This window comes from Crocuta crocuta, unplaced genomic scaffold (assembly GCF_008692635.1).
Source record: "Crocuta crocuta isolate KB4526 unplaced genomic scaffold, BGI_CrCroc_1.0 scaffold77, whole genome shotgun sequence".
Taxonomy (NCBI): Eukaryota; Metazoa; Chordata; class Mammalia; order Carnivora; family Hyaenidae; genus Crocuta; species Crocuta crocuta.
Window position 1 is genome coordinate 5,536,806 of NW_027532172.1, and position 116,478 is coordinate 5,653,283.

Sequence of the window (116,478 nt, forward strand, 5' to 3'; positions counted from 1 at the left end):
GTGAAGCACTTCCTGCAGAATCCCCTCCTCCTTCTGATTCACCGGGTAGCCCAGGGATCCTCCGTCGCGGTGCTGCCGCCCCCGCCTCAACTTCACGTCAGCCTAGATTCCGAAGTGGGACCCGCAGCACTGCTCCGGGGGTCGGCAGCCCACGGTGAGTCAGTCGGCCAGGCGGGGTTCTGCCTGGCGAAGGGATAGGGCGAAAGGAGGGTGACCGTCTACCTGCTCCTGCTCTCGGACCTCAGGCACCCGGCTAATGTCAGCGCTATCGGATGCAGAGGCTGTCGGTGGGTAATGCAGTAGCTTCGGGGCGCACTGTGGGAGGTGCCCAGGACACCTGCTCTGTAGTTGGGCGGGGTTTTCTTCCTCTGGAGTCCTGCACACTGTCCATGGTGCTAAAAGCCGCTGCCACAAATCTCCCAGCCTTCCTCCCTCCGCCGGGGGCCATCTGCGCTCTCCGCTCCTGCAGACACTGGACACAAGCGAATGTGGACCACTTGTGGCGAGTGCTACTGAAGCACTACACTTTAAAATTTACTTTCCAGGGGTGCCTGGGTGGCTTAGTTGGTTAAGCGTCCGACTTTCGCTTAGGTCATGATCTCACGGTTCGTGGGTTCGAGCCCCGCGTCAGGCTCTGTGCTGACTGCCAGCTCAGAGCCTGGAGCCTGTTTCAGTCTGTGACTCCCTCTCTCTGACCCTCCCCTGCTCACGCTGTCTCTCTCTCTCTGTCTCCTAGAAATAAATAAACATTTAAAAAAAATAAAATAGAATTTACTTTCCATTAATTTGTAACGAAATACTGAAGAAGTAAAAAATATTTTCCCATCAAACACATATTTACTTATTTATTTAATTTAAGTTTTAAAATTCCAGTATAGTTAACAGTGTTATATTAATCTCAGGTGTACAATATAGTAATTCGGCACTTCCATACATCACCCAGTGCTCATCAGGACAAGTGCACTCCTCAATCCCCATCACCGATTCCCTACCTACTCCCCTCTGGTAACCATCAGTTTGTTCTCTGTGGTAGAATCTGTTTCTTGGTTTGTCCCTCCTTCTTTTTCCCCTTTGGTCATTTGTTTTGTTTCTTAAATCCCACAAATGAGTCAACTCATGTTATATTTGTCGTTCTCTAACTGACGCATTTTGCCTAGCATTATACTCTCCAGCTCCATCCATGGCATTGCAAATGGCATGATTTCATTCTTTTTTCATGGCTGAATCATTTTCCATTGTCTATATATACTATGTCTTCTTTATCCATTCATCTATCAATGGACACTTGGGCTGCTTCTATAATTTGACTATTGTAAATAATGTTGCTATAAACATAAGGGCTCATGTATCCCTTTGAATCAGTGTTTTTGTATTTTTGGGGTAAATACCTAGTAGTATGATTACTGGATCATAGAGTAGTTTCTATTTTTAACTTTTTGAGGAACCTTTATACCATTTCCCACAGTGGCTGCACCAGTTTGTATTCCCATCACCAGCAGTGTGGGAGGGTCCCCTTTTCTCCATATCTTTGCCAACACTTGTTGTTTCTTGTGTTTTTTATTTTAGCTGTTCTGACAGGTGTGAAGTGATACATCATTGTAATTTTTATTTGAATTCCTTGATGATGAGTGATGTTGAAAATCTTTTCATGTGCCTGTTGGCCATCCAGGTGTGTTTTTAAAAAATTTATTTCCAAGATTTTATTTTTTTAAGCTTATTTATTTTTGAGAGAGTGTGTGTGTGTGAGTGAGTGAGGGGCAGAGAGAGAAGGAGAAAGAATCCCAAGCAGGCTTTGCGCTCTAAGTGGAGGGGTAGGGGGAGCCCAACGCACGAGGCTCAAACCCACAACCCCAGGATCAAGAATTGCATGCTCTACCCAATGAGCCAGCCAGGAGCCTTCTTGGATGTCTTCTTTGGAGAAACATCTGTTCATGTCTTCTGCCCCACCAGTTTACTTTTTTTTGGTGAGACTATATTTCCCTTTAACCTTTTTTGTTTTTTGTTTTTTTACAAATATTTTATTGTTAAGTTGGTTTCCATATAACACCCAGTGCTCATCCCCAGAAGTGCCCTCCTCCATGCCCATCTCCCCCTCCCCCACACATCCACCTGTCCTCAGTTTGTTTCTCAATATTCAAGAGTCTCTCATGGTTTGCCTCTCTCCCCTCCCCCACTGTTTCCCCCCTTCTTCTCTCCCATGNCCTTTAACCTTTGAAAAGTTAAGGTCATTATTGAGATGTGCTATACACACGTGATTTAGAAGAGATGATTGGAAAAAGGAATATAAACTGATAACCTTTCAATATTGATTATGTGTTGAAGTGACAATATTAAATGAAATTTTACTTTTAGCCTTTTAAGTTTATTTATTTATTTTAAGACAGAGAAAGCACAAGTGAGGGAGGAGCAGAGAGAGAGGGAAAGAGAATCCCAAGCAGACTCCTCACTGTCAGCACAGAGTCTGACACTAGGCTTGATCTCACAAACTGTGAGATCATGACCTGAACCTAAACCAAGAGTCAGACGCTTAACTGACTAAGCCACCCAGGTGCCCTGATTCTAATGGTTTTAGAAGCCATTTTACATTTGCTCTGTATATAGTAGTTTGCTTCTACCAATTATTAAAAGGGGATTATTTACTCACAGATTTGAGATGCCGTATTTGCCATATACTATAATTAGATCATCCTCCCTTCTACATATCTGCCTATCCATCCATCCATCTATCCATCATCCATACATCCTTCTGTTCTTCTAACTCTACAATCTGAATTGTAGATATGGTCAACCTCTGATTGACTTGTAGCATGAGTAAGGGGAAAATCCTTAGTTGCTTTTAGTTACTTAGATTTTTGGATATCATTTGTAACCACAGTATAACCTAGCTTATCTTGATTAATAGTGATCCTTTTCTCCATGTCACTCTGAAAAAGTCTAGCTTCTTCAATGTGAATTCTAGATGTCTGGTTACTTTGCTTTTTCATTCAGTTTGTTTTGGTAGGCATTTATCAAAGCAATGGTTAAATGAAACTGTTCTGAAACTGGAGACTTGGATTCTAGGCTTGGCTCTGCCACTTGAGAATGACATGATCTTGTGAGCCAGTTCTCAGTTCATTTCATTTATTTATTTATCTAATAATTTATTTATTTTTTATAATTTACATCCAAGTTAGTTAGCATATAGTGCAACAATGATTTCAGGAGTATATTCCTTAAGCCCCTTACCCATTTAGCCCATCCCCCCACCCACAACCCCTCCAGCAACCCTCTGTTTTCTATATTTAAGAGTCTCTTATGTTTTGTCTCCCTCTCTATTTTTATATTATTTTTGCTTCGCTTCTCTTATGTTCAACTGTTTTGTATCTTAAAGTCCTCATATGAGTGAAGTCATGTGATATTTGTCTTTCTCTGACTGACTAATTTCACTTAGCATTATACTCTCTAGTTCCATCCATGTCGGTATAAATGGGAAGATTCCATTCTTCTTGATTGCCAAGTAATACTCCATTGTGTGTGTGTGCGTGTGCATGTGTGTGTGTGTGTGTGTGTATACACCACATCTTCTTTATCCATCAATGGACATTTGGGCTCTTTCCATATGTTCACTATTGTTGATACATATAAATATATGTATAAATATTATACTGCTGTTATAAATATTGGGATGCATATGTCCCTTCTAAACAGACATATCTGTATTCCTTGGATAAATACCTAGTAATGCAATTGCTGGGTTGTAAGGTAGTTCTATTTTTAATTTTTTGAGGAACCTCCATACTGTTTTCCAGAGTGCCCACACCAGTTTGCACTCCTACCAGCAGTGTGAAAGAGATCCTCTTTCTCTGTATCCTCGCCAATATCTGTTGTTGCCTGAGTTGTTAATGTTAGTCATTCTGACGGGTGTGAGGTGGTATCTCAATGTGGTTTTGATTTGTACTTCCTGGGTGATGAGTGATGTTGAGTACTTTTTCCTGTGTCTATTAGCCATCTGGATGTCTTCTTTGGAGAAGTGTCTATTCATGTCTTTTGCCCATTTCTTCACTGGATTATTTGGTTTTTGGGTGTTGAGTTTGATAAGTTCTCTATAGATTTTGGATATTAACCCTTTATCTGATATGTCGTTTCCAAATATCTTCTCCCATCCCATCGGTTGCCTTTTAGTTTTACTGATTATTTCCTTCATTGTGCAGAAGCTTTTTTATTTTGATGAGGTACCAATAGTTTATTTGTGCTTTGGTTTCCCTTGCCTCTGGAAACATGTTGAGTAAGAAGTTGCTATGGCTGAGGTCAAAGAGGTTTTTGCCTGCTTTCTTTTCTAGGATTTTGATGGCTTCCTGTCTTACATTTAGGTCTTTCAACCATTTTGAGTATTTTTGTGTATGATGTAAGAAAGTGGTCCAGGTTCATTTTTCTGCATGTTGCTGTCCAGTTTCCCCAGCACCATTTGCTGAAGAGACTGTCTTTATTCTTTTGGATATTCTTTCCTGCTATGTCAAAGATTAGTTGGCCATACATTTGTGGGTCCATTCTGGGTTCTCTATTCTGTTCCATTGATCTGGGTGTCTGCTTTTGTGCCACTCTGTTTTCTCTTTTGTGAGATGGATGTAATAGCTGCTCTGACATCATGGCTTTGTCATGAAGATTAATGAAACAGTGGGCTTAGCACAGTGCCTCGCATGTACTACCTACTTAATGTTTGCTATGCTACTAGTAGTTTTGGAAGGAGAAGAGCTGTGTAGGTTATGTTACAGTAACAATGACCCTCAAATCTCAGCACCAATCTAACAATAGCAATCTAACCCTAATCTTAATTAACCCTTAGTGGGTTAGCTTTGGTTATAGTACTTATAATAGGGGGAGAAGACCAAGAGAGATGAAACCACATAGTGGCTCTTAAAGTTCTTGTTTAAAAGAAAGACACGCCATTTCCACTCACATTTCACTGGTTGAGGCAAGTCACATGGCTACCTTAATAACCTGGTTTCTGATAGGAAGGCCATGTCAGGCCNTGGCTTCCTGTCTTACATTTAGGTCTTTCAACCATTTTGAGTATTTTTGTGTATGATGTAAGAAAGTGGTCCAGGTTCATTTTTCTGCATGTTGCTGTCCAGTTTCCCCAGCACCATTTGCTGAAGAGACTGTCTTTATTCTTTTGGATATTCTTTCCTGCTATGTCAAAGATTAGTTGGCCATACATTTGTGGGTCCATTCTGGGTTCTCTATTCTGTTCCATTGATCTGGGTGTCTGCTTTTGTGCCACTCTGTTTTCTCTTTTGTGAGATGGATGTAATAGCTGCTCTGACATCATGGCTTTGTCATGAAGATTAATGAAACAGTGGGCTTAGCACAGTGCCTCGCATGTACTACCTACTTAATCAATGTTTGCTATGCTACTAGTAGTTCTGGAAGGAGAAGAGCTGTGTAGGTTATGTTACAGTAACAATGACCCTCAAATCTCAGCACCAATCTAACAATAGCAATCTAACCCTAATCTTAATTAACCCTTAGTGGGTTAGCTTTGGTTATAGTACTTATAATAGGGGGAGAAGACCAAGAGAGATGAAACCACATAGTGGCTCTTAAAGTTCTTGTTTAAAAGAAAGACACGCCATTTCCACTCACATTTCACTGGTTGAGGCAAGTCACATGGCTACCTTAATAACCTGGTTTCTGATAGGAAGGCCATGTCAGGCCTTGGAGAAAATTAGGGTATGAATCAGCAAGTCCTTTCCAGCAGCTCTGGGGTGTTGAAAGGTCAGCCAAAGTCCAAATTGGAGTGGGCCTGTAGGGGCTACAAATTGATTGGGGTTGCAAATCTCCAACCCAACAACAAATGGTCAGCTGTTAAATTGAAAGGTGTGTTGTGCCGGCAGTGAGTGAAAGAAATATGAAAACAGACCTGGAGATGCATAGCTGCCATTTCTGACTATTGCCCCTGACCGGAATGCTTTAAAGCCAGATTGCTTCGATAATAACAAAGACCTGGGGAAAGCAGATCAGAATCCAGAGCAAATAACTTTGGATGTAACAAAGTAACAAACTAGAGCAATCTAGGACAGGGTTTGGCAAACTTTTCTATAAAGGGCCAGATGGTAAGTGTTTTAGGCTTTACGAGCCACACAGTTTTTGTTGCAATCACTCAACTCTGCTGTTGTGTGAAAGCAGCCAATAGGCAAACAAGTGGATATTTCTGTGTTCCAATAAAACTTTATTTATGGACATTGAAATTTGAATTTCTTTCCTTTTTTAAAAATGTTTATTTATTAATTTTGAGAGAGAGAGTGCATGAGCACACGTGTGTGCGCACGAGTGGGGGAGGGGCAGAGAGAAAGAGAGAGAGAATCCCATGCAGGTTCCCGTCGCAGGCTCGATCTCACAAACTGTGAGATCATGAACTGAGCTGAAATCAAGAGCCAGATGCTCAACCAGCTGACCACCTAGGCACCCCTGAGAAATCTGTTTTAGTCAGGGTTCACAAATGCTCATTCTAGACCCAGCCTGAGCACTCCCGTTTTCCTCTAGAGTCTGAATTGCCTGCATTCCTTCTCTTATCTTCATTATCCCTAATGCCAATATGAGCCTTGCCTCTGTGCTGCCTTCCTTCTGCTTGTCTTCTACCCTTTTTTGAATTTCATCCATTATGAGTTGTCAAGTTCATATTCTGAACTCTTGTTTGATATGTTTTATTGTTGATTCAAAAATAGTTTTTCCAATGAAATTTTATGTGTTCCAGGGCAAGAAGTGTGTTTTGTGGGTTAGTTGTGCCTTTAATATGTTTTAACACCAAGCCAAGTATGTAGTAATGCTCGACCCTGAAAACCCTCAGATCCATTTCTTATGTAGCTAGATTCTTCAGGACCACCAGTTCCATTCTCCCTGTGAATATTGATGGTACCTTGAGGAGTGTGAATTTACAGGTTGATTTAGGGACCAGTGAAATCTGAGGATGCGACTGTGATTTTCACTGAGAGTGGAAGAAACAGCCTGGAGCAGAGGAGCCTGTACAAAGAAGTGATGCTCAAGAATTTTAGGAATCTAGTTGGGTGAGGACCTATTCTCATTCTTCCTTTTCCCATTCATATGTTTATTGACCATATACACTGTGCCAGCCAATGTCCTAAGAACACTTCATTGAATAAAATAATAAAGTATTTCTTTTGTCACGGTGCCTACATTCTAGTGTAGGAGACAAATATAAGCAGTATATATAAGTAAATTATAAGCTAGGTAAAATATAAGCTCCACATGGCTAATAATATGTATAAATTAAATTCAGCGGAGTAGGGGTGCCTGGGTGGCTCAGTCGGTTAAGTGTCCGACCTTGGCTCAGGTCATGATCTCATGGTTCGTGGGTTCAAGCCCCGCATCGGGCTCTGTGCTGACAGCTAGCTCAGAGCCTGGAGCCTGCTTCAGATAATGTATCTTCCCCCCTCTCTGACCCTCCCCTGTTCACACTGTCTGTCTGTCTGTCTCTCTCTCTCTCTCTCTCAGAAATAAATAAAAAAAAAAACAATAAAAAAATAAATACAGCAGAGTAATAAGGGGGATCCAGAGTCCCAGGGTGTGGAGGCAGCTGGCTGAATTATTAAATTGGATGATCAGGGTAGTCTTCTGTGACTGGATATGTTTGAACAGAGGCTTGAAGGAGGTAAGAAAGTTAGATATGTGAATGTGATGGAAAACTGTTCCACGTAGGGGAGCACCCAGTGCTAAAACCCCAAGAAAGGAGCATGCCTTGCTGTTTTGAGGAAAAGCAAGGAGGCCAGTGTGATTGGAGCACAGAGAGCAAAGAGGAAAGGACAGTGGTTAAGAGATGCCATCTGTGTCCTAGAAGTTCAAGTTTAAAGTGTAACTGATTGCATCAGTTTTGTGTTTCATAGATTATTTGGTATCATAAATCATATTTTTGTTCATTTAATTAAAACCTAAAACAATATTTGTTTAAGTTGGCAAACACAAAATTATACAGGATATTTCTGAGTTCTTAAGAGTTATATTTTCAGAGTTGCACACAAATTTCTGTCAGAAGATTCTTCTTTGTTTGGCATAGCTAAGAATTAGGTAGTTCTTGTCTATTTATTTGAGCTCTTTTCATCTAATCTGAATTGGCCCCATTTTACTCCATTTGGTTTTTGATCTAGTTTCTCTATCTCTTTCAGTGTGGATTCATCCATTTAAATTTCCTTTCAACTGGCCAATCTGATTTGGTCTTGTTTTTATCTTGTTTCCCCTGGTCTTATTTTCTATGCTCATACATTTTGTTGATTCTGAGGAGTCTGTTAAAATTGCCTTAAAATAGCTGGATTCAAATTAATCTTAGCACTGAAACATTTCAGCCTTTAAACTATTTTGCTACTCTTGATTCATCCTTTCCTTCCTCTCCATATTTTTTTCCTCTCATTGCTGAATTAAAAATTTTTTTTTAAATTTGTTTATTTTTGAGAGACAGAGACAGTGTGATCAGGGGAGGGGTAGTGAGATAGAAGGAGACACAGAGTCTAAAGCAGGCTCCAGGCTCTGAGCTGTCAGCACAGAGCCCGATGCAGGGCTCAAACCCACGAACTGTTAGATCATAACCTGAGCCGAAGTTGGACGCTTAACCAACTGACCACCCAGGCACTCCATCATTGTTGAATTTTTTTTTTTTTTAACAAATAGTTTATTGTCAAATTAGTTTCCACATAACACCCAGTGCTCATCCCCACAAGTGTCCTCCTCCATGCCCATCCCTCCTCCCCCCCACATCCATCAGTCCTCAGTTTTTGTCAGCATTCAAGAGTCTCTCATGGTTTGCCTCTCTCCCTTTCCCCCACCATTTCCACCCTTCTTCTCCCCCTTGTTCCTCCGTCAAGTTCCTCCTAATCCTCCTATACGTGCAAACATATGATATTTGTCCTTCTCTGCCTGACTTATTTCACTCAGCATAACACCCTCAAGGTCCATCCATGTTGCTACACATGGCCAGATTTCATTGTTTCTCATTGCCATGTAGTATTCCATGGTATAGATAAACCACATCTTCTTGATCCATTCATCTGTTGATGGACACTTATCCATCATTGTTGAATTTTTTAAAGGAAATTGCATATAATGTGACATACCACTCCTAAATATATCACAGTGCAGCTCTAATAAATAAGGATATCTTGTTTTACAAAATCACAATATCATTATCACATCCCATAAAATTATCAGTAGTGCTTCTGTAGCATCTAACACTTAGTCTATGTTCAGATTTACCTGCATCTCAAAAAACTCTTTTGGCAAATTTGAATCAGGATCCAGACAAGATCCACACACTCCCAATTTTTTTGTCTCTTAAATCTGTATCAGTTCTTCCTCTCTCTCCTGGCTTTCCCCCACAGACCCTGGATCTGTATGCAATGGTCTTAATCTAGAATATAAATATTTTTTAGATAACATCATAAAGTAATTTTTGCATGGATTATAAATCAAGGGAAAATACTTTGCAGGCTTACCAAGAGGTGTTCACCAATATGAAAAAAATGTCCCATCACCAGTGACAGTGCTGATTGTAGTGTTTAAGTCACCACCTATTCAGCACACCTGTGTCTATCACCAATAAAATATACACGTTTATCATCATTAAGGCACATCTGTGTCTGCATTTGTAACTGTCATGTCCACAATGATCTGCCTATAGCTATAAGCATCTGATTGCTTTGTTGTGTCTCCTAACATAGTCCTGACAAGAAATTAATATTGAAATGCACAAAGTTTTATTGTAAATTACTTTAAAAATTTTTTATGTCTTTATTTTATTTTGAGAGACAGAGAGCGAGCAGGGAAGGGGCAGAGAAAAAGGGAGACACAGAATCTGAAGCAGGCTCCAGGCTCTGAGCGGTCAGCACAGAGCCTGACATGGGGCTCGAACCCACGGACCATGAAATCATGACCTGAGCCGAAGTCAGACACTTAACTGACTGAGCCACCCAGGTGCCCTATGTAAATTACTCTTTAAAATTTGTCTTTTACATTTTGGATATGGCATTGCATTATTTTAAAAATGTTCTTTGTATAAGTATATTTTAGTAAATGTAAATTCATTTCAGAATAGTAAATGAGATGTTAGAAAACACAATCAAAAGGAGGCTTTGGGGACACCTGGTTGGCTCAGTCATTGGAGCGTGCAACTCTGGATCTTGGGGTTGTGATTTAAGCCCCACATTGGGTGTTAGAGATTACCTAAAAATAAAATCTTTATGGGCACCTGGGTGGTTCAGTCAGTTGAGCATCCAACTCTTGATTTAGGCTTGGGTCATGATACCAGGGTTGTGGGATCAAGCATGGTGTGGGACTCCATGCTGAGCATGGAGCCTGCTTAAGGTTCTCTCTCTCTCTCTCTCTTTCTTCTTCTTCTTCTTCTTCTTTTCTTCTTCTTCTTCTTCTTCAGATTCTGTTTGCCACTCTCTCTGTCCCTTCCCCACTCACGCTCTGTGTCTCTCTCAAAAATAAGTAAACATTAAAATTTTTTTAAAAAATAAAAATTTTAAAGAATTCAGTTTGTTTTATTTTTTGAAGTTTATTTATTTTGAGAAAGAGCAAACAGAGCCTGAGTGGGGGAGGGGCAGAAAGAGAGGGAGAGAGAGAATCCTTCACAGGCTCCACACTGTCAGCACAAAGCCCATTGTGGGGCTCCTGAGTTCATGACCTGAGCCAAAATCAAGAGTCGCATACTTAACCAATTGGGCTACTCAGGCACCCCTAAAATAAATCTTTTTTAAAAAAATAGGAGGCTTTGGTTTTGACAGTGTTGACAGCCTCTTATCTCTCTTCTGCCTAACCTTTTAGTTCTTTCTTATTCAACTCTGCTCTTACCACTTATTCATTCAAAAATATTTATTAACTCTTTTTTTATTTTTTTAATGTTTTATTTATTTCTGAGAGAGAGAGCCAGTGTGAGCAGGGGAGGGTCAGAGAGAAAGAGGGAGACACAAAATCTGGCTCCAGGCTCTGAGCTGGCAGTCAGCACAGAGCCTGATGCAGGGCTTGAACCCACGAACCGTGAGATCATCACGTGAGCCAAAGTTGGGACGCTTAACTGACTGAGCCACCCAGACGCCCCACAAAAATATTTATTAACTCTTAAACGTCAGGCCCAGTTCCGGGTTCTTGGAATACACCAGCAATATGTCTGGGAGAAAAGTATTCCAGACATACGAACCAGCCAGTGCAAGGCTTTGGGAGGGGAGGTCAGTGTGGCTCCAACGGAGCGAATGAAGGGTGGAGAATAGATGAGGTCAGAGAAGCCATAGGTCACCAGGGAATGTGGAACCTGGCAGGCCCCTCTGAGAAGCTTGGCTTTTACTTTAAACATTATGGACTTCCTATTTTATCTATCTATCTATCTATCTATCTATCTATCTATCTATCTATCTATGAGAGGACATAAGTGAGCAAGGGGCAGAGAGAGGGAGAGAGAATCCCAGGAGCTGGGGCCGGAAGAAGAGACCTGTGGCTTACCCAAAGTGGAGCTCATGGTGGTTGTTTTTTTTGTTAGTTTGTTTTTTGTTTTTTTACCCAAAGCGGGGCTCGTGCTTACCCGATGTGGGACCTTAACTCACAAACCATGAGATCATGACTGTAGGGGAGGTTGGACACTTAACCGACTGAGCCACCTAGGTGCCCCATGCCCTGGTCTTTTTATTTTTTAAAGTGAAGAATCCTATTTATTAGGAATGTTGAACAAAGAAGAAAGAGAGAGAATTGGCTTTAGTCACCCACTCCCGCCCCTTTCTCCTACTCCTGATCTCAGGGCAGAGCTCTCTGGGCTCCAGGGCACACTACCTTTTGGATGGATGAGGGTCCTGTAGGACTGGGTTCAGTAGCCCCTCTGGAGCAGCATGATTTAGCCACCCCTCATTTTGTCCTGAGAGAGTCAGTGCAGTGGCCTGGGTGTCTGCAAACCTCCTGATCAGGATGTCTGTGTGGCAGCTTTGCAGCCCTAGACAACCCCCAGATTTAGTCCACAGGCCATATTTGGTTAGGTGCCCCCCACAAGACTGCATCTGTGTCAGGGGCTTAATTCTCATTGGCTTCTTTTCTCTTCTCCAAAAACCTAGTCAAGGCAAAGAGAGTGTCATTTTTTGCTTAGAAGATTTTCTTTTCCTTTAAGGACAGATTAGTAGGATACAAACCTTTCTATGCTAGTAGTCAGAGTTATCTGCGGTTTGTTTAAGAGCACATCCTGCTCCCTCTCTCTGACCCTCCGCTGCTCATGCTCTCTCTCTCTCTCTCTCGCTTTCTTTCTCTCAGAAATAAAACATAAAAAATTTTTTAAAAAAGGGGGCGCCTGGGTGGCTCAGTCGGTTAAGCATCCGACTTTGGCTCAGGTCATGATCTTACAGTTCATGGGTTCGAGCCCCGTGTCAGGCTCTGTGCTGACAGCTAGCTCAGAGCCTGGAGCCTGTTTCAGATTCTGTCCCCCTCTTTCTCTGACCCTCCCCTGCTCATGCTGTCTCTCTCTCTCTAGAAATAAATAAAACATTTAAAAATTAAAAAAAAAAGAGCACATCCTGAACCTGTTTTGTCTCTTCTTACTTGTGACTGTGGATAAGTTACTTAACCCCTCTAAACCCGTTTCCCTATCTATGAAATCATAATAGCAGGATTAAATTGATTTTCATGAAAAGTACTATAGAGCGAAATGATGGGCCCATTGCAAATGCTATTTATTATGGCAAATAATTATGGTAATAACTCTTATAACCCAGATGTCAGGTCATAAAACAAAGAAACATACTTAAAAAAATTCGGAGTTTATTTAATTGTCAGATAAAGATGTAAACCTGTAAAAAACAAAAAAACCTTTTACTGAATAGTTTGCAGAGAAATATTGGTGATGTTTAAAGACTAGGAAGGCGGTTTTATGGCATTTGTGCTAATAAAAGATAAAAAGTTAGCATTTCTGCATGGGATGGAATGAATCTGTGGGTCTGTACATATTTGATTAAAGCAATCCTCTTATTAATCAGGAAAGAGTTTTCAGTTAGGGTCAGGAAAGGGTCTGGTCTCCTGTGATTACCAAAAATCCATGTTTTAGCATCTTCAGCTGATCAGAAACAATTGTAATCCAGTTTTGTCTGGATATTTCTTAGGAAAGTACAGCCAAATGGTAAACATTTCAGTATGTGCTGATTTGTGGAAAACAGAGCAGAGCAGATCTTGGACTAATTGAGGAGGTGGGAGGGCAAGAGCCAAAATCACTTAAGTCTGTTTTGTTTGCCTGTCTTTTCTGCTGAAGCTTCACTTCCTGGTAGAAGCTGATACACACTAGTCCTCTAACAAATATCTATGAATGGATGGGGAAACTCAAATGTAGTGTCACAGATGCTCTTTAACCACTCTTCCATATTGCCTTCTGCATTGGAAGACATCCAGACTGAGTAAATCCTACGTCAACTATTCTTTTTTCCCATAGGAAAAGTCACAAAGAACATTCCCACATAGATCATAAAGAGCATTCTCTCTTTATGATCTGGTTATGGCCTAGAGGATAGCTAGGCCAGGCCTGTGTGGTATCTCTACAATGTCTGTGTGGATTTCATTTTATTATTTTTTAAAGTTTTTATTTTAGGGGCGCCTGAGTGGCTCAGTCAGTTGAGCGTCCGACTTCGGCTCAGGTCATGATCTCACGGTTAGTGGATTCGAGCCCCGCATCAGGCTCTGTGCTGAATGCTTGCTCAGAGCCTGGAGCCTATTTCAGATTCTGTCTCCTTCTCTCTCTCCCCCTCCCCCACTCACGCTCTGTCTTACTGTCTCTCAAAAATAAATAAAATGTAAAAAAAAATTTTTTTTAACAATAAAGTTTTTATTTTATTTTGAGAGAGAATGAGGGAGGGGAAAGAGAAAGGGAGAGAGAGAATCCCAAGCAAGCTCCACGCTTCAGGTTTATAGTCATACTCAGCATGGAGGAACAGAGATAAATGGGTCTATACCATTCTGTCTAGACTGGAAGTCACTGGCTATTCTATTGAGAGTTTTGCTATAAAGGTGAGCAGAGATATGGGACAGTAGCATGAAAGAGATGTGGTGTTAGGAAAAGTTTGCTTTTAAAATAATATAAAAATAGGGAGGGGGACAAAGCATGAGGCTCTTAAGTATATAAGAGAACGAACTGAGGGTTGCTGGAGGGGTTGTGGGTGGGGAGGATGGGCTAAATGAGCAAGGGGCATTAAGGAGGACACTTGCTGGGATGAGCACTGGGTGTTATATGTAGGGGATGAATCGCTGGATTCTACTCCTGAAATCATTATTGCACTGTATGCTAACTAACTTAGATGTAAATTTTTAAAAAAAAGAAAGAAAAAAAGAAAGGCTTTGTGGGAGCCCGACAGTGACCACAAGAAAGCGTGGTTAGGGACGCGGGGATGTGCCTGCACATGGGGCTCCCTGCCTGGGCAAAGCATGCCTGCAAACAGGGTGCTCTGCCAGGAGGCTTGCACACAATATCCAAGTTTAATGGTCCGCTCGCAAACAAGGGAACATGCCCTTCTTAGAAGTAAGGAGAAGGCTGGAGTTGTGGGCAGGCCTCTTAGTAAACATGTTATGGTCACTTCCTCCCTTTGCTCCCCCCTGTCCTTGAAATGTGTTTGGCTACTTGCCCTTAATTGGGAAAGGAATGCATCTTGTAGATTTCAGTTTGTATCCAGTTACCGGGGTATAAAATAAACCGCAAGAGGGGCTTGCGTAGAATTGTTCCTCCAACCGGAGTTGTGTCTGTCTTTTGTGTGTGTCTTGTCCTCTGTGTCATTTCGTCCGCAACAGGCTTTTTTTCTTTCTTTCTTAAAAAAAAAGCTAGCTTGCTTGCTTGCTTGCTTGCTTGCTTTCATTTATTAATGAGCAAAACTATAGCATGTTTGTAAGATCTATGTCCTGATGGTGCAGGAAGCATATGAAATAATTACTGGAGCAATGTCTTGACTAGGTAGGAAGTAGGTAGGAGGCAATAAGATCTCCTGCATGAAATGGGGGGAGGCTTTAGATAGGAGCTGAGGAGGTTTGTCCGTTGCTCATCCTAACAGAAGGAACCAGGGTATGTGAGCACAGATGCAGGTAGGTGCTCAGTGAGGTTTGGGAGTCTGAGGAGTTTCTCTCTTGGCTGTTTCTGTTATCTTCCTGAAAGAGCATGCAGTCAACAGCCAGACAGTGAAAAGGAAGGAAGAGGTGGTTGGAAGTTTGGAGAGAGAATATAAGAAAAAGTAACCTAGGAGAGTGGACTAGTGAATGGTCTAGGTTTAGAAGATGTGAGAAAGGGACACAAAAGACTGTGATTTAAAAGTAGGATTTAGGGGTAACTGGGTGGCTCAGTCAGTTAAGTGACTGGCTCTTGATTAAAGCTCAGGTCATGATCTCATGGTTCTCGAGATTGAGACCCATGTCAGGCTCTGTGCTGACAGGGCAGAGCCCGTTGGGATTCTCTGTCCTCCTCTATGCTTGTGCTGTCTCTCTATCTCTCTCTCAAAATAAGTAAGTAAACATAAAAATTAAAAAAAATAAAAGTAGGATTTAGGGGCGCCTGGGTGGCTGTGTTTTCAGCTCAGGTCACGAGCTAGCAGTTCATGTCAGGCTCTGTGCTGACAGAGTGGAGCCTGCTTGGGCTTCTCTCTCCTTTCTCTCTGCCCTACTCCCTCCCCCTTCAAAATAAATAAATAAACTTTAAAAAAAGTAGGTTTAAAGACTTTAGAGATGGAGGAATCCTAAGTGATGTCAAAGACCAGGGTATGGATGGCCTAGTACTATTTACAAAGCAATGATCCCTATGTCTGGCACCATGCTGGGCAACAGTGATAAAGGCATGAAGACCAGTCTCTTCTGGTGTGGTTAGCATGTAAGTCACCCTGGAGTGGGCTGCTGAGACAATGGGGATGAGCCTGTCAGAGCAGACAACTAATGTGGGTTCTTTGTCCAGGGACGAAGTAACAGAGGTAGCTGAAGGGGAAAGTAGGGTTAAAAAGATTTTGAAAAATGAGAGACATCAAACCAGACTCAGTAGAGAAAGGTTATGTGTACTACAGACTAGAAAACCAAAGAGCAAGATGGGATTCAGAGCACGTGGAAGGACTGGCTTAATGGGAAGCAGGGCCCTTCCTGTATTGTAACAGGAAGAGAAAATGGGGGCATATGCAGGTACATTTCTAGATTCAGATGTAAGAAGAGTCTCTAAGACTCCTAGGCATGTCACTCTCAGCCCAAAGGTAGTACGACAATATAAATGCTTTAGCCCGTTATCTTACATGTGAGGTAACCCCCTTATTGCCACAGAGGCTCTGCTCTCACCAAGGTCACAGTGACCTCAATGCCGCCACATTTAGGGGTATTTTAAAGGCTTCATCCTGGACTTCTCAACAATATTCAACATTGCTTCATTCTCCAGAAACACTCTCTTCTCTTGACTTTCCTGATCCACACATCCTTGTTTTTTTCCTTCCTTCTCTAGCTATTTCTTCATCTCCTTTGTTGGCTTGTGCAAATACCTGTTTTCACAAATCCTATATCAATTTTAGGTTCCTCACTCCTCCCAGTATGGTAGATTGTCATGGTAATGGCCCCCTGTGATTCACACCTCCTGGTATCACTGCCCTTATACAGTCTCTTCCCACATGGCCTCTGGGCTTGGCCACATGACTTGCTTTGGCCAATGGGATATTAGCAAACACGATATGAGCAGAAGCTTGATAAGCCTGTGAATGAGGGCCTGCCCTCTCGGAACCCTGAAACAACCATGCTATGAAGAGGCTCAAGATAAAAGACCATATTTGACCCATCTGCCGAATGCAGCCACATGAATGAATTTGAGTCAGACCAGCAGAATCACCCAGCCAATCCAGAGACACATAAAAATAAATCATTATCATGTTAAGCTAGTAAATTTTGAGATGATTTGTAATGAAGCAATAGATAACTGTCACCCTCAGCTAAAACAAAGACATGGCTAACTTTATTGGATTTGTGCAAATCAGAAAAAAAGTGAGTCATAAAAACATACCTCTGCTGGCAGACACACCTTTATTCAAATAAAAGGTGCCCCTTCCCTCAGGATACAGCCCTATGCCAAGTGCCCACACTCAGCTCTGGGTGCCTTTATGCAATGGACAGTTTGTACACTGGGTGTGAACCTCCTGGGAGATTTCTACACAGTTCTCTCCATTTAGCACAGACCAGAAACTTGGCTTCAGGACGGCTTTAATTACTCCACTTAAGGAGAGAGAGAAAGCACCTAAAGTAGGGCTCCTAGCCTTGAGGATTCAGTAGAACACTGTCTTTTATTGAGGAAGATAGGCCAAATGTTGCTTATATAGAATCACTGCATTTTTCAGGCAGGTCAATTAGGCAAACTCTTCTTTGAAAAAGATGAATAGTTCTCAGGAAAAGAGAGGAGCCATTATTCCTCTGAACCACCCATGAACATTCTGGAAAAGAGGTAGATAGACAGCTAGATTCTAGAGGAGGTGGCAGTGAGGAGCCAGATCATCAGGTTGGCGTGGTGCCCAGCAGGGATGGCGCCATGATCCCCAGGCCTCCCTGGTCCTGTGAGGTGTCCGAGAGAAGGCTCGGCAATCCTACCCAGTCTTCACAGACCCCCACCAGGCCTGTGGCAGGCCGGTCCCAGGTCTCCTGCTCCAGCCACACAGTGGATGCCTCCCTCCGGGCTGTAGCGCACAGGGCCACAGCGCAGCTGCGGCTCCTCTTCCTCATACCAGCGCTGTTCACTGAAGTCAGGGAAGAAGGCTGCAATCTCTCGACTGGCTGAGACCACAGAGTCTGTAAGGGGAGGTAAGAAACAGAAGGGGTTCTCATAGGGAGTGCAGGACGGAGCTAAGAGGCAGTTATAGTCATATTCAGAAACCTGAGCCTCTAGTCCTGCCTGATCCTCAGTCCTGGCTGAGACCGCCACAGAGGGACAGAAATGCGTTTGGGAGGAAAGTTCATGGTGAGGATACCTGGCTCTCACCTCCACCATAGGGCCTGACCACCAGCGCCAAACCTCCTTCACTTGTGGCCGAGGGCAGGGCAGGCAGACTCACCAGAGCCATGGGTTGTGTTGCGGGTGTCAGTGAGGCCAAAACTTCCACGAATTGAATCTGGGGCCACATGACGTGCTTGAAACACTCTAGTGGGTCCCATCAGTGTCCTCCAAAGCTGGATGGCATCCTTGTGGGCGAGGATGTAGGCCCGGATTGGGCCGCTGTGTACAAAAGGAGCAGGTGTCAGGAATCTGGCTCTGCGGTCTGGGAGGGCACACTGTGCGCAGAGCACAAGGCACACTCCACCCTGAGAGGTACCCTGCCTTTCTAGCCAAGTATCAATGCTGCTTCAAACAGGAGGAGATGGAAGGCCACTACTGTGTACACACAAAGGCCCCAAAGGTCAGCAGAGCTGTTAAGTAGCATCCAACAATACTCTTCTATAGCCACTGGACTAATAAACACCATGGCAGGTGGCCGCCAGGTCAGTGTTGGCTTAGTCATGGTCCCAAGCCCATGTTTCTTCAGACATTTAACCCTGATTACAACTTCAAAGAGTGTCAAATGAAATTAACAAGTTTAGAGAGCAACAGAGATAAAACTTGGTGGATAAAGATGCCCAAACCAAAATTAGAAGTACCTGACCATGAACTCCACCAGCCGCTGATAGAAAAAACGACCTGCAAAGAGAGAGAATAACTTCATCCAGACACTGGTGCCCAAGAGGACTTTCTGTACTTTGGCCTCCTTACTTAGAATAATAAAAACTAGCTTCTGCACAGCCAAGGAAACAACCCAGAAAATTAATAGGNGAATAATAAAAACTGTTCTGGAAAAAAGGGCAAGGACCTTGGAGTCTGACATACCTGGGTCTGAACCCACACTCTGCCCGTCCCAGCCTGTGCAGTTTCAGGTCAGTCATTAATCTCCCTAACTCAGGTTCCTAATCCGTCTGCTGGAGACCTAACAATACCTACCTCACAGGGCTGTGGGAAAAATTCAGTGAAATCATGAGCATGAGGACAATGTCTGAGAGAATAAACATCCACTATTACCTACTGATATCAACAGGACATAAAACTAAATTTCCAATTGGGCTACGAAGTAGAACCCTCCTAGAAAATATTTTTAAAAGAATGATAATCATGAAAAGTTTGTGTATGAAGAAAGACTTTAGAAAATGGCCATAATTGTACAGTTGGTAGGTCAGAGACAGCCTGCCTTCATGTGTCCTTGCACACCTCGTGGGACAGAGAAGCCTCCCATTCAGAGGACTGCTGAGCCTACCTTTGTGTTCTTGGTAAAACTTCTGGCAATCTTCCTTTCTCCACAGAAGTTCTCTCATTCGTACAATAAGGAACTTGTTGCTCAGTATCTGCTGATGAACAGCCTGGATAAACACGTCGAAGATACAAATCAGTCAAATGGATGGGGTGCCTAGGTGGCTCAGTCAGTTAAGCATCTGACTTTGGCTCAGGTTATGGTCTCTTGGTTCATGGGTTCAAGCCCCCATCAGGCTGTCTGCTGTCAGCACAGAGCCAGCTTCAGATCCTCTGTTCCCCATTCTCCCTGCTCTTCTCTCATACATGCACATGTGTGCTCTCTCTCTCAAAAATAAATAAACATTTTAAAAAATCAGCCCAAATGACCATTTGAGTGAATAGGAAATCCAGGCTGACCAAAAGAACCATGAGGACCCATCAGAGCCCAGGACTTGATGGTCTGTCCCATGTTGGGTCAGAAGAGAAGGAAGGTGGGGTGAGGTAAAGACCTTCAGCCATAAGGCTAGAACGTGAGCCTCCGGTGCAGGGGGCAGGAAGTGCCATCTCGACCCCTCCATTCCCACAGTCCCTGGAGCTGAAGCCCATACACCCCACCTCTCACCATCATAAAAATCCCTTGATAGTGGTCCTGCCTTGAGTTTGTCCCACTCTCCCCAAACCATCACACATGACAGATTAAATCAATGACCCTCCCCCAGTCCCGCCAAGATTCCACACCCTACTCTCCAGGGCTCTGAATACGATGCAATATGATTGTGTTACATGACACGGCAAAAGGGATTTTGCAGGTGTAGTTAAGGTTGCTAACAGTTGAATCAAAAGGAAGATTATCCAGATGAGCCCAATTAATCACATGAGCTCTTTAAAAGCTGAGTTTTATCTGGCTAGGGGCTAACAGAGAAGTCAGATTTAAAGCACGAAAAGCACTGAACACGCTGTTCCTGTCTTAAAGATGGAGGGAGCCGTGGGAGGAGGAATGTGAGCGGTCTCTAAAGCCTGAGAGCACTCTTTGCCTGCAGGCCAGCAAGGACCTCAGTCTTTGAACCATAGGAACCAAATGCTGCCAACAACCTGAATGACTTTGGAAGTGGATTCTTCCTCAGACCCTCCAGATAAGGATACGGCCAGCTGCTACCTTGACTGTGGCCTTGTGAGACCCTGAGGAAAAACCCAGCCGTGCCTCCTGCACCTCTAAATTCTAGAATTGTGAGATAATAAATGTTTTAAGCTGCTAAATTTGTGGTAATTTGTTACATAGAGATAGAAAACTAATATACATACATTGTCCCGAGGTTTGGTTCTTCTTATTGTATTGGATCCTTATATTTTTATCTGCCCCAATTCTCCAGTAGATTTTTAGTCTTCTTAGGGTCTGAGTCCATGGCTCCTAGCTTTGCCTCCACGGCATCTTGCACAGGACTGTGCTGTCAGTCTTCACAAGAGGCCCTGCGGCCCGAGAAACAGAAGTCATGCCCAGGACATACAGTAGAGGCTTAAGATTCCTTCTTACCTCCAGAATCAGGGGGTGAGCAACCGCATCAGGCTTGATCAGGGCCAAAGTGAGCTGGAGAGCCTGAGGGCTTCGTAAGATCGAGGTCATTTCACTCCTGCCATCAGAAAGCTGGATTAGGAACCCCTCAGTGTTCTGGTCCCCACCCTTCCTACTCCAGAGCCATGCAGCCTTGGAAGCTAACAGTGATCTCACTCTGGACACTCCCAAAGCATGTGGCAATTACGTACAAAGAAGTTACCCATTCAGGAGAAATTCAAGTTTAAACACTACCTGTCTCTACCAATATTCCCTTCCCTTTCTAATTTTTCTTTGTGTTTTAGAAGACTTACAATTTACATTGCTAAACAGGCTGGCCACAAAGGTACAATAACTATTTTCATTCATAAGACCTTCTACCCCATTGTGCTCTCCCATTGATTCTAGAATTGGAAGATTGGATGGACAAGAATTGGGATGTTGCCAAGAAACCCCCAAAAAAGTCTGCTGGATGCCTACCATTTCTTATCTAATCTTACAGATAGGTAAGGACCTCCCCTGCCTAAATCAAATCCTTTAACACACTCAGCTCTCCTCAAGGGCAAGGGTTGTGGACATGTAATTCCAAGGTCAAGGACTAGTAACCATTTTGTATCTGAAGCAGCGGAAACAGCGTCTGGGACAAAGGTCAGTTTTACTGACTAAATGAACCTATATAGTCTTATTCTATCCATCTTTGTATTCCTAGTATCTAGCATGGTGTAAGAGCTCAATAAATAATTGTGGACGGGACACCTGGGTAGCTCAGCCAGTTAAGTGTTCGACTTCGGCTCAGGTCATGATCTTGCAGTTCGTGAACTCAAGCCCTGTGTTGGGCTCTGTGCAGAGAGCTCAGAGCCTGGGGCCTGCTTCAGATTCTGAGTTTCCCTCTTTCTCTGCCTCTCCTCCACTTATGCTCCGTCTCTGTCTCTCAAAAGTAAATAAACATTGGGGCACCTGGGTGGCTTAGTCAGTTAAGCATCTGACTTCAGCTCAGGTTATGATCTCATGGTTGGTGGGTTCAAGCCCCACGTCGGGCTCTGTGCTGACAGCTAGCTCAGAGCCTGGGGCCTGTTTCAGATTCTGAGTTTCCCTCTTTCTCTGCCTCTCCTCCACTTATGCTCCATCTCTGTCTCTCAAAAGTAAATAAACATTGGGGCACCTGGGTGGCTTAGTCAGTTAAGCATCTGACTTCAGCTCAGGTCATGAACTCATGATTGGTGGGTTCAAGCCCCCCATCGGACTCTGTGCTGACAGCTAGCTCAGAGCCTGGAGCCTGTTTCAGATTCTGAGTTTCCCTCTTTCTCTGCCTCTCCTCCACTTATGCTCTGTCTCTGTCTCTCAAAAGTAAATAAACATTGGGGCACCTGGGTAGCTTAGTCAGTTAAGCATCTGACTTCAGCTCAGGTCATGAACTCATGATTGGTGGGTTCAAGCCCCCCATCGGACTCTGTGCTGACAGCTAGCTCAGAGCCTGGAGCCTGTTTCAGATTCAGTGTCTCCCTCCCTCTCTGACCCTCCCCTGCTCACGCTGTCTCTCTCTCTCTCTCTCTCAGAAATAAAAAACATTAAAATTTTTTAAATTAATAAACATTAAAAATTTTTATTAATGTTTATTTCTTTTTGAGAGACTGAGCAAGTGAAGGGCAGAGAGAGAAGGAGACACAGAATCCGAAAGAGGCTCCAGGCTCTGAGCTGTCAGCACAGAGACGGACGCGGGGCTTGAACTCATGAACTGAGAGATCATGACCTGAGCTGAAGTTGGCTGCTTAACCAACTGAGCCACCCAGGCACCCCTAAAATTTTTAAAAATAACTGTGGACGTGATTAAAGAATATAAAAGTATTTTATAAATCAGACTAAAAGAATTTGAGGTTTCTCCCAACTGTGAAATTCTATTCACATGTGAGAAATTGATCATCTCAGGACTAAAGACTAGGTCTCAAAAGATTATCTGGTGGAGCTCCTAAATTTGCCAACAAATATGGAGAAGGCTTCCATGAACACACACAAGGACAGTCTGGCCAACATTCTCATTTCCTTCAGGCTGAAAGTAGCCTGCTGCTCACGTTAAAGGCAGTGCTTGCCTACTCAAATCACAAAACAAAGTCCAGCTTAACTAGTGCAAGATCAGCCAAGCCACTCTCCCCAATATCTCAGGTTGTGAGTAACCCAAAAGCAAGTGGAATCTTCACCATATATCTAGGGAGAGACAACCCTGACACCTTCCCTCCCACCTCCTCCAAATCCACGTTACACCAAGTTCCGGCAGTTTTACCTAAGCAATATATCTCAAATCCATACAATCCTCTCCTCAAGAGCCACCAGCAGTCCAAGACATCCTCAACCCTCCGCGGAGTTCTGCAGCAGCCTCCTCGTTGGCCTCTCAATTTCTACTCCAGCCTGCCTCTACAATCTGTTCTCCACACAGCAGCCAGTAAACTAAAAATGCATTATCTAATGATATCATTCCCCACCTTAAGCTTTTGCCTAAGACATTTTCACCGTCCAAAATGTGTTTCCTCTGGGGTGCCTGGGTGGCTCAGTCGGTTGGGTGTCCAACTTCGGCTCAGGTCATGATCTCGCAGTCTGTGAGTTCGAGCCTCACATCAGGCTCTGTGCTGACAGCTCGGAGCCTGGAGCCTGCTTCGGATTCTGTCTCCATCTCTCTCTGCCCCTCCCCTGCTCACTCTCTGTCTCTCTCAAAAATAAATAAACATTAAAAATTAAAAAAACAAAAACAAAAAAACAAAATGTGTTTCCTCTGGTTACTTCCTATTCACCCACTAGATCTTTTTTTTAAAATACTTAAAAAAAATATTTTTAAGGGTTTTTTTTGGGGGGGGGCGCGAGGCACAGAGAGAAGGAGAGAGAGAATCCCAAGCACGGTCTTCACTGTCAGCGCAGAGTCCACTGCGGGGCTCAATCCCACCAACCCTGAGATCATGACCTGAGCCACCCTGGCGGTCGTCACCCACTACATCTTAGCTCACTTCCCCTATTTCGGCTTCTTGGACGTTTCCTTCAGTTATGTCTTCACCCATTAGGTCAGCTGCATTAAAGCAGGGGTCTGTTTTGCTCACTGTTTTATTCGCAGTACCTATGCAGAGTGCCTAGCACATAGCTAGCTCTCAAAAGTATTTGGTGAATGAATGAATGAATGAATCTCACCCAGCTATACTAAGACCAAGCTGCTAGGGCCTCTCCAGAGAAGGATGTGGTTCCTGTCCTAATGCCAACTAAGTAATGACTGTCACGGCCCTTGGTTTACAACAAATGTTGACAAGTCAAGAAATTTGTTCAACTTAAAAGCCACTCCATCAGAATATCATAAATTTGGGAAGTTGCCTGGGCATTCACCGCCAAACTGAAGACGTCCATTCCTCCGCTTCCGGGAGGGCGGCTGCAAAGCCCATCATCCTCCTAAGCAAGGTGGGGTCCTGCAGCCCCCCCCCTCCCCGAGCTCTGTCTCGGCTCCCTATCCCCTACCCTCACCCCGACACCCTCACCCCAGCTCTCCAATCCCCCAGAACTCAGCCCCATTTTTTGACACCGCCCCTCTCCTCGCTGCTGCCCCCGGCCCTCCCTTCTCTAGGCTTGCAGCCGCGCGACTCCTGTCCCTGGTACAGGGGCTTAAGCCCATCCCAGATTCTGGGGTGTTCGCGCCCCAGCCCGGCGGGAGTCTAAATGCACCTGGTTTTCCACCGCAGCGCCCGGCCACCAGGCACCGCGACAGCTAGCCCGTGCCGCCTAAGCGGGGTCCTTCGGGCGATAGGCCGGGCAGCCCTGCCGGGGGTCCTTACCGTGAAGCCGAGGACCCAGCCGGAAGCGGAGGCCAGGTGGGTGGATCCCGCGGGGAGACCGCGCCGTGGGCGTGGCCGGGTCGAGGGCCCGCGGTCTGCAGCACTAAGGGCGGCGGCCCTAGTCTCACTCCAGCGCTTGCTCCTGCCGTACGAGAGGACAGAGCGGGCTCGGGCGGGAACTGCCCGCACTCCGGGCCGGCGCGGGCGCCCTCAAGCGGGGGGGAGGGCCCGGCCAGAGTTAGCGGGTGGCAGTGTGCGGGGACATGCACGGGCTGCCTGGCAGTGGGCGTGTTTGTCAGCGGGGCCACCGGGATGGGTCTTGCCTGCCTGGCCCATGGTTGCTGCCCAGTACATGTCAGAAGTACGTGGAGGGCGAAGTGCCCTCCTGATCTCGAGGGCAGAGGTAGCCATTGAAAGTCTTGAGCGATCCGTGGACACGAGAGAGCACAGCTGGTGTGGGGGTGGTGACGGAGAATGCGTGGCAGGGACCAGGTGTACATAGGTTATGAGGGAAACTAGTCGTAAGGGCCTTGAACATGTCGCTGTGGTATTTGGGGTGCGGTGGGTTTCCCAGGAGTCTGTCGAAGCAGTGCAAGGTGAGATGAGAACTGGGTGTGTTCTTGGTGTGTGATCTCTTGTATGGAGAGGGGACAATGTGGCAGGTTGAAGAAAGGTGGTAAAATTTTTCCTTGGAGGGAGTCACTGAAAATGAGAAGAGTGAAAAGAAACCATAACTGTCATCACTTAAAAACATTTTTAAAAATGTTTTATTTTTGAGAGAGAGTGTGAGTGGAGGAGGGTCAGAGAGAGAGAGAGAGAAACAGAATCCAAAGCAGCGTCTAGGCGCTGAGCTGTCAGCACAGAACCCAGTAGGGATTCGAACCCCTGAACTGTGAGATCCTGACCTGAGATCGTGACCTGAGCTGAAGTCCGAGGCTTGACCAACTGAGCCACCCAGGTGCCCCATAACTGTCATCAATTTAAATATATATATATTTTTTTTAACCAACTCTTGTGTCAAATATACAGTGGTTGCACTCCTGGAATGTTAGAAGGCAGATCTGTGGTTCTGGAAGCTTGTTTCCACAAGACATCTTTGGGAAAGTCCATTCATCACCAGTCTGGCTGGTGAGGCACATGCCCATTTCTACCTTCACAGGATGAGAATAAACTTAACCATGCCATATGCTTCTGACAAGACATCAGGTTTTAGTCTTATTTTCCAAGTGCACCAGGTCCCAATTTGTTTTAAGTTTATTCTTGAGAGAGAGAAAGAGCACATGAGTGCAAGCCAGGGAGGAGCGGAGATAGAGAATCCCAAGCAGGCTCCACACTGAGTGGCTCAAACTCACAGACCATGAGATCACGACCTGAGCCAAAATCAAGAGATGCTTAACGGACTGAACCACCCAGGTGCCCCAAAGGTTTTATTTTTAAGTAATCTCTACACCCAATATGGGGCTCAAACTTAACCCTGAATTCAAGAGCTGCATGCTCCATTGGCTGAGCCAGCCAGGTGCCTGTTTTCTACCTTTTACCTTTGTTAACATCACTCTAGGGACTTGGCCAATTTTTAGACCATGGCCATTAGTTCACCTTTATGTCTTTCTAATTTTTTAAAAATGTCTATTCATTTTTGAGAGAGAGAGAGAAAGACTGAGTTGGGGAGGGGCAGAGAGAGAGGGAGACACAATCTGAAGCAGGCTCCACACTCTGAGCTGTCAGCACAGAGTCCCACGCAGGGCTCTAACTCACAGACTGTGAGATCATGACCTAAGCTGAAGTCGAACGCTTAACCGACTGAGCCACCCAGGCGCCCCCACCTTTCTGTCCTACACACACACACACATGCACAGGAGAAGGCATCAGTTCTGTTTTTTATAGTTGCTTTGACTGTCCTCAGTAATGAGCCTCCATAATGAAAGTAAGGGCAGATGTAATTTTAGGACGAGATCCAATAAATAACACTCTTTTTCTGAACTTGGTCTCAGAACCAACAGAAATAGATGAATGGTAGGCAAGTGGAGACCAATTATGAGCTTATTTAATACCTAAGGAGCTATTAGAGAACGTAACTTAGTGTGAGAACCAGCTTCTTCTGCCTTTTAATTCTGTGCTGCCGAAGCTCAGTACCAGGTCTCTTAAAAGCCTTAAAGCAACAGCAAAAATAAAAAGAATCTAAATCAGTAACAGGACATAAAAAATTATCACAGTATTGCCCCACATCCACCAAATTTAGAAAGCGGACCACTCCCCAGCTCATAACAGATTCTGTCCCTAGAAGCCTGTCAGAAGACCCTGTGATACTCAGTGATATGTGAAGGAAGGTGAATAGACTAAAAAGGTCTTGATTCAATTTCACTGGGACTCCAGTAATTCTGTACCAGTTATTCAGAGTCTCCAACTTGTGAGTAAATTTAGTTGGGAGACTCATCCATTACGAGGTTAACTGTGACCTGTGTTCATTGTACCCTGGGCGCATCTACCTGTGTCTTGTCTACCTACTGGCATTTAAGATGATGCTGCCTTCGGGGCACCTGGGTGGCTCAGTCGGTTGGTGTCTGACTTTGGCTTAGGTCATGATCTCGCACTCCTTGAGTTCAAGCCTGACGTTGGGCTCTGCGCTGACAGCTCAGAGCCTGAAGCCTGCTTCAGATTCTGTCTCCCTCTCTCTCTCCACCCCTCTCCTGCCGGCACTCTTTCTCTCTCTCAAAAATTAAAGCGTAAAAAATTTTAAAAAAGAAAAAGATGATGCCGCCTTCTTGCAGTGTTAATTTATAGTAGTGGTGGCCCCAACCAGGTCTTTGAGATGCCTTTCTTTTTTATCCAGCATATTCAAATTTCTTAATACCATTTCTCCATTGGGTTCTGTGTTTCAGGCATCCCTAGGCTGTATGGAGGGTGGGCTCTTATGACAAGCTTACCTAGCCCTGCTGTGAGCAGTCCTCTGTGGCCACTGCCTTCTGCTGTGGAGTTGGTCAGGACACTGGCCTCCTGTGGGTTGAGGGGCAGGAGGGTGGTTCTTTGCCCCCACAAGCTTCAGTTGAGAATCACTTTTGGCATTTCTTTTTTAACCTGAAGTTGCTCTTTTTCTAAAGTTCGTTGCCTTAGGGACCCAGTGAGAGTTGAGACCTCTGTTGTTCCTCAAGATACTGTCTTCAACTTCTGGAGTAGCATTTCTTTCAGACACTTCTCTTTTGGCATTTTTTTTTCCTTAGACTCCCCTACTCCTTTCTAGAAGGCTCATTGAATTTCTAACATTTTATTGTTGGAGAAAAGGGAGACCCATGGAGCCAGCCCCTTGCCAGGCTACACAAAGTGGGGAAGGAATGAGCTTCCTGGGCCATGCCCTAGGGATTTATCTCTCAGTTGTTTCCCAAGACAGGAACTGTCTTTTAAGAAGATCTCTCTTTTCCTTTGTTTTCATTCTTGTACTGCTTCTAATCTGATACAGCAGGTTTCTTAAATTCTGTGTTCCTTTTTGGACTTCTCAGCATATGTGATTCCTTAAGACAATGTTTCAGGCGCTGGCTTTTCTCATTTTCTTCTTAGCCTTTGTGGCTATGGTAATTGCATTTGAGTGTTTTTTCTGCTTCAGTTTAAGAAGATGACATTTTATTTGTAATAAGGGCATTGTTTTGTTGTTGTTGTTGTTGTTATAAATAAAATCCACCACCTTTTTAAGTTTGAAGCTGCATTGGAAGTGTCAGAACTATAAATCCATAGCCAGAGTTATTGACAAACAGGCCAGCAAGTGGGGAGTGACCCTAAACCAAGGGAAAAAAAACCCATGAGTTCTTCCGGTTTAGTCTTTTGGACTTGAGTCCAGCTCAGAACATAAGGGATGGAACTGGGGACAGCCTTTTCATGATGCTTGCTGGACTGGGACTACCAGTAAAGTTTGGAACTTACACATGTTTGTGTTCCTTAGCATATGTTGAATTTACAGTTTAAAGCTCCCGGCCTATCGAACTAGTTAAAGAACATAGTAAAGGACCAAATACTTGTTTTGCCCCAATATCTAAAAGATATGTATAGGGAAAGACTTCCCTATAGTTGAATCTGCCTCAGTAGGGCCTGCTCACTAGGGTCTTCTCTGCTGCTTAGGCTTTGCAGATGCCCCACAAGGGAAGGGAGAAGGTCTATGCTATGGCCAAGCTCAGTGCCCACACCTTAGCTCTTACGTTCGTAAACTATTATAGTGCTTGCGCAGGACAGTGCCTTTGCTAAACCATGTGACTGGCATTTCACTAAGGTCTTCATTCATCCCTGCTTGTTATAAAGTCAGGTTTATGGAGCCCCTGGGTAGCTCAGTTGGTTAAGCATCCTGACTCTTGATTTTGGCTCAGGTCACGATCTCATGGTTTGTGAGGTTGAGCCCCGCGTCTGGCTCTGTGCTGACATTGCAGAGCCTGCTTGGGATTCTCTCCTTGCCCCTCCCCAACTCGTGCTTGCTCTCTCTAAATAAACAAACAAACAAACATTTAAAAATCAGGTTTATACCACACTGAGATACCACCTCACGCCAGTCAGAGTGGCTAAAATGAGCAAATCAGAGAACTCTAGATGCTGGCGAGGATGTGGAGAAACGGGCACCCTCCTACACTGTTGGTGGGAATGTAAACTGGTACAGCCCCTCTGGAAAACAGTGTGGAGGTTCCTCAGGAAATTAACAATAGAACTCCCCTATGACCCAGCAATAGCACTGCTAGGAATTTACCCAAGGGATACAGGAATGCTGATGCATAGGAGCACGTGTACCCCAATGTTCATAGCAGCACTCTCCACAATAGCTAAAACGTGGAAAGAGCCTAAGTGTCCATCAATAGATGAATGGATCAAGAAGATGTGGTTTATCTATACCATGGAATACTACATGGCAATGAGAAACAATGAAATCTGGCTATGTGTAGCAACATGGATGGACCTTGAGGGTGTTATGCTGAGTGAAATAAGTCAGGCAGAGAAGGACAAATACCATATGTTTGCACGTATAGGTGGATTAGGAGGAACTTAACAGAGGACCATGAGGGAGAAGAAGGGGGGAAATAGTGGGGGAGAGGGAGAGAGGCAAACCATGAGAGACTCTTGAATACTGAGAACAAACTGAGGACTGATGGGTGTGGGGGGGAGGGGCGAGATAGGCATGGAGGAGAGCACTTGTGGGGATGAGCACTGAGTGTTATATGGAAACCAACTTGACAATAAACTATTTGTTAAAAAAAAATAAAAAGAAAAAAAAAGAAAAATCAGGTTTATAAAAACACTTGCCTGTGAACAAAGTGGTTAGCATTCAACATGGCCAACTTGAAAAGTGTTTGAAATGCCTCAAGTGCTGGTCCTGTTAGGGCCTCAACTTGTATGTGATGTTTTGCTCCCCACATTCTTCACTGCATCTCCTTTTTCTTACGTTCTCTGCTACATCATCAGCTCATAACATCCTTTTTGAATACAACATCCTCCAGCCCTGCCAAAGGGCAGAGCCTGTTCTTGTAAAACTTCCAACGCAGAGCAGCAGTACCTGTGGACAGCAGGTTCCCAAAAGAAGGAAAGGAAGAAGGGGCCAAGAAGATTCAGCCAGGGGAGTCGAGGTGTGGCAAGAGACCAGGAGTGTTAAGAAGAAATCCTTCCTCATGGACCCAAGGAATCAGTCCAAGAAGTGAAAAAAATAACTCTGGTCTCAACATGTGTCTTGGGAAATGGTTAAGAAGTTGAAGAAAATGAGTTCATTTGGGATGTGTTGAGTTTGGAGTGATGGTAAGACATTCAAGCAGAAGTAGCTTGCTGGTGTTTGGATAAAGTTGCATTTGGAAGTTGTCAAAGTGGTTTCAGAAATCTGTCAGTGAGGAGCTGACCGTGGGAAAGAATGCAGAGGGAAGATAAGGTCAAAGACCTTCCCTTGTCAAAGAAAAATATAAAAACTTTATGTATATTGGGGCACCTGGTTGGCTCAGTCGGATAAGTGTCCAACTCTGGATTTTGGATCAGGTCATGATCTCACAATTTGTGGGTTTGAGTCCTGTGGTTGCAGAGCCTGCTTGGGATTCTCTCTCCTTCCTTCTCTCCCTCCCTCCCCTGTTCTCATACTCTTTCAAAATAAATAAACTTAAAAAAAATTCTTTTTAACTTTATTCCTATAAAGGGGGCACCTGGCTGGCTCAGTTGGAAAAGCAGGCAACTTTTTTTTTTTTAACTTTTTAACATGTATTCATTTCTGAGAGACAGAGTGCAAGCGGGGGAGGGGCAGAGAGAGAGGGAGACACAGAATCCAAAGCAGGCTCCAGCCTCTGAGGTGTCAGCACAGCACAGAGCCCGATGTGGGGCTCGAACCCATGGACTGTGAAATCATGACCTGAGCCAAAGTCGGATGCTTAACTGACTGAGCTACCCCGGTGCCCCAAAAGCAGGCAACTCTTGGTCTCAAGGTTGTGAGTTCAAGCCCCATGTGTAGAGATTACTTAAATAAATAAATAAACATTTTAAAAACCTTGTATATAAGGGGAAACAATGATTTAATGTAGCAAAAGCAAAAACAGGGTTTATATAAGAGAAAGGGTACAGAGAGAAGGAAAAACCAGATTGTGTCAAAATTGTGGCTTTTGTTTCCTGTGGGTAAACTGCTGACCAGCTGGCAGCCAACAAAGAAGCCAGTATTCTTCCCTGAGGCAACTGGGTGGGTTAAAAATAACAGAGCTTCACTTGCTTGCTTATGGGTTCTCCACAAGACCTCAGGGGATCAGATGAGGTGTACATGTCAGGCTATCTCTGCGTAGATAATATCTATCAGTGTCCTTTGTAAACAGCATCGTCATTAGGCCAGGTCTGTGCTATTTCCCTTGTCAGAATCTCCCTTTTAACCAGACTCCGCTCTAATCCAAATTGGCCCGAAGGGCTTCAGTCTCCTTCCAGCGTAGCAACCTGACTTGAATGTTTGGGGGCAGTGGTTGTATAGTGGTATTTAGACCCCTGAATATTAGCAGAGAATACCAAAATCCTAGATACTGTTAAAAATATTTGGAGCCCATTTCAAACCCAGTTTATTCATTGGCCTGTTTAATCAAGAGAGTAAGTCCCAAGGATTAGTTCAGTCAAGTTTAGCTAATGAATATTCACAAACCAAGTGGATCATAATTGAGAGAACATTTACTTTAGTGAACAAAAATCCTGATAGAAGTTTCTGTCTAACTTTGAATCACTATCTCTGCTCAAAACACCTGAAACAAAAATTTTCCATTAAAAAAATACACTTAAGGGGCGCCTGGGTGGCTTAGTCGGTTAAGCGCCCGACTTTCGCTTAGGTCATGATCTCGCGGTTCGTGGGTTCGAGCCCCGCGTCGGGCTCTGTGCTGACTGCCAGCTCAGAGCCTGGAGCCTGTTTCAGTCTGTGACTCCCTCTCTCTCTGACCCTCCCCTGCTCACGCTGTCTCTCTCTCTCCTAGAAATAAATAAAACATTAAAAAAAAAGAAAGAAATGTAACAGTTTAAAAAAAAAATACACTTAAATACCTTCACACTCACTTTTTAGATGAAGTATATATTTTTTCTTTTGCTGTAAATGTTACAGGACTTTCCATCCTCTGAGCTCCTCCCCTGCCATTGGCCATCCATTTTCCCAAAAACTCAGGCATGATTCTTAGTTTTTTGTTTTTTGTTTGTTTGTTTGTTTGTTTTGCCTCACTCCCCTTAACAATCCCTCAGCAAACCTGTTTGTCCATTTAATCTTCAGCTGGAGGTTACATCTGATCGCCTCTGGCCATCTCCTAGCCCGAGCCAGCCTCCTCTCTTCATGCACTGTCTAGCCCTACCCTTCTGTGGCTTGTTTTTCATACAGCCATTGGATTGATCTTTTTATTTAATTTTTTCAAAAATACATGTTTTTAAGTAATCTCTGTACCCAACTTGATGCTCGAACTCACAACCCTGAGATCAAGAGTTGCACGCTCCACTGACAGCCAGTCAGGTGCCCCCAGATCGATCTTTTTCAGGCATAAAACAGGTCCCATCACTCTCTTGCCTGAAGCACTGCCGTATTTGCTGCTCTACTAAGAACAAAAGCCAGACTCCTCACCATAGCCCTTAAAGCACCACATGACTTGGCTTTTGCTGACCAATGTTCCTTCTTCACAACTCCCCCTTCACTCTTATCATTCTACCACCTTGTTCCCACCTCAAGGCCACCACAGGAGGTTATCACTCTGCCTGAAAGCTCTTCTACCCAATATTGAGCTTGGTTCACTCAGCATTGTGTCCTCCTCAGGGAGGCCTGGCCAGATTTCACAATCTAACACCATCTCCCAGCATTCTCTTTCCCGTAACCCTTCTGTGTTTTCCCTCAGGACTTGTACCTGTCTTTGTCACTCTAGCCCACCCTCTCTTCTGGCTTTATTAGAGAGGAAAATCTGGCTAGGAGCCCTCCAATCCTTTTGTGTACTTCCTGCATGTGTAGATACTTCTATGTGGAAGTGTGTGTGTGTGTGTGTGTCCAGATTGCTTTGGAGGAGCAAAGGTGATTCCCCTGAGCCAAATGAAAGGGATTCTAGAGTGCAAATATCATTTTTTTAAAAAATGTTTTATTTGTTTCTGAGAGAGAGCATGAGCAGGGGAGGGTCAGAGAGAGAGGGAGACACAGAATCTGAAACAGACTCCAGGCTTTGAGCTGGCTGTCAGCACAGAGCCTGATGCAGGGCTCGAACCCATGAACTGCAAGATCATGACTTGAGCCAAAGTGGGACGCTTAACCAACTGAGCCACCCAGGCGCCCCTAGAGTCCAAATTTCAGATACAAGGAGGTGCCTGCAGGAGATGGAAATTGGTATCTCTCTCCTACTGACCCCTTGAACCCCAGGGCCCAGTATTGCCATGATCAAGTGGGGTGCAATGGAACGTTTAGTGTGAAATCTTGACATGTATCCCCTGGGGTTTGGGGCTTATGTGACCATAGAACCTAATGCCTTCCCTCTGACTAGATGTCTACAGCAAGGAAAAAAGAGGAAGTGGCCCTCACCCTGCTTCCCTAACCCTAACAGATCCCAACCCTAACACCTGCCAGTAACTCTAAATCCTTGACCTCTAACCCCACCACTGACAGTGGTTTGACTCTTAACTTATAATCTAACTCTAGCTCTTCTGATCCTGACCCTGACTCATTCTCTTTTGATACTGACCTTGTAACTCTGACCTTTGGTCCTTAAAGTTGGGTCCTAAACCTTAGGCCTTTGCCACAGCCCTAACATCTAATCCACCTCAGTCCCTGACCACCACTCTAACCTTAACTCCTTTGACTCTACTTTCCAACTCTAACCCAAGTCCTGGTCCCTGAACTTCTCATACTTTAACCTTAGACCTAGTTTCTAGATACTGAGGCCCTGACACTTGTCTTCTAACCTCCTAATCCTGTTCTAGTCTCAACCTTTAATCCTTAAATCCTGACCCATAGATTCTGACCTCTAAACCCTCACCCATAAATTGCTAACCTCCAGGGTCCCTAGACCCCCAACCCTGACTCCACAAATGAAGAAAAGCCAGTACTTCACCCTACCATGAGCCACAGACAAGGGGAATTGCAGCAACTCAAACTGTGCATAGGTTAAACCACATATTGAAGGAATGCCAGCAAATTAATTCACCAGGCACAGAACATGAAACAATAAGACTCCTAGAAAGCCCTGGGGTGATGGGGGGAGGTGTGGGGGGGGTGGGGGAAGCCAGAAAAACTTCCCTAAATACAGGATGTGGTAGACTGGCAGCAAGCCTGAATAAAACTTCAAATCTCAGAAGAAAGGCAATGAAAGCCCCATCATTGTGACCATACCTCTGTCCCAATGCAGTAGCCTCAGTCAGCAGGTCATCCTAGACCTGCAAAGGAAGACAGTTGTCCTTAGTAAGTTGCATCCATCTCAGACACAGATGGATGGCTCAGTAAAGCTCTTGCTCTAGGACACAAAGCAAAAGAAACAGCAATATAATGACCATCATGATCCAGGAGATAAGAGCCAGAGTCAGCAGTGCCATTCCCCCAATTTCCCTGGAACAGTCTTCAGGACTCCAGGAGAAGCCCAGAAACCAGCTAACAACCCAGCTGGACAAAAGACAGGAACCCTATAAAAACCAGCTCTTTTCCCCAAATTCCAGGCCCTGACATAGATGGGATCCCAGAATACAGTGTCAGACATGAACTAAACTTGAAGAAACAGGCACAAAATTTCCCCATGGAAACCCTGTGAGAAGACAGAAGGAAAAAAAAAAAAAATCCATGCTCTAATAAAGATGTAATCCCAGAAGCCTTCCCTATCTCCCATTTCCAACCTCTTCCCCACCACTAGGGTGCTCATACACAAGGGACAAAGGACAATTAACAGTAGTAATAGAAAACATTTACTAAGAGCAGTACAGAGGAGGTGCTTCATCTTGCTTATGCTTATGTGAATTCTGGATGTACATTGTACTTAGGTGTCATTTGCTTTAAATTGAAGGACACTGCTAAATCCTAAAATACATACATTAGAAAAGGCTGAAAAATCATCTAAGTCTCCATCTCTACAAGTTAGAAAAAATAAGCAAACTAAACACAAAGTTTATTTAAAAGGCAGAGTTAAAAATAAGAGCAGAGGGGCACCTGGGTGGCTCAGTCAGTTAAGCATCTGACTTTGGCTCAGGTCATGATCTCATGGTTAGTAAGTTTGAGCCCCACATTGGGCTCTGTGCTGACAGCTTGGAGCCTGGAGCCTGCTTCTGATTCTGCGCCTCCCTCTTTCTCTGCCCCTCCCCCACTCACACTCTGTCGCTCTCTCTCAAAAATTAATAAATGTTTAAAAAATTTGTAAAAAAATAAGAGCAGAGATTTCTCAAAATGAAAAAAGTATCAAAAACAAATCTATTTTAAAATTTGTATGAAGAGGGGCACCTGGGTGGCTCAGTCAGTTAAGCATCCAACTTCGGCTCAGGTCATGATTTCATGGTTCATAGGTTCGAGCCCCACATCGGGCTCTGTGCTGACAGCTAGCTCAGAGCCTGAAGCCTGCTTTGGATTCTGTGTCTTCTTCTCTCTCTGACCCTCCCCTGCTCATGCTGTCTCTATCTCTCTCTCTCAAAAATAAATAAAACATTAAAAAAATTTGTATGCAGTTATGTATACAGCAAAGTGAACAAATCTTAAGTATGCAGCTTTTAAACATATTTATCTACATGTGAGTAACCATCACCCAGATCGAGATACAGAGCATTTCAAGCACCATCAGGCAATTATAATCAATATTCCAAATGAGATTGGGGAATATTTAAGAAAATACTCTTTTTAAAAAATGTTTTATTAATTTCTTTTTGAGAGAGAGGATCCCTAGCAGGCTCTATGTTGTCAGCACAGAGCCCAGTGGGCTCCTGACCTGAGCCGAAATCAAGAGTTGGATGCCTAACCAACTGAGCCATCCATGCACCCCAAGAAAATATTCTTAAAGATGACTTGACGGAAGAAAACAAGCAAGAAAATCTTAAGAAATAGGAGTAATGAGGTAATGCTTAGATATTAAATATAAAGCTACAATAGTTTAAATTGTGTCATTAGAATAGGATTACATCAGTCACGGACAAAGCTTTTAGAATGAAGGTCTTGTATTTAGAAGAATAAATATTTGAAAACCAGTAAAAAATATTTTTGCTTTTTTACAAATGTTTATTTTTGAGAGAAAGAACACCATCAGGGGAGAGACTTGGTGCAGGGGGGAATGGAAGATCCAAAGTGAGCTCTGCACTGACAGCAGTGAGACCCATGTGGGGTTCAAACTCATGAACCTGTGAGATCATGACCTGAACCGAAGTTGGATGCTCAACTTACTGAACCACTTAGGCACCCCTAAAATCATTTTTAAAAATTTTTTATGTTTATTTATTTTCGAGACAGAGAGTATGAGTGAGTGGGAGAGGGTCAGAGAAAGTTGGGGGTACAGAGGAACTGAAGCAGGCTCTGTGCTGACAGCAGAGAGCCTGATGCAGGTCTCAAACTCATGAACTGTGAGATCATAACATGAGATGAAGTTGGATGCTCAACTGACTAAGCCACCCAGGTACTCCATTTTTTTTAAAAAAAAGAATGGCTAGATATAGACTTGTCTTACAAAAATAATTTCTTATAAATCCACTTTCATCCAATAGTGAAGTATAGGTATACATAAAAGTCAGTGCTATTCCACAGAAAAGGGTAATGCTCATAAGGTTGAGGATCCATCTCGAAGGAAACAACTAGACTAACCTCAACCTCATACATGCTAAATTCTGCCTGGCTTTAAATGGATAAAATGATGAAAATGTTGGAATGAAATTTAGGAAAATATTTTTATATCCTTCATGGTGAGGAGACTTTCTCAAGCAAGATATGGTCTAGAGGCCATAAAGGAAAGGCTAGGCCATTTAAGTAAATAAATGTTATAAAAGACCAAGAATGAACTGTAGACTGTAGTCTAAACAATTACAGCTGTTGGCAGCTAAGATAAATAAATGACTCTTACTGACTGGCTAATAAATATGACTCTACAAATTGCTGAGTAAAACAAAACATCTCCAGGCAAAAGAAGAAGTGAGTTGTCCTCTACTGCTGTTTTTTTTTTTTTAATGTTTTATTTTTTTTCTGAGAGAGAGACACACACAGCGTGAACAGAGGAAGGTCAGAGAGAGAGGGAGACACAGAATCTGAAGCAGGCTCCAGGCCCTGGGCTAGCTGTCAGCACAGAGCCCGGCACGGGGCTTGAACCCACAAACTATGAGATCATGACCTGAGCCAAGGTCAGACGCTTAACCGACTGAGCCACCCAGGTGCTCCCTGCTGTTTGGATTAGAGTTCCATTTCTCTTGAATGAAGCCTCTGGACGAGTCATTTCTTAAGGCAGAAGTACAGACTGATCTATTAGATGAGGGTGGATGTCTCTCCGTGACATTCTTTGGAGCTCCAGTCACTCCCAGTTGCCTACAGCACATCTACTCTTTTTTTTTTTAAATGTTTTATTTATTTCTAGGAGAGAGAGAGAGAGACAGCGTGAACAGGGGAGGGTCAGAGAGAGAGGGAGTCACAGACTGAAACAGGCCCCAGGCTCTGAGCTGGCAGTCAGCACAGAGCCCGACGCGGGGCTCGAACCCACGAACCGCGAGATCATGACCTAAGCGAAAGTCGGACGCTTAACCGACTAAGCCACCCAGGCGCCCCACATCTACTCTTAAAATGTAATCCTCATCTCAACTCTGTTCTGTCCCCCACGAAATCTGGCATCTTCTCCCTCACCATTTACCAACTGGAAAGCAGCATGTACATAGAATTCTCATTGTCTTTAGCCTTACAGTAGCCGGTCAAGATACAGGTCCACAAAGTTACTTAGATTGGTTGTTTTCTTCCCTCTCCCCATTAGTGTGGGAAATATACAGAAATATTAATCAATATTTACACAGTGCAATGGTTAGTGTTTGTATTCCACTTTGAGTTGGTTTTAATTGTTTATTTTTATATATGTATATGTATATATTGTGTATATTTTTGTATATGTATATGTGAGTTGGTTTTAATTGTTTATTTTTGTATATGTGAACCATAACTGGTTTTAAGAGAAGTGTACAAAAAAAGATATGCTCAGAGAAGTGCTGCCCCTCCCCCCATTCCTGTCTTGCTCCCATTCCCCTTTTCTTTCCATCATTTCCCCACCTACTCCCTACAGGGACCAATCTTTTTTTTGGTTTCTAGTTTACCCTTTCTGTATTCCCTTGGCACAGATGAGCAGATGCAGGTGTATTTTATTTTATCTCCTTCTTTCTTACATAAGTGTAGCATAGCGTAGATACTCTTTGGCATTTTGCTTTCTCCACTTACAGAATGTCCTGGAAAACACTGCATATCAGCTCACAGAGACCTTTCTAATTTACTTTCACAGCTGCCTTGTTGTTTATTGTGTGATGTACTGTAGTGTATTTAACCACTCTTCTATGCATGAACATTTTGGTTGGTTTTTTTTAATGTTTTATTTATTTCTGAGAGAGAGAGAGAGAGCATGAACGAGGGGGGTCACAGAGAGAGGGAGACACAGAATCTGAAACAGGCTCCAGGCTATGGGCTAGCTGTCAGCACACAGCCCGACATGGGGCTCGAACCCATGAACCGTGAAATCATGACCTGAGCTGAAGTCAGACGTTTCACTGACTGAACCACCCAGTCACCCCTGTTTTTGGTTTTAATGTTTAATCCATTTATGTAGTATGGATAAGGTAGGATTGTCCTGTGTCATTTTGTTATTTGTTTTCTGTCTTGTCTTTTTTGTTCCTCTATTCTTCCATTATTGCTTTTTCGTATGTTAAATATTTTTAAGTGTACTATTTTAATTCCCTTGTCATTTCTTTTTACTATTTTTTTCGTTTGTTCCTTAGTGATTGCCTCAGGGATTGCAATTAACATCCTAACATATAACAATCTAATTCATGTTAATTCCATCTTAATTTCAATGCTATATAAAACTTTGCTTCTATATAGCTCCATCTACCTCTTCCTTTGTGGTGTTGTACAAATCTCATTTTATGCATATGTGCATGTCATGTTGGAGCAGATTCAAACCCACCAGCATGAATTCAGTGGAAGTTCTACTTTGTCCCTTATTCTCATCTCCTCTTTCCCCCTTAAACAATTTCACCCTCATATTAAATCTCTGTCCACTTCTTTTATTTGTATAGACACTTTCAGGTCTCTCATATCTGAAGAAAAGACATATCCACACTGAGCAAACAGTGCCATCAGATAGAAACAATTTTCTCTTTAGAATTGTAGGATTTCCTCTGTGTCAAATGGGACCTCAAGAAGATAATTGAGGAGCACCTGGGTGGCTTAGTCGGTTAAGCGTCCGACTTTCGCTTAGGTCATGATCTCGCGGTTCGTGGGTTCGAGCCCCGCGTCGGGCTCTGTGCTGACTGCCAGCTCAGAGCCTGGGGCCTGTTTCAGTCTGTGACTCCCTCTCTCTCTGACCCTCCCCTGCTCATGCTGCCTCTCTCTCTCTCTCCTAGAAATAAATAAAAACATTAAAAAAAAAAAAAGAAGATAATTGAGTCAGATGGTTCCTAATTCTGGTTTTGCATCAGAATTTCTGAGTTTGGGAGACTTCATTATTAATTCATGTTGCCTGGGGTTTATTTAAGAACGTCTGGTAAGAATCTCACTCCATTCTTTTCATTCTTTTTATGCTGTATCCTAAGAAGTGAGAAGAAATTGGAGCAAATGACTATAACTTTTAGATTGTGTTGAGTAAATGTCCTTAGTCCTAAGTGATATCATTAGTCTGCAGTTTATAATTTGAGGGAAGTGCAGAAGCATTAAAGCAAGTTAAGAAATTAGCATATATTAACACAAGCATGTATTTCCTCATCCTTTATTGGTTTAACGTGTGCGTGTATATATATGTGGGTGTGTGTATTTCCCTAGGACCATAACTGTATGTTTATATGAGGATCTATGCAGTTTGTTCTAGTAGAATCCTCAAATTGTGTGAAACTCTCTAAGCCTCAGTTCCTTTGTCATTAAAATGAGGGTTTACTTCTAAAGTTTGTTGTGAGATAAAGAAGTTAGTGCTTGTATTTATTTAGAAACCTTACTATGACCAGGCATTACTCCAAGTTTTGTGCTCAATATGTTTTCTTTGAATAGAAGTCTCTCATTTAGGGTATGGTTGTAGTTTCTTAAACCGAATTCTGGTGTATTGAAAGCCATGTCACTCACATGACACATATTTATCTCAGTAATGACCAGAGAGCCCTCAGATTATAAATAGAGCTGCTCTTGAGGTATCTGTATCCTTGTTTAGATTTCTGTGGTCATTTGCTCTGAATCTACATGAGAAGAGAGGGAATCCTTGGCATAAGTCATGTAGTTTTGGGATGAGAACACAGAATAGTTGATATTTTTAACATATTATTATTAACCAAGAGAAGTGTTTGACAGATTTCTACTGAGAATCATTTATTGAAGAAGCAAAATCTCAAGGAGTTTGATCCTCTAACAATTGATTTCCTTCAGTGCCAGCATTTTCTTCCACAGGGGATGATACTTGAAGTGGCAACCATTATGTTTCCCTTGATCATCTGGTGATTCAGCAAGTTCTGTAATTCTGCATGGTAAAGTTCAGGAGTTTTCCTGCAAAGGAAATATCTGCTTAGAGAAATCAAATTTGGGAAAATTAAGAGAAAAACTACCACATTGATAACTATACCCATAGTCCCGCAGGAGGAATGCTAAACAATTATTCTGCAAATTAAGGCAGACTAGAGGCATTCTAATTTCACTGAAGAACAAAAGCACAGAGTGGAAGTGGGAAAAGAAGAGGAAAGCAAAAGATGCAGATGCCTATATGAGTCTTTGGACCCCAGGAGAGCCATGGGGCAGAAAGGTAGAGGGTAGAGGGTGAAGTTGGTGTGAAGTAGAGTCAGAGTCAGAGGCCTCGTCAGAGACACATGGGGTGCCATGGGCAGCATAGAAAGTGGTGTTAAAGAACAGGGTCTGGAGGCTGACCAGCCAGGTTCAAGACTCAGTCCTTCCCCTTCCTATCTGTGTAGCCTTGGGCAAGTCACATCCCTCTGCAGACCTCTCCACCTTTCAATATGAAATGCAGCTAACAGCAATACCTTTCTCATGGCGGGGGCTATAGAAACACAGGGGTGGACATTCAGGCAAAGCATGTGACACAGTGCAGGGTATATGACTGGCAATTAATCAGTGATCATTGTTGGTCTTCCTGGCAAGGATATTGTTATTTTCTTTGCGATCTTGTCAAAAACAGTTTCCATTATGCTTTGGGAAAGGGCTGTGGGGAGGGGCCACTATTCATTCATTTATTTGTTTCTTCCCTTTCTCCCCACACTATAGCCAATGATTTTAATGAGTTCAGTGTGTCTCTTTTGGTTTATGTGTTTGTATAAAATATATATTGTTTGTGTTTATTTTTATTTTATATAACGGTATGGTGTTATTTGTTTTATTCCGTCTCTTGCTTTTTTGCTCAGTGAAGTATTTTGAGATCTACTTATATTTATAAATGTGTATCTGATTTATTCTGAAAGTTGCATGTAACTCCTTGATGATGCCGTCCACAGTGTACCAGTTGATTTCTAGACTAGTCTCACCCAGGCTGCACCCAAACCTGCCACCATGATTTCTCTAGAGTGGAACTAGAGAACTTTCAGGTTATAGACCTTTCCCAAGTGAGTAATATGTATGGTGGTCTATATACATCAGTTGAGCCTTGTCAACCTGTCACTGAGATTATATTAGAAGATATTGTCATAGAGTTATTACAAAAGTATATAATCATTTTACTTGTTTTACCTTCAACCTTCTTCATATTTTGTTCCAAGATGATTTTCTCCAGTCTTATTTCTCTCTTTTTTAAAGTTTATTCTTATTTATTTTGAGAGACATAGAGAGCAAGTAGGGGAGGGAGAGAGAGAGAGGGAGACAGAATTCCAAGTAGACTCTAGGCCGTCAGCACAGAGCCTGATGCAGGGCTCGAGCTCATGAACCGGGAGATCATGACCAGAGCCGAAAGCAAGAGTTGGATGCTTAACCAACTGAGCCACCTGAGTGCCCCTCTCCAGTCTTATTTCTATGCCTCATAACTCTACACTGATCCCTATGGCATCAGCTGAGTTCTTGCTTTGGCCTTATGACTCTAAAGTCAAAGACACAATACCTAGACCAGAGCTAAGCAAGACCTGGTCCGTTCACTCTCAGAATAACTTTTCATATTCCAATTAGTGTGTTTTGTCAATATCCTGGAAATTAGGCATGACAGGGCACAGAAAGGATGGCCTGGATGTTCTTTACTACTGAGTTATTAGACTAAAATACTTTTATTGCCCCAGAAGGTATTATTTTTGAGATGGCTGGGAAAAATGGAACATGAAATACATATTAGAAGATGAGAAGGAACTAATTAGGTGTGATAACAGCATTATAGGCATGTAAGGAAATGTCCACACTTTTTAGAGAGTAAAATGATATGATGTGCAAGCCATGTATTAACATACTTAAGCAGAGAAAGAAGAAATAATAGAGGAAGGAAATGTGGCCAACACTTTGTACTTGGTTGGATTGCTTTGATAGGCATATGATATTTATTATTGTATCTAGTTTTATGTTTGAAAGTTTTTATAACATTTAAAACTCTCTACAACATATCAGTATATCTGATTTACTCCTAAAAGTGAAAAATAAAAGTGACTTTACTTACACAAGGTCCATCATACAGTTTAGTTATGTTTAGCCCTTCATATCTAAAAGAAATTATATTTTGAAATTATTATTTTTACTTTATGGCATATTATAAATTGTGACTAAATTTTATTTGATAATCTTTAGCTGAATTTGAGAAGGAAAAACACTTTGCTTATAGTGAATTCTTATGTAACAAATATATTTTTTTTTAATTTTTTTTAATTTTTTTTTTAATGTTTTATTTATTTCTGGGAGAGAGAGAAAGAGACAGCATGAGCAGGGGAGGGTCAGAGAGAGAGGGAGTCNGTACCTCACAAATATTTTATTTCTTTCTTTTAAAGATTTTATTTTTGGGGATCTGGGTAGCTCAGTCAGTTAAGCGTCAACTCTTGATTTCAGCTCAGGTCATGATCTCAGAATTCATGGGATAGAGCCCCGTGTTAGGCTCTGCACTGAAAGCATAGAACCTGCTTGGGAGTCTCTCTCTCTCTCTCTCTCTCTCTCTCTCTCTCTCTCTGCCAGTCCCCTTGCTTGTTCTCTCTCTCCCTCAAAATAAACATTTTTTAAAATTCTAAAATAAGATTTTATTTTTAAGTAATATCCCCACCCAACTTGTGGTTGAACTCACAACCCAGAGATTAAGAGTCACATGCTCCACCAACCGAGCAAGCCAGGCACCCCTGTAACAAATATTTTGGAATACCTATTGTTATAGATCTTTATTTGTCAAAGATACTGGAAGTACAAAACGTACGTAGCATTAAATCAAATATAGAAAATTCAAAATCATCTTGAATATTTGAGTAGAAATAAAGAGTATCATAAAGAGAATGTGCAATAAAATTAAGGTATGAATTTGATGAAAGTTAAGGCATTATTACTCACATAAATAAAAAATGATTTTTAAGGAATACTATGAACTATTATATAACAAATTAGATAATCTTGATGAAATGGACAAATTCCTAGAAACACAAATTACCTACACTGACTCAAGAAAGAGAAAATCTCAGCAGACATATCTCAAGTAAAGAGCTTGAATCGGTAATTAAAATACCTCTTAACAAAGAAAAGTTCAAGACCAAGTATCTTCATTAATGAATACTACCAAACATTTAAGAGAGAATGCCAATTCTTTTCAAATTCTTCCAAATAATAGAAGAGGAAAAATATTTTCTAATTATTTTATGAAGTCAGAGTTACTATGATAGCAAAGATGAAGACATCACACACACACACAAAGACTTTAGGGGCACCTGGGTGGCTCAGTCAGTTAAGCTTCCAACTTCGGCTCAGGTCATGATCTCATAGTTCATGAGTTCAAGCCCCAAGTTCGGATCTGTGCTGACAGTTCAGAGCCTGGAGCATGCTTTGTATTCTGTGTCTTCCTCGCTCTCTGCCTCTCCCCTGTTCACTCTCTTTGTCTCAAAAATATATAAGTATTTTTAAAAAAATTTTAAAGACTATAGGCCGATATCCACTATGAATATAAATGCAAATATTCTCAACTAAATACTAGTAAACTGAATCCAAGAGCATATTAAAAGAATTACACCCTATGACCAAGCAAGATTTATCCCAAGAATGCAGGGTGGTTCAACCTAAAAATATCAACCATATCAATGCAATAACATCACATTAATAGAATGAAGGAGGTAAAAGGGACATGTTCTTCTCAATTGACATTTAAAAAAAACTTCATAGTACTTGACAAAATTCAACATCTTTTCATAATAAAAACACTCAGAAAAAGAAAGAATAGAAGGGAACTTCCTCAACATGATAAAGAACATTTATGAAAAACCCACAGCAAATATCATACTCAATGGTGAAAGACTGAAAGGGCTCTTTCTTTATTAAAAAAAACGTTTTTAATGTTTATTATTTTTAAAATTTTTTAATGTTTAATTCTTTTTAAGAGCGAGAGAGACAGAGCATGAGTGGGGGAAGGGCAGAGAGAGAGGGAAACACAGACTCCAAAGCAGGCTCTCAGCTGTCAGCACAGAGCCCCCGACTTGGGGCTTGAACCCAAAAATTGCGAGATCACGACCTGAGCCAAAGTTGGACGCTTAACCAACTGAGCCACCCAGGTACCTCTGAAAGATCTCTAAGATCAGGAACAAGAATAGGATACCTACTTTCACCACTGATATTCAATATTATGCTAAAAGTTCTAGCCAGAGCTCTAGGCAAGAAAGAGAAATTAAAAGCATACAAAATTTTGTCAGTTTTACCTCAGTAAAGCTGTGGTAGGTGGAGGGAATCAAATTGGAAAGGAAGAAGTAACACTATTTTTGTTAGAAGAGAACATGATTCTAGGTATAGAAAATCCCAAAGAATTAATATAAAAACTACAAAAGCTAATAATTAGATTCAGCACTAAAACTACTAAAGCTAATAATTAGATTCTGTTTCAGGGTACAGACCAACACATGAAAGTCAGTTGTGTTTCCATACAGCAGTAGTGAACAATCTGAAAACAAAATTAATGAAACAATTCTATTTACAATAGCATCCAAAAAAATAAAATACCTCTGAATAAATTTAGCCCAGGAGGTGAAAGACTTGTACACCACAAACTACAAAACATTTCTGAAAGAAATTAATGTCCTAATAAATGGGAGTCTCCCTCATGCTCATGGGTTGGAAGACTTAATATTGTTGAAATGTCCATATATCCAAAGCAATCTACAGAATCTGTGTAACTCCTATCAAAATACCAATGGCTTTCTACTCCCCCCCCAAAAAAAATGGAAGAGCCTACTTTCAAATTCATATGCAGTTGCAAAAGGTCCTGAATGGTCAGAACCACTGGGGAAAAAAAGTTGGAGGGCCCTAAAATCCCAATTTCAGAAACTTCTAAGGTACAGTAACTTGTGTGGCACTGGCATTAGGATAAACATATAGAACAATGGAATGGAATTGTGTTGCAGAATAAATTCAAACATGTATAACAAATTGCTTTTTGACAAGAATGTCAAGGCCTTTCAGTGGCAGAAGGAATAGTCTCTCCAACAAATGGTGCTGGGACAACTAGATAATCACATGCAAAAGAATGAAGTTGGACCTCTATCTCACACCATAGCAAAAATTAATTTGAAAATAGATCTACAACCTAAATTTAATAGTCAAAGCTATAAAACTTGTAGAAGAAAACATAGGGGTAAATCTTCATGTCCTTGGATTTTACGATGGGTCCTTGGGTATGACACTAAAAGCAGGAGCAAAAAACAAACATTGGATTTGATTAAAATTCAACACTTTGAGAAATCAAAAGGACATTACCAGGAAATTAGAAGAAAATCTACAGAATGGGAGAATATATTTGCAAATTATAATATCTAGTATTCAGAATATATTTCTTTCTAGGAGAGAGAGAGAGAGAGAGAGAGACAGCGTGAGCAGGGGAGGGTCAGAGAGAGAGGGAGTGACAGACTCTGAAACAAGCTCCAGGCTCTGAGCTGGCAGTCAGCACAGAGCCCGACACGGGGCTCGAACCCACTAACCGTGAGATCATGACCTAAGCGAAAGTCGGACGCTTAACCGACTAAGCCACCCAGGCGCCCCTAGTATTCAGAATATAGAGAGAACTCTTACAATTCAAAAAAAAAATTTTTAATGAAGTAAAAAAAAAAAAAAGGCAAAAGACTCAAATAGACTTTTCTCCAGAGAAGATATACCGATGGCCAACAAGTACATGAAGAGATGCTTAACATCATTAGTCATTAGGGAAATGACTTGTACACCATTGAAGCCATAATGAGATATCATTTCACACCCACAAGGATGGCTATTTGAAAAATGGGAAGGGGTGCCTGGGTGCTCAGTCAGCTAAGCATCTGGCTTTTGATTTCGGCCCAGGTCATGATCATAGTTCGTGGGATTGAGCCCCATGTCAGGTTCTATGCGGACAGTGTGGAGCCTGCTTATGATTCTCTCTCTCTCTCTGTCTCTCTCTCTGTCTCTCTCTCTCCACCTCTTGAGTGTGCTGTCTTTCCCTCTCTCTCAAAAGAAATCAAAATAAAAACTTTTAAAAATGTTGATGAAAATGTGAAGAAATTGGAACCCTCAATGTTGTTAGCAGGAATGTGAAATGGTACAGTCTCTGTGGAAAACATCTGGTGGCTGTCAATAAGTTGTCATTAGTATAGGACCCAGCAAATTCCACTCCTAGGTCTATACACAAACACTGAAAGCAGGTATTCAAGTAAATACCTTTACATAAATGTTCATAGCAGCACTATTCACAATAGCTAAAATGAAACAACTCAAAGCCCTTCAATGGAAAGTAGAAAATAAATTGTGGTATATACATATAAAATGGAATATTATTCACAATAAAAGTGAAGTGAAGCACAGATACATGCTACAACATGGATGAACCTCAAAAACATTATTACTAAGTGAAAGCAGCCAAACATAAAAAGTCACATACTGTATGATTCAATTTATAAAAAGTATCCAGAATAGTAAATCCATACAAACAGAAAGCAGTGTATTTGTTTCCGGGGGCTGTGGGGAGAAACAAATGGGATTTGCTTAATAGGCATGGGATTTTATTCTGGGATGCTAAAAATATTTTGAACCAGATAGTGGTAGTTTCATGACATTGTAAATGTACTAACTGCCTCTGATTTGTTCACTTTAAAATGTTTAATTTTGGGGCACCTGGCTCAGTGGGTTAAGCGTCCGACTTAGACTTAGGTCATGATCTCATGGTTTGTGAATTCAAGCCCCACATCAGGGTTTTTGCTGTCAGTGCAGAGCTTGCTCCTTTCTCTCTGCCCCTCCCCCATGCTCTCTCACACTCTCTCTCTCTCTCAAAAATAAGCATTTAAAAAAATAAAATGGTTAATTTTATGTTATGTGAATTTCACCTCAACTAAAAAAATTTTTTCACTTGAGCTCATTTATAACTATGAGACTTTTGTCAAGTTCCTTTCTTCTGGTTCTCAGTATCTTCATTCGAAAGTGAGTTCTTTGTCAGGGACATCAGTAAAAATGGAAATTAGGAAACTGAAAATTCTCTCTTCCATAAAAGCAACACAAACTGGCAAAAGTGGTTAGAAACAACCTTCTCATATCTTTGGAAATGAAAAAAAAAAAAGCCTTGCAATAATCTAAGGATATTTATTTATTTGTTTATTTATTTTGTGAGGGGGGATACAAGTGAGCCAGAGGCAGAGAGAGAGAGAGAAGTGGGGCTCACCCAAAGTAGGGCTCATGTTTTACCCAAAGCGGGGCTTGAGCTCACCCAATGTGGGGCTCATGCTCACCTGATATGGGACTCGAACTCATGAACCATGACCTCGGCCAAATTCAGATGCTTAATGACTGAGCCACCCAGATGCTCCTAAGGAACACTTGTATATGAAAAATGTCTGGATATCAGTAAGAATAGTGAGTTTTATAGTTTTAACTTGCTCTATTCCCATCCACCACTACCTCAGATCTGTAGTAGTATTGAAAAACAACAGCTCCCTATCATAGTGAAAACCAGTACCCTAGAAGGGGACAGGATGGTTTGGGAACTCTTTCAGAATACCATTACCACAGAATTGCCATTACTTGACCTGTCTGATGGTTCTCTGGAAGACTCACTTGGAGAGGTGTCTTTATTTGACCTAACTCAGAGCTACCCCAGTGTGAACAGCCTTTTTCCCCAGGAGCATTTGTTGAAAATAATCAGAGGCAATGTTTCAGTATCATGGCTATCTTATGGTGTTTAGCAGTTGGAGGAAAAACAATAAGCCAACCAAAAGCTTAAAAGTAAAAGCAGAGGAATGAGATATCCTTAGGAAGTTTTGAAAAGCACTAAGAGGGGCACCTGAGTGGCTTAGTCAGTTAAGCGTCTGACTTTCGCTTAGGTCATGATCTCGTGGTTTGTGGGTTTGAGCCCCGCGTCGGGCTTTGTGCTGACTGCCAGCTCAGAGCCTGGAGCCTATTTCAGAGTCTGTGTCTCCCTCTCTCTCTCTGACCCTCCCCTGCTCACTCTGTCTCTCTCTCTCCTAGAAATAAATAAATAAATAAAATATTTTTTAAAAAAAAGAAAAGCACTAAGATATTCCTGGGAATCTAGAAGACATGCACATGTATAGGGCTATGTGCATGATCAGGAAAGACCTGAGAAGGTCTTAAGCTCTCATCTCTGGCTAATGTTGAAGCTCACCAAAAACAGGAAGTGAAGGCTAAGTGTTGAAGCCATTCCTCAACACATACAATGTTTCTGTTGGCAAAAACTGGGAGATTTATTGGTTCCAACATTTGAGAAGAAATTTGTCCAATCCTTAGGAGACCACTAAGATAATTGAGTAGGACCTGTCAGTGACCATACATGACAAAGAAGCAGACTTCATGAAATTATTCCAGAAGCCACTAAACTAATAAATAGTAGCAGCAACAACAAACAGCAACAGCAATGAATCTTGGAGAATGGAGAGAATCTGATTTCCAGTGTTGCCACAACATGTTATTTAAAATCATAAAAAATTGTGATTTATGCAAAGAAACAAGGAGATGAGGCCCAGACACAGGAAAACAATCAATAGAAACAGACACTGAGGAAGCCCAGATGTTAGACTTAAGAGACAATGATTTTAAATTAATTATTTTTTAATGTTTTATTAATTTTGAGAAAGCATGAGTGGGGGAGGGGCAGAGAGAAGGAGACAGAGGATCTGAAGTGGGCTCTGTGCCAACAGCAGCCAGGCCCATGCAGGGCTCGATCTCATGAACCATGAGATCATGACTTTGAGCCAAAGTCCAATTGATGCTCAACCAAAAAGAGCCACCCAGGTGCCCCTTAAAATAGTTATTTTAAATATATTTAAAGAACTAAAAAGAACTATGTCTAAAGAACTAAAGAAAACTGTATCTAAAGAACTAAAGGAAAGTATGAGAATAATGTCTCATTAAATAGAGAATATCAATAAAGTGATAGAAATATAATTAATAAACAACCCAAATAGAAATTATTGAAGTTACAAATATAATGCTCACTTCTTGGCCTTTTGGCTAAGATCAAGTGTAGAAATATAATGATCTGAAATGAAAAATTCACTAAAGAGAATCAGCATCAGATTTGAGCAGACAGAAGAGTCAGTGAACTTGAAGATAGGTCAATTAATATTGTCCAATCTGAGGAAAAGAAAGAAAAACTAATGAAAAATGAACAAAGTGGGTCATAATGCTTCAGATAGCAAATAAAAGAAAAAGCCAGTTCAAATTGGGGGGAAAATGAACAGAGGTACAAAGAAATGCAGGCCACCGCCAAGTGTATAGAAGTCCCATAAAGAGAGGAGAAGAAAGGATGGGAAACATATTTGAAGAGGCACCTGGGTGGCTCAGTCAGTTAAGTGTCTGACTCTTCTTTTAAAAAAATTTTTAATGTTTATTTTATTTTATTTTTTTTTANTATTGTGGAGAGTGCTGCTATGATTTAATGTTTATTTTTGAGAGAGAGAGAACGAGGGAGGGACAGAGAGAGACAGAACAGAATCTGAAGCAGGCTCCAGGCCTAAGCCTAGCTGTCACCTGTCAGCACAGAAACCATTGTGGGGCTTGAACTCAGGAACCATGAGATCATAACCTGAGTTGAAGTCAGATGCTCAACTGACTGAGCCACCCAGGTGCCCCTTAAGTGTCTGACTGTTGATTTCAGCTCAGGTCATGATCTTAAGAATCATGATACTTAGCCCTGCCTCGGGCTCTGCCACTGTTTAGGATTCTCTCTCGCCCTTTCTCTCTTTCTCTCTACCCAGCCCCTCTCTCTCAAAAATAAATAAACTAAAAAAAAAAAAAGAGGTAAAAGTTAAAAAAAAAACATTTGAAGAAATAAGGGCTGAAAACTTTCTGACTTTTTAAAAAAATGTTTTTAATGTTTTATTTATTTCTGAGAGAGAGAGTACATGAGCAGGGGAGGATCAGAGAGAAAGGGAGATACAGAATCTGAAACAGTCTCCAGACTCTGAGCTGGCAGTCAGCACAGAGCCTGACGCGGGGCTCGAACTCACGAACTGTGAGATCATGACCTCAGCCGAAGTTGGACGCTTATCCGACTGAGCCACCCAGGCTCCCCAAAACTTTCTAACTTTGATTAAAAAGACATTCATATACACATCAAGAAGTGCCATAAACTCAAAATAGGATAAACTCAAAGAGATCCACACATGGACAAATCATTATCAAACTGTGGAAAGATGAACAAAGAGGGAACCTTGAAAGCAGCAAGAGGGAAGTGAATTCTCACATACTCTGATCCTCTGTAAGATTAATACCTGACTTCTCATCAGAAACCATGGCCAGAAGACAGTAAGATGACAGAGTTAAAGTGCTGAAAGAAAATGACTGTCAATAGAGTCTATATAACCAGCAAACAGTATTCTCTTCAGAGATAAAGTCAAGTGTCCAACTCTTGATTTTGGCTCAGGTCATGGTCCCAAGGTTGTGGGATCAAGCCCCACATTGAGCTCCGTGCTGAGTGTGCAGCCTGCTTAAGATTCTCTCTCTCCCTCTGCCCCTCTCCCCTGCTCACACTCTCTCTCTCTGAAAGAAAGAAAGAAAGGAAGGAGGGAGGAAGGGAAGAAGGGAAGGAAGAAGGAAGGAAGGTAGGAATGAAGAAAGGAAGAAAGAAGAGATTAAAACATTGTCAGATAAACAAAAATTGAGAGAATCTGTTGCTTCAGAATACTAAAGACAGTACTTTAGGCTGACATGAAAGGACACTAGACAGAAAAGCAAATCCACATAAAGAAAGAGAACCAGTAAAGGTAACTATATAGGAAAACAGAAAAGACAGTATAAATGTATTTTTTCTCTCAACTTTTTTCTCCTGAGTTAAAAGACAACGACCTAAAGCAATAATTACAGATCTATGTTGTAACAGAGTATATAAAGGTATACTTTGCATGATAATAATATGCAAGGATTGGTGAATAGCATGGAGCTATATAGAAGCAAAGTTTTTAGATGCTTTCATAATTAATGTATCGATCCAAACTAGATTATAGTAAGTTAAAATCTTAATTTTAATTCCTATTTTAACTACTAAGAAAACATTTCAAAAAATATAGTATATGTGAATTCTCTGGAAGCTATCTCTCCAGTATCTCTTGGTTTTAGCATACTATGAGTCTGTGATGTTCTAAGTTCCCCAGATTGTGCATTCTGATTGTCAGATGTCTATGCTGGTGATTGAGGCTGGTGCCAAAGTTGTTTGCCTCACCAGTCTTTTATGGGTTCTAGTGTAAATTTCGATATTTATGCAGCAAGGCATGCAAGAAAATCCAATCCTGCACAGCTTAACATCTCTTATTGTTTTGTTTTGTTTTTGAGGTTGATATTTTTTTTTCTTAAATAGTTTATTGTCAAGTTGGTTTCCATATAACACCCAGTGCTCATCCCAACAAGTGCCCTCTCCCATGCCCATCACCCCCCCCTTCCCCTCTCCCCCACCCCCATCTGCCCTCAGTTTGTTCTCAGCATTCAAGAGTCTCTCATGGTTGGGGAGAGGGAGGGAGGCAAACCTTAACAACTCTTATTGTGACCAAGATTATTATTTCTTCTTTTAAGGAGCAGACAAGAGGAAACAGAATGACTTAAGTTTTATCTACTCTCATGTCCTTGCTTTTCTGTCTTGTAAAGTATTGGACTTAATCTCTAAATTTTAGTTACCTAAGGGTGTAGCTTTTCTCCTTAAAGGAGAAAGCAGATATCAGGGAATCCTCCTCCCACCTCTGTAAGCCAGCCTCCTCGATAAAAACCTCTGTACCTCACTATTATTCCTCTCAGACCAAAGAATTGGGCGTTTCATGTGGGTGTCTCCCAAATCTTCTAACATATGATGGGGCCAAAGACTAAACCACATAGCTAAAACATGAAAGCTAAAAGAAAATTGGAAGCTAGGGGTGCCTGGGTGGCTCAGTCAGTTGAGTGTCTGACTTCAGCCCAGGTCATGATCTCACAGTTCGTGGGTTTGAGCCCCCCGTCAAGCTCTGTGCTGACAGCTCAGAGCCTGGAGCCTGCTTCAGATTCTGTGTTTCCCTCTGTCTCTGCCCCTCCCCTACTCGCACTCTATCTCTCTCTCAGAAATAAATAAATATTAAAAAAAATTTTTTTAATTGGAAGCTAAAGAAAGTTATTTGAGAGAATAATTTCCATTCAAGGATCAATAAACCATCAGCTGGGAAGATTCTACACCAAGCACCCTCCTCCTCTTCTTCATCAGGCTTTTGTTCTTTGGTCTGAGGGGGCTTGAGGGTAACCCTCAGCTGTGATCACATGGTCTGAATCCTGTGGCTACTTGCTACTGAGGACTTTCCACTTGATACTTGTCCAGGCCAGACAGAATATTCTTTCACCTCAGTGGCTTTCTGTTTCTGCACTGTGTGAATGGGATCCCTTCTGGGAGCATAGGGAAGGATGGAAGAAATTGAGGAGTAAATAGTGGAGGAGTCTCTGGAGGGAAGATCGAACCCGTAGAAAGAGTTCTGAGGAGCTTTACTCCTATCTTTTCTACCTTTAGTCTCCTGACGGAGAGAAGGGAGAAGAGAAATCAAGACTTACAGAATTTCGGAGCAGAGATGGCATTCACCATTATAGGTAACCTGGTCGCTGCCACATATGGGTTCACTTGGCTTGAGGTAAGAGATAAACCAGCACTCATTTATATTCTCCATGCACTTGACCTAAAGATGAAACACAGATTGCTGCTTCAGGCGCCTTATTCCAGGTCCTCTAACCATTATCACTGGTAGTGGGTGAGGGGGACTGAAAAAGGAACGCTAGACCAGGAATTCAGAGAACAGTCTTTAGCAGCTTTAGCATTCGGCCCGTGGCACTTAATCAATAATATAATATAATATATAGTTAATATAACATATGATCTGTGAACTCCCCAGTCTGAGCTAAAAGTGTCTCATTAGGATGAAAATCCCTGCCCTATCAACTACAAAATGTGATTGTCAGGTTACAGAAAAGAAAATGTCTTCAAGGTTAGACTTTTCTTATGTACATTACTGAGTGACTTATATATGACTTATATACAGCAGTGGTGTTGAATTTGTCACAGCAGAGGTAGGATTTAGAAGGAAGGGGACAGAGAGAGTACATTGTAGGGCCTTAGCGTGTGGGATACACGATGTACATTTTGGCATATCTCAGCTGAAAGAATGTCCACTGCAGCATAGGACAGACATGAATTTGAGCCACGATTTCATCCATTTAACAGTTCAGAATATTTGCCTTCTATCCCACAAAAGAGTATGAACTGATTGGAATAATGCATGGGAAGAGGGTGAAGAACATATGAAACGTGTTACACATAGTTGATGACCCAGATTTTATTGTGGTGTTATTCCCATGCAAACCCCCTCTGCCCCCACCTCTCAGAAGAAACATCTGGGGCTATTGCGGAAACTGGCTTGCTCCCCATTCCTGTTCTTGGGAACCAAGGAAGTAGAGCTCACCTTCGTCTCTTGTAGGTGAGCCCCTGGACCTGTAGGAAGACGGAAATCTGGAAGACAAAAGAGCATTCAGAAGAGTTGCTGCTCTGTCTTCTGGCCTTAGGGGAAAAAAGCTAGGGTGAGGGAGACCATGGTTGGCACACAGGCAGCAAGGGATCCCATAAGAAGGGGTTGGGGGTGGGGCACCAGGGTGGCTCAGTCAGTTAAGCACCTGACTCCCGATTTCGGCTCAGGTCATGATCTCATGGTTCCATGAGATAGAGCCATGCATCAGGCTCTGCGCTGGTAGCATGGAGCCTGCTTGAGATTCTCTCTCGCTCTCTCCCCTCACCCTCAGAATAAATAAATAAACTTAAAAAAAAAAAAAAGAAAGGGCCGGGTTCTTCTGTGATGCATACTGCCCTCTAAAGAAGTAAAGAAATAGAGAACTTGTGCCCCCCTCCCTAATATACAATGGGGATCTTAATTCTGGCCCTGCCACTTCATAGGTAAATAACAACTTCTATAATCCTTCTCAGTTGTTTTTATTTTTATTATTTTTTTTAATGTTTATTTTTGAGAGACAGAGCATGAGTGGGGGAGGGGCAGAGAGAGAGGGAGACACAGAATCCGAAGCAGGCTCCAGGCTCTGAGCTGTCAGCACAGAGCCCGACGCGGGGCTCGAACTCATGGACCTGAAGATCATGACCTGAGCCAAAGTCAGATGTTTAACTGAGTGAGCCACCCAAGTGCCCCACTCAGTTGTTTTTAGAAAACACCTTCTAAATTACAAATTGCCATGAAATAGTTATATTGAGATACCTCCAAAGCTGCTAAGTTTCATTAAGGCTTCCATATTTTTTTCTTTTTTTTCATTGAAGTGTAGTTAACATACAATGTTATATTAATTTCAAAGGCTTACATATTCTTGGTCCAAAATGAACTGTGTGGGTCCACTTATATGTGGATTTTTTTCAATCAGGACAATATTGAAATGTAAATGTATTTTTCCTTATGATTTTCTTTTGTTTAATGTTTATTTTTGAGGGAGAGAGAGAGACAGAGCATGAGCAGGGGAGGGGCAGAGAGAGAGGGAGACACAGAATATGAAACAGGCGGCTCAACCCCAGAGGCTGGAACTCATGAGCCAGGAGACCATGACCTAAGCTGAAGTTGGACGCTTAACCAAGTGAGCCACCCAGGCACCCCATGATTTTCTTAATAATGTTTTCCTTTATCTAGCTTACTTTATTGTAAGAATACAGTACATAATACATATAATATACAAAATATATGTTGATATGTTGAGTGTTTGTGTTATTGGTAAGGCTTCCATTCACAAGTAGGCTATTAGTAAAGTTTTGGGGAGCCTAAAGTTATATACAAATTTTAACTGTGTGTAGGATTAAGGGTCAGTGCCCCTTACCCTGCAACTGTATATGTATATAATACTTCATTATATATAATTATATGTTATAATTATCTGATATAACAATTAAATGTATATTATCAACTCTTTCTATTTATATATAACAGCTTTTTAAAAATAGTTTATTGTCAAGTTGGTTTCCATATAACACCCAGTGCTCATCCCAACAAGTGCCCTCCTCCATTCCCATCACCCCCCATCCCCTCCCCCACCTCCATCTGCCCTCAGTTTGTTCTCAGCATTCAAGGGTCTCTCATGGTTTGCTCCCTCCCTCTCCCCCACTATTTTTCCCCTTCTTCTCACCCACAGTCCTCCCTTAAGTTCCTCCTAATCCTCCTATATGTGCAAACATATGGTATCTGTCTTTCTCTGCCTGACTTATTTCGCTCAGCATAACACCCTCAAGTTCCATCCATGTTGCTCATGGCCAGATTTTATTCTTTCTCATTGCCATGTAGTATTCCATTGTATAGATAAACCACATCTTCTTGATCCATTTGTCCGTTGATGGACACTTAGGCTGTTTGTATGTTTTGGCTATTGTTGAGAGTGCTGCTGTAAACATTGGGGTACATGTGCCCCTATGCATCAGCACTCCTGTATCCCTTGGGTAAATTCCCAGCAGTGCTATTGCTGGGTCATAGGGGAGTTCTACTGTTAATTTTTTGAGGAATCTCCACATTGTATAATAGCTTTATTAAGATATAATTTGCATACCATAGAATTCACCCATTTGAAGCATACAGTGGTTTTTAGTATATTTACAGAGTTGTGCAACCATTACTACAGTTAGTTTTAGATCATTTTCATCATCCCAGAAAGAAACCGTGTCCCTGCCAGCAATCACTTTTCATTCCTCCCTCCACACCCCCTCCCTTCCCCCACCCCAGACAACCAATAATCTACTTTTTTATATAAATAGAATCATACATCTATAGTCTTTTGTGTCTATCTTCTTTCACTTAGCATGATGTTTTAAAGAGTTATCCCTGTTATAGTATGCCTCAGTACTTTATTCCTTTTTATAGCTAAATTTAATATTCCATTGGATGTAAATACCATGTTTTACTTATTCATTAATCAATTAATGGACATCTGAATTGTTTTCACTTTTAGGCTGTTATGAGCAAGGCTGGTATGAACATTTATACACATTTTTGTGTGGCCATGTGTTTTTATTTCCCTCGGGTATATACCTAAGAGTGGAATCCCAGGGTCGTATGGTGACCTTTTGAGAAACTACTAGACTATTTTTCAAAGAAGTCGAATCAGTTTTACATCCCCAGTGACAGTGTATGAGGATTCCAACTTTTTCACATTCTTGCCAACCTTGTTATTTTCTCCCTTTTTTGTTATAGTCATTAGAGTAGGTATGAAGTGGTATCTCACTGTGGTTTTGATGAATATTTCTCTACTGACCAATGATGTTGAGCATCTTTTCATGTACTTATTAGCCATTCATTTATTATCTTTGGAGAAATGTCTGTTCAGTTACTTTGCCTATTTTTTTAAAAAATTGGTTTGTCTTTTTATTATTGATTTGCAAGAGTTCTTTATATATTCTGGATACTGGTTCATTGGCAGTTAGTCTCTCCAGCCACTGATCTGTCACACTGTTGGACCAGAGACCATTTCTGCCGTACAAACAGGATCTAGCTCAGGATCTAGTTTCTGGCACAGCTGAGCATATGGTGTGTAGTTATTGGATATGTAAATAGGTGGCATGTCAACTAATGTCAACGGCTAACATCAACAGCAGGTCTCTTCCCCGACTCAGCACCAACCTCAGTTCCTGAGTTCGGCCAAGAAAGAATTCAGAGCCAAAATCTCAAGTAGGCAAGAGTTTAATAGTACATTCTCATAATGGAAGAGGAAGCAGGCCCAGAAGTGGCAACTGCACCAGAATTAGGGGTATTTTTTCCTTTTTGTTTGCATAGGTTATAGGTCATAGCTAAGGAGGTCTCTGACCCAGTCTAAGCTGTTTCCAATCATCTAAGGGACTCCTCCTACCAGCCCAGAGGGAGTTTTTGGCCCGATGTAGTCCTTGTGGGAACCGTCATGGCAGCTATCCTCCACAAGGAAGGTCAAAACCGCTATGTTAATGTATTACAATGAAGCTATAGGTTACTACAGTGCAGTAGTTATCGGGGATAAAGCATGCACATCCCCTGGGGTCTTTTTCCAGCTGTTTGTGTTCTGGGGACGGTTGGTGGTTTCTTGATTTGTATCTTTGTACTGGCCAGAGAGTCCTGTTGCCTGCTCCTATGTCACTAACTCCCTACTCTATCACTAGGAGACCCATCAGAGTAGTGAGGTAGTTATCACAAAGACTTTTGTGTTGAGTACAGCAGAGCTATGATAAGGTTTGCACTAAAAAAGACAGCTCTTAAGCAGTAGGATGGTGGGTGAGAGGAAGTCAAGCTGGAGGCAAAGGGAGTAGTTAAGGAGAATATAAAAATACTTTCAGGGAACTATGATGAAAACCTTCATTAAGGACGAGTCATTTTTGGGGTGCCTGGGTAGCTCAGTTTGTTAAGCATCCAACTTTGACTCAGGTCATGATCTTATGGTTTGTGAGTTCAAGCCCCACGTCAGGCTCTGTGCTGACAACTTAGAGCCTGGAGCCTGCTTCAGATTCTGTGTGTCTCTCTCTGCCCTTCCCCCACTCTTACTCTGTCTCTCTGTCTCTATTTCTCTCAAATATAAATAAATATTTTTTAAAAATTTTAAGAAGAGTCATTTTTGTGAGAAGGGCATGGATTTATGTGATATATGAAGTATTTTATCAACTGAACACAGTTGATATTGGTACAAAGGAGAGAAACAGATTTGAATGAAAATATAAGGCCACAAAACTAGGAGGGGAAGGACAGAGTGATTTTCAAGAAAGATGGAGTGATCTACCTTGGTTGAGTGATGGTATGTTCCTCACAGAGGGTTAGCGTAAGACTTAAACAGAAGGTCACATTGGGTGCTCACAGGAAGATCACTGCCACTGAGTGGTGTTCTCAGTAGCATTGGGGATGAGGATTGAGTGAGAGATGATAAAGTGTAAAAATATATCTCAATTTCTTTTTTTTTTTTACTTGTTATGCTTTTTTATTTATTGAGAGAGAGAGAGAGAGAGAGAGAGAGAATCCCAAGCAGGCTCTGTGCCGTTAGCACCCCTATATCTGGATTTCTTTAGAGAGGATTAAATTTAATAGGGAAGAGGAGGTGTAATATAAGAAGAAATATCTTTGGTCTGTCTCCGGTTCTTAGCACAGAGCTCAAAAACCCTTTTAATTTCCTGAGAGATGGGGAGAGGAGTATCTTCTGTTATTCATAATAAGCCCCTTTCCACCATACCTGAGTTTATGCTAATGAGATAGCTCTTGGAGGAGGAGAATGGGACTGGTTTCCAGAGGAGAAAACCATGGGATTAGAGAATTGGAAGCTTCTGCCCCACTGCTCAACCTCTGGAGAGGAGAGGGGCTGGAGATTGAAATAATCAACAAAAGACAATGATTTAATTATGCCTTTGTGGAATTGTATAAAGTTTTTTTAAGTTCATTTATTTTTTGAGAGAGAGAGAGAGATAAAGAGAGAGCAAGTGGGGGAGGGGCAAGAGAGTGAGAAACCAAGGATCCAGAGCTGGCTCTGCGCCTACAACAAGAGCCCAATGTGGGGCTTGAACTCACGAACTGTGAGATCATGACCTGAGCTGAAGTCAGACACCTAACCAACTGAGCCCCCCAGGTGCCCCTGTACAAAATTTCTAGATATGAGAGATTCAATTTTGCAGCTCTATTTTCCATTCCTACGCAATGAACTCTTGAACTGTGCCAGAAGTGCTAATTGTATTACAAACAGTTGCTCATAAAATCCAACAGAACCGGAATTCAGGCCATAAAACTGGGGATATGACCTTCATGATGATGGAAAAATTAATGCATACCAGGAGGAGTTCTGTTCAATAGCATCTATAAAATAACCAACTAGATAGTAATCAAAAGCAACTCCACCAGTTAGCACTGAATGGAGGGTTTTTTTGTTTGTTTTTTTCCTCTTCTCTCCTTTATCTAGGATTGTTATGGAATCTGGTTTGGATCACCTGGCAGAAGAACCAAGCAGTACTTGGAGATCTTGAAAGGCAGAAGGGTTATTTTACACCGGTGGGCTCAGAGGATATCACTCTCCAGAGGTCTGAAGTGTGAGCATAAGCAGAGTCTTCACATGAGACAAGCAAGGTGGGAAGAAAAACCCGGAAGGGAAGTCTTCAGTCAGGGACTGGAATTCCCCTATCAGTCCTATCAGCCATCTTATAACAGATTTTTCCCTATCAGGATCATGTAAATTTTTCTCATAAAAACCCCTTGCTTTCCCATGTGAGCAGCACATTGTAGGTCTGGAGTCTGTGCAATTCTGAGACCTCAAATAAAGATCTTTGTTCTTTTTCAGTTTTGCCTCTTTCTCATTTGACACCTTCATAATGGAAACTCTATAAAAATCCTAAACCAAAGAGTTTGGAGAGCATCCAGGTTGAACACACTGAGGTGCTGGGAGGGTGGTGCCCCCAGAGGGTACGGAAGCTCTGTGTCCCTTCTTACATACCTCGCTCTGTGCCTCTCCTCCATTTGGTTGTTCTGCCTTTTACAATAAACCGGAAATAGTAAGTAAAGCACTTTGCTGAGTTCTGTGAGCCATTCTAGCAAATTATTGAATCTGAGAACGGAGTCAGGAGAATTCGTGTCTTACAGCTAGTTGGCTAGAAAAACTGGAGGTCCAGTCTTGTGATTGCTGTCTGAAGTAGGGGCAGTCTTGTGGGATCAAGTCCTTACCCCGTGCTGTTTGGATGAATGCCTGGCAGTAGTGTCATAATTGTGTTAAACTATAGGACACCCAGTTGGTGTCCACAGTAAAAGGGAGGATTGCTTGGTGTGGAAACCCCACACATTTGGTGTCAGAAGTGTTGGAGTGGAAAGAAAGTTTTTTCTTTAGAAGAGGAGGGAAAGGAGTTTCCCCATAAGATATGAGAGGCATGGAGATTAGTTTTCAGTTGGTTACAGAGCCTCTTAAGATGTGAGAGGCTTGAAAAAAAATTTTAATACAGAAAGCACCAATAGAAAGTAAAAAATTGAAGGTTAATGCAAGTTTCAAAGTCCAAATGGAAAAAGAATGTGTTGAATGTAGAGGCTTGAGCAATGGAAACCTGAGCAAGGCAAAAGGACCCACAGCGACCACTTGACACACACAGGCTCATTACATGACCCACCTCAAAATAGCCATAGGCCCTAACTGACCACTGATGACCAGGCACAATTCAGAAGATTACCAAAAAATGGGAAATTTCCATTTGTCCCCATACTCCCTTACTCAGTGCTCTAACTGTGGCCCCTCAGCACTGCCTCCTGGCCGACAGTCTCTCCCTTGCTGTCCTCCTGCCTGCTGCTCCCTTGCAGTATACTCAAGAAACTTCTATCTCTTTTGTTCTGCCTTGTGAATTCTTTCCCCACCCATGCCACCAGCCCCCACAGATTGGAACGCACCACATTGAGGCACTCAGAGATTCCCTACAATTAAACATAAACTCTAAAACCAGCCATGGACCAGAAGAATATCTGATTCTATTTCCACAGAGCTAAATGAATTCTTTTTGGGTTTGAGAAATGTAGACTCTGGAAATGAATGTTTCTAAGGTTTGAATGCCTGGATAGTAAATGGGTATTTTGATAAGTTCAGTGGTCCTGGGTTTGGAAGGTTTGAATTTGACTCCTAGCTTTGATACCAATGACATTGAGGGAAGCCTTTCTTCCTCTGGATTTCAGTTTCTACATCTGTAATTTAAAGGAATCAGGATAAAATAGGGCACCTGTGTGGCTCAGTCAGTTAAGCATTCAGCTTTGGCTCAAGTCATGATCTTGAAGTTCATGCTTTCAAGTCCCACATCAGACTCTGTGCTGACATCTCAGAGCCTGGAGCCTATTTGGATCCTTCTCCTCTCTCTGTCCCTCCCCCGCTCATGTTCTGTCTCTCTCTCTCTCTCTCTCTCAAAAATAAAATAAACATTTAAAAAAAGGGTTAAATAAAACTGAACAGCCCTTCCACTTTACCTCTGAATTTCCTATGATCTTGGATACACCCCAGAAAATGTGGGCAGAGCAAGGATATGTAACTCACCAACTGCAAAGATGGCCCACACGGAGACGGCCAGAATAAGGACGGCATTCGAGAAGACCTTCATGGCGGCAGAGTAGCTATGAAAATATGCAGCCTTTGATGGGAGGGTAGAGAAAGTTCCAGGTGAAGTACACATTCTTAGAGCAATCCTCATAGACCAGGAATCGAAGTCTAAATACTTCAAGTTTGTTCTTTCCTCAGGTCATTTGGAATGAATTCTGTCTCATGCAATTAAATTGCCTAATTTATTTCCCTAGAGCAATTGGATATTAGAAGAAAATTATTTCCAAAATGGAATTTTAGAAGATGCCAGAAACAGAGCTAGTACAAACTATCTGCAAGGAGATCATGTGGTAAAGAATAAGGCAACAAGAACTTTGCAATTTTTTAATTGTTTAAAAGTTGATATTTATCTCTGAGGTAAGAAAGGCAGTCACAAGGAAGTTCAGTGACACGTGTTAAATCAACAGACAATAAAAAAAATGGGAAGGAACAAAACAGAAAACTCACTCTCATTTCTTAATCTTCTGTATTATTACTTTGGTGTTAATTTTAGTCATCGATCGCAATATTACAAGGAAAACCACAGAGTATTATCAACAGCTTACTTGCATTATTGAAAATATTATAGCACAAGGCAGTTGACATTATTTATATGTAGGTTTCCACACATTTTCCTATACATTTTCCAAGCAAATTATATATCTCGGTAATTTTTGCCCCAAGATTCTCCCTCAGTGAAAAATAAATAATATAATGCTTTTCCTACTCAAAAATTTGCAAATGAGTAGGTTCACTTTACTTGCTGTGACTCCTGCAGAGGCTGTGAGAAACAGGCTGGACAAGATATTTCTTATTTCCAGTTTGTTGGTAATAAACTAACAATGGGAGGGGGATTGGAGGGAGTAATGTCTTTTTAAGGCCCATATGCCTGGCAGTAGAGGAGAGTGAACTTTGTGGTATGGCTTTTTTTTTTTAAGATTTTAAAAAATTATTTTTAATTATTCTCCACACCCAACATGGGGCTTGAACTTACAACCCCAGGAGCAAGAGTCGCTCTACCAACCAAACCAGCCAGATGCCCCCAAAAGCGTGAACTCTGAAGTTAGGAAGTATAAGTCATAACTCCCACCGATTTCTTCCAATTCCAAATTCCATAATGCCTAAATCTTGTGGGTTTCAATTTCAGTTTTTTAAGGGTGGTTTGTACTGTCCACCCCAGAATCTGGTTCTTGTCAAACTTGTAGCAGGCTAAGGTATTTCCTACCCAATTTTTGAATTCCTATATTTTTATCTGTAGAGCAATCATTGTATTCAGGACAGCTTCAGATATGTTCACAATACTATAAATTGCCACATATGCACATACAGTTACTTATTTTATCAATAGTCAAAACTATGTATTCACTTTATTGAAACCTTTAATTTAGAATGTTTCTAATACTGACTCAGAATCTTAACATGGAAAGTTACCTTATATGGAATCTGCCAAGTTGCTTTGTTTAGGGAAGGTGAAGAATCCTGGGATGGAATGCTCTTTCCATGAAAACTAAATGGTAGCTCTTTCTACCACTTGGGAAAAGAGTCCCTCAAAACACCAACTTTAAAGGAAAAGTTCAGAGGTTATTGGGTATCGTAAATCCCATAGATCCTAGTTCTGAATAAATGACTTACATGGGGGCGTGTCGCGTAGTTCTGGGAGGTGAAGTATACCTTCTCAGTACTGTTCTGATCTACCACAGCGTCTACCATGATAGTCTTCAAAATTTTTGCTTTCAATCCCTCTAAATTTGGTATTCACTTATACATATTTTTAAGTGACATGTAAAATGTTCCATCCTAAGTTTAAATGGTTACAAATGATTAGATGACTACCTTATTTTAAATATTAATGTTTTAAGATAACAATGTTGGGGGTGACTGGCTGGCTCAGTAGGTGGAGTGTGTGACTCTTGATCTCGGGGCTGTGAGTTGGAGCGCCACGTTGGGTGTAGAGATTACTTAAAAATAAAATCTTAATAAACATATTAAAATGAAGGTCATTCTCTAAGATGTATCCAGTGCAATCTACATTGTATGGTGATTTGATGTCACCACGATAATTTGAAAAACTCATGCATGGAGCTCACAGTTTGAAACTTTACATACTTTTTCTCCTTGAATGAGTAAGATTTTCATTCAACCTTCCCCACAACTTTATACACAATGTTATTTCATTTATTATTTATTATTTATTTATTTAGGGCATGTGGGAGAGTGACAGGGGGCTCAGTCTCACGACCATGAGATCACGACCTCAGCTAAAATCAAGTGTCAGAAACTTAACCAACTGAGCCACCCAGGTGCCGCCTGCAATGTTGTATAATAGATCTTTTCTAGTCAGGCTTTTCTAATTTTCCCCAACAGAAATATGCAAATGAATTGATGTTTCAATTTCCTATGACCATAGGATATAAAGTGTTAATAAAATTCTCTTGGGTTATCATCACAATGGTTAGTAATATACATTGATCAAAACAAACAGCATATATTACAAATTTTGATAGTTATTTAACCTAGAAGTAACTTTTTATTAGATATACATCTCTTAATGTGATGCACAGTGCTGACTGTGTTCAGTTAGTTTGGGTGTGGACCCTTGAGTACCACTTGTTACTGGAATTATTCGGAATTTAGCACTGTTTTATGTTTATCCTTTATTTCCATAGATACACACTGAAAAATCATGTCCACATTAAATAAGTAGGTGGGAATTAAAAGTTTTATTTTTAGCAGGGTCACTTACATCTTGGAAGTCCTTTCTAATTATATATAAAAATTATATCATGATACTAAAAAGAGTTTTAATGATTTTTGAGCTGTAATCTATGTTCCTTAAATTTTGATGAAATTAGACAATTGGAAACCACCTGACTTCAAAGAGAATTATGATTTAGTCACAGAGCCATTTCCATGGTCAATGTTTAATAGATGCTCTGTCCAGATCCACCAAGAAAAACTACTAGGGTCTCTGTGGCTTTTTCACTGAGATGCAGCTTGTTCAATCTGATATACAGAGAAAGGGATGAGAGAACAGAAATGTTATTTTTGGTATACCTTTGCCATTATAATATTTTAATAACATGTTTTATATCACAAGATTATATGTTTTTATCAAAACCTTAAATTGCAGAATCAGTTTGTTTTTAGTTGACAATAATAAACATTTATATTTTGTTTACTGTTTCCTACATATTATTTTAAAACTTTATGCATATGATCTATTTTAATTATCAAAACGAACTTATGAATTAGATATAGTGTTATCCCCAGGTCACTGATCTGGAACATGAAACACTCTTCAGATTAAATAACTTGCCAATATTCACATATCTGATGAGTAGAAGAGCTGGGATTTGAACTGGCTCTGGGGCCTTTAGCTTTTATACCCCACAGTCTCTAATATTAGTAGTCTCACTAGATGTTTGCCTATCATAGCTTTCCAGAAAGCTTATTCTTGTTTCTTTATTCTTATGGCAGATTGAGATTCACGGGAGTGGAATGCTGCTTTAGAGAAAGGAAGGAGGGAGAGAAGGAAGACAGGGAGAAAAAGAGAAGGGAGAGGGAGGACGAGGAAGAGGAAGAGGAAGAGGATGGGGATAATGGTTTTCCAGGTAGGTTGAAAACAAGTCAGAATTCTACCAGCAAGGTAGGAGTGTGCTAGTCTCCTTAATTCCCACCAACATTAGTAATTTCAGCATTTCCGCTTGTTTGATAAATAGAAAGTGATATGGCATTGTTACTTTATTTTTAAAGTTTATTAATTTATTGTGAGAGATAGAGAGTGAGTAGGGGAGGGGCAGAGAAAGAGGGAGAGAGAATCCCAAGCAGGCTCCACACTGTTAGTGCAGAGCCCGATGCAGGGCTGAAACTCATGAACTGTGAGATCCTGACCTGAGCTGAAACCAGACACTTAACCAACTGAGCCATCCAGACACCCCTATTTTTTTAAGTAGGCTTCATGCCCAGCGTGGAGCCCAACATGGGACTTGAACTCACGACCCTGAGATTAAGACCTGAGCTGAGGTCAAGAGTCCCGCACTTAACCCTTAACCGACTGAGCCACCCAGGTGCTCCTGGCATTGTTACTCTCATTTGCATTTCTTCACTCAAGTGAATTTGAGTATTTGTCTATGAGGTTGTGTCTTTTGGGCTATTCTTTGTGAATTGAATATTCATACTTTTTCCTCAGTTTTCCCTTAGTTTTTCCTCAGAAATTCATAAGAGTTATTACTTCTGTGTAACTAACAAATTTTGTAATCTGCAGAGTACATTTTATTAGATCAATTAATTATGTGCTAATTGTGTGTGTTAATTGTATTTATAGAATATATTATCACAAATATTTTTAAATGGTATTTATTTATTATTATTTTTTAATGTTTTTATTATTTATTTCTGAGAGAGAGAGAGAGACAAGGTGAGCAGGGGAGGGTCAGAGAGAGAGGGAGATACAAACAGGCTCNGCAAAATTCTATTGCTTTTATATTCTTAATTTAAATGTGTAAGCTGTCTGGATATTTTAAATTTAAATTTAAATTTTTAATTTTAAATAATTAAGCTCAGTTTTAAATGTGGTGTAAAATAGACTGTTTTTAAAAATATTTTACATATACAGAGAGGGCTATGATGAAGCTCAAGATAGACCCCAAGACCTGAACTTTGCTGCTCACCTGCTTGTACCCACCAACCTTTGTCCCACATTTTTTCTTAAACTCTTCTTTCCAGCTTATCTCTTAACTCAGGCAAAAGACCCCAGGGGCATAGCACCCCTCAAGCAATTAATGACTGCCCTGATGAAGAACTCTGGCCAGCCCAGACCACTCAGACCAGTTTGAGCTTAACCCCTAACTCACACCTGCACAGATGGATCATGGCATGAATGACAATTACCTTGACCTCATCATAATACTAAACTCCCTGCCCAAGGAGGAACACAAGCCTCATTTACAGTGTGTGTATAGGCATGACTCCTTAAACTCCGTGTGCCACCTCTACATGTAATGACAGGGCTCCCTGTTCTAAAGATTCATCCTAACTTTAGGGGCACCAGGGTGACTCAGTCAGTTAAGCGTCTGACTTTGGCTCAGGTCATGACCTTGTGGTTTATGAGTTTGAGTCCCGCGTCAGGCTCTGTGCTGACAGCTCAGAGCCTGGAGCCTACTTTGGATTCTGTGTCTCGGTCTCTCTCTCTCTACCCCTCCCTCGCTCATATTCTGTCTCTGTCTCTCTGTTCTCTCTCTCAAAAATAAATGGAAAAAACAGTTAATGAAACCAATTCAACCTTGCTCAGGTTTTTTCCCATGATATCCTTCTTTGCTGCAAATAAAGTTTCCTTTGTGTGACAGTTCTACCCGGTGTAGTTGTGGTCTGTGACTCACAAAGGAGCTAAGTCATGTTTGTTCAGTTACACTATCTATCATATTAAATGTCTTTTACTATAAGTTAAAGACTATATTTTATATTGTTAGTTTCTTATGAATGTAGGGAGATGCTTGTTAATTTATTTTTGTTAACTATCCTGTTTCTTCTATTATTGTTGTTTGTTTAAATTTATCTTGTATATACAAAATTTACAATATAAACCCATTTCACTATGAAGAAATCATGAGAGATTAAAACAGATGTTATGAAATTATATTCAATTGAATATTAAAAATGTAATAACCCAGAACTAAACTATGTCTATTCCTAAACCACATAGGTCCTATGATCATAGAATGATAAAACAAAGAAATAATTTAACTTTTAGGCAGAAACAAAATCTTAAATGACAATTATCACTGCAATTTTTTAAATTGTTCTTCTGACCTAGCCAATGTGAGGAGAGAAAAAAGGAATGAACAATGAATGGATAAAGAAGATGGGGAATACATATACAATGGAATATTACTCAGCCATAAAAAGAATGAAATCTTGTCATTTGCAATGACATGGATGGAACTAAGGACTATTATGCTAAGTGAAATAAGTCAGTCAGAGAAAGACAAATATCATATGATTTCACTCATATGTGGAAATTAAGAAACAAAACAAATGCACATAAGGGAAAAAAGGGGAGAGGGGCAAACCATAAAACAGATTATTAATTATAGAGAACAAACAGGGTTGCTGGAGGGCAGATGGGCGGGGGGATAGATTAAATGGGTGATGGGTGCTAAGGAGGGCACGGGTTGAAATGAACACTGGATGTCGTATGTAAGTGATGCATTACTAAATTCTGCATCTGAAACTAATATTACACTATGTTAACTAACTGGAATTTAAGTAAAAACTTGAAACCAAACAAACAAAGAAACCAGGTAAAACATTCACAAGTGAGTGATAATTGTCTTTTAAAACAAAATAAGGGGCTCTTGGGTGGCTCAGTCGGTTAAGCATGATTTCAGAGTGACAGGAAGCAGATATCCTCAGATGCATTAAATGAGTGTAGAGAATCGAATTCCACTTTCCAGAGGGAATTATGGCTCCCTTGAGGGATCAATTTCCCTAAATGAGTAATTCCATATACTTTTCTTGGCAAATTTTAGATACCCAGGCTCCCTGCTCATGCGTTTGAGACCCCATCAAGCTCTGTACTGACAGCTCAGAGCCTTCGGATTCAGATTCTCCTTCAGATTCTGTCTTCTTTCTCTCTGCCCCTCCCCGGCTTGTGTTCTGTCTCTCTCTGTCTCTCAAAAATAAGCAAACATTTTTTAAAAAAGAAATGAGCATCTGTTTAAATGCTGTCACGGTGGGATTCTGGCTCTCACAGCATATCCTTAGGTTATGGTCAACCACACACTCAACTCTAGGACCTTCCGATCACTTTCCCCACATACAGTTCAAATTCTAGAGCTAATGCATAAATTAGTGCTTCAGTTTCCATCTGTACCTCATCCCAATCCACCATATGTCTTTCCAACATTACCAGCATGATGCTTAATACTAGCAGAACAGTCCTCATTGTCATCTGACTGACACTTGACCAGTTGCTATACCAATGATCTTAGAATTGGTTCCTCCATGGGGCACCTGGGTGGCTTAGTCGGTTAAGCGTCCGACTTTCACTTGGGTCATGATCTCGCGGTTCGTGGGTTTGAGCCTCGCGTCGGGCTCTGTGCTGACTGCCAGCTCGGAGCCTGGAGCCTGTTTCAGTCTGTGACTCCCTCTCTCTCTGACCCTCCCCTGCTCACACTGTCTCTCTCTCTCTCTCCTAGAAATAAATAAAACATAAAAAAAAAATTAAAAAAAAAAAAAAAAAAAAAAAATAAAAAAAAAAAAAAAAAAAAGAATTGGTTCCTCCAAAGAAGATCCTGAGACCAGGACTTAAATAGTATGCTTTATTTTGAAGATGGTCCCCAGGGGAAAAAAATGAGGAAGTGGGGGGAAACGAGACCAGGAAGGTAGAAAAGCTGTCCACTGTGGCATTACTGAGCAGGTCTACACTCTCTCCCACTAAGGGAATCTCTGAGAAGCCGTAGGAGCAAACTCAGAATCATCCCAGGTCAGCATGCGAAGCTGAAACATTTACCCACCAATCCCATGCCCCAGTGTTTGAGGACTACCCTCAGAAGCTTTTATTCCTGTATCCCTGCTAGCTGTCTGTGTGGTCATGCAAGGACCCCTCAGGTACTAGATAGCATAAGGCAGAGAAAAGATGCCCATACCTGGGATGTGTAAAGGTGATAGCACATTGGGAAGTCTCCTGCTTTACCTTTACAGTTGCAGGTGAACTTGGGTCAGCCCAAGGGGTCTAAAAGGGGCAACAGGCGTGTATGATACACATCTTGATGCAATCTAAATTTTTTTTAATGTTTATTTATTTTTGAGAGACAGAGGTAGTGTGAGTCGGGGGTTGAGGGGGCAGAGAGAGAGGGAGACACAGAATTCAAAGCAGGCTCCAGGCTCTGAGCTGTCAGGACAGAGCCTGACATGGGGCTCGAACTCATAGACTGCAAGATCATGACCTGAGCTGAAGTCAGATGCTTAACCGGCTGAGCCCCACAGGCACCCCTTGATGCAATCTAGTAAACGAACCAGAGGTTCCATCTCCAAAAGGCCATCAATGGAACAACTCTATTCCTCTTATTGGGGACCTAAGAAATTTGCCACATTGCTTAGAGCAAGATCAGAGCATCATGTTTTCTCCAAATCCTTATTAATTTTAGGAAAAGATATTTTCTCATTGGAAAGCGTTTAACAGGACTCTTCAAGATTATGAAATCACATATGTTAGCCATGGGCATTTACACTCACATGGTTGAAGAGTTGCTGATTTTCTTTCACTAGGAAGGTGAAGCTGACCAAATCAAGATAGACTGAAACATCTAATTATGGAGAGAAATTACAGGTTTTCCTAAATTACATGTCTCTTTCTGTATGAGAGAAAGTATGTCAATCATAAAGTAGAATTATAATTTTTTAAAGGCTGATATTAAAAAAAAAAGACCTTGGAAAATCATAGGTACTTCCAAAAGATGTTTTAAATACCAGTTTGCTATGGATGGGCAGAATTTCCCACAAGAAAAACAGTGAAGTTAAATTTCAACAGCGGAGTAGATGCTAAATAGAGGAATATGGCAACACCATCTTCCCCTTCCATAGTTTAGAGGGATCACTTCCTCTTGCACCTAGGCGGGCTCATCTGAGTGCCCATGGACCTCACACCTCATCCTGTGGGTGACTGCTGGCCAAAGAAAGTCACAAAGCCCAGGGAAACTGGCTCATCTTGATGGACAGAGCTACAAAGTCTTCCTGTAACGGAGCCCCCCCATACAAGGAAGCATAGATAATCAGACCCATTTTTTTTGTGGGTTTTTTTTTTTTTTTTTGCCAAACTAGACTTTTGTCTTTCTCTCCCAGAAACAATTACTCATTAGCATTCAAATTTTTACCAATCATCTACAATTAACCATTTCCCTAATTTGCATATCTTCCCCTAGAACAGCAAAAAGCTGTTTTCTTTATAAGGCTGCTCAGTAACTTACAGTTGAGAAAGCCCCATGGAGGCCTCATCTTGAACTCCATGTGTTCATTAAATATTTTTCTGAAAAATGTAGAGATTTTCAGAAAATACAGGAAATAGGTTGGGATTGCATGGCAATATGTATTATATATTCTTGGATATTTTGTCTTATTCTTAGTTGAGCAGAAATATATAATTCTCCTGTATTTGTTCTCATGAAAGAATGGGAAAATATGCAACACAACTAAACCTCTTCCCACTTATATATATATCTGGATCTGTGATTATTAGTTCATTCTTTATTTAGGTTGGATGTGACTGATATTTATCTTGCCCTTTGGCTTATTGCTTCTGAGGCCAATGAGCATGTTTGGAATATGTCTAAAATTCACATATCCTCAAGAGATAATTTCCCCCTACCTTTGTCAGCATCAGAGAAATGTAATTAAAAACAAAATATCCCAGGAGGGCTTGGCTGGCTCAGTCAGTGGAGCATGCAATCTTGCTTTCTGGGTTGTGAGTTTGAACCCCAGGTTAGATGTAGAGATTACTTAAAATAAAAATCTTTTTTAAAAAATCCCCCAAACCAGAAAACCTCTCCACAAACATAGAAGAAAAACGGGGGCACCTGGGTGTCTCAGTCCGTTAAGTGTCTGACTTCGGCTCAGGTCATGATCTCACAGTTCATAAGTTTGAGCCCCGCATCGGGCTCTGTGCTGACAGCTGACAGTTAAGCTTGAGCCTAGACCTGCTTCAGATTCTGTGTCTCTCATTCTTCCAAAAATAAACATTAAAAAAATATTTAGAAGAAAAAGAAAATTTCATTGTTGAATAAGCATCAAGCCAGAAAGAATGTGGTGTGGATCATAGGCAATCCCCGAAGAGATTACAAAGACAGAAAGAAATCTCACCCTTTGATGTAGCCAAGCAGATACAACCCATTACATACATGTTCTCAAGCTAGACAATAAATGACTTATCATCCAGCAAGAAGACATGACAGCAACATTTATTACATGGTTCCCCTGGTAATGGGGTAACCATCTGTGTTGGGTCGTTGGTTTTATGCAAAGGAAATAAACTCTTCATGACAGGAGATAATTTTTCAACTGGGAGCAAGGTACCATTGAAGTTAGGTTCCTGCCCTCCCTCAGAAACTGTGAGATAGGGGTGCTATCTCCCTGGATGTTTACATTTCAAAGCCATGGCTCCCATGTCCTTGAGAGAGACCTACCTTGGTCATAAAGACCTACCTGGGTCCTAAAGTTGGCAATAATCTTATTTGTTTGCTTGTTTGTTTGTTTTCCAGTATATTTAACATGCAGTGTTATATTAGTTTCAGGTGTACAATGTAGCAATTCAACAATTCTATACATTACTCATTGCTCATCACAGTAAGTGTACTCTGGCAAGAGTCTTATTTAACTTCTAAAAAGATATTATACACTTCAAAGAGGCAGAGAAAGGACATACAGTTGCCAAATTTCCAAAGTTAATGCTCTTTAAAAAGGGAAGGGAAGGAAATTTCTTCCTTTATTTTCAACAGGGAAAATTAAGCCTCATTTCTCATGTGTGTTTGTCCTTACATCAAGCAGGAGCCCTTCTGTGTCGGCTACGGTTGTTAGCAACCGTGGTATTCAGGGTACTTGCTGTTCCCATCAGCTTAAAATATATCCAGCCATTCCTTCATTCATTGGACTATAATTAAATCTTATGTTTCCAGAGACAAGCCTGGACTTGGCTGATTCAGAAGTGAGTCAGAGACAGATTCCTTTCATCCAAGAAATTATATTCCATTGAGGGAGAAACACAATAAACAGATAAGCAAATAAATGTACCTAATAATTTATTTACAAGTGAATTATAGGTGCTGTTAAAAGCATGAAGACAAAATAGCAAAAAGGGCCACACTTGGGCACCTGGGCAACTGGGCCAGTTGAGGATCCGAATCTTGATTTCAACTCAGGTCATGATCTCACAGTTTGTGAGTTCGAGTCCCATGTCGGGCTGGCACTGGTCAGCACAGAACGTCTCTCTCTCAGCCCCTTCCCACTCACAAACGATCTTTCTTTCTCTCTCTCTCTCTCTCTCTCTCTCCCTCTCTCTCAAAATAAGTTAATAAACTTTAAAAAAAAGTTTTAAAAAAAGGGGTCCACACTTGATGGGAAATGTTATTTTAGGAAAAATTTTTTTTATTTTAGGCAAAACTTTATGCGGAGGTAGTATTTGAGCTGAGATATGAAGGAAGAGATGGGGTACTACAAGAGAAGATGAGGGTCACAAGCAAAGGGGAATCAAGAAAGCTTTGAGATTTTTGGCCTGAGCAAGAGAATAGGATTCAAGGGGCATTTACTATGCATGGGGACACAGGGAAAATGTACATCCGTGGGACCAGAAAAAATATGTTTTTTAAAAAATTTTTTTAGTGTTTATTTATTTTTGAGACAGAGAGAGACAGAGCACGAGCTGGGGAGGGGCAGAAAGAGAGGGAGACACAGAATCTGAAACAGGCTCCAGGCTCTGAGCTGTCAGCACAGAGCCCAATGTGGGGTTCGAACCCATGGACCTCAAGATCATGACCTGAGCTGAAGTTGGACACCTAACCGAATGAGCTACCCAGGTGTCCCAAGAATATGGTTTTAAACAGGAAGTTGGAGATGCCTTTTAAACATCAAAGTACAAATGTTAAGGAGACAATAGGTTACATAGCTTCAAACTCCCACTAGATGCCTGGGACAGATATATAAATAGAAGAGTCATTGGTATATAGACATCATTTAAAGCAGGAAACCAGACATCCTTTTCTGGCTATGATGGAGTGGTTGGTGGATGACTCATGCTCCCATGAAAACCAGATTAAAAGGGAAATAAGATTTTAAGAAATGAATCTGTATGACATCATCAAAGAGCTGCCTAGGTAACTAGGATTTGAGCGGGCAGATGTCAAAAGGAAGTGAACAAGACTGGGAGCCAAAATTCTTTATCTAATTTTTGCCTATTGGCACTAGGCTGTTGATAATAGCATGAGGGAGCCTGAAAACCCAGGCACACAGAGATCTGGGTAGTGTTGTTGCTAAGGGTCAGAGAAGTAAGCAAAATGAAGTGGCAAGATTGAAATTTGTGGGTGGCAGGGAAGCCAGGATTTGGGTGGCCAATATTCCAGAAAAATGAGGAAGGAGGATGAGACCCCAATGTATGATTTGTTTTCTCCTTTCTCTGGAGGCATTTGCCAAATTCTTGGACCGCACTGAGTAGGGGAATAAGAAGTTGGAAGAAAGCTTGGGGCGACAGGGTGGTTCAGTTGGTTAAACATCCGACTTCAGCTCAGGTTATGATCTCACGGTTCATGAGTTCAAGCCCCAGTTGGGCTCTGTGCTGACAGCTTGGAGCCTGGAGCCTGCTTTGCATTATGTGTCTCCCTCTCTCTCTGCCTCACCCCAGCTTGCACTCTGTCTCTCTCTGTCTCTCAAAAATGAATAAACATTAAAAAAAATGTTGGACAGAAAGCCTCTAAAATATCCCACAGTCTCTCAGGGTTTAAAAGGAAAACATCACATTTCAAGATCCAACAAAGCATAGGGACCCTTATAAATGCACTACACTTTCAGCTGGGACATCTCAAGGTGCACACCACAAGTCACATCCAGGTGGTCCAGAAGTAGATGGGACCTTAAAATACTGCAAACCTGCCTCCTGTCATCTCAGTCCCTTATCTGATTAGGATAATCTCCCCCCTGTCTCCATGAGGAAAGGAATAAATTTATTACTTAAATAGATCAATGGAGTCTAATACTGAATCCACAAATAGACCAACATATATGAAGATCACCTGATTTTCGACAGACATCTATGAACTGTAACAGAGAAAGAATCACCTTTTCTACCCGTGGTGCTATCTCAGATGGAAATCCATATAGAAAAATTAATTCACAATGAACCCCAGATTTAAATATGAAAGGCCAAAACAATAAAGATTCAAGCAAAAAGTAACTTTGTGGTAGGCAAATATACCTGAAAAAGGAAAAAGTATAGTTCATTAAAGAAAAAATTGATAAACTGGACTTCATTAAGAACTTGTTTATCGGGACACCTGGGTGGCTCAGACACTTAGGTGTCCAACTTTTGATTTCAGCTCAGATCGTGATGTCCTGGTTCATGAGTTTGAGCTCTGTATTGGGCTCTGTGCTAGTGGTGTGGAGAATGCTTGGGATTCTCTCTCTCTTCCTCCCCTCCCCCCCCAACTCACACTTTCTCTCTCTCTCAAAAAATGAACACTAAAAATTTTTTTTAATTAAAAAAATGAAAAATAAAAAAACTTGTTTATTAGAAGTCAGCTCTGGGGGGCACAGGGGAAATGGGGGCAGTAATGAAGCTTTTCTGTATCTTCATTATGGTGTTAGTTATACAACTGCAGGGTTAACTAGGTTAATCACTGTTTCTTGGGCAGAGAAATGCTGGCTTGGCTAAGGGAGAAAAAGGATTCTACCCCCAAGGAGGCCCCAGATCCCGGTTGCTTGTACCATCAGAATCAGGAGGTTAAATATTCAACATACCTCAATGAGTTTCAATGTTTCCTTCTAGAAAGGAAATAGAATAAGATTTTGCCTATGTCTGGTGCCCTGGCTTTTGTATCTACTGCCCAGAGGACACATCTCTTGATAGCCTGGCTCTGGTGGCCAGTGGGGCTTGTATTCATAGGTTCAACAGGACAGTAGTGAAGAAAGAAACAGTTCTCCCCTGGCTATCACCCCAGGGCTCGGCACAGAGGAAGCAGACAGAAATGCCCATCTTCCCCTGAAAGAAGTTTGTACATGTTTAAAAGTTGCTGCCTGAGCGTCAGGCTTCCAATCGGCCTGAATCTAGGTGCTGACTGGGATCCTCCCCTTCGGGACAATGACAGGTCCTGGCACACCCGCAACTACTAGGAGCCACTAAAAATGAAACAGGCTACTTGGACAATCACCAAGGTTTGAGAGCCAACACAGAGATAGGGCAGGGTTGGCTGATAAGGTTAATCCTACACAGGCCACTCCGCCAAGACGGGGAAAGGTAGCTGCTTTCTCTAATGCCTAAAACCCAACACAGAGAAAAACACTAGGAAAAATGAAGACATAGAAGGATGTGTTCCAAACGAAAGAACAAGGGAAAACTTCACTAAAAGACCTTAATGAAGTGAAGATAAGTGACTTACCAGATCAGGGGAAGAATGCAGGGACAAAGGGAGAGTGCCTTGCATACTTACAACGTCCATTATGCACATTCGTTATACAGACACAGGGACCCATAGGCTGGAGGCAGGTGGAATGAAGAACCCTGAAGAAATTGAAGGAATGCCTCATCAAAGAGAGACTCGGAAACATGGTGAAAGAGAGAGAGAAACTGAGATCCTGAGACAGTCATTTGCAATCATCATCCCCACCTTACAGAAGGTACAGGCAGGCAGCAACCTGAAAATCAGTTCTAACATTCAATGTCCTAGACCATTAGAACCGGAAGGAGGCTTATCACCAAGTTCCAATCCCATGTGCTGTTTCGTGGGTTTTTTTTTTTTTAATATTTTGTCCTTTTATTGATTCCACATTGAGATTGGCTTTTAAAATTTTAGAGAGGGGGGCATCTGGTTGGCTCAGTAGGTTAAGCGTCAGACTCTTGGTTTTAGCTCAGGTCATGATCTCATGGTTTGTGAGTTTGAGCCCCGTATCAGGCTTTACGCTGACAGCACGGAGCCTGTTTGGGATCCTCTTTCTGCTCCTCCCCCACTCATGCATGCTCTCTCTCTCTAAATAAATAAATACATAAATAAATAAACATTAAAAATATTAAAACTAAAATAAAATTTTAGAGAGGGTTAGACAAAGGAGATATTAGGATTGAGTGCTTTTTGGCACATCTAATTGCCTATGAGTATATTCAAACCATTTGCGTAGTTATTTATATTATACCCTGTATGTACACTATACTTATAGTGTTTATACTGGGAAACTTAAGATTTTTCCCACAAGTGTTGTAGATACATATTTACTTTGTTTTTGTTTTTCTTTAGGAATTCTCTGAATTTGAGGCTTTAAAAAATGCCAGTATAATTAACATACAGTGTTATATTAGTTTCAGATGACCATTAGAGTCATTCAACAATTCTATACATTTCTCAGTCCTCATCTTAGTAAGTACTCTTGATCCTCTGTGCCTATTTCACCCATCCCCCCACCTCTCCTCTGGTAACAACCAGTTTGTTCTCTATATTTGAGAGTCTGTTTTTTGTATCTTTTCCCCTTTTTTTTTTATCGGTTTCTTAAAATTCCACATATGCGTGAAATCATATGGTATTTGTCTTTCTCTGACTTATTTCACTTAGCATTATACTCTAGATCCATCCATGTTGTTGCAAATGGCAAAATTTCATTCTTTTTTTAAGGCTGAGTAATATTCCATTTTATATACATCTTATATACCATATCTTCTTTATCCATGTGTCTATGAATGGACCCTTGGGCTGCCTCCATATCTCGGCTCTTGTAAATAATGCTGTAAGAAACATAGGGGTGCCTATGTCTTTTTGGATTGGTGGTTTTGTTTTCTTTGGGTAAAAACCCATTAGTGGAATTACTAGATCATAAGGTAGTTCTATTTTTAATGTTTTGAGGAACCTCCATACTGTTTTCCATAGTGGCTGCACCAGTTTGCATCCCACCAACAGGGCACAAGGGTTCCTTTTTCTCTACATCCTCGCCAACACTTGTTTTCTATTTCAGGCATTCTGACAGGTGTGCAGCCCCAGGTGTTATTTGTCCATACATGAATATATTTGAAGACAATTTAGGGTGTATATCAAGGTCTAATAAATTTGAACATACATTTTTTGTTGGTATTAAATGTAATGAGTAGTCAAGAGCTTGTTCATTCACTTGAATTCAGTAAGCCAAAACACAGATTGTATTTTACTTATTTTTTAATGTTTATTCATTTTTGAGGGAGAGAGAGAGAGAGAGAGAGTGAGAAACAGCACAACAGGAGAGGGGCAGAGAAAGAAGGAGACACAGAATCAGAAGCAGGCTCCAGGCTCTGAGCTGTCAGCACAGAGCCCGATGCGGAGCTCAAATTCATGAACCATGAGATCATGATCTGAGCTGAAGTCAAATGCTTAACAGACTAAGCCACCCAGATGCCCCCACAGATTGTATTTTAATTTTATAATTAGTAAAATGGCATGGTTCAGGGAAACGGACATAGAAAGGACTTGAATTATTGATATGAAATATATTGTAAGACTCCCTTTATCTCTCTTGAAACCAAGATTTTTTTTCTTTATGACAATTTATTTCTCTCCAAACCACATTCCCTTTAAACCAGTTTTCTATGAACCTAATTCAACAGAACGAAAAATATGGCTCCCCATAGTTGTCAGGTTTGTACTTTCTGGGCCTGTCAGTGTGAAAAGTTAACCCACTGCAAATTCTGAGGAAGAGGACATTTATTCCAGAAAAGCCCAGTCTGGGTGGTTCAGTCAGTTAAGCCACAGACTTCAGCTCAAGTCAAGATCTCATGGTTCATGAGTTCAAGCCCCATGTTGGGCTCTGTGCTCACATTTCAGAGCCTGGAGCCTGCTTCAGGTTCTGTGTCTCCCTCTCTTCCTGCCCCTCCCCTGCTCACACTCTGTCTCTCTCTCTCTCTCTTGCTCTCTCTCAAAAATAAACATTAAAACAATTTTTTTAATTAGAAAAAAAAAGAAAAAGAAAAAGAAATGCCCAGTCTAGTTTTGGATAAGAGTAGATATCATTGTAGAAAATGGTGCTTCTGAAAACCACTACTGTGGGTCAGGCTGGAGGCAGCAGTTTAAGAAAGCCTCAGACAGGAACTCATAGAAAATACTGGAATCAGGGGCACCTGAGTGGCTCAGTCGGTAAAGCATCTGACTCTTGGTTTTGGCTCAGGTCATGATCTCACGGTTCATGAGTTTGAGCCCCATGTCCAGCTCTGCGCTGACAGTGTAGAACTGCTTAGGATTCTCTCTCTCCCCTCTCTCTCTGCCCCATCCCTCTCGTTCTCTTTCTCTCTCTCTCTCTCTCAAAATAAGTAAACTTAAGGGGCACCTGGGTGTCTCAGTCAGTTGAGCATCTGAGCATCTGACTTCGGCTCAGGTCATGATATCATGGTTTGTGGGCTCTGTGCTGACAGCTCAGAGCCTGGAGCCTGCCTCGGATTCTGTGTCTCCCTCTCTCTCTGTCCCTCCCCCACTCACACTTGTCTCTCCTTCTCTCTCAAAAATAAATGTTAAAAGAATTTTTTAAATAAATAAACTTAAAAATAAAAAAAGAAAATACTCAATCAGTTATTAACTTCTTGGAAGAAAAGTATTGGGTCACAAGAGAAAGGCACCACCTGTGAGTCATCTTAGACAAGCCCTGTGCCCTTTGCGCAGGCGTCTGTGACCCATGCTTTCTCCTTCCGCTGGAAAGTGAAGTGCACAAAGGCAGAACGCTAGGGGCTGTGTTGGTGCTGGGAGATAGGCCATGCTGGCCAGATTCAATGTCCCAAAATAGGCATATAAATGTGTCAAGCTGATTCCCTATCCCAGTGATTTGGAACGTGGAGGGTGTCACACAGACTTGAATTTAACGAATGTGAGCGTGTCAGTCAAAATTTCCTAGAGAGTCTCGAAAAGTTCATCAGCACCGAGAGCTGCTCCAGATCCTGCACTTTCAGTTCACAGTGCAAAAACAAACAAAGGTGTCGAACACGTTGCCATAATGAGCACTAACAGGCGAGTGCAGGGAGGGGTGCCCTGGGCTGCGTGGATTTGGCCCCGGAAGAGGCCGAAGGGGAGGGCCACCCGCCTGCCTGCGCGCACCTGCAGCCCCGCTCCATCAGAGCCAGATGAGCTGCCGCTGGGAGTCCTCCCGGGGCCTGCAGAGCTGGGCCAGGCCTTTAAATTCAGAGCAACTGGAGAGGAGAAAGGAGACTGGATGCAGGCTCAGGCCGCGCGGGATGGCGCTCCGGCTGCCTGATCTGCCGATGTTCAAAATTTTCTCTTTCCTGGACGCGTTCAGCTTGCTCCAGGCTTCCCAAGTGAACAGGGTAAATGCTCTCCACAACCCGCTGTCTGACCCCCCAGCCCCCACCCCTCCACGAGTCTTTGCACAAGCCCCCTTTCACCTCGGTCCCTCAGTTTTGAGATCTTAGCTACCGGAACCTTATACCCACACAGCCTCCCTCTTTGCTTAAATTTACCTGGTTCAGGCCCATCCGCTCAGCTCCCATAGATCCATGCCCCTGGATTTCAGTTGCTTCTCTCTCTCTCTTTTTTGATTTTTAAAAAATGTATTTATTTTTGAGAGACAGAGACAGAGTCCACTTGGGAGAGGGGCAGAGAGAGGGAGACACAGAATCTGAAGGAGGCTCCAGGCTCTGAGCTTCCAGCACAGAGCCTGATGCGGGGCTTGAACTCACGAACTGCTAGATCATGACCTGAGCTGAAGTCGGACACTTAAAGGACTGAGCCACTCAGGCTCCCCTCAGTTGCTTCTCTTGACCAGTTTGAGCACCGATTTGCAGAACAGTGGAGTGATACATTGCGTGCTGGGAGTTCGCATCCTTCACCTCTGAGGCTCCCTGTTTTGTTAAATGAAAAGGGCAAACTGATATCTAGGAGTTGCTGTACTAAGTGGTCCTTGCGGCTTCTGTTTCAAGCTCCTGGAAGTCCACATCTCTCCCTCCGAACTCTCCCAGGAATCCCAAGGGCCTGCCTTAGCCGTGACAGGCCTCTGCTGTCACCATGTCCTCGTCCCCCGCAGACTGGGAGGGCCGTGAGAGCTGGGATGCTGGCTGGTGAACCGGTGTGGGCCTTGCTCCCGAAACACGTGGTGGCAGAGGAAGAGCCAGCCTTTGGGTGCTGCCTGCCTGCTCACCCCTTCCTTTCTCTCCCTCAGGAATGGAATAGGGCTGCCGAGAACCATCACCTGTGGAGGTGAGCAAGGGAGGGGCAAGGTGGGAAGGCAGGTGTGTCTCATGGGGGAGGACGTACGATTGTGCACCGAGGAGGCCTGCGTGTGAGAGGCGTGAGTGACGCTCACCGTGAGGAAGGGGTTCGTGAGACCAGTGCTACCGAGGAGGTGGACTGACCATGGGCAGCCTGGGGTGGGGTTATGACTCTGTTTCCAGAAACCTGTGTCTGAAGAAATGGAGCTTCTGCAACTTCTCCACGTGCCTGGGCTCACAGACATGGAAGCAATTCTTCCTCAAACAGACAAAGCTGGAGTATCGGATGGCCTTGGCGAAGCCAGAGGACTTTGTCTTCAAAGAAGCAACTGGGAACCTTGGTATGGGGCTAGGCGCAGCCTGGAGGAACGTGACAGGCTTATTTTAAGAAATCCGCTATTTTCCCCCTATATTTTCTTTTTTTTTTTTTTAATGTTTATTTACTTTTGAGAGAGAGAGAGAGAGAGACAGCGTGAGCAGGGGAGGGTCAGAGAAAGAGGGAGACACAGAATCTGACGACAGTCTCCAGGCTCTGAGCTGTCAGCACAGAGCCCGATGTGGGGCTCAAACCCATGAACGTGAGATCATGACCTGAGCCGAAGTCGGGCACTTAACCAACAGCCCCCCGGGTGCCCTGCTATATTTTCATTCAGTGAAGAGAAAGATGATTGAAAGTGGGTGGGACCGGGCTGCCGCGGGTAGCTGTCACTGGTCTCCCCACTTCTTCTCTTGTTCCCTGGGGTCACAAGACCCTGTTATGACTCCCTTTCTCCACAGGCTCCATCCCTTCTAGGATAAAAATTTTAAACAAAAAGGAAACTTAAATAGCACAGGTTCTACTGTTTGCTTTATTCCTAGTACCTGTTTTTTTTTTATCTTTTATATGTCATCTTTTAAATGTCTTTATTTTTTGTCTTTTATTTAAAAATTTTTTTTTATTTCTGAGAGAGAGAGAGTGAGAGAGAGAGAGAGTGAGAGAGAGAATGAGCAGGGGAGGGTCAGAGAGAGAGGGAGACACAGAATCTGAAGCAGGCTCCGGGCTCTGAGCTGTCAGCACAGAGCCCGACGTGAGGCTCGAACTCACGAACTGTGAGATCACGACCTGAGCCGAAGTCAGACGTTTAACTGACTGAGCCACCCAGGTGCCCCAGGTCTTCTAAATGGGGCACCTGAGTGGCTCAGCCGGTAAAGGGTCCAACTTTGGCTCAGGCCGTGATCTCACGGTTCGTGAGTTCGAGCCCCACGTCGGGCTCTGTGCTGACAGCTCAGAGCCTGGAGCCTGCTTCAGATTCTCTCTCTCTCTCTCTCTCTCTCTCTCTCTCTCTCTCCGTCCCTCCCCTGCTTGCATTCTGTCTCTCTCTCTCAAAAATAAATGAACATTAAAAATTTTGAAGGAAAAAAATGTCTTAATATTGAGAGAGAGCATGAGCAGGGGAGGTGCAGAGAGAAGGGGACAGAGGATCCAAAGCAGGCTCTGTGCTGACAGAGGTCCCTTTATTTGACTGCATCATCCCTCATGTATGGCCTATTTCCTTCTAGGAATCCTAGGACCTATAGCTTATCTGTCAGGAAATGGCCCCACAATGGATGGACAGGAGAGGTCCGTCATTTGTACGGTGTCATCCAAGCACATGCTTTATGCCTGGGACGTGCAGGAGGTGAGTCTGGCTGATGAGGGATGTGCAGGAGGGGAGGCTGGCCGATGAAAGATGTACAGGTAATGTCCGCCCATGTCCATCCTCTTCGACGCAGGAAACTGGTGCAGGGGGAGATGATAGGGGGAACTGGTGATGGGAACAGGGCCTCAGAGCAGGTCTTCTCAGCGGTAATCTGTGACCTTGTCATCTAGCCTGTAGACCCATAGAAAATTCACTTTTCATTGTGTGTGTCTAGATATAAATTTGTGCAAGGACTTATTTTCGGCTGGTAACGTGGAGTGACTGAAACTCTGGGCGCTGTGCGTCTTCGCTACCTATCCTCCCCCCTCTCTGGCAACTGGTTATGTTGGATTTTTCAGAAAGTGGTCTTTAAGTCCGATCGACCACTGCCAGGGAGCAGCAGGGTCTTCCATATCAGGATTAGTAAAAATAGTGCAAGGGTCCCTGGATAGCGAATTGGAAAATCCCAACATGGGTCCCAAATTTTTAGTTTCTTGGCTTTCCCTGTTTTGACTTCTCTTTTCGCCCTGTGAAAATTACATAGTGAATCTTGGGAGCATCTGGGTGGCTCAGTCAGATAAGCGGCTGGCTCTTGATTTGGGCTGAGGTCGTGACCTCCTGGTTTGTGGATTCAAGCCCCACATCAGGCACTGTGCTGACCATGCAGGGCCTGCTTGGGATTCTCTCTCTCTTTGTCTCTCTGTCTTGCCCACCCCCCCTGGCTCGCCCCCCCCACCTCCTTTCTCCCCACTCATGCACACACACACTCTCTCTCTCTCTCAAAATAAATAAACTGAAAAAAAAAACTATAATGCCTCTTACACAGGGTCTTCTAAAGTATGATAAATACCCCTTTATGAGTATTTGAGGTGGCAGGAGAATGATGAGCTAATCTAGAAGGGTACCCCTGAAGCACACAATGTTCTAAGTCCGTCATGTCTCCATAAACTGAGAAAAGAAACCAGAGAGGTGCCGTCTCGGATAACTTGTTGTCGGGAAGCCAGTCACCGCGTCTCCAAGGACGTTCACGTAGCCCAGTGGATGATGACCCACGTGGCAAAGAACTCGGGCCTTCTGCCCACGGCCAACACCAGCGTGCAGTCACCTGAACATACCATCTTAGAAGCTGGTGGTCAGTCCTTCAGATCACTGCCTCCCTAGGCGGCCTGTGGCCTCCTAGCAGAAACCCTAAAGCAGAGCCACTCGGGGAGGCGAGTCTGCTCCTGAACTGTTGACCAGCAGAAGCTGTAGGAGACCAGTGTTTATTGCTTTGAGCTGCTAGGTCATTTGTTAGCCAGCAACAGGTAACGGTGGGTTTATTTATTTATTTGGGAGGTTGTTTTTTTGTTTCGTTTTTATATTTTAAATAACAGTGTGTACACATGAAATGGGCAGGAACAGAGAATCCTTTTTGCTTTGTTTTGTTTTTAATGTTTATTTTTGAAAGAGAGCAAATGAGTGCAAGAGGGGGAGAGGCAGAGAGACAGACAGACAGACAGACACACACACACACACAGAATCCAAAGCAGGCTCCAGGCTCCGAACTGTCAGCACAGGGCCCAACACGGAGCTCAAACCCATGATCGGGGAGAGATCATGACCGGAGCCAAAGTCAGATGCTTAACTGACTGAGCCACCCAGGTGCAGAGAGAGGGAGGGAGAATCTTAAGCAGGCTCCACACTCCATGTTGAGCCTGACAACCCTGGGATCATGACCAGAGCTGAGATCAAGTCAGACTCTCAACAGACTGAGCCACCCGGGTGCCCGCCTATAATGGTTTTTACTACCTGGAAGTAGAGTGCTGCCACAACCAAAATTTAAGATGTGGAAGAAGCTTTGGAACCAGGCAGTGGGAAGCAGCTGGGAAAGCTTTGGGCAGGGTTTTGGACCTTGAGGAGACTGTTAGCAGAAACGTAACAGGCTTCCCTGCTGTCAGTGACGATTAAAGGAAAATATAAAAACTGTTATTGGACCCTGGAGAAAACAAGGTCGTTGCTACATAGCTGCAGAAGGCTGAGCAATGTTGTCACCTGGGGTAATGTGGAAACTAGCAAATATATCCAATGAATTGAGTGATCTTGCTGAGGAAAATTCTAGGCAGAATGCTGAATGCCAGCTGCTGCTTGCTGCTTGTAGTAAAACAGAAGAGGGAGAGGATAACATAAGGTCTCTCAAATAACAGGGAGCCAAGGATTCCTGGTTCTGAAAATCAGCCTTTCAAGATGGCAAATGATGTTAAAATTTAAGAAGTCCACTCCAGGCAAGATCTCCATCCAGGGCAGTGTCAGTAAACCATACTATAAGGGTGAGGTCAAAGGGGTGACTGCAAAATTCTTTGTTTTTTAAGTTTATTTATTTTGAGAGCAAGAGAGAGAGCATGAGTCAGGGAGGGGGCGGGGAGAGAAAGAGAGAATATCCTAAGTAGGCTCCACACTGTCAGTGCAGAACCTGATATGGGGCTTGATCTCAAGAACAGTGAGAGCATGACCTGAGCCAAAAATCAAGAGTCGGATGCTTAACTGACTGAGCCGCCCAGGCGCACATAGCAAAATTCTTTTTTAGACCACAGAATGATCTGGGCGGGAGGGGGGGTGCCTCAGAACTGTTCAGCCCTGACCCTCTAAGTCTGTCCTTGGACCCCCAGCAGCAGCCCAGGGTATCCGGATTTACCTCAAAGACTTGTGAATGTGGCTCTCGTCTGATGACATAAACTCCATACGTTTTTTGGAGACCCACAGAGATTTTCAGAGACTCGTATTGACAGAAATGCTGCCAGTTTCCACTTAAAGGGGTTGAGCTATCCTAACAGAAGAGGACTTGGAATCCTGAATTTTTATATGGAAGAAGCTGGCTGCAAAAACTATTCCCCTGCAAAATTGGGCCACTGTGTATGGAAAGGGCAGGAGAACTCAGAAGATCGAGCCAAGAGTCCTGAACAATCTTTCCCAGGCTTTGCATCCTGATCAACATACTACCAGCACGTTCTCTGCTAGATCTCAGATTTTTTTTTTAATGTTTTATTTATTTCTGAGAGAGAGATACAGCATGAGCAGGAGAGAGTCAGAGAGAGAGGGGGATACAGGGTCTGAAACAGGCTCCAGGCTCTGAGCTGGCTGTCAGCACAGAGCCCAACGTGGGGCTCAAACCCACGAACAGTGAGATCATGACCTGAGCCGAAGTTGGATGCTTAACCGACTGAGCCACCTAGGCGCCCCTCAGATTTTCTGTGTAGCAGTAATTCCCATCCCTTCACCCCTATCCCCCCACCTTTTTTAATGATCATGTCTATAATGTTATCCTTACCTATAATGCCATACCTTTGTATGTTGGGGCTGGAGAGGGGGGTGGAAAGATAACTTGTATATTTAGTTCTAAGGTTTTCACATCAAGATGAACGGAGTCTAAAGAGCCTCATCTTATTAAACTATGAGATCCTAGATTTTGTGATGATGCAGTGATGGTGAGCTATTTGGGGGCACTGGAGAGATGGTGAGTGTATCTTGCATGTAGGACAGAGGTGATTAGGGACTGCAGGGGGACTGTGTCAGCCAGCCTCTAAGATGTCCCATATTCCCGATCTTAGGTAGTCCACACCCATACTGAATAGGGCTGACCTTTGTAACCAATTGGACATTGTGGAAATAATGGTGCGTAACTTCTGAAGCTATGTCATAAAAGACACTTCCTCTCTGAGTCACTGGCTTTTAGAAATCCAGCCAATAATGTTATGAAGACCCCTAAGAAGCCCTAACAGAGAGGTCTGTGTGGTGAAGTATTGAGGACTGCCAGTAGCCAGCACCAACTTGCAGCCATATGAGTGAACCATCTTGGGTCTTGTCCTTGTGAAGCCAACTTCAACCTTCTAAGAGACCCTGAGCCAGAACTACCTTGCCAAGCTGTACCTGAATTTCTAAAAAACTGAGATAACAAAAACTTCTGTCTTAAACCCTCTCCAAAAATTTTTTTGGGTGGATTATTTTTACTTATTTTGCTTACTTAAAGAAACTTCCAGTATAGTTAACATGCAGCATTATATTAGTTTCAGGTATACAATATAGTGATTGAACAATTCTATACATTACTCAGTGCTCATTGTGATAAGGGTACTCTTCTTTTTTAAAATGTTTGTTTACCTTGAGAGACAAAGAGAGCAGGGTGGGGATGGGGGACAGAGAGAGAATCCAAACAAGCTCCTCACAGTCAGCATGGAGCCCAACGTGGGTATCAAACCCACGAACTGTGAGATCATGACCTGAGCCAAAACCAAGAGTCAGATGCTTAACCGACTAAGACACCCAGGTACCCTGATAAGCTTACTGTTTAATTCCCATCATTTTACCCATTCCCCCACTTACCCCCCTTCTGGTAACTTTGTTCTCTATAGTTAAGCATCTTTTTCTTGGTTTGTTTCTTTTTTTCTGTTTTGTTTCTTAAATTCCACATATGAGTGAAATCATATGGTATGTGTCTTTCTGACTATTTCACCAGCACTGTACTCTCTAGATCTCTCCATGGTGTTGCAAATGGCAAGGTTTCATTATTTTTCATGACCGAGTAATATTCCATTGTGTATATATACCACTTCTTCCTTATCCATTCATCTATCAATAGACACTTGGGCTGCTTCCATATATTGGCTCTTGTAAATAATGCTGCAATAAACCTAGGAGTGATACATCTTTTTGAATTAGCATTTTTGTTTTATTTAGGTAAATACCTAGTAGTAGAATTACTAGATCATATGGTAGTTCTTTTTTCAATTTTTGAGTAGCCTCCGTACTGTTTTCCACAGTGGCTGCACTGGTTTGCATTCCCACCGGCAATGTATGAGGATTCCTTTTTCTCTGCAAGTTTCTTGCTGAAACTTGTTTCTTACGTTTTTTATTTTAGCCATTCTGACAAGTATGAGGTGATATCTCATCATACTTTTGATTTTAAGCTACCCAGTTTTGGGATGATTTACAAACCAATAGATAATGCTACACAGGCACCTTGTAGTGTTAGGAGTCAAAATGGTGGTTATATTTGGGAAGGGTAGAGAGGTTAGCAAATAGAACAAGTACAAGTGGGCTCAGAAGTAGTTATACGGGGGTACCTGCGTCGCTTAGTCGTTTAGGTGTCCGACTTCGGCTCAGGTCATGATCTTGCAGTTTGTGAGTTTGAGTCCTGTGTGGAGCTCTATGCTGACAGCCGGGAGCGTGGAGCTTGCTTTGGATTCTGTGTCTCCCTCTCTCTGTGCCCCTCCCCCACTCGTGCTGTCTCTCTCAAAAATAAATGTTTAAAAAATGTAGTTATATGATCACTTTGTAACAATTCTTACATTTATTTTCATATTCTTCTCTCTTTGATATACTTCACAATTCTTAAAAGTCTAAAGAAAACCTAGAAGGGAAACCATTCTGTCTAATTTGCAATGTATGAGATTGATGATGGAATAACAATTGTGAGAGGTGATAGTCTTTGGATTCCTACGGTGGACTGGGCAGAACTCTAAGTATGTTTCATGTGCTGCGAAATGTAAACAACCAGGTAAGAAGCTACAATGATAAGTAACTTGTCGAATGTCGCACCATTCGAAAGAGGCAGAAATGGGGCGCCTGGTGGGGCTCAGTTGGTTGGGCGTCTGACTCTTGATTTCGGCTCAGGTCATGATCTCTTGGTTTGTGAGTTTGAGCCCCACATCAGGCTCTTCTCTGACGGTGAGGACCCTGCTCGGGATTCTCTCCCTTTGTCTCTGCCCCTCCCCTGCTTGATTGCTCTCTTTCTCTTCTCTCAAAAATAAACTCAAACCAAAAAAAGAGCCAGAACTGATTTGAGCCCAGAAGTCTGATCATTCTTTATTCCTGTCATGTAGTGAGCTCTTCCATTATTTGAATATATTACATTGCTGCTTTTTTTGTGCTCACTATCCCTTCAAGGGGGGTATTTTCTTTTCTTTTTCCCCCAGAAACAAGAAACGTCTCTAATTTGGAGGTGACTTCCAAATAAACACTGGCAACATGAAAGCCTCGCGGGTGTGAGGAGTTCTGGCACACATACAGCGTTACTCTCCTTCCCTAGGGCACTACGATCTGGTCAAGCCCCGTGCAGCAGTCTAGTATCAAGCATCTGGCGACCCTCCCTCACCTGCATCTGGCAGTCACTGTAGATTTGGAGGGAACTGTCAAAGTGTGGAACTGTCAGGATCGGGACGCCCTGGCTGCCTTCCCCATATCTAAGGCCTGCTTTTCTTTGGAAGTCTGTCTCACAAAGGATGGCCCGTTCTTGATGGTAAGGGAGCCCTGCATCTGAAGGGGGCCCACAAAATGCCTGCTGCCTTGGCCACTATCATGGCCCCATTATTGTCACATCACAGTCTATCTTCTTGGAGTCATCCCTGCCATGTACCCTGAGGGTCAAAACAGATCAAAGAATTTTGGTCATACAAACATTGCTACCATTTTGACCTTTGATCTACCACAAGTACATTCCCCTAGTCATTCTTCCAAAAATGAAAAAAGAACTCCCTGAATTACTTCATACCCATGTCTCTTCTTTCAAGTGTGCATTGTACAGTACATGACCTTGGACAGGGTCTAGGGAGGGAGAGCTGTGGGTTTGGGGAGACGGAAAAAAAAAGAATAGTGTTGATGTGCTAATGAACAACTGTCCTTGAGAAGAATGCTTTGGGGTTTAGAAAGTTTTATTCCTTGGGCTCATTCTCACAACGTCGAGGCAGTTTTTAATCTCCATTATGTGATGGAAGAAACAGTAATATGTATTTTTTTTAATGTTTTTTTTAAGTTTATTTTGAGAGACAGAGTGAGTGGGGGAGGGGCAGGCAGAGGGAGACCAAGAATCCCAAGCAGGCTCTGCACTGTCAGCACGGAGCCCAGGGTGAGGCTCAGCCTCAAGAAACCATAAGATTGTGACTTGAGCCAAAACCAAGAGTTGGACACTGAATCAACTGAGCCACCCAAGCGCACCAGAACAGTAGGATATTTTGCAGCTGACCGTGCTGCCTTCTGTGTGCTTTATAATCAATTTCCTGTCTCCTTCCATTGATGTGGTGGTGCTGCTTTGGTTTCAGGTAGGCAATTCTGAAGGTGACATCTACACGTTGACAGTGCCTGAGCTCAGGTGTGTTTCTAAAGTCCATGCATTTAAATACAGTGTTGACCTTCTATGCTGCTCTCCTGACAAGAAGTGGATCTTTGCATCTGGGACACATCAGAATATCTTGCCCAGGGTAAGTGTTGCTCTGTGGATTAACCTTGGGAGGACAGGGGTCAGGCATTAGGAAGGTGAAGCTTAGGAAGTGTCGGAGAACCTGCAGAACTCAGCAAGGACCAGACACAGGGCTCCCTCCTCTCAAAGGCCATAGCACATTTAGAATCCATTTCGATAGCCAAGAAGCAGTGTTCTTGGAAGTGATGGTGTCTAGGTGCAAAAACAAACGTTCGTTCATGAAAATTTGCATCAAGGAGAAGGCTGAGTTGGCGGAAGAGCTAGAGGAAGGTGAGGGAGATCTCAAGAGAGGAGGATCTCTGGTAACCATGCTCCCTTTAGCCTTCCTTGCTCTTCTCCACCTTGGCTAGAAAGTACAAAGAAGTCCACAAGTAAATAAAAATGAATCCACCTCTGAATGGCACTTGGAGAAAGTCGGTGGCCTTAGAGCCAAGCCGTTTTTACCATGGCACAGGTGGATCGGGCATCAGAGAGCTAGGAGCTGAGAGGACGCAGCAAAAGCAAAACCGCCCTTGACCCCCTCTCCAAGAAGGGAAGATCTGTCGAGGCAAAGGCAACTTGATCTGGGCTCCAATGCAGCCAGATGCTTCTGTACCTCCGTGGCACGCCAGGAGCATGGCTGCAGGGACTTCGCTCTCTATGACCACGACAGGCAGGATAGGAAGACGGTGAGGTCCTTGGATGTCAAGTGACAAGCCATGATACTCTGCTTCCTAAGATTCAGAATAAAGTTTGGCTACAAAACAAGGATTTGGGTTTTTTTGTTTTTGTTTTAAGTAGACTCCATGCCCAGTGTGGGGCTTGAATTCACAACCCTGAGATCAAGAGTTACATGTGCCGCGAACTGAGCCAGCCAGGCGTCCCACAACACAAGGATTTTTTTTAATGTCTATTTGTTTTGAGAGAATGAGAGAGAGCACGCACACAAGCGGGAAAGGGGCAGAGAGAGAGGGAGAGAGAATCTTAAACAGGCTCCACACTCAGGACAGAGCCCAACGTGGAATTCGATCTCACAGCTATAAGATCATGACCTGAGCCAAAATCAAGAGTCAGATGCTTAACTGACTGAGCCAGCCAGGTGTCCCACAAAATAAGGATTTTTAAGGAGGCTTTTCTGGAGTCCCTCCTGCACGGAGATGCTGTTACTTCCCCCTTCACCTGACTACATGTGCAACAATCTCTCCGTAGGTCTTTTTCGCAGAGTGCTTGCTGAAACCATCGGAAGGCAAAAGCCCCCTGTCCCTCTCTATCCCATTTTCATCCTGCTGCAGAGCCTGCTGGGCCCCGAGGAGGACGAGCAGGGTAACACTGATGTACCGAAGAGGCTCTTTCAAAAAGACGGGATTTACCACCTTTGACCTAATGACTGAGAAGACTGGGGACAGAACAGTCATTCAAGGTAGGCGGTGCCACACCGGAAACACGGTGTCTCCTCCCCTCACACATGCATTCTTTTGAAGTTCTAAACGCTATATAAACAGTCTGTGTGAAGCGGGCAGGGGATTTCTTGAGCTGCAGGCTACCGCTTGCCTGTGCTTCTCTGATGCCCATGCTCTGTCCTCTACACTCCACCCTACTCTTGGACAGATGTGTTTTTATTTGTTTATTTAGAGTTTGCGCATGAGCTGGGGAGGGACAGAGAAAATTTTTTTATTTTTATTTTATTTTTTAATGTTTATTTTTGAGAGAAATAGAATGTGAGTGGGGGAGGGGCAGAGAGACAGGGAGACAGAATCTGAAATAGGCTCTAGGCCGTCAGCACAGAGCCCATACGGGGCTCAAACTCCTGAACAGTGAGATCATGACCTGAGCCGAAGTCAGACGCTTAACTGACTGAGCCCAGGTGCCGAGAGAGAGAGAGAGAGAGACAGACAGAGAGAGAGAGAGAGAGATCGATGTCTTAAGCAGGCTCCATGTCTGGCGCTGCATGGAGCCTCACATGGGAGTTGCTCTCATCGTGAGATCGTGGCCTGAGCCAAAATCAAGAGTTGGATGCTCAACCGACTGAGCCACCTAGGCGCGCCTTGGGCAGATGTGGTTAGATTCCCATCCTGATTTTGGGTCTGGGTCCCAATGCCCCCTCAGTGCCTGAGCTGTCACTGTCCACCACCCTCTGTTCCCATGTCCTAGCACCCGTTACCGTGGTCAATGACCTGTATCTGTCACTGGCCTGTCCTTCATTTTCCTCACCAGACTGAGGTCCCATGAAAGTAACAAGTATATTTTTTCATTCCGTGTAAAGATACCATTCTGATTAAATGATCCAAAGTGTGTGTGTTCTGCATGAAAACAGCCCATCAGATTGCAACTTTCCTGTTGCCACTTCATATGGAGAGTCCGATTTGGATGGAAGCCAGTGATGGAAATATGATCATCTTCGAGAGTGGGCCGTACTTGTTCCTCTTCACCATCAGTGGACACCAGCTGCAACGATTTGAGGACCACCAGAGGACCATCGGCAATGTATGGGCGGTACGTATGCCCTTCTCCCCGCGCCGCTCACTGCTCGGACTGTGACTCTGGGCCACTCATCCCAGGTCTCCTTTGAAGGATTCTCTACATGTCCTCACCACATCCATGGATGACTCTCTGCACGTGTACATGTGGGAAGAGGAAGGCCGTTACCCATACCTCAAGAGCTGCTGTCACCTGGAGCACATAGGGAGTAACCTGGCGCCAAGCTGGTAAGCCCTGCTTTGTGGCCTAAACTTCCCTTCAAGATTTTACACTTCTACATCAAAAAAAATAATAAATGGATAGCAGGTGAGGATTTTGGTTTGTCTTTTAAATTCTTCAAGGACATTTAGGAATAAACTTCTGTCCTAAAAGAGAATTGCTAATTCTTAGAGTATGTTCACAGCCCTTGCAGTAGATTTCAAAAGGTCCCATTGTATAGATGGACCACAGTTCATCCCCTCACCAGTTGAGGGTCATTTATGTTGTTTCTAGCCTGGGATAAACACGTTTTCATATTTACCTAAGAGTGGAAGTGTCCGGTCATACGGTATGCTTCATTTTGTAAGAAACTGCAAATGCTTTCCTAGGGGGCTATACATTTTTACATTCTCACTTGGTGTTCCATTTTTGTTTTATTTATTTTTACATTCTAGTGGGCATATAGTGCTCTCTCATTACAGTTTTTTGTCTATTTCCCTAATGATGATGAGTAGCTTTTCACTGGCTTATTTGCCATCCAGATAGCTTCTTTAGTTAAGCATTTGTTCAAATCTTTTGTACATTTTTTAGTTGGGTTGTTTTTTAATATCAAGTTTTGATAGTTCTTTATATATTTGGAATGTAAGTTTTATCAGATAAGGATTTGCAAATATTTTTTTCCACTTTGTAGTTTTTCTTTCTACTCTAACACTCTCTTTCAAAGAGCAAGTGCTCTTAATTTTGATAAAGTCTAATTTTTTTCTAAAAAGATGAGGTTTGGGATGTTGTAACTAAGAAATTTTTGCCCAACCCAAAGTCACAAAGATTTTTCCCTATGTTTTTGAAAAAATTGTATAGTTGTAGGTTTCATGTTTAGATCTGTTATCCATTTTGGGTTTGTTTTTTGAGGTGGGGGCCACACAAGCTGGGTTAGGGCAGAGGGAGAGGGAGAATCTTAAGCAGGCTCCATGCCTAGCGCGGAGCCTGATGCGAGGCTTGATCTCATGACTGAGATGGTGACCTGAGCCGAAATCAAGAGTCAGATGCTTAATTGACTGAGCTATGTAGGTGCCCTGGTCTGTTATTTATTTTGAACTAAATTCTATATTGCAAGATGTAGATCAGGGTTTCTTTCTTTTTTCTTTCTTTCTTTCTTTCTTTTTGCATACAGGTATTATTCAGCTCCATTTGTGGGAGAAACAACATTTTTCATTGAATATATATATATATTTAAAAAATGTGTGTATATATATATACATATATATATATATATATAACATATATATGTTAGTTTCAAGACTCTTTTGTTCCAGGTATCTATGTGTCAATCCTTTCTCTAATAGCACCTACTTTGAAAGTGTAACTTTATAGAAATTTTAAAATCTGAAGATGTGAGTCCTCCAGTTCTTTTGCACAATTACTATGACTATTCTGGTTCCCTTGTTTTTCACACATATTGTAGAATAAGTTTGTAAATGTCTATAAAAATTCTGGGTGGGGGGGGTTACGCTGCTGGCTCAGTTTGTGGAGCATGTGACTTTTGATATTGGGGTGATGAGTTTGAGTGCCATGTGGGTCTTAGACATTACTTAAGGAAATAAAAAAATTAGGGGCTCCTAGGTGGCTCAGTCAGAAGAGCATGTGACTCTTGATCTCCTGGTCATGAGTTCAAGTCCCACAGTGGGTGTAGAGATTACATATGTACATATATAAACTTTAAAAGAAATAGAATACACACACACAATTCTGCTGAAGTTTATACTGGAATACTATTGTATCTATAGATAAGTTTGGGGATCTTTACAGCTGATCATCTTCACAATTGAGTCTTCCAATCCATGAACCTTATGTCTCTTACTAAGTCTTCCTTATTTTATCAGTGTTTTTATAGTCTTCAAGATACAGATTTTGCAAACATTTTGTAAGAGTATACCTAAGTAGGGGCGCCTGGGTGGCTTAGTTGGTTAAGCGTCCGACTTTNAAAAAAAAAAAAAGAGTATACCTAAGTATTTAGTGGTTTAGGTGCTACATAAACTGTAATGTCTTCCATTTTCTATTTATTAATAGCATGTAGAAATATGATTGACTTTTTTTAATGTTTTATTTTTCGAGAGAGCGAGCACAAGTAGGGGAGGGGCAGAGAGAGAGGACAGAGGATCTGAAGCAGGCTCTGTGCTGACAGGCTGACAGCAGTGAGCCTGATATGGGGCTCAAACTCATGAACTGTGAATTCCTGGCCTGAGCCAAAGTCAGACACAACCGATTGAGCTACCCGGGCGCCCCATGATTGAATTTTGAAATACTAACTTGGTATCCTACAACCTTGGTAAACTGTTATTCAAATAGCTGTTATTAATAGATTTATAAACATTTTGTGATTTTTTTTCTATGTATACAATCATGTCATCTGTCAATAGACAGGGTTTTTTCCCCTTGCTTTCCATCTGTATATATTTTATTCCTTGTTCTTGACTTATTGGATATAACCTTTAATAACAAGGGGCACCTGACTGGCTCAGTTGTAGAGCATGCAACTCTTGATCTCAGGGTCATGAGTTCAAGCCCACATTGGGTGTAGAGCTTACTTAAAAACATAAAAACCCTCAGTAACAACATTGGAGTAGAAAGCAGGTATCCTTGCCTTTTATAGAAAGTGTTGAGTCTTTCACCATTATGATATTCATTGTATGTTTTTGTAGTTGCCTTTTATTAGGTTCAGGAAGTTCCTTTCTAGTTCTGATTTGCTGAGGGTTTTTTTATCAATAGATAATTTTGCCAAATGATTTTCCTGCATCAATTACTATAAGAACATTATTTCTCTATTTAATTTTTAATTTTTTAAGATTTTGTTTTTAAAAATTTTAATGTTTGAGAGAGAAAGAGAGGGAGCATGAGTGAGGGAGGGGCAGAGAGTGAGGGGGACAGAGGATCCAAATCAGGTCTGTGCTGACAGCAGCGAGCTGGATGTGGGGCTCGAACTCCTGAACCATGAGATTCTGACCTGAGTGAAGTCGGATGCTTAACTGACTGAGCCACACCTGTGCCCCAAGGTTTTATTTTTAAGTGATCTCCATGCCCAACGTAGAACTCAAACTCATGACCCCAAGATCAATCTTGGCACACTGCACCAACTGAGCCAGCTGGGTGCCACTCATTTTTCCTTTTTAGGTTGCTAATAAGTCAAATTACATTGATTTTTTTTTTTTTTCCTGAATATTGAGGCAGCCTTGCATTCCTGAAATAAACCCCACTTGGTCATACTGTATTTTTCTTTTTATGTACTGCTAGATTCAATTTATTAATATTTTAACTATTTTTGCTTCTGTATTCATGAGGGATACTGATTGGTAGTCTTGTGTACTGTCTTTGTCTCATTTTGGCATTAAAATAGTGGTGGCTCCATAAAACTAGTGGCAAGTGTTCACCTTCTATCTTCTGGAAAAGATTATGTAGAATTGGTATTATTTCTTCTTTAAAAGTTTAAATTTAGGGGCGCCTGGGTGGCTTAGTCGGTTAAGCATCTGACTTTCGCTTAGGTCATGATCTCATGGTTCGTGGGTTCAAGCCCCTCATCGGGTCTCTGCTAACAGCCGGCTCAGAGCCTGGAGCCTGTTTACAATTCTGTCTCCCTCTCTCTCTGACCCTCCCCTGTTCACGCTGTCTCTCTCTCTCCTAGAAATAAATAAAACATTAAAAAATTTTTTTTTAAGTTTAAATTTATTTTTTTAATGTTTTATTTATTTCTGAGAGACAGACAGACAGACAGCATGAGCAGGGGAGGGTCAGAGAGAGAGGGAGACCGAGAATCTGAAATAGGCTCCAGGCTCTGAGCTGGTTGTCAGCACAAAGCCCGACGTGGGGCCCAAACCCACAAACCGTGAGATCATGACCTGGGCTGAAGTCGGATGCTTAACCGCCTGAGCCACCCAGGGGCCCCTCTTCCTTAAAAGTTTAATAGGGGGCATCTGGGTAGTTCAGTCAATTAAACACCTGACTCTTGATCTCAGGGTTGTGAGTTCAAGCTCTGCATTGGGCTCTGCACTGAGCATGAAGCGTACTTCAAAAAAAAATAAAAAACAACAAAATTTAATAGTCTCCAGTGGAACCATCTAGGCCTGGAGATTACTTTTTTGGAAGGTTATAACTATGCATTCTTTTTTTAGTGTTTTTTAAAATTTATTTCTGAGAGAGAGCGTGACAGTGTGAGCAAGGGAGGGTCATGGAGAGTGGGAGACACAGAATCTGAAACAGGCCCCAGCTCCGAGTTGGCAGTCAGCACAGAGCCCTATGTGGGGCTTGAACCCATGGACCATGAGATCATGACCTGAGCCGAAGTTGGACCCTTAACCGACTGAGCCACCCAGGGGCCCTGTAACTATGAATTCTTTAATGGTTATAGCACCATTCAGATCATCTCTTTTATGCTCCGTGAGTTTTGGTAGTTTGCAGTTTTCCAGGAATTAGTCATTTCATCTAACTTGTTACATTTATTTGTGTGGATTTGTTCCTTTCAGTCTTTTACATATCTGCAGAATCTATGCTGATATCACCTCCTTTACTCCTGATATTGGTGATTTGTCTTTTTTTTGTTTTTGCTGCTCTCAGTTTCATCTCTGTCTGCTTTTATTCCCTTCTTGCTTTGGTTATTTTGTTCTCTAATATTTGAGGTGGAAATTTAGATTATTGCTTTGAGACCTCTGAAATATTGAAATATACGCATTTGATGCTCTAAATTCCTCACTAAGCACGGCTTTGGCTGCAACTTCCAAATTTCAGTTGATTGTATTTTCATTTTCACTCAGTTCCATATACTTTTTTGTGTGTTGGAGAGTGGCAGAGACAGAGAGGGTGAGCATGAGCTCGCAGGGGAGGGGAAGAGAGAGAATCCCAAGCAGGTTCCATGCTTTCAGCACAGAGCCTGATGCAAGGCTTAATCTCTTGAACTATGGGATCATGACCCGAGCCAAAACCAAGAGTGGGGCAACTTCACCAACTGAACCAGCCAGGTGCCTCTTTTCCATATACTTTTTAATTTCCCTTTTCCCCTTTGACCCATGGGTTATTTATTTTCAAGTTTTATTTAAGTTCCAGTTACTTAACCTATAGTGTAATATTAGTTGCAGGAGCAGAGACCCATGGATTACTTAAAAGTGAGTTTATTTTTCAAGTTTTTGGATATTTTACTATCTTTTTTATTGATTTCTAGCGTAAATCAATTAGAGAGCATATTCTGTATGTTCTCCACTACTTTATGTGTCTGTTTAATTTAGACTGTACCCTGGGTCATAAAACAATCTTGATGAAGCTTGTGTGTGTGCTTGAAAAGAATGCATATCCTGATCTTGTTGGGTGGAATGTTCTATAATTGGCAACTGACTGCATCATTGTGGTTGATCTATCTTTTTCAGTTCCTTCGTATCCTTTCTGATTTTTGATCTAGTGGTTCTACAAATTATGAGAAAAGATCACTGAATGTCCTAACTGTAAATGTGGATTTGTCTCTTTTTCCTTTAAATATCAGTTTTGGGGCGCCTGGGTGGCTCAGTTAAGTGTCCAACTTTGGCTCAGGTCATGATCTCGTGATTTGTGAGTTCAAGCCCTACGTCTGGCTCTGTGTGGACAGCTCAGAGCCTGGAGCCTGCTTCAGATTCTGTGTCCTTCTCTGTGCCCTCCCCTGTTCGTGAGTTCTCTCTCTCTCTCTCTCTCTCAAAATACAACAAAAAATTTTTTAAATTCTATTATTAGTTTTCACTTCATCGTGCAGCTCTGTCATTTGGTACATACACATTTAGTAGTATTGTCTTCTTAGTTAGTTAGCCTTTTATTTTTGTGTAATGTCCCTCCTGGTCCTGGGCAGTTTTCTTTGCTCTGAGATCTACTTTACCTGTTATTCATTTAGCTAGTCCTGCTCTCTTTTGATTGTCTGTTACATTGATTTCCATTCCTTTACTTCCAATCTGCTTATATCATTACAACTGAAGTGAGTTTCCTGTAGACAGCATCTAATTGCATCATGATTTTTATCCACATTGTCCCAAGATCTTTTAATTGGTGTATTAAGTCTTCTTATTTCAGCATTTGGAAAATGTGCTATTTCCTTCTGGCTTCTATGGTAGCCAATGAGAAATCTACTGTCATTCAAAGTGGTGTTTTTCTATAGAGGAAGTGTCCTTTTTCTCAGGCTGATTTCAAATTATTTTCTTTGTCTTTAGTTTTCAGAAATTTGATGTCTGATGTAGACTTCTTTGAATTTAACCTGTTTGGGTTTGATCAACTTTTTCAATCTGTAGGTATACCAAATTTGAGGAGTTTTTAGCTATTACTTGTCTCTGCAGTGTTTGAAGGGAAGAGAAAGAGTCTCCCTCTACTCACCTTAGTGCAGGGGAGGAGATGGTCAACAGGGCTCCACCTCACAGTCTCCCCAGGGGAGGGGTAAAGGTGCCACCTTTGCTTGCATTAGTGCAAGGCAGAGATGGTTACAAGAACTCTACCCCCAGTTTCTGGACTCCTGGAGAAGAGGGGTAGGAGTATTACCTCCTTAATACAAGATGAGAAGAGTTGACAGGGCCATGCTTCACAACCTCCCCATTACCCCATGGGGAGGGAGGTATGACCTCTTTTTAGGTATTTGCCTGGAATAGAGCAGGTATAGTCAAAGGGGACAGAATTCTATTTTAAAATAAAAATATTCTCATTGTTAAATAATATCTCTGATTTGCTAGATGATCTTGATAATTCTGGCAGTGCTATCTCACAGTAGGTTCAGATTGCTACTCCTGCAAATAATAATCAGCATAACTGCCAGATCTGTGCAGCCATTCAAAACCAAATCTAAGAGTGACTTCAGTGATCGAAGGACCAATTGATTTGGGGAAAAGGTATCTTTGTCAGGTTCAAATTTAGTATCAACAATAAAAATACTTTCCCTTCTGTCCACTAATTAACCCCCCCTTTTTTTTTTTCTGTTGGCAGCTATGTCTCCAAAGCAATATGTGATAACATGAGCATAGTGTGTGTGGTGTCAAAGAGTCGTGAGTCCAGCAGTCTGGTGATGTATTCTTTGCATATGTAATACGGAAACTCATGGAATTAACTTTGCATCCTCTCCCTCAATGTAGTAAAGAGAATTCGGTTTGCAAACTCAGAATGATTATTTTAGTGATACTGGGAAAGAAGTAATGACTTCCCTATCTTTGGTAAATCAGACACTGTAGCAGATAGAATGTGGAGCAACATATCCTTTGTCCTTGCCATCAGGGACAGTATCAAATACTAAGGTAGTAAAATGGTCACACAAATCAATTCAAGAGGAGCATATTAGAGGGGAAAGTATAACTTTAGATTGAGGCTGGGTTAAAAATGAAGGCACAACTCTCTTCATCTCAGGGCTGTGAGTTCGACCCCCCATGTTGGGCATGCAGCCTACTTAAAAATTTAAGGGACTCCTTGCTGGCTCAGTAAGTGGAGCATGCAACTCTTGATCTCGAGATTATAAGTTCAAGCCCCATGTTGGGTGTAGAGATTACTTTAAAAAATTAAAAATCTTTCAAAATAAATAATTGAAAAGGTGAAGGCCACCAGGATTAGTCACTATTCTTGCCTATAACCAAGCAAAAATAAATTCTGTCAAATGGAAGCAAAAAATAAATGTATTAGAAAAACAGGTGTTAATACTTAAAGGTAGCTAGAAGAGACTCAGAATGTAGATGGTAATAGAAAATATAGCAAAAGCCGGGGCGCCTGGGTGGCTTAGTCGGTTAAGCGTCCGACTTTCGCTTGGGTCATGATCTCGCGGTTCGTGGGTTCGAGCCCCGCGTCGGGCTCTGTGCTGACTGCCAGCTCAGAGCCTGGAGCCTGTTTCAGATTCTGTATCTCCCTCCCTCTCCGACCCTCCTGCNAAAGCCAAGTCACATGAAAGTTTCAATTTCTGTATCAGCACAGCCACTGTAATGGAGGCGATAAAGAACTGTTCCCTAGGTTTGTATCCCTGGCTGAGGATTCAGAGTTCAGGGTAGAGAGTACTAATAAATCAAGCCTAAGAGCCATGGGTCTATCATCCTGGCTTTGAGAGGTGGAGAGGACTGGGAGAAAGATGACCTGAGTGGGTAAATAGGACTCTAATGGGAATGTAATCTCAATGGGCGATTTCTCAGTGAGCAGTATGGGTTTGTTAATGTGCTCCCCCCCCCATCCCCTCTAGGTCAAAATAAACTTTTAAGGTTTATTTTTTAGAGTGAGAGCAGGGGAGAGGCAGAGAGAGAGGGATAGAGGGATGCTAAGCAGGCCCTGTACTGACCGTAAAGAGCTGGATGGGGGGCTTGAACTCACAAACTATGAGATGATGACCTGAGCCAAAGTAGGATGCTTAATTGTGCCATCCAGGCACCCAAGTCAAATTAAGCTGTGACCTGGAGGACAAAGGAAAAGCAGCCCAGTGACGGGTCTCTGGGGACGACAAGGCTGGGTGGAGAAGTTGACCTAAGATACACTGTAAATAGCACCTGAAAGGTCTAGGACAGTCGCATGTTTGGCTGAAGTCAGAACTAAAGGAAATGTGGGTGGCTGAAGTCAGAGAGGAGTACTACTAACCCAAGGGCAGAGAGTCAAAGTGTCAAGTCACACAGAGATTTATGGGATATAATCCCTATGCGTGTGGGTTTTTTTTAATTTTTCGTTTTATTTATTTCTGAGAGAGAGACAGCATGAGCAGGAGAGGGTCAGAGAGAGAGACAGAGAATCTGAAGCAGGCTCTGAGCTGGCTGTCAGCACAGAGCCCGACACGGGGCTCAAACCCACGAACTGTGAGATCATGACCTGAGCCAAAGTCGGACGCTTAACTGACTGAGCCACCCACGTGCCCCATGTGCGTTTTGTTTTTTAACAAATGCTAATAAAAGACCTATATTTTATAGATCTATAGATTTTTTTTTAATTTTTATTTGAGAGAGAGCATCTAAGCAGGCTCTGCATTGAAAGTGCAGAGCCTGATGTGGGACTCAAACTCACAGACCATGAGATCATGACCTGAGCCAATAAAGAGTTGGATGCTTAATAGACTGAGCCACTCAGGTGCCCCTATAGGTCTATATTCTTAAAAGATCCTTTTTCATCGACATTTAGGAAATTGATTTAGAAGTAGCCATAACATATACCTGAAACTAATACATTATATACCAATTTTACCTCAATTTAAAAAAAAAAAGTTGCCACAGAAACTAAGGAAAGGCAGTGAGGTCGTTTTCTTGAGTATAATCTCTATTATAAAGGTAACATGTGGCAGTGGAGACAAAGATGTGACAGAGGAAAAGTATGTGAAATACACAGACTGTACACGAGCACAAAGAATGTAATCTGTCAAAGGAAACAGGAGCAAATAGGATCCCACAGCACCTGTGATTTCTAAATAACCTAAGTTAAAGAGAGACAAAATTAAACTGGTTTTGAGCTTTCATGTTCCAGAAAAAAAGTGATCAAGATATGCAGAGAAAACTTTCTATACACAGCACCAAACATTGTTCAAAACTGCAAATGCAAAAAAACCCTTAAAAATCCATGGTTAAGGTGGCTAGAATTAAAAAGAAACCTTCTAAATTGGGGAAGGGAAAAAAGGGGGGGGGGATAAATCCAGACAAGTCAACAAATGCCACGTGCCTTATTCGTAAACTTCTTAGGGACTCCACATGGAATACAGGACCCCTGCCGAAGTGGAGGTCAGGTCACAGAGCTGCAAGGTCCGGGCCCCTCGGAAAAGTAACTGTCCTTTCCTTGTAGGTAATCTGAAAGGAAATCTACCCATTGGAGAAGGATGATGGGGATAGCTGCCTCTCAGCTCCTCCTCCTCCTTGGAGGTGGAGTGGACAGTAGTCAAGGTCCCAGGACTAGACAGAGGTCACATACAAATTAAGGTAATTGGATGAAGGTTTAATAAAAGTTAATAAAGGGACTACTCTAATTTGGATTTGGGGTAAAAAGAATTTGAGAAACCATAGAAATAATAAACCTAGTCCTTTTTTAGCCCCTTCTTTTTGTAAACATCCCCATAAGGCTCTGGCAGTCCACTGTGGACCTGTGCTCCCTAATCCAGCTCAGGTTTTATTTCTGCCACAGCCCCAGGAAGCTCTGTGGGGGGGGGCAGCAGCTGCTGGGGCCTACCTGTAAGGCAGGACCCTGAAGGGTGAAGACTTACCACAGCCAACTTAGTTACAGAAGGGGTAGTGACACCCCCCCCTTTCATTTCCCTGGGACCGCCAGCGCTGAAAGCCACCATATGAGTGCGGGCTAACTATAGACCACAGCGAATTAAAAAGGGCTATTCCTTTCATTAGACCTCCTCTACTAGATATTGCTTTTAATGGATACATTCAAAAAACATGAATGAATGGTTTATTGATTTGACTAACACATTCTACATAGTAAAAACTTTACCAGAGAGAGGTGTCCTCTCTAGCACCTTGTTCTTCACTCTGTTCCACTAATGGCAGTGGAGTGAACCTGGGCCTGCTCCTGACCCCCAGGAGGTAGAACCATGAAAAAGAGAACCACAGGCCCCAAACGGTGTCCCTTAAGTTAGGTATTATGGCTTGGTTTAGTGATTTGGGGACCTAACCTCACTGCAGTTTCAGCCCTCCCCCATAACAGAACCTTTACCTGGTCAACATGGGAATTTCCTAGTCAGCACTAGGAAATTTACTGCTAGACCCTTCCGTTCCCCTTAGGAGCACCACCTTGCGACCTTGCCTAAAACAATGCATTTGTTGATAATTTCCTTTTTTCCACTCCCTCTCTTTCTTTAAAAACCTTTCCTTTTCTGTAGCCCTTTGGAGCTCTCCTTTATTTGCTAGCTAGATAGCAATGCTGTCCAACTCACCAATAGATTAACAAAGCCAATTAGATCTTTCAAATTTACTCAGTTGGTTAAAGCATCTGACTTCGGCTCAGGTCATGATCTCAACGTCTGTGAGTTCAAGCCCTGCATTGGGGTCTGCACTGACAGCCGGGAGCCTGGAGCCTGCTTCAGATTCTGTGTCTCTCTCTGCCCCTCTCTCAAAAATAAACATTAAAAAAATTTTTTTAAATAGCAAATAAAATGTACTTGGTTGAATTTTTGTAATTTCACAGAATTAATTGCCCTGAGTGGGATAGCACCATACGGGCAAGTCCTAGGACACCAACAGCTGCCCTGCAGATGACCTTCAAGTTTAACCTCTACTCTGTGGCTGTGTCTCTTCCTTACCTGAGAAGTACCTACCTTCACCAGTACAGCCACACATGGCTTGCAGGTTGCTAAAGGAGGGAGGGGGCTAGTGCTCATTAGCACATCCTGCTGCTTATATGTAAACACACCAAGTTTTACAGAGTGTGGGACACATGCCAAAGGCACCATAATCTTGATCTAACAAAACAGATGAATAAAAATCTTCTTTTTTGGACCAATTCTCCTGGCCCTCTGCTCCTCAATGGTCAGACTGGCTGGGGGGAAAAAAGGGTTTTAAAATCCTAGTTTGTGACCTTCTCGGATTCTGGATCCTAAGATTCCTAAGGTGCTTTATCACTGGCTCTGAAAACAAGTACGAGACCAGTTACCTCAAAAGCCTGTCGGTGCCAGACTCAAATTTTAACACATTATTTTCGAAATAGCCCAAACAAGCAGATTTTTAGCCCTTTAGAGCCTGTCTGCTTTTTATACCCCCATTAAAACCTCCCCTGACAGCTATTTGCCACTGATAAGCCAGAACCTTCTGGCTGCCACAGTCATTCATTCGGGACTATTTGACCCAGAGCCATGCCCCTCCCCCTCAACTGGCATATGCACAAGCTGTGCTGCTACCTCACCTAGACACCTAAGTCCCCTTGTCCCACCTCTGTCTCCTTTCTTCCAGAGCACTCTGCCATCCTTCCCTCAGGATGGTGGCCTCTGCACCACAAGCTTCTAGAAGGTCTTGTGAGCTGAGGACCTTCCCCTCCAAGGACCACTCAGTAAAATTTGTTGGGTGTCATTGCCTCTTGTGGTTATATCTTTTTCCTTGATCAGCCCCCAAATTCTTTGAGCCCCTATAGACCTATATTCCAAACATAAAGAACTCTTGGGATGCCTAGGTGGCTCAGTGGATTGACACTTGATTTATGGTTTATGGGTTCAGGCTCTTCGCTGACAGATTCTCTCTCCACTCCACTCCTCCCCTCTCCCACTCATGCTCACTTTCTCAAACTTTAAAGAGCTTTTAAAACAAAACAAAACCAATTAAAAATGGGCAAAAGACTTGAACAGCTATTTCACCGAAGAGGATATACAAGAGGGGCACCTGGGTGGCTTAGTCGGTTAAGCGTCCGACTTTCGCTTAGGTCATGATCTCGCGGTTCGTGGGTTCGAGCCCCGCGTCGGGCTCTGTGCTGACTGCCAGCTCAGAGCCTGGAGCCTGTTTCAGTCTGTGACTCCCTCTCTCTCTGACCCTCCCCCGCTCACGCTGTCTCTCTCTCTCCTAGAAATAAATAAAACATTTAAAAAAAAAAAGAGGATATACAAGAAGCAGACAAGTTACTGAAAAGATGATCAACATCACTAGCCATGGGGCACCTGGGTGGCTCAGTCGATTAAGCATCCGACCTTGGCTCAGGTCATGATCTCACCGTTCGTGGGTTCGAGCCCCGCATCATGCTCTGTGCTGACAGCTTGGAGCCTGCTTCATACTCTGTGTCTCCCTCTCTCTCTCTGACCCTCCCCCATTCAATGCTCTGTCTCAAACTATTAAAAAATGTAAAAAACATCACTACCCACTAAAGAAATTTAAAAACCACAATGAGATGCCATTATATACCCATTAGATTGGAGGGAGTAGATGGGGAGACTGACAATACCCAGTGCTAGAGAATGTGGAGCAACTTTGCTGGCAGAAATGCAAAATGCTACAGCCATTTTTTTTTGAAATAGTTGGGCAAGGTCTTGTGAAATAAAACATGCACTTGCTATATTAACCAGCAATCCCACTTCTAAGTATTTACCTAAGAGAAATGAAAACTTCTGGTCACACAAAACCCTGTATGTAAATGCTTATAGCAACTGTATTCATAATCACCAAAACTGGAAACAACCCAAATGTCCTTCAATTGGTGAAAAGATCAACTCGGGTCGGTCCATACAATGGAATGCTACCCACCAACAAATATAAATCAACTACTGACGCACACAAGTCTCTTTCTGACATCAGCCTTAGCGACACTTTTCTAGCTGGGTCTTCTCAGGCAAGGGAAATAAAAGCAAAAAAACAATTGAAGCTACATGAAACTAAAAGGCTTTTGCACAGCAAAGAAAACCATCAACAAAAAGGCAACCTACTGAATGGGAGATCTTGCAAATGATATATCTGATAAGGGGTCAATATCCAAAATATTAAAGTTTATAAGATATCCAAGTAAGATTCAAAATAAAAGTTCTACAACTAACACCAAAAAACAATCCAATGTAAAAAATGGGCAGAGGACCTGAATAGACATTTTTCCAAAGACAACCTACAGATGGCCAACAGACACATGGAAATATGCTCAACATCATTATTCATCAAGGAGATGCAAATCAAAGCCACAATAAGGGATCCCCTTACACATGTCAGAATGGCTAGAATCAAAAAGACAAGAACAAGTGGTGGTGAGGATGTAGAGGAAAGGGAGCTTTTGTGCACTGTTGGGAGGAATGCAATCTGGTGCAGACACTCTAGAAAACAGTATGAAGCTTCCTGAAAAAAAACTGGAAATAGAAATACTATACAATCCAGTAATTCCACTTCTGGGTACTTACCTGAAGAAAACAGAAATGCTAATTCAGAAAGATATATACCTCTATGTTTTTGCAGTATTTTATAATGGCCAAGACATGGAAGCCATCTATCCATCAATGGATGAATAAAGTGTGTGTATGTGTGTGTGTGTGTGTACATGATGGACTATTATTCAGTCATAAAAAAGAATGAAATCTTGCCATTTGCAACAACCTGGGGATGAACCTAGAGGGTATCATGCAAAGTGAAATAAGTCAGATAAGGACAAATACCATATGATTCCACTTACATGTACAATCTAAATAATATGGGGCACCTGGGTGGCTCAGTCAGTTGAGTGTCAGACTCTTGATCTCAGCTCAGGTCACGATCCCAGGGTTTGTGAGTTCGAGCCCTGTGTTGGGCTCTGCGTGGACAGTGAGGCTCCTGCTTTGGATTATCTCTCCCCCTCTCTCTGCCCCTCCCCTGCTCTACTCCCTCTCTCTTTCTCTCCCAAAAATGAACTTTAAAAAAAATCTAAAAAATATAATGAACAAAAAACAAAGGAGAGAAATACTCAGAGAACTGATGGTTGCCTAGAGAGAAGGGGGCAGGGAGGAAGGGCAAAATAGGTGTAGGGAATTAAGAGGTACAAACTTACAATTATAAAATAAGTCACAGGGATGAAAAGTATAGCAAAGGGAGTAGTCAATACTGTAATACACTTACCTGGTGGTGAACATTTCAAAATGTGTAGAATTGTTGAATCTCTATGTTGCATGCCTGAAACTGATATTATATGTCAGCTACACTTTAAACATTTTTAAAAATGTTAACACAAAGACTTAAAATCCTAAACATGACTCCCTTCAAATATAGGAGCCAAAAGTAGAGGTAAAAGAAGTGGACAAAACCATTGAAGGCAACAGAAGAGGAGCAGATGGGAAACCAAGACTGAATGAGGTACAAGAAACAGAAGAACTGGGCCTGGCAGGTCTCCCAAGAGACCCAAGGGCCTGGTTCAGTAAAAGAGCCGAGGACACAGGGGTGCAGGAGGTGGCACTGGGAGCCTGAGTCCCCACCCCATAGGGACAGGGCAGGGTAGGAGGTTGGACCTGGGCAGCATGGAGCAGTGAGAGTCCAAGGTTCCACCTGCAAGTCCAGAGAAGCTGGCTCCAGTCCTCCTTGCCGTGTGATCTTGAGCAAGTCACTCCATCTGGATGGACTCAACCTCCTCCAGGGAAAAGACACCATCTGTGCCTCCCCCAGCTTAGTCTCCAACTGATAGACAATGCCAGAGCAGCACTTCTCTCTTGTGGGGGTAAAGGTGGAGGTGCCAGCAAGACAGAGGGCAAAGGCAGACCTTCCTGCATCGCCTGGAGCCTGAATCCCCCATTCTGAGCCAGGGAAACCCCAGATAGGAACCTGGGCACAAGACACCTCCATTAGGCTGGGCTTCCTGTGAATCAAGGGGCAGCAGGTCACAGGGTGTGGTGGAAAATCCCTGGGAGCTGGGAACCAAGTCCTGCTATGGCATTAACCCTGTGGCCTTGAATGACACTACACGGGCTATGTGCCTCCCAGGGCAAATAGGTGCTCGTGCTGGATGCACTGTTTGCCCACCAGGCCTGCCCTACCTGATTTTTCACCCTGCTCTGCACTCCCAAGCTGACCTCCCCACATCTGTGCCAGCCAGGCTCCTCTGCCCTCTGGTTTCCAGGTGGCTTGGCCAACAGGGGGAGCTAACAAGACAGGGTGGTGGGCAGGGCCAGGGTAATTATTCCACCAGTGCCCTTCCTGCCTCGGGGCAGGCTGGCAGGTGCTGCCTTCGCTTCTGAAGGCCTCAGTTCCTGAGGGGCAGCTCCCACTGGTGCTGATACCTGCTGGTCCCTGCCCCCTCACGACAGGGCCAGAAATGTCTGTGCGGCACCACCCTTCTTGGCTTCCCTGAGGTCCACAGCTCCGTCACTAGTTCTGCCACTAAATCCACCTCCATTACCTCTCTTCTGGTTTGTGCCACCAGTTTCCGACCAGGAACTGAACGGATCCAGTGCCTGACAAACATTTCCTCATTAAATCCTGCCACATGCCAACTTGGGGTCCAACCCTGTGCCACAGGGTGGCCGCTGCCACATACCAGGATGACTCTGCCCTTCTCCCCAGAGCCCAGTCAGTCAAGGGGAGGAGAAACTCAAGCTAGAATCCAGATCTCCTGCCTTCCTGCCTGGAAATTTGGGGGAAGAGATGTGTCTAGGAGTGTATGTGTGCACGTGCACGCACACTGAGATGAATGTGAAGTTTCTACAGTAAGTACTTGGCAGGGAAGTCAGGTACCCATCAGTGAACCTCAGGGAGCACATGGCCCCAGCATGGCCTATGGACGCCAGTTTCAGGGCTGTGCCCCTACTAGGTGGGGGGTGAGAGGCTTCAGTGGTTGTTAATCCCTGCATACCTTTACTCTCTGCTTTGCCCTTCCAACATTACTGTAATCAATCTTCTGTTTGGAACACTCTGTGGCTAGTTTTCTGGACTAGTCCATTCATTGTTACAGGACCCCAGCTATTTCCTTAGCTGTATCTCACATCTAAACCAGAGGTCAGAGTAGAGACAAGGCAAGGTTACCCGCTGAGCCCAGCACTAGAGCTCCAGACACAGAAATATCAACAGCCTCTGATAAAATTCCACACCGTGACCAGAAGATGGCGGTATGCCACCATCCCCAGTCCCCAACTCCCCAGTGGTCCAGCCACACTGCAGAGGGGAAGGGCTGCTGCTCACTCCTAGCATATTAGGCCTGTGGGCACTCAGCCCAAAGATCATTCTGCTTCAAGTGCATGTATCAGCAAGGTAAACCAAACACTTACAAATAAAACCTCAAAATCGCAATCATGGAATAAATTCCTTTCAAACATCAAGATATTATCTTTGCCTTAGATTTCTGGTACATATTTGGAATGGGGATAAACCATCATTCTTAACTAGAACAGAACACAATGAGTATAAAGCCTGCTTATTCTCTCTCTCCCTCTCCCTCCCTCTGCCCATCCCCCACTCGTGTGCTCCCTAAAAAAGAACAGAACGTTTAAAGGGAGTTCTAAGGAGCATCACCAGTCAGCTAAACCAGACAGTTTGGGTCTGAATTTGTTCTGGAATGTGTTATCCTAATGAAAACCTGGGGGGTGGAAGGGTACCTGATACATGAGCACGGGCACCTAACAGAGAAGCCTGGGACAGCCAGGCCCACCCTGTGGCCCCCAGCACAGCCGAGAGCCACCTGTCAGCACTGGCCAGGAGGATCTGGAGTCCTTCTGCCCACTCCCAAGATTTCAAGTGGCTTCCAAAATGATACCAACATTTATCAGCATAAATTCAGCTGTTATATTGATTAGCACAGTTCTTTAAATACTAAAAAAGTTAACCAAAACACACAACTCCTGGATCTTGTCTCGACAGCTATTCCAATATTAAATTAATTAAAGCCCTTTTACTCAAGCAAATCACTTCCTGAACCCCTGAAGGAGCCCCGGTGAGAAACAAGGTCCTTTGCATGCTAACATGTTAGTGGGAAATATCGCCACGAGGGCACACTTTTGCAACCTTGATTGGAAAAATTAGGAAGATACTGGTCAAACTGGATGACGGCAAGATCCAGTCAAGCAATCACAAAGGGGCTATCAGCACGGAACTCTGTTCTCAGCCGTGGCATTTGAGGACTTAGAAATTCCTACCATTCCTATCATGGTAGATTTTCATTATCCACTTTTTTCTAGAACAGTGTTCTGTGAGGGCTGAGATGTGAAAGTGAATGACTCAGTACATTCAACATTCAGCCCCGCCGGGCACGTAGGCACCTGGCTCCTCCCCTCATCTACTGGCGTCCTGTAACTTGTAGTGGCCTAAACCTGGAACAGAAGTGCCGGCCTGTCATACCAAGTCCACCCCAGACTGAACTCACCATTGGGCCTGCTCCCTGAGAGCCCATAGTTTGGCCTGACAGCCCGTGTGGGAGTCTGAGCCATTCTGAGTCACTATTGAAGGACTAAAGCGCCCATGCTCTCAAATGATGGTGCCTGACTGCTGACCTGCCTGTCGTCCCGACATTGGGCAGAAATGGGGAGGGAGGGACATCAGAGCAGAGAATAGCAGCTGTGACCACAGTGGGCATGGACAGTGTGGCTCCTGCTGTTATAGAGACAAGGACTCTGAGATGGTTTTATTCAGGACCATTGAGAGGGAGGGAAGTGACTCCTGAAATCTTATCAGCCTCTATCTCTTCAGACTCCGTGAAGACCCCTGAGTGAGGATGGGACCCCTGATCTGAGGGGAAGGGAGGGTAGGAGGTCTCTGGACTTGGGAAGTAAACAGAGAGCCACGGAGGGGAGCCATGTCAAGACTCTAGAGCATTTCTGTTTGGCAGGCTGGCCTCTGGCTGAGGCCAAGGGTGGTCTCAGTCAAAGGGGCATCAACACACCCAGCAACACAAGACCTGACTGAGAGTCTTGAAGCTCACCTCCAGATACAAATCAGCAAACCCTACCAAGGCGGCCTTTGCACAGGCAGTTGGGCTGGGATCCCCACCCCAGATGCCTGGAGTGAGGGGACAAGTCAGTATCCCGGAGCCCCTCAAATAGCCCCAGCCAATGGGTGTATGGAGAGCCTGGAAGTAGGACTATAGAAGAGGGCCCCCAGACCCACTTCTCCCTGAAGCTGCCTGCACCCGTGCCCTCCTTTCCCGCTGCCTTTCCAGACGATGGGACCCGGATGGTGGCATTAGAACACTTGAGCTGCTGACAAGGCAGGGCCCCCCCACCTCGGGTCATAGGCTCCCCAGCCCATCCTGGATGGGGTTCTCACTTCCCTCCCAGAAGCTTTCAACCCAGCAGGCCTGCCCAAGAGCCAAAAAGAGCCCAGCCAGCCCAACAGNGGCTAACAGCCTCCTACCAAGGGAGGGGCTGGGCCAAGCCCACATAACAGACGCCAAGCAGTGTGTTATCCTTTAATTAAGAGCTGGGTCAGTGGGGCCACCGGTCTCCCCCAGGTCCCTGCAGCAAGTGCCCCTCACCACTGGCTGACTCTGAGGCAGGGTGGCCCTAAGGCAGCCAGCCCTGCCAAGGGGTCAGTTTGCAGTGGCCTAGGAGAGGCATCTGTCTCTCGGACCTAGGAACGTGGCAGCAGCAACAAGGCTGGAGGCAGCTAAACTGAGGTCAGGGATGATGGAGGAGGAAAGGACGGGAAGTGGGGCTCTCCTCCTTCCCCTCGGAATCCCGTTGGGATAAAGGCCAGTGTTCAGGAACAGTACAGTTTCTCCAGAGGCTGGAGGCCCTTCTAGCCACTCTCTGGAAGCCCTGAGTCCCTGACTCCCCACAGACTGACATCACTCAGGAAAGAGCCCACAGGGTCACCGGGCTCGGGGAGCAGGCTGGGCACCACCCCATTGGCCTCACGGCCCCAGGCCTGAGAGGCAGGTCCAGCAGGGCCCAGGCCAGAGGCCCCAGGAGCCCGGGGGCCGCCTTCCACTAACTCCACTCATCAGGTACTACAGGCATCTAAGAAGGCGGCTTCTCCCTCACAGTTCCAGGGCTGCCCAGGCAGGGCTGAGGCAATAGCAGGCCAGGGCTGGCCAGTTCTCTACAGGTCCGTGACCTTGTTCTCCACAGCGGCTGCAATCTGCTGGAGCCGGTAGCCCAGCTGCATCTTCTGAGCCGTGCCGTCCTCCTCCAGGGCAGTGATGATCTGCAACAGAGCCACCAGTCAGCGGGGCCTGCCAGCCACCGCATCCCCCATGGCCCTCAACAGGCCTCCTCAAACACTGCAGCACAACTGGGGGCCGCAGCTAGCCCTCTCACTTCCTCGGGCCTTGCTGGTGAAGTCAGCGTGGGGTTTTAAGGATTAGAGAGGTGGAGAATGGAGTACTTTACTCAGTACTTAGCACTCACAGTAATGAGCATCCACCTCCACCAGTAAAAATCATTTTGAGTGGAGCCCAGCCACACCCACTATGCTAGCCTTTTCCCCCACAAACCCTTGTTCCAGCCCTCTGGCTCCCCCCCGCCCACCAGGCAGCAAGCATTTCCTGTATTCCCACTCCAGGTGCTGGGCACGGAGCAGGGGCCCCACGATGATGGGACACGTGTGACCCTGCCCTCACAGGGCTCACTGATGGCAAGACAGATTCTGAGCCAACACCAACAACTGCGTAAGCACAGATGGGGGCTGCCACGGGGGGAGTGGTGCCCACCAGTCAGCGAGGCCTGCGCCATCTCCCCAAGGGCACATGATGTACCCCACCCCACCCCCGCCTCCCCCGTGCAGGAGCTGCTGCCTGAGCAAGCTTGGGGTGCCTGGAATTCACATTAGATGACTATCCTCCAGGCTGGCCACGAGGCAGGCTCATCTCTGAACAGCAATAGCCACGTCACTGGTGCCACACAAACATTCGAGGGGACAATTCTGGCAGACATTTAGCAGGCTGACTCGCATGTGCTGTGATCTTGAGGCCCAGTCCAAGTTCCCCAGACAGCCCCCTCGCTGGCTCTGCTGTGGCCTCACCCACCCCTGGCAGGACCTTCCTCTCTGGCCATGCACAGCATGCTGCCACTGTGAGGACTCAGGGAGGGATGGGGGCCAGGGCAATGTGGGGGCAGAGGTGGCAGCTGTGTGTCCCTCCCAGCCCATCCCCCACGCCACCTCCAGGCCCTGGCAGATCCCCTGACATCCCAGCTGCTTCGGAGGAGCCCCAGGGGAGAGGACAAGGGCAGGGGAAAGCAGAGGAGATACCAGGACCCAGCCCCACCCCTGCTCTGCACCTGGGGGAGACCACTAGTCACAGTCCCTCCCTCCCTCCATCAGGGCCCAGGGTTCTGCCCACCTGGTCGTAGTACTTGTTGATGTACTTGTAGAGTTCATGCAGGGCCACTCGCGCCCCAAGGTCCCCAGAGTAGTTCTAGGGAGAAGTGAGAGGGATGAGTGGTGTCACCAACCACAGGACCCCTGGTGGCAGAAGGGACAGGCCCCGTGGCAAGAAGCCCCGCCTAGAGACCAGGGCTCCTGGGTCTGAGCGGGAGCAGGGCCCAGCTTCTCTCCCCTCAAAGCACCACCTGGGACCCCAGATGGTTGCTGAGCCCCATGGGACAGCAGCTGCTTACAGGCTATGACCCAGCTAGGTCTGCTCTGATCTCCATCACATTTTCTGGGAGGTCACATGGGGCCTCTCCACGGGGCCATCTCTGAGCCCGCACCTCCTTGTCAGGACAACAGGGCTGATAGTGCCCAACCTGCGGAGCTCCTATGGGTGTCGGGTGAGCGGACAAAGCACCACCCGCCAAATCGTAGCTGCCGTTGTCGTGCGTTCTGTGTGCTTGCGGTTTTCCATCACTGTTTCAGAAACACTAAGTTCCCTGAAGTTTATGTTTGGGGACTGTTTTAAAAGTAGGTGGGGGCATGTCGACACCAAGGGACGCAATGCTGTATGAAGACACGGGCAGGCTGACCTGGACTGTCCTGGGGCTGAATCACGGCCATCTCGCTGCTCTGGATACATCGTCCCCAGACCTAAACACCGGCTGCAGGCACCCAAGCAGCTGGCAGCGTCAGGTAGGTGGCAGCCGCCAAGATAAGCCCCTGCTGCTCTGCAGTGAGAGGTTGGGAGCCCTGGTCTTCTATAGTGGCCACTGGGACATTCTGCATTTATGGGGATGTATGTGTCCTGCCCCCAACCAGCTCACAGGATTGCTGAGGCCCCAAGGGTTTCCTTGCAAAAGAGCAGGGTCCTCATGTCAGGAGGCCTGTGCTCAACCCAAGAAGAAGAGGGAGGGCCATACCCGAGACAGCTCAGCCAGGATGGAGTTCATCTCTTGGTCACTGGCGGGGACGGTCTGCCTGATGTCTGCATAGTACCTGCCAGAGACCATAGCCAGCTGCTGGGTAAACAAACCATTCCTCCCTCCATCAGGGCCCATCCCATGGCTGCAGCCATAAACATCCATCAATCTGTCCACTCATCCCCCTTCCAGACCCTCTCCTCACGCTCATACCTTTCCACCATCCGTTTGTAACGGGGAATATCTCGAGCATACAGAAGTTTGTTGATGGGGGAGTCCTGGGCGCCAGCAGGAGAGAAAAGAGGAGAGGCCCCTTAGAGTGACCAACTGTCCCAATTTTCCCAGCACCGCTTCCGTTTTCAATATCCCAGCAACCCCTCAGTCCCAGGCAACTGGGATGGTTGGTGCCCCTGGCCCATTTCCTTCTGCAAGGACCTCTTCTGCCCTCTCCCCTCCACCGATGTCCAATCTCCACTTCTGTCACCTCAAGCTTCTCCCTCAATTACCCCAAGGCCATTTCTCAGCTGCACATGCCTCTGCCTAGACCCAGCAAGGAACCAGCACCCAAGGTGGGAGGGCGCAGCGCCATAGGAGCCCTAATGCTGCTTCTCTACACACTGCTTGTTCCTCACGTAATCATTAAAAAAAAAAAAAAAAGAATCAGGAGGGGCACCTGGGTGGCTCAGTCGGTTAAGCATGTGACTCCAGCTGAGGTCATGATCTCACAGTACATGGGTTCAAGCCCCACGTCAGGCTCTGTGCTGACAGCCAGCTTGGAGCCTGGGGCCTGTTTCAGATTCCATGTCTCCCTCTCTCTCTGACCCTTCCCTACTCATGCTCGCTCACTTGCTCTCTCTCTCTCTCTCTCTCTCTCTCAGAAATAAATAAAACACATTAAAAAATAAATTAAAATTAAAAAAAAATTAAAATTAAAATTAAAAAATCAGGAAACTGGCACCTGGGGGCTCAGTTGGTAAAGTGTCTAACTTTGGCTCAGGCCATGATCTCATGGCTTTTGAATTCGAGCCTCACATCAGGCTCTGTGCTGATGGTGCAGAGCCAGCTGGGGATTCTCTCTCCCCTCTCACTCTGCCCCTCCCCTGCTTGCACATGCTTGCTCTCTTTCTCTCTCTCTCTCTCTCAAAAGAAATAAACTTTAAAAAGAAAATAAATAAATAATAATAATCAGGAAACTGACCCAGGAAATAAAGTAACTTGCCCCACACCACCTCACTCCAAGTGGCCCAGCTGGCACCTGCAGCAGGTCTCTCAGGCCAGAACCCACACTGCAACACACCCAGACACATCCTCCACCACTGAAGTGGGTTCCAATCCCAGCTCTGCAGCAGTGAGCCCTGGGCAGCACCTGCTACCTCATCCTGAAGCTGCCGGGAGGGTGAGGCACACCCTCGCCCCCAACCCCCAGGGACAGCGATGCATCCCCGGGGCTGAGTCATGAGTCAGAATGCATGCCTTCTCAGCAACGCTCTGTGGGGGGACCCTAGGCATTCCTGGTTTGGACTCTTCTTGAGCTACCCAGCAAGCATTTGCAGTTTTGCTGGGAAGGGGAGGCCAGGTGAAGGTTGGGCAAAACCCCAGCCACCACACAGCATCCACCCAAGGTAGTCCCCTGGTCCTCGTGAGGTGGCCCTATGGTTTTTGGTTCATTATAGGCACAGTGATGAGAACACACAGAACAGAAATAGCTCTCAAAAGACAGCACTACAGAGTAGAAATTAGATCCCTTGAGAGGTAACGGCTCCCTTCAGAGGCCTGTAGAGCCACAGGCCTGTGCCGTTGCAGGCTGCTTATCTGTCATGAGACTCCCCTGGCTCTTACTACTATGACAACACCCCACAACAGCCCTGGCCTCTCCTCTCTGCTTCCCAGCTCCCCTCGCCAGCACCTCACCCCACGCCTGGTGCTCATTACTTGGATTCTCCTGTCTGCCCTGCACTAGCTGGCAGATACCTCCTCTGCCCCTGCGTGTGGGGGATAAAGAAGAAGCAGAGTCACTTCTGATTCTTGGGCCTCTGGCTATGGTGAGCCCAGACCTGGGGGAGGTGAGCCCGAGGTGATGGTGGGGCCACCAGGTGGTTTCCAGGTGGACATGCGGATCCTACAATCACAGCACAGCTCCAGGCTGCCTGGTGGAGGTGGATTTGGTTCCTGAGGGGTTGTCACTATCACCTCCCAGGGAGCTCAGGGACAAAGCCCGGCCTGAGGCTGGAGTCGGAGGCCTCCCCAGCCCTCCTCCCTGACATTCTCAGCCAAACCTGGAATCGGCACACACAAGACATTGTCCACCCCCGGCCCATACTACCCTCCCCCACTTGTGCCCTCCGTGTCCACCCTGACCCACTCACCCGGCCCAGCTTGTGGTCGGCCAGGGTGCAGGCATCCATGAAAGTCTGAGCAATGACCAAGAGCACTGCATCCATGTTATCAGATGTCTGCACGTCGAACACAAACTGCGGGTTTTTTATTATATTGATCCAGAACCGTAGCGGCAGGCTGTGGGTAGGGCAGGCGGGTTGATGAGCGTGTTGGGG

The 116,478-nt window shown here is 43.3% G+C and overlaps 4 protein-coding genes across 9 annotated transcripts in view; 1 reads left to right on the plus strand and 3 right to left on the minus strand.

Moving 5' to 3' along the window:
• Window positions 1-17,009: 17,009 nt before the first annotated feature.
• Window positions 17,010-24,679, minus strand: NME6 (NME/NM23 nucleoside diphosphate kinase 6). 6 transcript variants are annotated; one of them, XM_077777293.1, is made up of 6 exons: window positions 24,602-24,679; window positions 20,781-20,877; window positions 19,275-19,377; window positions 18,628-18,667; window positions 18,048-18,208; window positions 17,010-17,784 (listed from the first exon to the last, which is right to left on the minus strand). In XM_077777293.1, exons 2-6 carry the CDS (start codon window positions 20,868-20,870, stop codon window positions 17,594-17,596), a joined length of 585 nt encoding a protein of 194 aa, XP_077633419.1. In that variant the 5' UTR covers window positions 20,871-20,877; window positions 24,602-24,679; the 3' UTR covers window positions 17,010-17,593. The 6 variants fall into 6 exon arrangements, with proteins under 6 accessions (XP_077633419.1, XP_077633415.1, XP_077633418.1 ...); XM_077777289.1 differs by lacking the exon at window positions 24,602-24,679 and adding an exon at window positions 24,492-24,574; XM_077777292.1 differs by lacking the exon at window positions 24,602-24,679 and adding an exon at window positions 23,276-24,126.
• A 15,948-nt stretch (window positions 24,680-40,627) lies between these two features.
• On the minus strand, window positions 40,628-61,965 carry SPINK8 (serine peptidase inhibitor Kazal type 8 (putative)). The gene is made up of 4 exons (XM_077777044.1): window positions 61,854-61,965; window positions 54,290-54,336; window positions 53,388-53,509; window positions 40,628-40,748 (listed from the first exon to the last, which is right to left on the minus strand). The coding sequence occupies exons 1-4, from the start codon at window positions 61,915-61,917 to the stop codon at window positions 40,628-40,630; spliced, it is 354 nt and encodes a 117-aa protein (XP_077633170.1). The 5' UTR covers window positions 61,918-61,965.
• Window positions 61,966-79,809: 17,844 nt separating this feature from the next.
• FBXW12 (F-box and WD repeat domain containing 12) lies at window positions 79,810-99,427 on the plus strand. The gene is made up of 10 exons (XM_077777045.1): window positions 79,810-79,914; window positions 80,766-80,803; window positions 80,998-81,155; window positions 82,354-82,472; window positions 88,534-88,743; window positions 89,543-89,701; window positions 90,889-91,099; window positions 91,994-92,172; window positions 92,251-92,384; window positions 99,328-99,427. Exons 1-10 carry the CDS (start codon window positions 79,825-79,827, stop codon window positions 99,425-99,427), a joined length of 1,398 nt encoding a protein of 465 aa, XP_077633171.1. The 5' UTR covers window positions 79,810-79,824.
• Window positions 99,428-111,088: 11,661 nt separating this feature from the next.
• The window catches only part of PLXNB1 (plexin B1), a 25,675-nt gene continuing 20,285 nt past the window's right edge, over window positions 111,089-116,478 (minus strand). Inside the window, exons 34-38 of the mRNA XM_077776948.1 lie at window positions 116,293-116,440; window positions 114,140-114,204; window positions 113,927-114,002; window positions 112,975-113,049; window positions 111,089-111,839 (exon numbers count right to left, since the gene is read on the minus strand). Of these exons, the coding sequence (XP_077633074.1) occupies window positions 111,735-111,839; window positions 112,975-113,049; window positions 113,927-114,002; window positions 114,140-114,204; window positions 116,293-116,440 (469 nt within the window). The 3' untranslated portion in view covers window positions 111,089-111,734. The remainder of the gene's footprint in view (window positions 111,840-112,974; window positions 113,050-113,926; window positions 114,003-114,139; window positions 114,205-116,292; window positions 116,441-116,478) is intronic.

What these genes read in the sequence shown, in the direction of transcription:
- SPINK8 (XM_077777044.1), bottom strand. Translation starts at nt 61,917, where the DNA reads ATGAAGGTCTTCTCGAATGCCGTCCTTATTCTGGCCGTCTCCGTGTGG. An exon ending in GTGGGCCATCTTTGCAGTTG is followed by an intron (nt 54,337 to 61,853) that starts GTGAGTTACATA and finishes TTTGTCTTCCAG; the next exon opens with ATTTCCGTCTTCCTACAGGT. An exon ending in CTCACCTACAAGAGACGAAG is followed by an intron (nt 53,510 to 54,289) that starts GTGAGCTCTACT and finishes TTTCATCTTTAG; the next exon opens with GTCAAGTGCATGGAGAATAT.
- FBXW12 (XM_077777045.1), top strand. Translation starts at nt 79,825, where the DNA reads ATGGCGCTCCGGCTGCCTGATCTGCCGATGTTCAAAATTTTCTCTTTC. An exon ending in AGAAGCAACTGGGAACCTTG is followed by an intron (nt 81,156 to 82,353) that starts GTATGGGGCTAG and finishes ATTTCCTTCTAG; the next exon opens with GAATCCTAGGACCTATAGCT. An exon ending in ATCAGAATATCTTGCCCAGG is followed by an intron (nt 89,702 to 90,888) that starts GTAAGTGTTGCT and finishes ATCTCTCCGTAG; the next exon opens with GTCTTTTTCGCAGAGTGCTT.
- NME6 (XM_077777293.1), bottom strand. Translation starts at nt 20,870, where the DNA reads ATGACCTCGATCTTACGAAGCCCTCAGGCTCTCCAGCTCACTTTGGCC. An exon ending in CTCACCCCCTGATTCTGGAG is followed by an intron (nt 19,378 to 20,780) that starts GTAAGAAGGAAT and finishes GTGTTTATCCAG; the next exon opens with GCTGTTCATCAGCAGATACT. An exon ending in GTTTTACCAAGAACACAAAG is followed by an intron (nt 18,668 to 19,274) that starts GTAGGCTCAGCA and finishes CTCTCTTTGCAG; the next exon opens with GTCGTTTTTTCTATCAGCGG.